General features: G+C 48.8%; 5 protein-coding genes across 23 annotated transcripts; 3 read left to right on the top strand and 2 right to left on the bottom strand.

Moving 5' to 3' along the window:
* Window positions 1-41,844: 41,844 nt before the first annotated feature.
* On the bottom strand, window positions 41,845-69,013 carry MFSD11 (major facilitator superfamily domain containing 11). 4 transcript variants are annotated; one of them, XM_070483687.1, is made up of 14 exons: window positions 68,719-69,013; window positions 68,264-68,433; window positions 67,703-67,758; window positions 66,017-66,124; window positions 64,803-64,882; window positions 64,587-64,683; window positions 63,182-63,240; window positions 62,504-62,648; window positions 57,453-57,493; window positions 50,667-50,732; window positions 48,934-49,059; window positions 45,929-46,103; window positions 45,078-45,213; window positions 41,845-44,555 (listed from the first exon to the last, which is right to left on the bottom strand). In XM_070483687.1, the coding sequence occupies exons 2-14, from the start codon at window positions 68,357-68,359 to the stop codon at window positions 44,391-44,393; spliced, it is 1,350 nt and encodes a 449-aa protein (XP_070339788.1). In that variant the 5' UTR covers window positions 68,360-68,433; window positions 68,719-69,013; the 3' UTR covers window positions 41,845-44,390. The 4 variants fall into 4 exon arrangements, with proteins under 4 accessions (XP_070339788.1, XP_014695398.1, XP_014695401.1 ...); XM_014839912.3 differs by having other exon boundaries at window positions 68,264-68,731; XM_014839915.3 differs by lacking the exon at window positions 67,703-67,758 and having other exon boundaries at window positions 68,264-68,730.
* A 196-nt stretch (window positions 69,014-69,209) lies between these two features.
* Window positions 69,210-72,084, top strand: SRSF2 (serine and arginine rich splicing factor 2). 5 transcript variants are annotated; one of them, XR_011493952.1, is made up of 4 exons: window positions 69,248-69,905; window positions 70,059-70,369; window positions 71,043-71,134; window positions 71,636-72,084. XR_011493952.1 is itself a non-coding variant. In XM_070483691.1 (3 exons), the coding sequence occupies exons 1-2, from the start codon at window positions 69,544-69,546 to the stop codon at window positions 70,360-70,362; spliced, it is 666 nt and encodes a 221-aa protein (XP_070339792.1). In that variant the 5' UTR covers window positions 69,210-69,543; the 3' UTR covers window positions 70,363-70,369; window positions 71,043-72,084. The 5 variants fall into 5 exon arrangements, 2 of the variants coding, with proteins under 2 accessions (XP_070339792.1, XP_070339793.1); XR_011493953.1 differs by having other exon boundaries at window positions 69,281-69,905; window positions 70,059-70,639; XR_011493954.1 differs by having other exon boundaries at window positions 69,320-69,869.
* Window positions 72,085-72,234: 150 nt separating this feature from the next.
* Window positions 72,235-89,542, bottom strand: METTL23 (methyltransferase 23, arginine). Of its 4 annotated transcripts, XM_044745349.2 has the most exons (6): window positions 76,593-76,951; window positions 76,100-76,149; window positions 74,599-74,703; window positions 73,037-73,274; window positions 72,870-72,954; window positions 72,235-72,719 (listed from the first exon to the last, which is right to left on the bottom strand). In XM_044745349.2, exons 3-6 carry the CDS (start codon window positions 74,680-74,682, stop codon window positions 72,554-72,556), a joined length of 573 nt encoding a protein of 190 aa, XP_044601284.2. In that variant the 5' UTR covers window positions 74,683-74,703; window positions 76,100-76,149; window positions 76,593-76,951; the 3' UTR covers window positions 72,235-72,553. The 4 variants fall into 4 exon arrangements, with proteins under 4 accessions (XP_044601284.2, XP_044601285.1, XP_014695408.1 ...); XM_044745350.2 differs by lacking the exons at window positions 74,599-74,703; window positions 76,100-76,149; window positions 76,593-76,951 and adding exons at window positions 88,296-88,440; window positions 89,415-89,542; XM_014839922.3 differs by lacking the exon at window positions 76,100-76,149 and having other exon boundaries at window positions 72,526-72,719; window positions 76,593-76,953.
* On the top strand, window positions 77,024-87,779 carry JMJD6 (jumonji domain containing 6, arginine demethylase and lysine hydroxylase). Of its 7 annotated transcripts, none has more exons than XR_011493949.1 (8): window positions 77,140-77,445; window positions 78,052-78,440; window positions 78,916-79,202; window positions 80,307-80,442; window positions 81,756-81,894; window positions 82,762-82,889; window positions 84,204-84,646; window positions 87,537-87,779. XR_011493949.1 is itself a non-coding variant. In XM_014839917.3 (8 exons), the coding sequence occupies exons 1-8, from the start codon at window positions 77,317-77,319 to the stop codon at window positions 87,568-87,570; spliced, it is 1,293 nt and encodes a 430-aa protein (XP_014695403.1). In that variant the 5' UTR covers window positions 77,158-77,316; the 3' UTR covers window positions 87,571-87,779. The 7 variants fall into 7 exon arrangements, 4 of the variants coding, with proteins under 4 accessions (XP_070339791.1, XP_014695407.1, XP_014695403.1 ...); XM_014839917.3 differs by lacking the exon at window positions 84,204-84,646 and adding an exon at window positions 80,926-81,014 and having other exon boundaries at window positions 77,158-77,445; window positions 80,307-80,404; XM_070483689.1 differs by lacking the exon at window positions 87,537-87,779 and adding an exon at window positions 80,926-81,014 and having other exon boundaries at window positions 77,158-77,445; window positions 80,307-80,404; window positions 84,204-84,385.
* MXRA7 (matrix remodeling associated 7) lies at window positions 88,858-117,539 on the top strand. 3 transcript variants are annotated; one of them, XM_044745354.2, is made up of 5 exons: window positions 88,858-89,231; window positions 104,676-104,739; window positions 108,719-108,815; window positions 109,896-109,976; window positions 113,012-114,342. In XM_044745354.2, the coding sequence occupies exons 1-4, from the start codon at window positions 88,917-88,919 to the stop codon at window positions 109,927-109,929; spliced, it is 510 nt and encodes a 169-aa protein (XP_044601289.2). In that variant the 5' UTR covers window positions 88,858-88,916; the 3' UTR covers window positions 109,930-109,976; window positions 113,012-114,342. The 3 variants fall into 3 exon arrangements, with proteins under 3 accessions (XP_044601289.2, XP_014695104.3, XP_044601290.2); XM_014839618.3 differs by lacking the exons at window positions 109,896-109,976; window positions 113,012-114,342 and adding an exon at window positions 116,368-117,539 and having other exon boundaries at window positions 88,861-89,231; XM_044745355.2 differs by lacking the exon at window positions 109,896-109,976 and having other exon boundaries at window positions 88,863-89,231.
* The last annotated feature ends 9,713 nt before the right edge of the window (window positions 117,540-127,252 follow it).

Here is a 127,252-nt window from a genome sequence, read left to right as displayed (position 1 = left end):
CTGCCTTTGAAAGGAAGGAAATTCTGATACATGCCACAACTTGATGAACCTTGACACGAACGTTATGCTGAGTGAAATAAGCCAGTCACAAAAAAAGACAAACACTGTGTGATTCCACTTATATGACATTCCTAGAGTACTCAAATTCATAGAGACAGAAAGTAGAAGAGTAGTTTCCAGGGGCTGGAGGAGGGGAAATGGGGAACTGTTTATTGGGGACAGAGTTTCAGTTTTGCAAAATGAACAGAGTTCTAGAGGGGCCGGCCCCGTGGCCCAGTGGTTAAGTTCGTGCACTCTGCTTTGGCGGTCCAGGGTTTCGCTGTTTCGGATCCTTGGCATGGACCTACACACCACTCATCAAGCCACACTGAGGTGGTGTCCCACACAGCACAACTAGAAGGACCTACAACTAGAATATTCAACTATGTACTGGGGGACTTTGGGGAGAAGACAAAAAAAAAGATTGGCAACAGTTGTTAGCTGAGGGCCAGTGTTTGAAAAAACAAAAAAGAAAAGCATTCTAGAGATGGATGGTGGTGATGGCTGCGCAGCAATGTAAATGTAGCTAATATTACTCAACTGTCCACTTACAAATGGTTCAGAGGGTAAAGTTTATATTACGTGTATTTTACCACAATTAAAAAAATTTTAAAAGAATGGAATACTGCTACAACATAGATGAATCTTGAAAATATTATCCTAAGTGAAAGAAGCCAGACATAAAAGACCATATATTGTATGACCCCATTTATATGAAATATCCAGAAGAGGCAAATATAGAAAGACAGAAAGTGGCTGCCAGGGGCTGGGGGCAGGGGAATGAGGAGTGGCTATGGCTACTAAGGAGTATGGAGTTTCTTTTGGGGGTGATGAAAATGTTCTAAGACTGGAGAACAGTGATGTTTGCACAATCTTATGAATATACTAAAAGCTACTGAATTATATACTCTAAAGGGGTGAATTTTATGTGAATTATATCTCAGTTTTTAAAAAACAAAGTAACTTGACCACGAGTACACAGTTAGCAAGAGGGAGAGCCGGGATTTGAACTCGGTTTCCGTCTCCAAGCTCGGCCTCCCCAGCCGCTCATGCTCTTACATGTTTGCAGACACAGTGCGGAGGGCGCCCTGTGGACAAGGCGCTGAATAAATGCTGCTTCTCTGACTGGCGAATGCTTAAAGGAGAGTAAAGTTTTAAGGAGCAAAGGACGCGGCCCCCGCCCCAGGAGTCCCAGCGCGAAGGCTGCCCTTACTCCTGCCTGTGACCCCCCAGCCCCAGGAGGGCCTCCAGCATGTTATTTCGGGCACTTAAAATCTTCCTCCTAGAATATGGGCCACAAGCCCCTTCTCTCCCCCATCTTCTCTTCTCCAACTGATGAGAAGGAATCTTAATTAAGTGCCCTTTGGCTGCTGGTTTAATTTGATAAATATAAAATTGAAGCATGCTAATAAAGTCATCAGTCATCCCAGATCTCAGCAGTTCTTTGAGCTGAAGGCTCTTTTTTTTAAAAAATCAGTTTTCAGGATGATAATGAATTGGGTCTTGTTCAGGAATATCAGAGAAAGTGGCAGCTCAGTGAGGTGACACTGAGGAAACCAGCACCTCCAGGACTTGTCACTTCTGCAGGAGATCTCTCACAGGCCCCTCCCACCTCATGTCCCTGTTCCCCCTAGATGCCCATCCCCCACCTCTCCACCTGGCCCCATCACCTCTGCCTGTTTCTCTCCCACCTGCTGGCAGCCTCCTGGAACCGCGCCCTCCCTTGATCCCACGCCCCCACCTCACGGGAGTAGGAAGTACTTTGAGTAACTTTCAGGGAACATGTGGGGAAGTCTCAAAGAATCCTGCTCCTGCTCCTGCTCCTGGGCTGTGCTCGGCCCCACTCTGGGCACCTGTCTCACAGGTGTGGCCAGTCCAGCCTTAGCCCCACCCTGGGCGGGTGGCAGGCGGTGGCGGGGAGGGGGGCGGCAGGGAGGCTCAGTGAACTCGGATGGCGGAATTTTCCAATTCTGTCCTTTGAGGCTGCTCTCAACTTGAAGAAGGAGTGGAGTCGACATGGGTAGGGCCACCCAGACACACAGGACCTGACCCCAAACTCCCCCTCCTGATGGTCCAAGCTTCTGCTGCCTCAGGGCTGCTGGCTCTCCAGGACCCCTTGATGCCTCAGACCACTCTCTTCCCAAAGGCCTTCACTGGCTCTTTGACAATTCGAGTGGGATGTTTGAAATATACAAAATACCACTTGCACGTGGTTGAGAGAGAGTCATCGCCTCACACTGAGCTAACCCTGAAACTCCCCAGTGTCGGGTCTTGTGTAAGGCACAGACTCTGGGTCAAAGAGCCGTGGGTCCAAATCCAGACTCTGCCCCTTACGGTCCATGTGGACTAGAATGCATCTCCTGCCTGGCCAAGCTTCCGTGTCCTTGACCATGTAAGTGGGTGTCCTGAGAGCATCTCCGTCTTCGTCCTCAGCCAGGTGGGAGTCAAGGCCATCATGTGGCTCAGGGCTCAGCTCCGGGCCTGGCACCTATAGTGAACACTCAGGGAATGAGCATTATCATCTCCCAGGGAGGCCCCAAGGCTCTGGTGCCTTCTCTGCCCCTGCACAGCCAGCACCTAAACCCTGATGGCAGGACTCCTTCCACAGCCAGCAGGATCCACCACTGGCACTGATGCCCTGTTCTCCTAATTTGATTGGTTTATCAATCAGCATAGCACTCGGGCCTAATGGATGGAAATGAGCATGTTTCTCCTCTCTGTTTCAGAAAAAGCAGGCTCTGAGCTAAGGGACCTAAGGTACGTCAGACTAGCCATCGGCTCCTTGAGCGACTGGGGCACTCTCTCCACACAATCCATCAGCAGGCCACCCAGCCTGGAGATGCTGCAGGCCTGAGGTTAGTAGCAGCCTTTGTCATTTCCTTGGGCATTTTGACCATACAGTTATTTGTAGGGCATTGTTCAGGGTTGGCTCCTAAGTGCCATTCTGGTTGATTGCTGGTTCGGTGTGCACGTGGTACAGCAATCTGTTTAACTTGCACAGTGGAGGTGTACTGTTGACGGACCCCCATTTCACCTCTGGAACCCGGGAAAGCCAGTTGTGGAACAGGCGACAGAGGAGAGACGGGACAGCAGTATGTGCTCGGCCAGTGCACCCAACACTCCCGTCCCTCCAGAGTCCACAGTATACAGACAGAGCCCTTCCTGCCCAGCTGGATCTTTCTGGCATATATTCTTGTTTTTTTTTAAACAAAGTGAAATTCACATAATATAAAATTAGCCGTTTTAAAATATGTAATTCAGTGGCATTTATTACCTTCACTTTGTTATACAACCACGATCTCTATCTAGTTCCAAAACGTTTCTTTACACCGAAAGAAAACCCTGTACTCACCAAGCAGTCACTCCCGACTCTTCCCTCCCTCCAGCCCTTGGGAACCACTACTCTGCTTCCTGTCTCTCTGGATTTGCCTATTCTGGATATGTTATACAAATGGAATCATACAACATGTGACCTTTTGCATCTGGCTTCTTTCACTTAGCATCGTATTTTCAACATTCATCCATCTGTAGCACATATCAGAATTTCATTCCTTTTTATGACTGATTAATATTCTACTGTGGCCAGATCACGTCTGCTTGTCCATTCGTCTCTGCTGATGGACACCTGGATTGTTTCCTCCTTCTGGGGATCGTGGACAGCACTGCTCTGGCATTTCCTCTTCTTGTCCTTCTTTCTCTTCTCCTTCTCCTCCTCCTCCTCTTCCTCTTCTCTTTTGTTGCAGTTCAAATTTTGTTTGAAAAAGTAATACTTGCATATGGTACCAAATTTAAAGGATCTCAAAGGGCATATAGTGCATTGCCGCCCTTCCACTCCATCCCCAAGCCACTCGTCCCCTCCATGGAGAGAACTTATGGTCCCAGTTTCTTATGTCTCCTTCCATTCTGCACATTGTTTGTAACACTTGACAACAGACAACTCATCCGGGCACTTATGGTTCTGTCCACTGCAGGTTCATGGAAGGCAGCTGGAAGAGGTATTCAGCCAGAAAGGGGTCATTCTCCCACAGGCTGGAACTCCCCTCAAGAAAGACTGCAAGCCCCCAAAGTTAAGACCCCATAATGGAAGTACTGGTTAGGAAGATTTACCCAGTGAGGTAGAAATGGAATGAATATGGCCATAAGTCAACAGTCAGCCGTCAGCAGTGAAGATGGAGGAACAACCAGCAGAGGGAGGGGCTTTCAATCCCCACTCAACAGCTGTGTCTGAAGCACAGTGGAGGTTCCCACAGCAGGTGGCGAGGAAACTGGGGTCACAGCTGGTAGGAGAGGAGAGGAGCTGAGAGGAGAGCAACCCTGAGGTCTGGTTGTTTGTTTACAGGGAGAGAAGATTAGGTCAGAGAGATTAGCACTCTGAGAGGCCTGACCTGGTCCTGGCTGCCATCTTTAGGAGGTCCTGCTTGCCAAGTTGGTTCTGAGCTGGAGTCTGGCACTTGGCACTTGGACCATTCCTTCTCTTCCCTAACTGATAAGGACAGTTCTCTGTGCCCACACCGTTTGTTCAAACAATGTGGTTTGTCATGAACACCTGCTTTGCTTAGAGAAGTCTGAAATTTTGATAGTTGCTCAGCATAAATGCCTATGTGACCAGCCCTCAGTAAAAACCTTGGGGGCTGACATGAGACCACCGCCCCCCCCCCACCACAAGAAGTCCTCAAGAAGGCCCTTATACCTGAAGAAAAGGGAGAAAGGGGTTACAAAGCACAGAGTAAGGAGATAAATAGGTAGACAGAATCAGAGCAGGATAGCAAATACTCAAGAATAGCATTAAAGACAAAGGGAAGGAAAATATCAAAAACAAAGATGATCTGGTCATTTTAACCACAAACTCATAACACAAAATGGAGTAAGATGTGAGGAAAGCAACTTAGGAGGGGAAGAGGACAGGGACTGAATCGGTTTAGTCTAAGGAAATAAGAGGCCATCAGAAAAGGGGCTGTCTTATCCACGAGATTCTGAATACAAACTTCATGGTAACCACTAAACAAAAAAGCAGAGCAGAGACACAAATAATAGATAAGGAGAAAACAAAGAAACACAACATTAAAAACTACATAACTTGACTGGTAGACCAAAACACACAGGATGAGAAACAAAGGAAATGCCGGAGAACCAGAAAAAGAGTGATAAAATGGCAGCATAAAGCCCTCATATATCAACAATCACCCTAAATGTAAATAGATTGAATTCTCCAATCAAAAGACACAGAGTGGCAAGATGGATTAAAGAACAAGACCCAACAATATGCTGCCTCCAGGAAACACATCTCAGCTCCAATGACAAACACAGGCTCAGAGTGAAGGGATGGAAGACGATACTACAAGCTAATAGCAAACAAAAGAAAGCAGGTGTTGCAATACTTATATCAGACAAAGTAGACTTCAGGATAAGACAGGTACAGAGAGACAAAGAGGGGCAGTATATAACGATCAAAGGGACGTTCCATCAAGAAGAAATAACACATAAATATCTATGCACCCAACACAGGAGCACCAAAGTACATAAAGCAACTATTAATAACCCTAAAAGAAGATATTAATAATAACACAACAATAGTAGGGGACCTCAATACTCCACTCACATCAATGGATAGATCATCCAGACAGAAAATCAACAAGGAAACAGTGGAATTAAATAAAAAGCTTGACCAGTTGGACTTAATAGACATATGTAGAACATTCCACCCAAAACCAACAGAATACACATTCTTCTCAAGTGCGCACGGAACATTCTCAAGGATAGACCATATGTTGGGAAACAAAGTAAGCCTCAATAAATTTAAGAAGATTGAAATAATAAAAAGCATCTTTTCTGATCACAATGCTATAAAGCTAGAAATTAGTTATAAGAAAAAAGCAGAGAAAGGGACAAAGATGTGGAGACTAAACAACGTGCTATTGAACAAGCAATGGATCATTGAAGAAATTAAAGGAGAAATAAAAAAATATCTGGAGACAAATGAAAATGAAAACATACCATACCAACTCATATGGGATGCAGCAAAAACCGTATTAAGAGGGGAATTCATCGCAATACAGGCTCACCTTAACAAACAAGAAAAATCCCAAATAAGCAATCTCAAACTACACTTAACTGAATTAGAAAAGGAAGAACAAACAAAGCCCAAAGTCAGCAGAAGGAGAGAAATAATAAAAATCAGAGCAGAAATAAATGCTATTGAAAGAAATAAGGTAGTAGAAAGGATCAATGAAACAAAGAACTGGTTCTTTGAGAAAACACATAAAATTGGCAAACCCCTAGCCAGACTTACAAAGAAAAAAACAGAGAAAGCTCAGATAAATAAAATTAGAAATGAAAGAGGAGAAATAGCAACCGATACCACAGAAATACAATGGATTATAAGAGAATACTACGAAAAAGTATATGCCAACAAAATGGACAAGCTAGAGGAAATGGATAAATTCTTAGACTCTTACAACCTTCCAAAGCTGAATCAAGAAGAAATAGAGAATCTGAATAGACCAATCACAAGTAAAGAGATTGAAACAGCCATCAAAAGCATCCCAAAGGATAAAAGCCCAGGACCAGATGGCTTCCTTGGGGAATTCTACCAAACTTTCAGAGAGGATTTAATACATATCCTTCTCAAGCTATTCCAAAAACTTAGGGAAGATAGAATGCTTCCTAACATATTCTACGAGGCCAACATCACTCTGATACCAAAGCCTGACAAAGACAACACAAAAAAAGGAAAACTACAGGCCAATATCGCTGATGAACATAGATGCAAAAATCCTCAACAAAATACTGGCAACTCGAATACAGCAATACATCAAAAAGATCATACACTATGATCAAGTGGGATTCATACCAGGGACGCAGGGTTGGTTCAACATCCACAAATCAATCAATGTGATGCACCACCCTAACAAAATGAGGAATAAAAACCACATGATCATCTAAATAGAAGCAGAGAAAGCATTTGACAAGATCCAACAGCCATTTATGATAAAAACTCTTAACAAAATGGAGATAGAAGGAAATTACCTCAACAAAACAAAGGCCGTATATGACAAACCCACAGTCAACATCATACTCAATGGGGAAAAACTGAACGCCATCCCTCTGAGAACAGGAACAAGACAACTATGCCCACTCTAGTCACTCTTACTCAACATAGTACTGGAGGTTTTGGCCAGAGCAATTGGGCAAGAGAAAGGAATAAAAGGAATCCAAACAGGGAGTGAAGAAGTGAAACTCTCACCATTTGCAGACGACATGATTTTATATATAGAAAACCCTAAAGAATCCAGTGGAAAACTATTAGAAATAATTAACTACCTCAGTAAAGTTGCAGGGTACAAAATCAACTTACAAAAATCAGTTGCATTTCTGTACTCTAGTAACGAACTTACAGAAAGAGAACTCAAGAATACAATTCCATTTACAATCACAACAAAAAGAATAAAGTACCTAGGAATAAATTTAACTAAGGAGGTGAAGGACTTATACAATGAAAACTATAAGACTTTATTGAAAGAAATAGATAATGACATAAAGAGATGAAAGGCGATTCCATGCACATGGATTGGAAGAATAAACATAGTTAAAATGTCCATACTACCCAAAGCAATCTACAGATTCACTGCAATCCCAATCAGAATCCCAATGACATTCTTCACAGAAATAGAACAAAGAATCCTAAAATTCATATGGGGCAACAAAAGACCCTGAATTGCTAGGGCAATCCTGAGAAAAAAGAGCAAAGCTGGAGGCATCACAACCCCTGACTTCAAAATGTGCTACAAAGCCATAGTGATCAAAACAGCACGGTACTGATACAAAAACAGACACACAGATCAATGGAACAGAATTGAAAGCCCAGAAATAAAACCGCACATCTACAGACAGCTAATCTTTGACAAAGGTGCCAAAAACATACAATGGAGAAAAGACAGTCTCTTCAATAAATAGTGCTGGGAAAACTGGACAGCCACATGCAAAAGAATGAAAGTAGACCATTATCTCATGCCATACACAAAAATAAATTCAAAATGGATCAAAGACTTGAAGATAAGTCCTGAAACCATAAAACTCCTGGAAGATAATATAGATAGTACACTCTTTGACATCGAATTTAAAAGGATCTTTTCGAATACCAAGTCTTCTCAGACAAGGGAAACAAAAGAAAAACAAGTGGGAGTTCATCAGACTAAAGAGCTTCTGCAAGGCAAAAGAAACTAGGATCAAAACAAAAAGACAACCCACCAATTGGGAGAAAATATTTGCAAATCCTGTATCCGATAAGGGGTTAATCTCCATAATATATAAGAACTTACACAACTGAACAACAAAAAACCAAACAGCCCAATCAAATAATGGGCAGAGAATATGAAAAGACATTTTTCCAAAGAAGATATGCAGATGGCCAATAAACACGTGAAAAGATGCTCTAATCATCAGCGAAATGCAAATCAGAACTACCCTAAGAGACAAACTTACGCCCATTAAAATGGCTATAATCACTAAGACTAAAAGCAACAAACGTTGGGGAGGCTGTGGAGAAAAGGGAACCCTCATCCACTGCTGATGGGAATGCAAACTGGTGCAGCCACTATGGAAAACAGTATGGAGATGCCTCAAAAAACTAAAAATAGAACTATCATATGACCCAGCTATCCCACTACTGGGTATCTACAACTTGAAATCAACAATCCAAAGTGACATATGCACCCCTATGTTCACTGCAGCACTATTCACAGTAGCCAAGATGTGGTAACAATCCAAGTGCCCATCGACTGATGACTGGATGAAGAAGAGGTGGTATATATACACAATGGAATACTACTCAGCCATAAAAAAAGACAAAACCATCCCATTTGCAACAACATGGATGGACCTGGAGAGAATTATGCTAAGAGAAATAAGCCAGACTGAGAAAGACAAACACCAGATGATTTCACTCATATGCGGAATATGAACAAGCACATGGACAAAGAAAACAGTTCAGTGGTTACCAGGGAAAGAGGGGTGGAGGGTGGGCACAAGGGGTGAAGGGGAGCACTTACGTGGTGACAGACAAGAAATAACGTACAACTCAAATTTCACAGTGATTTAAACTATTATGAATTCAAATTAAAAAAATTTTTTTAAAAACAAAAAAACCTTCGGGGTTGAGTCTGTAATGGTTGTCCCTGGGCAGACGCATCGCACATGTTACTGCATTTTTCGTTGCTCTGTGTACCCCGCATAGGAAGGAGGGAGCGTCAGAAGCCCGCGGAGAGATTTCTCCAGACTCCGCCTGTGTCCTTTCCCCTGCTCATACTATTGCGCGTCCTTTTGCTGTAGTCAACCTTAGCCGTGGGTACAACTATATGCTGAGTCCTGCGGGTCCTTCTAGTGAATCACCTCATGTGGGGGCAGTCTCAGGGACCCCGAAACCCAAAGAGAAAGACAGGGACTAAGAAAACCAAAGAGAAAGATGGAGACTGAGTGGAAATCCATTAAAAACAGTCCCCATCCAAAACAGGGTTGAGCGTGTGCTGTATCTATGGATTGCCTTGGCTACAAATATTCTGAAAATTGAGGACGCCTTCAGCAGAACAGTCATGGAAGGGGCTGCTGGGTGAGGGCTGCAAGGCAGAATGCAGAATGGGACCCCAGAGAGGCATGGTAGGGAGTCAAGCCCTCACAGAGCTGCCCAACATGCCAGTTGAAAGTTAGGCATGGGGTATACGGTCTGCCGTGGTGGGCGACCCAGCCGTTTCCACTGTTGCGAAAGGGTACCCCAGGGCAGAAATCCTGCTCCCCCCCCATACCCACCCTCTCCAGGCCTTCCCTGCTCACGTCACCACCCTTTTCCAGGCTGAAGATTCCACCCAGTCTGAAAGAGGTCTTCCTGGTGACTTGCGTCCACATCCATCCCCCTTCCTTCTTCCCCATAACACATTTAGTTGCTGGTGATTCCTCCTGAGGGTGACTGCACCGGGCCGTGCACTGTCCAAGGAGGGACTCACTTTGCCTCTTGTCTTGACCCACAATGCATTTAGGCCGTCACAATTTGACCTTCAGAAAGTCTCCAACAATGAGGGTGCCCGGCAGGCATGACTCAGTCCCAGATAGCACCTGCCCAACTGGGTGCTAGACATCATCCTTGAGCCCCACACAAGCTCTGCTCCTGTTTCTCTCATCACAGAACAGATTATCTGGCACAGTCAGCCACGAGGAAACACATGCCGAGCTCAGCTGCTCCCGCCCTGACCAGACACCGACTGACTTTCTAACATCCCTGTAGAAATGGCACGCTGCGAAAGCAAAGGCAACAAAAGCAACAATCGACAAGTGGGACTCCATCAGTCTGAAAAGCTCTGCACACCAAAGGACAGCATCAACAAAACAGAAAGGCAACTCATGGGAGGGGACAAAATATTCACAAAGCACACATATGATAAGGGGTTAATATCCAAAATGTACAAGGAACTCATACAACTCAATAGCAAAAAAAAAAAAAAAAAACAACTTAAAAATGGGCGGAGGACCTGAATAGACATTTTTCCAAAGAAGATGTACAAACAGACATCAGGTACATGAAAAGGTGCTTACTATCATTAATCGTCAGGGAAACGCACATCAAAACCCCAATGAGATATGACCGCACACCTGTTAGGATGGCTATTATCAAAAAGACAAGAGATAACAAATGCTGGTGAGGATGCAGAGAGAAGGGAACCCTGGTGCAGTGTTGGTGGGAATGTAAATTGCTGTAGCCACTATGGGAGACACTGTGGGGGGTCCTCAAGAATTTAGAAATAGAGCTACCGCATGACCCAGCAATCCCACTTCTGGGTATTTATCCAAAGGAAATGAAATCACTATCTCAAAGAGATATCTGTGCCCCCATGCTCATTGCAGCATTATTCATGGTAGCCAAGATATGGAAACAGCCTGTGTCTACCAAAGGGTGACGGGAGAAAGAGGGCAAATAGATACACAGTAGAATCTTATTCGGCCTTTAAAAAAGAAGGAGATCCTGCCATTTGCAACGACATGGATGAACCTGGAGGGCATCACGCTAAGTGAAATAAGCCAGGCAGAGAGAGACAAATACTGCATGGTATCATTTATATGTAGAATCTAAAAGGAAAAAAAAGGTCAAACTTGTAGAAACAGAGAGTAGAAAGGTGTTTGCCAGGGGCTGAGGGGTGTGGAAACAGGGAGAGGTTGGTAGCAGGGTACAAACTTCCATTATAAGATGAATAAGGTCATGAGGTCTGAGAATCTGATGAATAACGTGGTGACTATAGTTGGCAACGTATAGGTGGCATGTGCTAGGAGAGTAGAAGCTAAGTGTTCTCACACAGAAAGGTCACTGTGTGAGGTGAGGGGTGTGTTAATTAACTTGGAAGTGGGAAGTCTTTCACAACGCGTAGGTATACCAAATCACCACATTGTACGATTTAAAAATATTATAATTTTTTTTTGTCAATTATAGCTCAATAGGCTGGGGAAAGACTCTCTGTCTCGATTATGGTGTTGGTGACTGGTGGATACATTGGTTGATACACTTAAAACATGTGTATTTTAATTTTGAAAGCTATACTTCACTAAAGTTGATTTATTTTTTCAGAAAGAAAAGAAGGGAGTGCCACACACTCCATGGGGTGGAGGGGGCATTCGGTCTTAACACTAAGCTGGGTCTGCCTTTCCCTACTGTACACACACCAACACAAGACACGTAAAGGAACAGACACGCTGTCTGTGTTCCATTATGCAACCCATACCTGCACGCACACCCATACCTGCATGCACACCCACACCTGCATGCACACCCACACCTGCATGCACACCCCACACCTGCATGCACACCCACACCTGCATGCACACCCACACCTGCATGCACACCCACACCTGCATGCACACCCCACACCTGCATGCACACCCACACCTGCATGCACACCCACACCTGCATGCACACCCCACACCTGCATGCACACCCACACCTGCATGCACACCCCACACCTGCATGCACACCCCACACCTGCATGCACACCCACACCTGCATGCACACCCACACCTGCATGCACACTCACACCTGCGTCCATACCCACACCTCCATGCACAACCCAACCTGCATGCACACCTCACACCTGCATGCACACCCCACACCTGCATGCACACTCACACCTGCGTCCATACCCACACCTCCATGCACAACCCAACCTGCATGCACACCTCACACCTGCATGCACATCCACACCTGCACGCACACCCACACCTGCATGCACACCCCACACCTGCATGCACACCTCACACCTGCATGCACACCCACACCTGCATGCACACCCCACACCTGCATGCACACCCACACCTGCATGCACACCCACACCTGCATGCACACCCCACACCTGCATGCACACCCACACCTGCATGCACATCCACACCTGCATGCACACCCACACCTGCATGCACACCCCACACCTGCATGCACACCCCTCACCTCCATGCACAACCCAACCTGCATGCACACCTCACACCTGCATGCACATCCACACCTGCATGCACACCCCACACCTGCACACACACCCCACAACACCTGGATGCACACCTCATACCTGCACGCACACCTCACAGCTGCAGGCATGGACCTGCCGAGATGCATAACTGAACCTACCCCCAGGGTGTCACCGGCTGTCACTTTGATGCCAGGCCAGAGGAGAAGGCCCAGCTCCACTTGACCGACTGACCACAGACAGGTCCAGGAGACTGACCCCTCCTGGACAAGCCCCCTCAGGGACTAGGAGGACTCGTCCTGCTTCTCAGGCAGCGGCTGCACCGCCGTCCCCCCTGCCGAGGATGCTGGATCAGTCTGCCAGGGCTGCCATGATGAAGTGCGGAAGCCTGGGCAGCTGAAACACAGAAATCTACTTTCTCACACTTCTGGAGGCTGAAGTCCCAGGCGGAGGTGTGGGCAGGGCTGGCTCCTTCTGAGGCCTCTCTCCTCAGTTTGTAGGACCTTCGTGTGGTCTTCCCTCTGTGTCTCTGTGTCCTAATCTCCTCTTATAAGGCCACCGGTCATATTAGATTAGGGCCCACCCTAATGACCTCATTTTAACTGAATCACCTCTTTAAAGACCTCTCTCCAAATACAGTGACACCCCGAGGTCCTGGGGGCGAGGGCTTCAACACGCGAATCTGGAGAAGGGGGCACAATTCAGCCCACGACTGGTGCCCGCCCAGAAAACTGCCCCCCAGCAGCAAAGGGGTTAAAGTTAGAAGGCAGGAGTGGGGGCGGGTGGGGAGTGTGTGTCTGCATTAAGCAGATTAAAGGGGGAAGTAGTGCTCAGAGCCTCAGCTGTAATTAGAGAAATTAAAGTGAGGGCTGACGGAGCAGGCGCTCTCCTGCCTTATAATTAGGGTGGGATTGCGCTGTTGCTCACGGGGAAGTCGGGGTTTGCTGCTGCCGGGCTCTGTAATAAGGGAGGGGGCAGCGGAAGTAGGCAGACTTCAGCCAAGGTCCTCAGCTTTGGCTCAGGACAGACCGTCTCAAGGTGAGACTGTCCCGGACCCTCCATGGTCAAAGCGCACCCCGACTCTCACCTCCGCCCTCTCACAGAGGAGAGCTGGGCGCAGCTCCAACCCGGGGAGGGCAGTCAGCCCCTCTCCCCAGGGGCAGCTCAACATGCTCCCTGGGCTACAAGAGGAGGTGTTCGTTTGAAACCTAAAGGTAGCAAAGGACCGATCCAGCCCGCTGGACACACTGGGTCTAAAGGGAAAGATTCCTGAGGATGCTTCTGGTGGGGGTGGGGCCAGAGCAGGTAGGGGGGCGCAGAGTGGACCCCTTGCTCAGCCCGAGGCCACGGAATGAGCAGCAAGTCCTGACTTCAGCTTGGGACGCCAATGGTGTGAGGCCGACTTCTCTTGCTCAGGAAGTCTGGCTTCCGCCTTCCTTCTACCCTGCACCCAAACATAGGAATGGGGTGTGGGGGTGTCCAGGGACAGTGATTACATAGCCAAGGACAGACACGGAAACACAGCCCGCACAGACAGGCAGGCAGGGATGCAGGGAGGGAGCGAGAGAGCGAGAGTGCGCACGAGCTTGACCCAGGGCCTATCATGAGTGTTTTTACTGGGAAGACAGGACGAGCAGGACAGAGCTCCAGCCTCATATTCCCGTCGGGGAGCCAGGTACATACGCCATCTCAGGGATGGCATGCTCTCTACAAAGAAGACTAGGGCTGTGCTGGGGCACAAGCGGCTGTGGGGCCAGCCCTCTTTGAGGAGGCGAATTCAGACTGGAGTGAGGAGAGGACACATCATGCAAGAGGAGGGAAGAGGGTCCCCAGAGCAACAATAGCAAACGCAGGAGCCCTGGGCGTGAGACTCGCACACAGAAAGGCGGGCGGCTGGAGTCCAGTAGACAAGGGCACGTAGAAGGAGATGGGGTTGAGAGGCGGGTGGGGACCCGACGGCTGTGGTCCAAAGGTGGGATTTTTCTGGCATATGTGCAGTTGCAGGGGGCAAGGTGCTAGGAGTCATGCTTTAGATGGATCAGGCGGGCTGCCAGGTGATGAGGACACAGGAGAGGAGGGGAGGCAGGGAGGCCAGTGCAGGTGCGTTGGGAATATGTTTGAAGGGAAGAGCCCACAAGACCTGCTCGGGGTTGAGATGTTAAGGACATGAGAAAGAAGGAGTCAAATAGGACTTCTGGGCTTGGGGGTCGAGCAGTGGGGTGGGTGGGTGCCGTTCTCTGAGAAGGGGAAGGCTGGGGCACGGAGGACTTGGGGGAAATGAGATAAAGAGTTTTAGCATGTTAAATTCAACGTGCCCGTCAGCCATCCAGTGGGAGTGTGTCAACAAGGCAGCTTGAGATGGTTCTGGAGCCCAGGAGAGGGACCCATAAGAGCAGCCAGCAGCCAGTGTGGCTACTTACATTGAAATTAATTAAAATGAAGCGGAAAGGAAAATTCAGTTCCTGAATCACGCTGGCCACGCTGCAGGGGGCGCGACAGCCACATGTGGCTTGTGGCTACTGCATTGGACAGTGAGGATAGAGGACATCTCCTTCATCACAGAAAGCTATATGGGCAGTGCTGAGAGAACAAACAGAGAGAGGAGAGCCATGGACTGAGCCCAGGGACAGGCTGACGCTGAGGACTGGGAAGGCGAGGCGTGGTTGGTAAGGGAAACCTGGTGAGCAGGAGGTGTCCATGGTGTGAGACGGTGCTGAGAGGTGAGGCCACTCACCAGAGACTTGTCAGGGCCATTCAGTGAAGACTGAAGCCAAGCGGAGTGGGTTGAGGAGAGAACGGAGGTGAGGAAATGTAGACCGTGAGAGGGAAGAAATGCACATTAATTCAAGAGCAATAACCAGGAAGCAGAAGGACGCTCAGGTCAGTGTCCTCATTAAGGAGGAAGGACTGGGGCCTTTAGGCCTCAGTGCTGCTAACAATGCATGGCAGCCACTTGCTGGCTGGTGTCCTCGGGAGCCCAGAGGACAGAGCCCAGGTTGGGAGTCACCTGGACCGTGACTTACGAGTGGCACTCTGCTGTCTTTCTGCTCATTCTAGATCCAGGTGCTATTGGCACTAGCCCGCTTCCACAGCCGGGCTGGAGCTCTTCAGTGGGAGTGGAACCTGTCTCAGGGGTCTAGGCCAGCAGAGCCATTTCCACAGGATCAGAGCCTTCTCACTGGGTGGACCCATGGAAGCAGACACTCCCACTCCCGGGCCCTGTGCCTGGAAAAGTCTGCGCTGCTTCCTTGAACCATAAGCTTGGGGCACAGGTGGACGGCCCCAGCCCCAAGCAGGCCGAGCAGAGCCCCAGGACGCAGGCCCTGGGCAGGGGTTCTAAGGCCCCGTCTCTGCCACTTCCTGTGGGATCATACACATCACCCCGCAGACCGCTGCCCAGGGAAACAGCCCAGGTCATCCAAAGGCCCCACCCCACTCATAGCTCTGGCCCCACAGGAGGAATAAGGCGAGGTGTGTTACGTGGCTCAGGCTGCCACAACGTGCCACAGATCGGAGAGCTTAAACAACAGAAGTTTGCTTTCTCGCCGCTCTGGAGGCTGCAACCGAGATCCGGGTGCGGGCAGGCCGGTCTCTCGCCAGGCCTCTCTCCTCGGCTCGCAGCTGCCGCCTCCTTGCCGTGTCCTCCGTCTGCGCACACGCAGCCCTGGTGTCTCTCTGTGTGCCCGAATTTCCTCTTCTCAGTAAAGACACCAGTTGGATTGCACGAGGGCCACCCTCACGATAGCATTTTCATTTAATCCCCTCTTTCAAGGCCCTTTCTCCAAAAACAGTCACGTTCTGAGGCACTGGGTGTGGGGGGTGGGGAGAGCCTCAACACATGAATTCTGGAGGGACACATTTCAGCCCGTAACCTGTGGTTTACCGTTCCCATTCCTGGACACTCGAAACAGGAGGAGACCACGGCAGAGGCCCCCTCCCCACCGGGAGCCACCCTCCACGGCCTCCAGGAGACACAGTCTCAGCCTGTCGCCGTGACCCGGCTCTGGGTTCAAATCCTGCACGGACAGTAATGATGCAAATGATGTAAATTAAGTATGGGGACAAAGGAAATATTCAAAAATATTGAATGGCAGACTTAAGGGCGGGTTAAATTTTTTTCATTTTCCAATTTTTTTATAGTTAGTATGTATTAACTATTGTTTGTAATGAAGCATTTTTTTCAAACCCCAATTCAGTCACATACTGTGAAACCATGGGCAAATCGCTCGTCCCAGGCTTGACTTCTCCATCTGTGAAACGGGGATAGAATGGCTCCCTATAAAGGTGGCTGGAGAATTAAATGACATTACTTACAGCAACGGTTCTCAAACTTTTTGTCCCAGAATCTCTTTACCCTCTTAAAAAGTATTACAGATCCCAAAGGGCTTTTGCTTACATGCATGGTATTGACCAAGTCTTACTATATTAGAACTTAAAACTGAGAAATTTGAATTTTTATTTATGAACTCAAAAATAGCAATAATAAACCATTACATATTATAAATAAGATTTTTTTATTTTATTCAAAAATTTTTTTCCAGCGTTATTGAGATGTAATTGACGTATACCGTTGTGTAAGTTTAAGATGTATGTGTTGATCTGATACACTTATATGTTGCAAAATGATAACCTCTATTGTTTGCATCACTTTTTTTTTAAAGAGTTTTGTAATTTATCGAGGAAACATTGGTTTATAACTGAATAACATTTTTTAATGAAAAAAACTCTCGTTTCCAAGACAACACAGTTTTACTGAGAAAAAAGCCATGGTTTTACATCAGTACAAATCTCTTTAATGTCTGACTTAACCTAAGTCAGCTGCACTCTCTTGTCTTTCTGCATTCGGTCAGTTTCGATTGAAGCGTGTAAAGAAAAACTGGCGCCTCGTGGGGACCCCGCTCTGAGAACTGCTGACTTACGCGAAGCCTCTTCCACCCGGCGGCCCCCACAGACAGGAGCTCAGTGCGTGCCCGTCCCCGGGAACAGGGCTGGGCGGTGGCCCTGGTTTCAGTTCACCAGGGACACTGTCAGGGTTGTGCCGGCCTTGGTGCTAATTCGGCAGCACAGGGGTAGCCTCATGCCAGGGCCCAGAGACAGCGGGAAGTGACAAGACTGGAGGCCACAGGTTGGGAGGTAGTGATGAGGGAGAATGGAATCAACCCAGGAAAGCAAACTTTGATTAGCTAAAAACATCCATCAGTTAGACAGGCCCCCTCTGGCTGACCACCCGCCCCCATTCAAATCCACAGAGAGCCAGAAGCAGGGCGCCAAGCCAGGACTGAGATCGGGCAATTAGACCGTTCAAGACAGGCTTTCACGGCTCCGACTCCCAGACGTTTCCACCGCACAAAGGAAATGTACTTTGTGGACACAATGAGAGCAAATCGGTTTCCATTTTCGTTCCCTGTCTCCGCCCCTGCTCAGAGGCAAGCAATGGAGGAAAATAAGCATAATTCAGTGCAGACAAGACAAAAATAAGTTTAGCAACAAAAGGAACATCTTGTAAGGGGGTGCAGGGCTGATACATCGCACAGGGGTGGGAGCGGGTCCCCCAGGGCACAGCAGGCTGGGGCAGTCCACGGAGACCCTGGGATGACGGGGTCCGGGGCCCTCGGCCCTGCTTTGAAGACCTCAAAACAACCAGCTAGAGTCAGAGAGACCACTCTCCGGGGGTCGTTGCTGAAGCTGCAGGGATCAGTGATGAGGGCAGCCCCCCAGGCTGGGGAGGACCCTCTTTGGTCCGGGTTGGGTGGCTGTCCTCCCTGACTGAGCCCTCAGGGTCTCTGCAGGAAGGGTGCTTTCAGCTGGCCTTTGGAAGAACAGAAACAGTTCCAAAGACACTCACTAGCCTTGCCCTGGCTCAGAGTGGACTCTTGTGCCTTTCTCTCGGTCATGCGAGGCCACCGAATGTCGGGGGCTACGACCCGGTCAGTTACTGCCCCTTCACTACCCTAACCTCTGCCGACCAGCAAGCAGCTCTTTCTGAGAAGACTGCATTCTCTTCCATCCAGGTGCTCTGGGTCCCAGCCGCCCACAGAAAGCGACGTCCTGCCACTATGCTGGACAGCAGCTGCTGCTGGGCAAAGCAGAAGCTTCCAGGGGGGCAGCTTGGAAGGGTCTCTGTTCGGCTCCACCATCAAAATACCATCGACTGGGGGAGGCTTAAACAACAGAAATTTATTGTCTCACAGTTCTGGGGGCTGGAAGTCCACGGTCCGGCTGCCAGCATGGTCAGGCTCTGGTGAGAGCCCTCTTCCTGGCTTGTCGACAGCGGCCTTCTCATTGTGTCTTCGCATGGCGGAGAGAGAGAGCAAGCTCTCTGATATCTCTTCCTACAGGGGCACTGATGCCATCATGGGGGCCCCAACCCCATGACCTCATCTACCCTGATCAACTACCCAGGGCCCATCTCCAAATACCAGCACACTGGGTATTAGGGCTTCATCCTATGAGTTTGGGGGATGAAAACATCCAGTCCATGACACTCTGGGAGCCCCCTTCTCCACTATCGCCCCACAAAGGACCAGGGAGTCTGCTCGGCTGTAAAACTCGCTGCAGAGGGATGGATTGGCGCTGTCACTGGGGGGGCCCGCAATGGTCATGCGGTCAATGCCGCAGCCTCTCCTGCCACAAGAGGCCCTGCTCTTGACAGCATCACCGCTGGCAGGGAGACACTCCCGGAAGGAAGTGCTAAGCAGAGTGACTTTGCCTTTAGCGGGCGGGGAGAAGGGAGGAGAGAACCTGTATCTCGTGTGACTGTGTCATGTCTGTCACTCTGCCAGGCTCTTGGTATAATTTATTTAATCTTCTCCTAACTTGCAAAGTAGGTGTTATTATCCCCATTTCACAGACAGGAAAATTGAGATCTCACAGCTGAGAAGTCCCAACGCCAGGATCCTAAAGGGTCTGTCCTGTCCCAAAGCCGTGCACTTGCTACCACGTCACACTTCCAGAAGAACCAGAGGCTTCCCCAGGTTGAGTGGGGCTCCCCAAAAGGGTAACAGATTATTGGAGGAGGAAGGGATAAATCAGAATAATGCCTGGTCAATGGTCCTGACCCAAAGTCCTCATTCTTAGGTTGTGCCCTTTAGTTAAATAGAATGGGACGACATGCCCACAGCGTACCCTGTAAATTCCTGGGATTCTAAGTTGCTTTAAAATACACACTTGTTCAGCAAAGGGAAGAAAATGGCCTGATTCCTGCCCACCCTCCGCCAGTACTCTGCCCAGTGGCCTAAGGAGCTGGCCTGGCCTGCTCACTAAGGTTGTCCCCTCTGGCCAGAGCTGAGGCTTGCCAAGTCATCTTACCAGCAGCGACAATGGAGAGAACCCACTGTCTAAAGACCTTGTTTTCTCCAGGGTAAGCACAATCGTGTGGATGCATTAACGCAGGTCTGGCCCAGCAGCCCCGGAGGATAAAGTCTCACCCTGCCCATCGTTCAGGCAGAGCCCCCGTCTGCAGACTTACAACCATTGGCAAAACATCTTTTCATGCTGACCTTTTATCGCTGGCATTTTCCTATATATGCTGCTACCTGCTGCTACGCATGTGTGTAATTTATGGATTTTAACTGGATGCTCTATCAAAGACAGAAGCAAGCTGTTTGCAAAGTGTACAGTTTGATAAAGTCGAATAAATTTAACGGACTGCTGAGCGGGCCTATCCCTTCTCCATAGCCAGAAAGGCATGCTGCTGATCCATAAACCTGCGGGTGTTAACAAAGCTCCTGCAAACCAAACCCCACTCCCCCAGCACACACACATTCCCGCAGACAGTGAAGGTGCCGGGCCGCCTCCATGATGGCCCCCAGAGATCCCCACCTCGTGTCCTTGAGGAATCCCCTTCGCTGGAGTGTGGGCTGGACTGAGGGGCCTGCCTCTAACAAACAGAATACACAGAAGTGACGGGCTGTCACTCCCAAAATTAGGTTACCAAGCAGTCTGTGGCTTCTGTCTTGCCTGCCCCTTTCTGGCTCTCTCTGAGGGCAGCTGCCCTGGAGAAGGCGGCCCTTGTCTTTGAAAAGAAGGAAAGGAATCGGAGGCTCTTTCTAGCATTCCCCTGCAGCACCCCCTCATGAGGGCACTTTCCTCTGGCTTTAAGGATTAAGTCCACACCTCTGGTGATACAGATGAGCATCCCCGTGGCTTCCTGAAATGAAGCCATTCAGAGCTAGGGAAGTACCGCTTCTCCCCCAACCCTGGGCTTGGAGGGCTGCCCAAAACCCTCCCCTGAAAAGAGGCTCTGGCACAGCCCTAACAAGACGCCACGATGACTGTTTGCTCTCCTGGAAGCTGGTAAATAATTCAGGAGAAATACTTCCCCCCGTGTTAATTAGCCCACATAGAATTTCACCGGCAAATGTGCACATCTCTCCAGCCAGCAGACAGCGGGTGTGGAGCCTCATTACGCAGCGATTGATGGCTGGCCGTATAGGTCACAGGAAGAAACCCTCCACCACGCTGAGAGGATGAGGCTGCGCGGAGCAGGAGGTCTTGGGGCTTCGGGCCCCTCGGGCTTTATTTCACACCCAGTTGTCTCACCCTCACCTGGAGGACACCCCACCCACGGAAGAGCCACAGCGCACCTGTGGGTACTCGGTCCCGTTCAACCCCGGCAGCCTGTGATCCTGGCGCAGCTAACCCCGAGGGCCCGAGACTCGGGGCCTGCCCAAGTCGTCATGCGGCTAGTGAGACGTAGAGCTAAACCCACCCAGGCCTGCTCCGCACTGTGACAAACCCTGGTTGGCCCACGTGTTCCCAGCAGGGAGCTGCTGTAAGGCAGAAGGGAGGGGAGGCCCCAAGGCAGGAACTGTGGTAGAGGCCGGGCGGCCTAGGTGGCCCCGCCCAGCAGCCGCGGTCCCGGAGCCCCGCGGGCAGGCTCCGTCTCAGGTGGCAGAGTGCAGCGGGGTGGCCGGCTGGCAGGGCAGCGCAACACATGAGGCCAGGAGTGTGGACTGCTTCTCTGGGCCATCTGGGAGCTAAGGAAAGTGGGATGAATGAAGTTCCAGGGTTACTGGTCTTGAGAAAAATACTCTTCAGTTTGTTTTGTGTTCAAGACATGGAGGGGTTTAAAAATGTGCTATATACATGCAATGGAATACTACTCAGCCATGAAAAAAACAAAATGGTCCCATTGGCAACAACATGGGTGGACCTTGTGGGTATGATGCTAAGCAAAATAGGCCAGACAAAGACAAATACTGCATGATTTCACTCCTATGTGGAAGATAAACAAACACGTGGATAAAGAGAACAGATTAGTGGTTACCAGAGGGGAAGAGGATTGGAGGGAGAGCAAAAGAGGTAAAGGGGCACATGTGTATGGTGAGGGGTAAAAACTAGACTATTGGGGGTGAGCATGATGCAGTCTATACAGAAGCTGATATGTAATAATGTACACCTGAAATTACACAAGGTTATAAAACCAACATGACCTCAATAAAATAACTGAAAACACACACACACAAAACAAACAAACGAGACTGGGAGCGGTTTATATAAGGGGAGGGAAAGGTGCTGGGAGAGGAGCCGCAGATGTGAAAGAGGATGCCAGGCAGTCGGACAGGCCAGCTTTTAGAGAGTCCCGGGAGGGAAGGACAGCTCAGAAACCCAGCTGCAGCGGCACCCCAGTGCACATTCATTCTCCCAAAGATGGCCCCCCCAAAATATTTATCACTTCCTGGAATCCCGTGCAGGTGACCCTATTTGAAAAAGATTCTGTGCAGATGTCATTAAGAGCTCAACATGAGATCATCCTGGATTATCCAGTTGGGCTTCAATCCGATGACAAGTGTCCCTAGAAGAGAAAGGCAGAGGGAGATGTGGGAGGGAGAAGAAGAAGGCCAAGTGAAGACGGAGGCAGAGATCGGAGTGAGGCAGCCACAAGCCAGGGAATGCCTGCAGCCACCAGAAGCTGGAAGGGGCAGAGAAGGATCCTCCCCTGGAGTCTTCGGAGGGAGCACGGCTCTGCTGACACCTTGGTTGTGGATGTCTGTGAGAGCATCACTTTCTGTCGCTTTAGGCCACCCAATTTGTGATGATTTGTTACAGCAGCCACAGGAAGCTGATGCACCTCCTGCGCTCAGCTCTCTGAGAGGCCAAGAATCGACCTACTGACGGATGGTCAAACGGCCAAGAAGAAGGGACCCTCCTCTGCCCAGCCAGGAGGGCGGAGAGAGTGGCTGGCGAAGGAAATGCAGGATGGCGCAGAGCTCGGAAGACAAGAGACCAGGTGGGCACGAGCAGGCGGCAGGTGTCCGGAGGACCACCATAGGTGGGTGCCCGGAGTTTGGAAGCGATGCTGTGGGAAACGTGACGGGAAATCGGGTGGAACCACAAGCTGTGGAAGGCCAGCTGAGGTTGGTAAAATTAAAATGGCGTGGGAGCAAATCACTGCGTTTCAATACTGGCTGCAGCGACTCCTGGCATCCAGGAGCAATAGCAGGAAACAGGCAGGGCTGTGTGTGTGTGCGTGTGCGTGTGTGTAGGGGAGGGGAGAGTTCAGAGCATCAAGGATGTTAGGAGGAAGTCACCAAAAGGGTAATTTGACCCTTTTTTGATATTTTGCCATCTGTACTTTATTTTTCTCATATATTTTAGCTGTACAATTTCAGAGTCTATTGTAAAAATCGTAACACTTCACCTCTAAATATATCAGCGTGAATCTTCAAAACACAAGGAAAATTTCATACGTATTTCGTATGTAATCAATATGTAAAGACAATTTCATATATAATCGTAAAACCATAATCATACATTAGAAAATTAACAATAATTCCATAATATCATCTGATGATCTATCTAATGATCTAGTCTCTAATCCGTGTCCAAATGTGTAAATTTTCTCAAGAATGTCTTTTATAACTACTTATTTTCAAACTGGTGTCTTTTCTAGGTTTATGAATTTCATTTGATTATATGACTCTTTAATCTTCCTTAGTTTATAACAATATTCCTCTTGTTTCGATTTTTTTGGAGATGAAACTCACATAGCACCAACAATGTCAAAGTGTACAATTCAGCAACATTTAGCACATTCGCAATGTTGTGCAATAATTTGACTTTTTTAAATAAAAATTTTTTAATTGAGGGTTTTTTTGTTATAAAAGTACTATGTGCTTACATTAAAAATAAAATATATTCAAGCAGTACCAAGGGCATAGTATTTGATCCTGAAATTGACTCAGACCAGCAGCCCCTGGAGCCCCCCAGAGACGCCCATGCCCCAAGTCTAGGCAGCACCAGCCCAGGACCTTCCTGCTTCCTCTCCAGGGAAAACTCAATTTTCCTTGTCCCATTCCCTGAGTGCTACGGGGTGAAAATGATGCTGGAAGAGTTCACCAAACAGTTCCTCTAAAACATACGTGTCCTCGAAAGCCCTCGGGTATGGCGCTGAGCGTGGGAATTCCAGGCTCCCCGAACTTCCCAACACCCACCCCCCCCTTCCTTTCACCTCGTCCTAATATCCAGGCTCATACTTAATTGGGGGTGCAGCCCGTGGCCCCCCATTTTCCTCCTTCATGCTGCCTCCTTCAGGGACCCGGGACCCAGGCCCCAGCAGGCGGCCCTTGCAGTGACCTAGCCACAGACCCCGTGTTTTCAGCTGCAGGAAAGGACAGATTGGACTAGATGATTTCAAAGACCCTGTGCAGCTCCAGCGTAACGTCATTTGGCTGTAGACTGTGAAGTGCCCTGAAGCTCAAGGGGGGTTGAATGTCACTGTAAAGTGATGCTGAGTGGGAGGTCAGCTGTCCCCGGCACCAGAAAACACGTCCCGTGCCAGAAAAGTAACAGAGCCTCCTGCAGCTCACCTGCCAGATCTGGAGCTTTGGGGTCACAGCCAGGGCTGACCCCACCACCTCACCACCTTTCCCATCCTGACCCAGCCCTTTCCGCCTCAGCTTGGGATCCAGGGGCAAAATCCACTGTCGGGAAAGGACAACAGCATTTCAACCTTGCTGTGTGTTTCAGCGTGCTCCCTCCCCCAGGAGAGGGGGATGCACGTGACGTTTCAGAGTCACTGAGACTATCGAGGGTCTCCTCTATACGCAAGGTAGCCTCATACCTCCTTTTGGCCTCACCGGCCTAGGACAGTCACTACAGCCCCATGAAGGAGCCATTTCTCCAGGGCTGCAGATGAAATCGAGGCCCAGAAGAGGTAAAGCGCTCCCCCAGGAGGACATCTAGGAAGTGGCAGAGTGTAATTGATGCTGAGTCTGCCTGTCCCCAAGTCCCCTGGACCACCTAGTGGCACAGGGTGGGCATCATGGCCTCAGCAGCCCTGAGCACCCACACCATGAAGCTTCCTGCTCTGCTCCTGGACGAGGGGCCCTCCCTACACCTCCTCCCAGCAGCAGAGGCCTTGGGAAAGGCAGCCTCCTTGGCGGGGCACCCTGAGGGGGAGGGCAGAGTGGCTCCTGCTGGAGAAGCAGCCCTGGGGTGGGCGAGTGCGCTGCACCAGAGCAAGCTGACTCTCTCAGTATGTTGCTCACATTGCTGGTTGCTCTCTGCACTTAGCTCCTTCCCTCAGTCCCACTACTGCCGCTGAGTGTCAAGAACCTGCCTTAATGCGACCCATCCCAACCCTGCAAAGTTAGACGTTGGAGAGAGATCATATCCAGGAGCAGAGTTAATCCTGGAATCTTGGATGAGAAGAGTGGGGACCGCAAGCAATTCTCTTATGCACCTCCTCTTTGCCCACCTAAGGAAAGACACTTGATTCTGTTCAGGGAGTGAGTGGTTCCTCTGACCTCAGCGAAGAGGAAGAACGTTCTTCCCAGGGCCTCCATCTTTCCTACAAGGAGCTCCAAGGCCTGTGTGGTAGGTCAGCCGCCAGCCAGGCTCCCTGCTCCCTGCGGGGCACTCCATGGGGACCTCCACCGGCCGAGACTGGCCTGGGCCTTTGCAATCTCCTATCTTGCAGGCCTGTAATTTTCTGCCCACAGGAGGCAGCTGGGAGCAGAGGGGATCCCTGTCTGCTCAGACCTTGGCCCAGGTTGGAGCAGAAATCTCTCCTTTCAGAGTGGGGCTCCCCTGTGCCAGAGGACCGCAGGCCGGGAGCTGGTGCCCTCTGGGGTAATCTGGACCACCCACCTTCTCCCACAGAAGGAATTAGCAGCAGTGGGTGGGCTCCCAGCCTCTCTACCCAAGAGTGTGAGACCAAGCAATTATGGCAAGCTGAGAAATTGTCAAAAGGTAAAGTCTGTCTTCAGGAAATCAACAGAGAACTGAGGACAAAGTAGGAGAGAACCTAGCCCTCTGGGACTCTTTTCAGCTAATGACATTTGCCAACCAGCCTCAGGGCATAGGCAGCCCACCGCAGGGAAGGCAGGAGAAAAGGCAGGAAGAGGAGAGAAAGGCACACGCTTAGTCCCATGGGCGGTCACCAGAGGCGGTGGGGAGGCCGGGTGAAGTCAGGGAGGAGAATGTGTAGGCTCGAAGGCTACCGTGGCCCAAGGCAGACAGGCCCCGAGGAGATGCACGTCAAAACGAAGTCCTGGAACTTAAATTATTCAAAAACATGGGATTGTTTAACCGAAAGTTGAAAATGAGACTCAGCCATCGCACACCCGTGTTGAAAGTTTAAGGTTTGGGGAGAAGGTATATTCATTTCCTCGGGCTGCTGGAACAAATTACCACAACTGGGGGCTTAAAATAAGGGAAATGTATTCCCTCCTGGCTCTGGAGGCCAGAGTCTGAAGTCAAGGTGTGGGCAGGGCTGGTTCCCTCGGAAGCTCTGAGGGAGCATCCGCGCCAGGCCTCTCCCCGAATCTCTGGGAGTCGCTGGCCATCCTCGGCGCTCCTTGGCTTGTAGCTGCACCCCGCCAGTCTCTGCCTCCGTCTTCACATCCCCTTTCCTTCTGTGCATCTCCATCTCAAACCTCCCTCTCCTTTCTCTTAGAAAGACACCAGCCATTGGATTCAGGGCTACTGTAAACCCAGGATGATCTTATCTCAAGAACCTCAACTTAATCACATCTGCAAAGACCCTATTTCCAAAAAAGGTCACATTCACGGGTACCAGAGTTTAGGGCACAGATATCCTTAGGGGGACGCAATTCAACCCAAGACAGAGGGGTAACTGGCTTGTCCTAAACAAAGAACAGGGAAATTCATCAAAGTCCCAGTAAGGGCAGATTCGGCTGGACGGCAGCTGTGGCTTCCTGATGGCAAGTGCTGAGGGATACTACAGCAGGTGTCAAGGCTGGAGGCTCCTTCCCCTGATATGGAGGAAGGATAGATGACCCCCGGAGCCAGCCGAAGGGTTCCCAGATAATGTCCACGTGGAAAAGCAGAGGGGAGCACAGAGAGCCCAGAAGACGAGGAAAAACGTCCCTGAATCCCCCCAGAGCTGTGAGTGCTCAGCAGTCAGGACGCCGTGACAGCGGGCTAGGCCCCTCCTTTGCACCCACTGCTGAGCTGCTGGCCTCTTCTTGGCAGCCTGCAGCAGCATTAAATGGTTCTCTGGCAAAATACATATATTCCTCTTCTGGTGTACTTTCTAGGAATTCTAGTGCTGGGGAAAAAATAGACCCTTGGTTAAAAAATGAATTTATACGTTGGTTTCAACTGCAACTTCCCAGCCTTCCTGTTCGTGTTTTCTTCTCAGGTCAAGGGCAACAAGCATTAAATGAGTCCCTCCTCCTGGAGCTCGTACACTGTTATGTTTTTAGGCAAAGCCACTTTCAAAAGAGTAATATGTGGAAAGGTTTTCAATTTTCCACAAATTGAGTTCTCGGTGCCTTTCAAGGAGGAAATGAAAGATAAGGACAATCTATGAACTCAAGGATTTAAATAGGAACATCAGAATTTAGGTCACAGGCCAGAGGACAGTGACGGATGCCTCCTCACCAACGCAGAGGAGGGCTGCGCAAGGTGGCGGTCAGAACAGGGCAGCAGAAGCTTCACTGGAGAGGTTGAGCTGAAGTTTAAATCTCATTCGAGTCCATTCTGCCGGTTCGATTCCTCTCCCATCCCGGCCCCCGTCTGAGCCACACAAAAAGGAGGCAACTACCTCCAGATGCCAGTTGCAAGAGAGGGACGCCCACTGCAGGGTGTGAAAGGACAGGGGCCAGGTTTCTGCACCTGAGGATCCTTTCCTGTAAGACTGCAAACCAGCACGGTAATTGCTACACACCCCCTCGTGGACAGAGACCGGTTCCACCTGGAATTTGTCCATTTTGCAGGCAATGCAGGACCAGAGGGCTACAGGGACATGGTTGAAACTTTTGCCCAAGCATTTAGAATTAATCTGAGGCTGCTAGCTAAGGGTTGGGGTGTTTGGTTGACCAGGAACACGGAAACAAACAGGCGGGCCTGGTCCAGCAGGACCTCCACTGGGGTAAGAATTAGAGTCTTTCCCGGGTAAAAGAAATCCTAGGACCCGTCAGGTCCAAACTCTCATTTTCAGATGAGGAGATCCGGCAGGAAAAGTCGGCGACTTGCTTAAAGGCCCCCAGCTGGAACCCAGGTTTCTCATTTGTCATTCTTCCTCAGCCTCCAATAAGAGCAAGCAACAATCCCAGGACGGAAAAAGGGGCTCTGGGAGAGAAGCTCTGGCCAGTGAGTGGTCTGGCCTCTGGAGCTTTGCCCGGCCTTGTTTAATGTACGCCCTGCAGGCCAGCTCTCCCCTCTCCTGGGAAAGTTCCCCTGTATTATCTGGGCAAATCCTGGCTTATCCTAGGACAGCAGACCATGATTGTATCCAGCGCTTGTCGAGCACCCTAAGTGACGCTGTGCTGGCCTGGAAGTTCTGGGAGGGCTGAGCTCTGTGGCTTTTGCTCCCTAAAATCCATAGGTGCTTGGTATTCACTGAATTTATCCCAATAGGTGAGCATGACTTAAACAGTTTTTCCTGAAGTCAGGAGCATTTTACGCTGACCTGGTTGCATCCTTTCCTGCTCCTCCTTATAACAAAAAAATATACATTTAGTAGACAACTAGCCAAAGTTATAGGTGCCAGGTGAAGCTACATGGGAGTTACGCCAAATATCTACCAGGAGAGCCAATCCTGACATGCAAAGTGTTTCTTGTGGTCTCCAGTCTGCGTTAGAAGCGAACTTGAGTGAAACTGCTCTGTGTGATACTACAGTGGTGAATGCATGTCATTATGCGTTTGTTCAAACCCATAGAATGTACAACACCAGACGTGAACCCTGATGTAAGTGATGGACATAGGGTGTTTATGATGTGTTGGTGGAAGTTGCTAGACGGTATCAAATGCACCACTCTGGCACAGGATGTTTATAGCGGGGGAGGTTGCGCAGCTATAAGGGCAAGGGATGTATGGGGCCTCTCTCAACTCTCCACTCAGTTTTGCCATGAACCTACAACTGCTCTAAAAAATTAAGTCTATTAAAAATCTTTTAGGGGCCGGCCTGGTGGCGCAGTGGTTAATTGCGCACATTCCGCTTCGGCAGCCCGGGGTTCCCCTGTTCAGATCCCGGGTGCGGACATGGCACCACTTGGCACGCCATGCTGTGGCAGGTGTCCCACATATAAAGTAGAGGAAGATGGTCATGGATGTTAGCTCAGGGCCAGTCTTCCTCAGCAAAAAGAGGAGGATTGGCAGCAGATGTTAGCTCAGGGCTAATCTTCCTCAAAAAAAAAATCTTTAAAATTTTTTTGAAAAAGTGAAACTTGAATGCATGAAATCGGTAAGTTTTTGCACAACCCAATTCCCACGGTAAATGGGAAAAGGGTCCTCGAGTTTACACTGTCCCAGCTGCATTTGACAGCCCCGCAGAGTGCCAACTGTCAAGAAGAAAAGTCCAATGGCTCTAAGGGAGAGGATGCCTGCTGGATACGCACGACCGAGGCGCCGGGGAGGAGAGGAGGGTACAAAGCAGACTCCCAAGGCCCCCAGGGTCTGCGTCACTTCACAGCTTGACTTCCGGTATTGCAGTCCTATCAGCTGATGGGTTAGAGGTCACCTCAAAGTCCAGGCCATCAGCTTTAGGTGGGCCCTCCAGGAAAGAGGACTTGCCCTCATCTCAAAGCTTATGGGAAACACCGCCTCTGTGAGGACAGCACCGCCCTCCCAACAAACGGCACTGTGCTGTAGGAGTGCAGAAAACAGGGTGCCGGCCCCCCGCTCAGCAGCCTCGGTCTAGCTGAGGAAAAATAATGATTACACACTGCATTGGTTTCTGTGGCTGCTAATACAAGTTACCACAAGCTAGTGGCTTAAAACAACACAGACTTCTTCTCTTACCGCTGTGGAGGTCAGAGGGCTGATGTGGTTTCACGGGCTCACACCAAGCTGCTGGGAGGGCTGCTTCCTCCTGGGGGCCCTCAGGGGAGTGGGTCTCCTTGCCTTTTCCCTCTCTGACCCTCCTGCCTCCCTCTCACAAGAACCCTGTGACCGGGCCCGCCTGGTGGCACAGCGGTTAAGTTCGCACATTCCGCTTCTCGGCAGCCCGGGGTTCGCCTGTTCGGATCCCAGGTGCGGACATGGCACCGCTTGGCACGCCATGCTGTGGCAGGCGTCCCACATATAAAGTGGAGGAAGATGGGCACGGATGTTAGCTCAGGGCTAATCTTCCTCAGCAAAAAGAGGAGGATTGGCAGTAGTTAGCTCAGGGCTAACCTTCCTCAAAAAAAAAAAAAGAAGCTTGTGACCACACTAGGCCCACCCAGATCATCGGGACAGCCTCCCCATCTCAAGAGCCCTAACTTCACCACAACTGCAGAATCTGTTTTGCCGAGTGAGGCTCACAGGTTCTGGGAATTAGGACGTGAACATCTTTGGGTGGCCATTATTCTGTCTACCACATCCAACCAACCGTTAAGTGCCAAATTCTGTGGAGACAGTTTTACTCAAAGACATCAGTTTGGCCCCTTATGAACGAGGCGGTCCCTTTCAATGCCAAAATGCCTCAGAAGTCTTTGGTCTCAGCTAATTCTTGCCATCCCCTAGAATAGCGGCTCTCCGCAGGAGGAGGAGATGTCCCTAGAAGACATCTGGCAATATCTAGAGATACTTTTGGTTGTCACACCTGGAGGAGTGGGGTGCTCTGGCATCTAGTGGGGAGAGGCCAGGGATGCTGCTCAACATCCTGCACTGCCCAGGACCGCCCCACAGCAGAGACGGACCTGGCCCAAATGTCAAAGGCACCACGGCTAAGAAACCCTGCTCTAGAAATCCAGAAAGGGATATGTTCAAGAACAAGGCTCTGGACCACAAAAGGGAGAAACAGCAGAATGAAAGAGACGCGCCTTCGGATCTCCTCATAGGCTGAAAACCACAGGAACAGGGACTGCACGGGCCCGCAGCTCCCAGCAACTCCGAGAGGCCCTCCCCTAGCCAGAAGCCACATTGAATCTCCCTGTGACTCCCACTTCACAAATGACCTGCCACTTAAGTCCTCCACTCTGCACAGATGCTGCTCCTTCCTATCATTTTTCCCCCAACACTGAGACTGCTGGTTTATTCGCCCAGTGCGGGCACTTGAAGGTACTTTATTGCCTTGAAATATTTTTAATCTCATTTTTCTTTGCATGAAATGAAATTCACTCTGCAGCCCCCTGAGGTCATTTTTCATCTCTTCACCCTCGGCGACACTGGTAAAGAGGGCATTGAGACCTTTCTTCAGCAGGCTCTGTCATTTTTTCCATTTTCGAGCGTAAGTGTTAATACTTGCAGGCTCGGCTGGGTTTAAATTGGCTTTGCTGTGGGAACCGTGCAGTTTCCAATAACACAGAAAGACAAGTGGCAAAAAATCTGCACAGAAGAGCATAATTTTGGAGATAGAGACAAACAAGACTGAGTCAGCAAGTGCTGGGACCTGCAGTCCCACGTCCCCGGCATAGCATCTCAGCCCTGTGCTGTAGTTTCAGATGCACTTGGGAAATTTCAGCAATTTACTCCTCCCTAAATGCTTCCGAGATCTTCCCAACCCACTCTCCGCATCTGGTAATGTTAGTCCCAAGCTCTAATGGACCTTAAACAAAACCTATGCTCCCCACGTCCTGATGAGGCAATGCTTCCACAAGCTTCTCTGATGTGCTCAGTAACTAAATTCTTTTGGATTAGATCAAAGAAAAGAGATGCCGTACACTTTGAGTTCAACTTTTGGAATTCCAGTTAACCCAACAATTTAGTGAGCACCTAGGCAGAGGCCATGTTGAGAGGCAGCTGGGCCGAGTGCAGTGGAAAGAAGTCTGTTCCGAGGTGGCAGTGCCACCTGCCTGCCCTGCTAGGTGAGTCCCCATCTCTCTGAGTTCAGTTCTGAGCCATAATACGAGGATGCTAATTCCTCTCTCCTAACGTCTATGCCGAGTTCTTGGGAGGCTCGAGTGAAAATGTCCTTGAGAGGGCTCTGCAAAGTCAGTTTGTAGAAATGTGAAGTTTTATTCTACAGGTAAGGCTGCAGGAGGAGAATTATTTTCACTCAAAAGCGCAGGCCGCAGAAATGGCCTCAGGGCCTGAGCCACACAGAATTCCAGGCAGAGGCTGCAGCCCAAACCTGAACTTGACTGAGCTGGCCTGAGTCCTAACTGCAACTCTGCTGGCTCGCTCTTGACTTGAGTACAATTGAACCTCGCCGTTTTGTGTCTTCACGCGATAACAAGAATAAGATTGCTCCTTGAAGTGGGATTAAGGCGCGTGTGTTTTTGCAAAGATGAAGCACTGTGCCACTGCGTATTGGTATGTCCCTCCTGGCTCACCTAGTCAAAACCCAAGGCCTGCTGACCAATCCTGTGGGCGTGTGATGTTCGTGCTGTGAACGTGAGCAACACCTTACTGTCCTTTTGTTACCGGTGTCACCGTGAGTCAGAGCCGATGCTCAATTTTCCCCCAGGTTATTCTTGGTTTGCATCAGGAACTGACGCATGTTTACAGGCCTGGGTTTCAAACGGCCAAAGAAAGAACAACAAGCCTGAAGATGGAAACAGAGGCTGGAGAGGCCCAATATATCGAAAGCAAGTCACATGTGCATTCATAGATAAATACTTAATGGCCCAGCATGAATTCCATCAATAAATGCAGTGTTCATTCACTCCCCACTGCGCGCCAGGGAACAGATCTGCTCTTGGTGCCCTGAATTCCATTTCCCGTAAACATTCTAATACAAAGGACAGATGAGTTCTTGTGTGGAACAATCTATCAGAGGCCGTCAGGAAAGCATCTCAAGTATCTAACAGTTCCTCCTTTTTGGAAAATTGGTGTAATATTCACTCCTTGTAACTGTGATTTAGTGACTCCTTAGCAGTTTCTAGAGTTGTGCACCATCTCCACAATCCAGTTCTAGAACATTTTCATCACCCTAAAAAGTTCCCTTGTACCCTTTTGAGTTAATCTCTGGTGTTACCCCCAGGCAATCACTAATCTGCTTTCTGTCTCTATAAATTTGCCTTTTGTGGACATTTCATATAAATGGGATTCTACAGTGTGTGGTCTTTGTGTTTGCTTTCCTCTACATTTTGAGGGTCATCTATGATGTAGCAAGAATCAGTTGATTCCTTTTCGTTGGTGAGTAGTGTTCCATTGTAGGGATTATGCCTCATTTCGTTTATCCATTCACCTGCTGATCACATGTCCGTTGTTTCCCGTTTTTGACTATTATACATAATGCTGCTATGGACATTCGAGTACCTGTCTCGTGTGGGTAAATTCCTAGGAGTCAAATTTCCGGGTCATATGGTAAGTTTATGTTTAACATTTTGAGAAATTGCCAAACTGTTTTCCGAAGTAGATGTGCCATTTTATAGTCCAGCAGTGATATATGAGAGTTTCAGTTTCTTTAAACATTCACCAACACTTGCTATTGTCTATCTTTTTCATTATAGTAATCCTCTTCTCCTAGGTGTACAGTGGTCTCTCATTGTGGTTTTAATTTACATTTACCAAAGGATTAATGATGCTAATCAGCTTTTCATGTGCTTATTAGCCATTCATGTATCTTCTTTGGTGAAATCAAATCTTTTGCCCATTTTTAAATTGGATTTTATTATTACTAATACATTCTAAAAGGTCTCTATATATATTCTGGATGGAAGTTGGTTGGGGTTTTTTTTTCATCAGATAAAAATTTGCAAATATTTTCTCCCAGTTTGTGGCTTGTCTTTCCTTTTTTTTTTTTTTGGAGGAAGATTTGCCCTGAGCTAACATCTGCTGCCAATCTTCCTCTTTTTGCTGAGGAAGCCTGGCCCTGAGCTAACATCCGTGCCCATCTTCCTCAACTTTATATGTGGGACACCTGCCACAGCATGGCTTGCCAAGAGGTGCCATGTCCCCACCCGGGATCCGAACAGGCGAACCCCGGGCTGCCAAAGCGGAACGTTGCAAACTTAACCGCTGCACCACCGGGCCAGCCCCATCTTCCCAAATTCTGAATGAATTTTCTGAGTGGTCCCTTGAAGCATAAAAGTTTTTAATTTCGATAAAGTCTAATTTATCAGTTTTTTGGATCATGCTTTTGGTGTCATATCTCAGAACTCTTACCTAACCAAGGTCATGAAGATTTTCTCCAGTGTTTTCACCTAAAAGTTTATAGTTTTAACTCTTATCTTTAGATCTATGATCCATTTTGCATTAATTTTTATGTATGGTGTGAAGTAAGGGTCTAAGTTCATCTCTTTTGCAGTGGATATCTAATTGTCCCAGCAACATTTGTGAAAAGACAATGCTTGTCTTGGTACTTCTGTCGAAATTGTCTTGGTACATCTGCCGAAAATCAATTGATCATAAAAGTAAGGATTTCTGGACTCTCAGTTATCTTCCACTGGTCTGTCCTTACGTCAACACTGTGCTGTCTTGGACATGCCCCGTGGCCAGTGGTCAAGTTCATGTGCTGCACTTCAGCGGCCCCAGGTTTCACTGGTTTAGATCCTAGGCATGGACCTGGCACCGCTCATCAGGCCATGCTGAGGTGGCATCCCACATAGCAGAGCCAGAAGGACCTACAACTGGAACATGCAACTATGTACTTGGGGGCTTTGGGGAGAAGAAGAAAATAAAAAGAAAAGATGGGCAACAGATGTTAGCTCAGGTGCCAATCTTTAAAAAAAAAAAGTGAATGTCCCTCCATGTTTGTTCTTCTTTTTCAAAATCATTTTGCCAATTCCAGGTCCTTTGTGTTTCCTTATAAATTTTAAAGTCAACTTGTCAATTTCTACAAAAAATATCCAGCTGGGATTTTGATAGGAATTGCATTGAATTTATAGTTCAGTGTGGTGAGAATTTCCATCTTGACAATTTGAGTCTTCCCATCCGTGAACATACCTCTCTCTATTTATTTAGATCTTTAATTTCTCTCAGCCATGCTTTGTAGTTTTTAATATACATTGCATTTTTGAGTTAAATTTATTACTATTTTATTCTTTTTGATGCTATCGCGAATGGAATTGTGTTAATTTCATTTTCAGATTGCTCAGTACCAGTAAATAGAAATACAATTGCTTTCTCTATATTAATCTTGTATCCTGCAACCTTCATAAACTCATTAGTTCTAATAGGTGTTTGTGTGTGTGTATTTTTAGAATTATTTACATACAAGATTCTGTCATCGGCAATTGACAGTTTTATTTCTTTGACAGTCTGGATGCTTTTTGTTTTGTTTTGTTTTTTGGTCTTTTTTCAGAAGTGCCAAAAGTGTACATCTGCCATGTTTCTGATCTTAGGGAAAAAGCATTTAATCTTCCACCATTAAGCATGATGTTAGCTGTGGGTTTTTCCGTAGATGCCCCTATCAGGTTGAAGAAGTTTTCTATTCCTACTTTAATGAGCGGTATTTATCTTTTGTTTGTCTGTTTTTAAAGATTGGCACCTGGGCTAACAACTGTTGCCAATCTTTTTCTTCTTCTTCTCCCCAAACCGCTCCCCCCCCCCCCCCCCCCCGCCAGTACACAGTTGTATATTCTAGTTGCAGGTCCTTCTGGTTGTGCTATTTGGGACGCCGCCTCAGCATGGCCTGATGAGCAGAGCCATGTCCACGCCCAGCATCCGTACTGGTGAAACCCTGGGCTGCAGAAGCCGAGCGCGTGAACTTAACCTCTTGGCCATGGGGCCAGCCCTTGTTTGTTTGTTTTTGACCATGAATGGTGTTGGAGTCCAGCGTGTTTTCTGTGATGAGAGCAATCATGTAATTTTTGTCTTCTATTCTATTAATATGGTGTATTACTGTAGTGCAATAAAAAATATATGTTTGGTCTTTTTCCCTGGTTCCCGGCACAGAGCTCCTAAAACCCCTGGAATTTCCTGAGTGGTAGGAACGTCTTTGGTTATCCATAACAAGCCGCTTTCAACCATAGCTGAGTTTATGCTAATGAGGTGACTCTTGGTGGGCCCTTAGATAGCTTCAAGACGGGGCTCGTTGCCTGGGGACCCAACAGCATGATCAGACAGTTGGAACTTCAGCCCCACCTCTAGGAAGGGAGAGGAGCTGGAGATTGAGTTAATCACCAATGCTGATGATTTAATCAATCAGACCTAATTCATAAAATCTTGATACAAACTCTTGACCAAGGTTCAGGGAGGTTCTGGGTTGGTGAACTCATCGATGTGCTGAGAGGGTGGCATGCTTAGCTAGGACATGGAAGCTTTGTGCCCCCGGCCCTACATTGCCCTGTGTCTCTCTTCCATTTGGCTGTTCCTGAGTTGTATCATTTATAATAAAACTGCAATAGTAAATATAGTGCTTTTGATACCAAACCTTTAATCTTACCTTTGTGTGCCCGGTGCTCAAAAAGCCAATCACTGAGACATCGGTGCTTGGAGACGAGAAAGGTATGTTCGAATTGGTCAAAATGAGAAGGCAGGAGCATAGATTCTCTCAAGTCTGCCTAAACAAAAGAAGAAAGCAGCAGGGTTTAAGGAGCTAAGAGGCTTGGGAGGAGCAGTTTCAGAGAAACCAAGGGGATCTGTGTTTCTTTCACTCCAGATAAGCCCTTAGGCAATCAGACTTCTCACTGTCAACTGGCAGCTGGGGGCTGGTTCTCTGGTGATGTATCTTCCTTAAAGTCATTCTTTTCTTCTGCAAAACAAGCTCACAAATCCTTGTGAACCTTGAGTCACCCCTCAGGTTAAAGAAGAAACAGCAAATTAACAAGATTAACTTCATTTCCTCTGTGTCTGTGTTGGGAACAAGGTCAAAGGGTAATCATGTTCTTATTGAATATTTACAGTAACCCTCAGGTACGGCTTCACTTTCCTGACTCTGTGAGTTGTTCTAGAGAATTATCACACCTGAGGGAGGAGTGTGGGAGCCCCTGAGTTGGTGGTCAGCCAGGCAGACGAACGAGAACCTTAGGCACAGCCAAGACTTGTGGCTGGCATCTGAAGTGGGGGCTGTCTTGTGGGACCGAGCCTTCAACTTATGGGATCTGTGCTAACTCTGGCTAGCTAGTGTCAGAACTGAATTGACTTGTAGGACACCCACTTGATGTTGGAGAATTCCTGGTGCTGAAAAATGACATAATTATATTAATTGATTTTTGGATGTTAAACTAATCTTGCACTCCTGGGCTAAATCCCACTGAGTCATGTTGTTTAATCCTCTTTATATGTTTGTTTTATCTGGATTTGCTAATATTTTGACCTCTCTGTTCATGAAGGATATTTGACTGTACTTTTCTTCCCTTGCAATGTCTTTGTCTTTGGTGTCAGGGTCATACTGGCCTCGTGGAATGAGTCGGAAAGTGTTTCCTTCCTCCTCTATTTTCCGAAAGGATTTATAAAGGATAAGTATTATTTCTTCTTTATATATTTTATAAAATTCACCAGTGAAGCTATTTAGGACTGAAGTTTTCTTTGTGGGAAGATTTTTAATGACTAATTAAATTTCTTTATTTCTTATAGGGCTTTTCATATTTCCTATTCCTTCTTGAGTCAATTTCAGTGTCTTTCTAGGAATTTGTCCATTTCCCCTCAGTGATGTAAGTCTCCGCCTCTTGAGGTTAACTTTCATTAATATGGAATGTACTTAATGTTGAAAGTTGCAATATTAACTTACTTATTCTTACTCATCCCTGAATTTAAGCCCATAACTCTCATTGGTCATTGCAGAGTATGACCATGCCATCACTCTGTCATACGCTTGAGATGGGTATGGTTTTTATAAAGGTACAAATACAGGAAGTTCTACTGGAACACAGAGCACATCTCAGGTTATTTCACTGCAGCTGATCAGTTCTGTAGCGGTAAGAAAAGTTTACGGACAGCTATCCACTGCACTCTGTCCTACAGCCAGAACACAAACACTGATGACCACTAAGGGGCTTTTTCAAACAGGTTATTATGTGTGTCATTTTCTTTCTTAAAAAAAAAATTTAGGGGCCGCCTCCATGGCCCAGTGGTTAAGTTTGCGCGCTCCGCTGTGGCGGCCCAGGGTTCGGATCCTGGGTGTGGACATGGCACCACTTGTCAGGCCACGTTGAGGTGGCGTCCCACCTCCCACAACTAGAAGGACGTGCAACCAAGATATACAACTGTGTACAGGGGGGGTTTGGGGAGATAAAGCAGAAAAAAATTTAATAGTAGTGACAATCTATTGCAAGTTGGCCATTACCCACAGAGGAATGGCCCAGCCCATTCAGAGACCACGGGACGAAGGAGAAGGCTGTTTAATTGGAGAAAAATCTCATAAGTGACCATTAGCAGGGCAATTCTTCCCTCTCTGTGCCCGGATAAGTGATTTCTTCCTGGACACTGACGAGAGATTTTCACATATTGAGGTATATGGGGTAATTTCTGGTTCAAAAGTGGTTCGGCTTGAACTAAAGAAGCCTGACTTATGGCCTGTCCAACACACACTGTACCTCTGCTCTAACCATTAAAGTGAAGAACGCACTCTCTTAAGATAGGAATGTGTGCATCCCGTCCCATATTAGTCCCTTTCCCAGCATCAAGGTGGCACTGACCTGCTCATTTGCAACTGAACACGTCTCTGAAACTTTGACGAATAGTATCCTGGGCGTGTTTAATGCATGTTCTTTGTTCTAAAAAGGTGTTAGACTGTCCTGGAAACCATGCTTCTCTGGAACGCTTTCTTCCTTTCTGGAAAAGGCCTTCCCGGGTTATAATCCTCACCCCGGCTGGAGTCAAACTCACTTTCTCTCTCTTTGCTGTGGAATGGTTGTCGGTGATTTTGCATTGACAACACTGAAGGAAGTTTTTGGACTTTTTTTTACCTTCTTTAAGGGCACCAATTCAGTACTTTGACTCCAAGAAAACCCTTTTAGCCAGATATTTGGTGAAAAGAGAAAACAACAAAGTTTAAGACTACAGAGAGTGGCTGAAACAGCAAGAAGGAACATATCTTTTTCTCTAGACAAGCTGATTTTATTTTTGCTTTGTGAAGACAGCAGGTTGAGTCTTCCTCTCATTACGTCACTCTGACCCTGACCCTGAACCTGACCCTGACCCTGAACTGCCTCCTTCTTTCATTTATAAGGACCCTTCTGATTACATTAGGCAGACCAAGGTAATCCAGGATAATCTCCCCATCTCAAGGTCAGCTGATTAGCAACCTTAATCCCATTTGAAACCTTAATTCCCCTTTACCATGTAATATATTCACAGGTTCCAGTGATAAGGACATGGAAATATTTGGGGGGGTGTCCTCCTCCTTCTTTTTCTTTTTTTTTTGGTGAGGAAGGCTGTCCCTGAGCTAACACCTGTTGCCAATCTTCCTGTTTTTGCTTGAGGAAGATTGTCCCTGAGCTAACATCTGTGCCAATCTTCCTCTATTTTTGTATGTGGGACATTGGCACAGCACAGCTTGACGAGCAGTGTGCAGGTCCGTGCCCGACAGCTGAACCCACAAACCCCTGGACACTGAAACGGAGTATGCAAACTTAAACACTGCCACTCGGCTGGCCCCTTGGGGGTCGTTATTCTGCCCACCACAGTCCCCCTAGCAACTGGAAAACAAGTTTTGTCTCCATATTGCTTCTGCTGTGACAATCCTGGCATCCAGCCGTGACAGCCACCTGTAACACAGCTGGAGCACAGCTGTTAATTGTCTAGGTTCTGAAGCAGACACCTGGAGTTTAATTAAGCTCCATCACTTACTAGCTCTGCCATTTTGGTGTATTACTTGACCTCTCTGTGCCTTTCTCACTGCTGTTTATAGACGGCTTTCTCGCGTATAAAACCGGTATAATAATGGTACCTAGCTTAGAATACTTGTAAAGTGCTTAGAACAGCGCCTGGGACGGTTAAGCACTCAACGTTTATTAGTGAAATCTGGAAACAAAGAAAATTAGCCTTGGGAAGTCAGATCTTGGAGGGCCTGGTGGCACTGTGTGAATGTGCTGTGGCCCATCTAGCAAATTAATTAACATGAACAGGCACAAATAATCCTGACCCGCATGGGGCTGCTCAACTTTTGCCGGTTTTAATGATTACACGGATCCAGAAAGGAATGAAATGAAAGAAGTGATCTCTCAGGAAAGAAAACAGACTGTCTAACAAACCCAGTGTACTTGGTCCTGCAAAACACGGAGCCTGGGGTCAAGGGTCCCCAGTCACAGGGTTTGCTGATGCGAAGGCGACGGCCTTCAGTCTAACGCAGTTCTGGACACAAACAAGTCCTCACCGGCAGAACGGAGCCCACGCACTGGAGCTTTGGGTCCACCACCTGCAGGAGGAGAACCAGCCCGGACGCCCCCGCACGGCTCCTCTGACAGCACCATCCACCCAGCGGACCCCTCACCCGACACGCCGACGGGAAGCATTTGCTGGCTCCTCATTTATTTGAATGGTTGTAAGCACACAAAAGAAGTAGAGGGAAAAAAGCTGCTTTTCCTCAATATGTGCTCTCACAGAGCCTATAAGATGTCATCAAAACTGTGCTTTCAGTTCGTGTGACAATTATCTCAAAAGATCTCTTTTAAAGTGTAAAACAGAGACAACTAAACCAATAAAAAAGAAAGTCAAACAGGCTTAGAATATAAACAAAAAGATTGAAGAATTGGGAATATCTGACAACATTTTAAGGAAGAAAAGAAAAAAAGAGGGCTATGAATTGAAATGGAGTCAAAAAGAAATGCCCAAATGAGCCTCTTTTGGATTCGATGTCTCTAAAACTGCAATCAGCTTTTTCTTTAAATTATCCACCTCAGTTCACACAGAATTAGGGCACAGCGACTCGTGATAAAAACATCAAACCTTCCAGATTTAATAGCAGCTCAGAAAACCAACAGTCACAAGCAGATGTAGCAGGGAAGTGCTCAAGGCATATTCCGAGTACTTGTAGACAACGTAGAAAATAATGTCGAGTTTGAAAGCCACTGGGAAACATTATAGTTTCTTGGCTTACCAGATTAACAAAAATATACTTCCTAGTACTAAAATTTAGTATATTGTGGATCAACAAAAAGAAATCATACTCCAAAGAATGAGAAGATAAGCCATAGCCTGGGAGTAAACATTTGCAAAAGATACATCTGATAAAGGGCTGTTAGCCAAAATATACAAAGAATAAAGATCTTAACAGATACCCCACCAGAGAAGATACAGGGGTGGCAAATAAGCATGTGACAAGATGCTCCACATCATATATCATCAAGGAAATGCAGCTTAAAACAGCGATGAGATACCACTTCATACCTGTTGAAGGCTGAATAATATTCCACTGGATGGATATACCACATTCATCCCTCTGATGACAGACACACTTGGGTTGTTTCCACCTTTTGACTATTGGGAATAATGCTGCTACAAATGTGGTTGTACAACTATCTCTTCAAGTCCTTGCTGTCAATTCTTTTGGGTATATACCCAGAAATGGAATTGCTGGCACATACAGTAATTCTAGTTTTAGTTTTCTGAGGAACTGCCACAGTTTTCCACAGAGGCTGTACCATTTTAGGTTCCCATCAACAGTGCACAAGGCTTCCAATTTCTCCAATCCTCACCCAAACTTGTTATTTTCTGTTTTTTTGATAGTAGCTATCCTAATGAGTGTGAGGATCTCAAAAAATCTTACCCATTGATCGGCAACTTATTTGCATTTTGAGAACCTAAAAACTCCCAAGGGATTTATTGTACGCAAATCAACAACTAAGCAACCAACTAAAACTCCCAGAGGAAAGAAATCCTATAAAGAGCCAAAGCCCAAGTTCAAAGGTTTTCAAGCTTTCGGGTATGAGAAAACTCTGGGGGTGAGGGGGCGGGGCACCTCTTCACACTCACAGAGAAAACATCTGGGATTCAGAGTCGCTCAAGGTCTAAGCCAATTTCAATACATACCATATGACATTTTCAATAAAAGAGCAGCACACCCATATTTACACACACACACCCCCATGTGAGACTAAGCTAAGACTTTTACTTGCCTAGAGATACGAAGATAAAATTACTTGACAGGGTATATAAGAGAAGTATAAAAATTACTCTTTATTTCATTGTCATGTTTCATTTTTAACACAAATAATAAAAATTTAAAAGATGAACTTAATGATACAGCCATCCAAAGGGCCCACCGAGAGCAATGCTACGTATAGACATAAAAACTAAGTAAAAACAAAACCTCAAGAAACAAAAAAGGTGAGTACAGAACTTGAAGTGAATAATGCCGCGCACAGCGGTGGGAGGCGCCCGGAAGCCGTGTTCCGATGCATCCACCTCACTCCAGCTCGTCTCCCTCCGACAACAGTTCCCGGGACTCCTGCAGGAGGTGATAGGATGCCACTGCTTCCCTGGATTGAAGTGCTCAGCGTCGTTAACAGAGGCTTCTGAACCTCTTTCCGCCAGCCTTGTTGGTGAGACCCATTATGAAGAAGGAGCCTGGGAGAAGGAGCGATGTGGGAATGCAGGATCCAGTTCTCAGCCTCAGTGTCAGAGAGCTTAAGCCCAGAGAGATAAGCAGTCTCGTAAGATGGTCCCAAAGATCCCTGCCTGTTGGTCCCCAGTCCCCTGTGTAAACCCCTCCCTTGAGTATGGGCGGGAGCTAGTGACTTGCATCTAACAAAGAGAAAACAGCAAAAGTGAGGGGGTGTCACTTTCGAGATGAAGTTATAAAAGACCGTGACTTCTGTCTTGCTCCCACTCTCCCTTTGGCTTTTCTCGCTCGCTTTCTTTGATGAAGACAGCTGCCATGTTGTGAGCTGCCCTGAGGACAGCTCCATGGAACAAGGAACAGAGGGTGGCTTTCAGCCAACAGCCATGAGGAACTAAGACCCTTCGTCCAACAGCCTGCTGGGAGCCAACTCCTGCCAACAACCACACGAGTGAGCTGAGAGGTGGGGCCTCCCAGAGCAGAGCCCAGCCAACACCTTGACTGCATGCAGCCTTGTGACAGACCCTGATCAGAGGACCTAGCCTAGCCATGCCCAGACTCCTGACGGACAGACAGTGTGGGATGATAAAGGTGTGCTGTTTTACGCGGCTGAGTTTCGGGGTAACACGCCGTGATAGATGAATACACCTGGGTCAACGATAATGTGCTTCAAGAGATGATAACATCATTCGTATTAATTCCGAAATAGCATTTACAAATTATTTATACAGGGTCAACTAATAAGTAAGTTTATCTCAACTTCAAGAAAGAAACTCAAAACTTGGTAACCTACTACAGAAGGGTTTAGTGTTCCACACAAACGAAACTTCTCTACGGACTCTAGCTAACTACAGGGTTTTTGGACTCCCTGCACTTGCCATGGCATCTGAAAGTCACGTTCTATCGTATTTCTTTAGATTTGTAAGTCAACTATACATTTCTAAATTTCTAGCAGGTTTTTAAAAAACAGTGGGAAACAAGACATTGTTTGTCTTCTTGGCTAAATTCGCTTTGCCAGAAAACTCGTTTATACAGTTAAGCATCACAGTTAAAGGCGGGCTCCCGTGTTCATGTGAAATGTCCAGAACAGGCAACTCGAGAGACACAACGTAGACAGTGACTGCCAGTTCTAGCCCAGGGAACGGGGAATGAATGCTGAGAGGCAGGGGGTTTCTTTTCAGGGTGATGAAAATGTTCTGGAATTAGATCACAGTGATAGCTGTACAACCTTGTGAATAGACTAAAAAACCACTACACTGTACACTTTAAAATGGTGAGTTTGACGGTTTCTGAATTACATCCCAATTAAAAAAGTTTTTTTAAGCAAGCTCTGCTGGATGAAAGCTAACATGTCCACTTAAACATCTCCCCACATAGTTGCGCCCCACCCCCAGACACATGTATGGAATGGGGTCTGCATTACATCCTCTAGGAAAATTACTAGCAAAAATCCTCCTCCAGTAAATGTGTTTGTTTTTTTAATGTGTTTTGTTCATTTACAAATGTTATTATATTACTGTTTTTTTAAGATTTAAGACAATTTTTACCTCACTTTATAATATGTACTTAATTAGCCACTCCTTGCTATGAACTGCAAGGTAAGAAAACTTATCAAACCAAACGTTTAAAGAGGAAGAAAGTGCAAATCTTTTCAAAGAGAAGATTCCACTTCAGCATCTCACAATTTATTTACATGTCATCCCCAGACACATATACGGAGTGGCAGGTGCTCCCTCCTATTCCACAGTAACACAGACTTCATCCGGAGCAGGAGTCTTTATATGACACAGGGCCTAGTATTTTGAATCAAGGCAGGACCTTTCAACGAGAACAGGAGGGAGAAGAAAACATTTACATTCTGTAACATGATTATAAGGAACTTGAGTTAGATTAACTGAAAAACAACATCTTTGAACAATTATAACTGACGGAACAAACTTCCCTTAGTCCACTTGTTTTAAATAGCTAATATCTGTAAACTTGAACACCAACTCTGGCAGATTCAGCAGTCTTAATTCTTTGACTTTCTGTACTAAACATCATCCAATCTATTGTGACAACGAAATGTGGCTTCTTCAACCCAGCCCCGGCACTCAGCTGTGTCAGGTAAAGACGCGCGCCTCCTCGCACTGGCGCCTCATCAGATGCTTCCGTAGTCGGAGCCGCGGGCTACAGTGGCGGCAGCTTCCCACTCCACAGTGAAGAATGAAACAGTTCCAAAAAACCCAAAGATCACCATGACCAGGAGTTGCCAATGAAGGAGAAGGTAGTTACTGTAGAAAAATGCCACAGCTGCACAAATGGACTACGAAGAAACAAAACAAAACAAAACAAATCACAATATGCGCACGGGTGACCCAAGCCCCACCATCAGCCCCAGCGCCCTCGGACGCCAGGGGACTCGCACTGCTCCGCTCTTTCTGCATCTAGCCAGGCCTTCATGAGTCACTAGCTCACAAACATGCACCAGGAACTCCATTGAGAGTGGGTAACAATCAAGTAAGCTACCATCCCTGCTCTTTAAAATAGCATTTTGTGAAAAACTGGAGTAATAAAATAATGTGCATGCACAGGGAGAAACATACTTGTCTACATTCTGAATGGAGTCTGGCGTCTAAGGAAGGAAGTCTAATCTGAGCCACAGAGATCAGAATGTCAAGTCTCTCAGACAAGCGAGGGGAAAAAACCACACCGCTCACTGCTTCCTAACTCTGATCCCAAATCCTTTTAAAGGGTGGCCCTGACTGTCACTTAAGAAACACTGAGGACAAAGTTAAGGCACTAAAAGAAGAACCCCACTTTCGACACCATCTGAAGACGCAGTTACCTGAACAAACTTAAAGACCGCAAAGGCCGGGGCGCTGTCCTCGGAGTAGAGGAAGCCCAGAATGCTGAGCAGCTGGGTGTTGAAGCAGCTGTCCCCCAGGCCCAGCAGGAAGCTGCAGAAGACGGCAACTTCTTTGCTGAATAAAATGAAAAGTAACTTAGAATGAGGATTAACAAGATTTGTTAGAACCACTTCAAATGCAGACACACCTCACCCGCAAAAGCATTGTACTGTCGAGCTTTAAAGACTACGAAACAAGAAAAAACAAACGCTGGAACTTGCAAAGCAAGAACTCCTGCTCAGACGTGCTCACCCGCACAGGCCAGCAAATGCTGGTCTGTTAAGTATTTGGGAAGCGGGGCTGCCTGTGGGCTGTGGATCTGGACACAGGCGTCCACATCTGGAATGACTTTGAGAGCTGCCCGCAGTAAGACAACATCCTCGAAACTTATACATAAACTTATAGAAACAACTGGGAAAGGACTGGACGGCCCACCGGCCCGTGGATTATCCCTTGCTCCTCCCTGTTTCTCGTGGAGGCCCTAACTTCTAGAGATTTCACTGCTCAAGAAGCAGAGGGATAAAATTCAAATCAGACACTGCATGTGCTCCTTCACGGAGCAAGAAAAAGATTTAGTGGGGAGAAAGCTTAAAACCAACAATCACAAAGACAACTTGGGATTCTCTATGGATTCCTACTGAAACTTATTCTGGCTCCACTGAGACTTGGCAGATGAATTTATAAAGACAACAGACTTTCAGAAAAGGATTAATTGTTCCATTTTAAATATTTGGCCATCTGTTATCTCCTGCCCTTCCTTAAATTACTAGAAAAATGACAGTCACTGTACCTGGATTTGATGTAAGCACTGCTATCAGTTCCTTCGACAGGAGCAATAGGGGCGTCCGCAGGCATGTTGAGAAATATTAAATAAAAAGCTGTAAAATGCACCAGGATGCCCAACAGCACAACTGGATTCCTACCAAAACGATTATTCTTGCTCAGCAGGCCAAAGAGGCTTCCACCTGTAAAATCGATGAAGTAGAGAACAGGAAAACCCAAGATCAAGTTAATAAATCAAAATCTTGGTTCTTCGAACAAACCAATAGCTAATTTAATCAAGGGGGGAAAAAAGAAAGAAAGCACAAATAGACAAATAAGAAAAAGGATTGAAACAGAAGAAATTTTAAAAGTGAGAACAGACTTCTGGGTAGGATGGAGAAACAGTGACTTGCTGTACCCCCTGCCTAAAAACAGTGTGCAGAAAACATGAAGCAATGGTTTTGAAGACACTGGATATCAGGCAATAAAGGACGGTGACCTCTGAGACAGGAAACAAATGAGTTGAGGCCTACACCTGCCCCCGCTGAAGCTGCCGGCTGCAGAGAGGCTGCGCTACGGGAGGGAGAGGCAGCCCCGCAGCCCTCCTAGTTGAGGAGACAGAGCCAAGAGCTGGGGGTACCAAGGAGGCTCGAGTTCCCAGGTCAGGCTATCAGAAAGGAGAGCTGCACGGAGACTATTCCAGAGAGCTGCAGAGGGCCGGTCCCCCGCATCTTCACCAAGTGCCAAGGAGCACATCATGTGAGTAAATTAGCAGAGGCCGGGGAAGAACCGTCCAAGAGAACTCAAGGTCTTAGTGCTCTTCCCTGGGCTGGCAATAACGCCCGGTCCCACCAGCCAGACTGGAAATCTTACGGTTCACAGGCACTGGGTACACACAGAAGGGTCTTCCCGCAGGAGTGGGGAATAATTAGCCCTTGTCTGAGCACTGCTCCGGTCCTGCCTAACAAATCTTAAAAGCAAGACCTGGAAGAATCATACCGTCTCCAAGTAAATGAACTGCACCCAGGAACAAAGCTCAAGAAGATTCATGGACTACAGAAACATCCAGCACCCAACAAGGGAAAGTGCAAAATATCTGGTACCCAAAACATTAGCAGGCGTGCAAAAAGCAGGAAAATAGGACGCAGCATGGGCAGAAAAATCAGTCACACAGAGTGATCATGCGACCCGGCGATTCCAGTCCTGGGTACCAACCCAAGAGAAATGAAACATAAAACTGTACACAAACGCTCACAGCAGCATTACTCACAATGACCCCAAAGTGGAAACAACCCAAGATCCATCAAATGATGAAGGGATGAATAAAAGGGTATAGCCAAACAATTAAATATTATTTGATAATAAAAAGGAATGAAGTACTGATACGTGCTGTAACCTGGAAGAACCTTGAAAACACCCTAACTGAAAGAGGCCAGACACAAGAGACCACAGATTGTGTGATCCAACTCATGTGAAACGTCCAGGATAAGCAAATCTATAGAGAAAGAAAGCAGATTAGTAGTTGTCTGGGGAAGGGCAATGAAAACGTTTTAAAATTGGATTGTAGTGATGGCCGTGCAACCCTTGGATACCCTAAAAAACTGACCCAGACACTTGAAATGGGTGAATTATATCTTAGTAAAGTTGTAAAAAACTACCAGAACTGTCACTGACGACAGACTGACATTAAAACAACTACTGTAAGAGTATTCCATTTGTCCAAATACATATATACACCTAGTCCTGCTCCTGGTATTGGCAATGAAGCAGGGAACAAAGTCTCCAAAGCTGCTTTCTCCATAGAGCTTAGCACCGTCTGCATCCTAAGCTTCCTATGCTTTTTACTGTCTGCGTTCTTCCCCTAGAATATAAGCTCCATGTGGGCAGGGAGTCTGCTGGGTTCACACAATGGATGCACAATAAACACCTGTGGAATTGACGAGTTCCTCAGATGTGACACAGGTCCAGTAGGCTGCAGGTGTTGAACAACTCTCTGTTGCATGAGGGATACTCAGTGTGGGGTAATAAAAACATACACTCAGTCTTTGCCTTGCCCCCCACCCATCCCTTTCTGGCACAGAGCTCCTAAGACTCCAGGAATTTCCTCAGTGATAGGAGTGGCTTTGGCATCTATAACAATCCCTTTCAATCACACCAGGCTACGCTTACGAGGTAATTCTTGGGGCAGGGGTGGCCCTAAATGGCTTCAGGATGCGGGCTGGTTGCCAGAAGGACCAGCCTTGACTAGAGGGTTGGGACTCTGTGGCCCACCCATGAACCTTGCGGGAGGGGAGAGGGGCTGGAGATTGAGTTCAATCACCAATGGCCGATGCCGTGCCCACATAATGAAATCTTCATAAAAACCCCTAAACAACAGGTTTGGGAGAGCTTTCTGGTTGCTGAAGGCATCCACATGCTGGGAGGGTGGACAGAGGTTCCTGTGCTCGGGACGCTTCTGGACTTTGCCCTATATTCCTCTTCATCTGGCTGTCGGTTTGTTTCCTTTACAATAAACTTTAATAGTAAGTATAGCATTTTCCTGTGGGGTTGTGGGACCGCCTGAATTTATAGCCAAGTCAGACAGAACTGTGGGGAACCTGGGGACCCAAGGCTTACGACTGGGGTCTGAAGCGAGGGCGATCTTGCGGGATTGAACCCTTGAACCTGAGGAGTCTGACACTAACTCCCGTACTCAGCGTCAGAATTGAACTGTATCGTCGGACATCCAGCTGGAGTCAGAGATTCCGAGGACAAGAAAGTCAGGGATTCTAAGACACCTTCCCTAAGTATTCAAGAGGAAAGGCTGGGAGACCACGTGTTCTCCTGTTTACGGTTTTGTCTTTGAATTACTTGGCAAATGTTTTATAATTTAGTTATCTTAGAACAGTAATAACAAAAAAACAAAGATATAGGCAATTGGGCAAAAATAAGCAAGGAAACAGAAATTCAAGGACAGACAGGTAAAGTACACTTAAAATTTCTATTAAAACTATAACAAACAGATTTAATAAAAAAAAAACTTTTTTAACCAACCTAAAATTTCTCCAATGCCAATGAAAATGCCAGAAAGTCCAATGAGGCTTTTCTCTTCTGTTCCAAATTTATTTACAGCGCCAATACAGGTTCCATACACACCAGAGAAGAAAGTCAACTCCAGACCTTAAGGAAAAATCAGACTCAAGTTAACTGTCCATTCCCATTCTCCCTCAGTTCCTGTCTAGGAGTATTTGAGCTGTATAAATATAAAACAAACATACAAAACAAAATTCACACAGGCTGAAATGATACTCCAAAAGCAGAGCATAATTTTATGCTACATAACTGAGAAAATAGAATTAGCCACAAGATGGCAGTTGTCACATATTTCAGATAAAAATATACAACTTAAGCAAAGATATCTTTATGCTAAAAACAGTCACTCTGCGTGTAGACAGGGGATGGACAAAGGATATAATGAACATAAACTTGGAACAGTGAAGACCAAAGTGCTCATGATCCTTATTAGTAGCTTTCCGAAGGAACAGGAACATATGTTTGAAAAACCAATGCATATGTACTATCCACTTTTCCTTAAAGGCACAATAACGGTTTTTTAAAAATATGGTTTTATTTATTTATTTTTTGAGGAAGATTAGCCCTGAGCTAACATCTGCTGCCAATCCTCCTCTTTTTGCTGAGGAAGACTGGCCCTGAGCTAACATCCGTGCCCATCTGCCTCTACTGTATATGTGGGACGCCTGCCACAGCATGGCCTAACAAGCAGTGCTAGGTCCACACCCAGGATGCAAATGGGTGAAACCGAGGCCGCCAAAGTGGAATGTGTGAAATTACCACTGCGCCACCAGGCCAGCCCCACAAGAATGTTTTAATTAAACCTTTTTTCCCAGGAAAAGAAATTCAAAACATTAGGGTAAAAAGGGCAAATCAGTAGAAGCCCTGCTTCCTCAATGCTACAAAACCTTCACTGAATTTTAAAGATGTTTAATATTCATTCTATTTCTCGTAAACGGAAGATGTTTATACCTATCAAGCACATAAAGGCAAAAGTAGTAACTGGCACATTACAGCACTTTCTAAAAGGAAACAGATTTCCTCATTTTTCTTAAGACCTAAGAGTGTTCCACCTGTTATCACACCAGGTTATCAGCGGTGAGCCACAGAGCTCCTTCCGTTTCATTAGAAATTTTCCTAATCCACATAAAATCACAAAGATTTACTCATAGTTGTTTTCTGTAGTGCTCCATTTCGCCCTAAAATCACTGGTTGGGATGAACCACGCCTCCTGGTTTCCAAGCCCTGTGCAGAATCCCTCCCACGTTGAACCTGGGCTGGCCTTGATTTGCTTTCACCAACAGGACGCAGTGCAAGCGAGGCTGGGCTAGTGCTAGGCCTAAGCTTTAAGGTCTGGTCCTTTCTCCTTTTGACCTTTTTGGAGTCCTCAGCCACTAAGAAGTCTGGCTATCTTGCTGGGTCCAAAGGAGGGGATCACATGGGAGGGGTCATGCAGCTGGGGGCAGACTACATGCAGAGAGAGACCCAGCTTTGTATCTGACCCCTTCAGACATGAAAATGATATTATCTTGCAAGTTACAACCCTAGCTGCCCTCTAACAGCACCCACAAGAGACCCCAACTGAAACCAGCAAAAGAACTGTTCACTGAGTCCAGGCAATGCAGAGAATTGTGAGAAAGAATAACACGTTTGTTGTTTTCGGCCCTTATTGTTATTATACAAGAGAAAATCAAAACTGCAATTAATCCCATTACCTGTATAAGCAGTTGTAATACTAAGAAGGAGCATCTCCTTGGTGACACACAACTTAAGAGACTTTTCTGTAAAAAAAAAAAGAAAACAAAGAAAAGAAAAAATTTAGGAGTACTTAACTAGATTTTAAATAATCAAACAAAAATTCTGACACATTTATTCAACCAAAAACACCCCTTGTCAATAATGCCAGTGAACAAATACATTGGGACAGAGGTTAATGATTGAGATTAAAATGCTTATTGAGTTATGAACTAAATCTGCCCTAAAAATAAAATGGTTATTTCAACTGCTTAAATATATTCTAGAGTCCTGTTTTCTCCAACACATTCTCCAGCTCTAATTTTAAAAAACTACACGAAATGGAGAAAAGAAATAGGATCAAAACAACACAATACTCTAACAGACTTGATTAAAGGTTAGGCTGTTAAGGGAGTCAACAGCTGGCAAAGTGCTAACGTCCCTCAGGAGTGCTCACGGGCAGCTTTGAGAGTAAACTCAAGAGACCCAGGGCGGGGCTTCTGACCACACAAGGCTGCGACTCTACCTCCTGAGACTCTCACTCTCTGGGGCTGAGGACTGGAATGTTAGTTTTGCATATTTGTTAACCATCACTTTAATGTTTGTTTTTATACTGTTCAATTTAGTTGAAATCTACAATAGAAAACACATTTCTAAAAACTGCACTTTTTAACTGTCTTTTTGAACCTGCTCACATTTCATAATTTAAGGCCACTAATCTAGTATCCTAAACTAATAGTGGACCCAGATTTTAGCTCTTATTCAATTGCTGGCTACAAAACTTACATAAGTCACAAACACTCTGTCCTGAATTTCTCCAAATGCAAAAGAGGATACTTTTCTCTCTAATTTCACTGAAATATAGAGACTAAATGCAATAAGATATTTTCACCATTTTCATGTATTTTCATGAAAAAATACATCATCAACACAAGGTTTAAAACAATATATATATATATTTTTAGGAAGATTAGCCCTGAGCTAACTGGGGCCAATCCTCCTCTTTTTGCTGAGGAAGACTGGCCCTGAGCCAACATCCATGTCCGTCTTCCTCTACTTTATACATGGGACGCCTACCACAGCATGGCATGCCAAGTGGTGCCACGTCTGCACCGGGCATCCGAACCGGCGAACCCCAGGCCGCCGAAGCGGAACGTGTGCACTTAACTGCTGCACCATCAGGCTGGCCCTAAAACAATATTTTTAATTTAAAAAAGTTACAATAGCAAAGCATGATTATTTGTGAATAAGGAGAAGATTTAGCTAACAAAAAGAAATTTTAAAATACAATCTAGTATGATACTATAATGGTGAATACATGTCATTACACATTTGTCCAAACCCATAAAATGTACAACACCAAGAGTGAACCCTAATGTAAACTGCAGACTCTGGGTGATAATGACACATCACTGTAGGTTTATCGATTGTAACGAACGTACCACTATGGTGTGAGGCATTGATAACGGGGAGGCTATGCATGGCGGGTGGGGGGCAGGGAGTATATGGGAAATCTCTGCACCTTGTTCTCAATTTTGCTATGAACCTAAAACTGCCCTAAAGAAATGAAGTCTGTTAAAAAAACAAAGAAACAAAAAGCCCACAATCTATTTGCAGAAATCAACAAACTGATCCTAAAATTCATATGGAAATTCAAGGGATCTGCAATAGCCAAGACAATCTTGAAAAAGAACAACGTTGGAGGACTCAGACTTTCTAATTTCAAAACTTATCAACACAGCATGGTACTGGCATTAGGACAGACACACACATCAAGAAACAAACTCACACGTACGGTCAACTGATTTTCAACACGGTGCCAAGAAAATTCAGTGGGGGAAAGAATAGTCTCTGCCGCAAATGATGCTAGGACAACTGGATATGCACATCCAAAAGAAGGAAGTTAGAATCCTCTCTCACAACATAGACAAAAATTTACTCAAAATGGAGCGCAGACCTAAATGTAAGAGCTAATATAAAATTCTCAGAAGAAAATATAGGAGTAAATCTATGTGACCTGGAGTTAGGCAAAGTCGTCATGGACACTAAAAGCACCCAACAAAAGATAAAATAAATAAATCAAAAAAAAAAAAAAATCAGACTTCACCAAAAATGTAAAACTTGTGTGCTTCAAAAGGTACCATCAAGAAAATGAAAAGTCAACCCAAAGAATGGGAGAAAATATTTGCAAATCATATTTATAAGGGACTTTCAACTAGAGTATAAAGAACTCTTACAGCTCAATATTAAAAAGACCATCCAATTAAAAAATGGGTAGAGGCCGGCCTGGTGGCGTAGTGGTTGGGTTCGTGCCCTCTGCTTCAGCGGCTAGGGGGTTCGCCGGTTCAGATCCAGGGTGCGGACGTATGCACCGCTTATCGAGCCATGCTATGGCAGGTGTCCCACATACAAGTAGAGGGAGACGGGCACGGATGTTAGCTCAGGGCCAGTCTTCCTCAAAAAGCAAACAAAAAAACCCCCAAACAAGCAAACAGAAAAGTGAGCAAAGGATTTGAGCAAACATTTCTCCAAAGAAATGCAAATGGCCCATAAGCATATGACAATATGCTCAACATCATCCTCCGTTAGGGAGATGCAAATCCAAACCATAAGATACCATCTACACCTACCAGGATAGCTACAATCAAAAGACAGATAACTTAAGGACATGGGGCAACTGGAACCCTTGTACACTTCTGGTGGGAATGTAAAATGGTACAGCCACTTTGGAAAACAGTACAGCAGTTCCCCAAAAGGTTAAACACAGAGATACCACATGACTCAGCAATCCCACTACTCCTAGGTATATATCCAAGAAATCTGAAAACACATGTCCACACAAAAACTTGTACACGAATGTTCATAGAAGCATTATTCATGACACCTAAAAAGCAGAAATAACTTAAACTTTATAACATGCTATAACATGGATGAGCCTTGAAACCATTATGCTAAGTAAGAGAAACCTATTGCAAAAGATCACATATTGTATAATCCATTTATATGAAATGTGCAGGACAGGCAAATCCATAGAGACAGAAAGTAGATCAATGGATGCCGAGGGCTAGTGATGGGGGCTGGGAGGAGGAAATGGGAAGTGATTGCTGATGTGTACAGGGATTCTTCTTGGGGTGACGAATAGGTTCTAAAATTGATCGTGGTGATAGTTGCACAAGTCCGTGAATATACTAAAAACCAGCGAACTGTACATTTTAAATGGGTGCATTGTATAGTATGTGAATTGTATCTCAATAAAGCTATTCTATTATGGAAAAAAAATACAAGCTAACACTTAATGGGTCTCCTTCAAGACTTTCCTATGCTTTTTTTCTAAATTAAAACAAATTCCAGGGGCCGGCCCCGTGGCCAAGAGGTTAAGTTCGCGCACTCTGCTTTGGCTGCCCAGGGTTTCGCCGGTTCTGATCCTGGGCGCGGACCTGGCACTGCTCGTCAGCCATGCTGGGGCAGCATCTGGCATGCCACAACTAGAAGGACCCACAACTAAACATATATACAACTATGTACCAGGGGGGCTTTGGGGAGAAGAAGGAAAAATAAAATCTTAAAAAAACCCAAAAACAAACAAAAAACAAATTCCACTATATATACACTATTTTTTAATTTGTTTTTCACATAACAGAGCAAATATTTTCTAATTTCAGTCAAGACCATTTTAATGGCTAGGGTAATCTAGTGTATAAATGTACTAATGCCTTGCAGTTGAATATTTAAATTACTTCCAGTTTCTCACTAATATAAACATCCTAGTAGTTAAATCTTGACAAAAATTCTTAATTATTTCCTGAGGATAATCCTTAGTGGAATTGCTGGGGTACAGATATAAACATGTTTTTTGTTTTGTTTTCTGTTCTTGGTGAGGAAGATTGTCACTGAGCTAACCTCTGTGCCAATCTTCTTCTACTTTGCATGTGGGATGCCGCCCCAGCATGGTTTGACAAGTGGTGCATAGGTCTGGGCCCAGGATCCAAACCCGTGAACCCCGGGCCACCAAAGTGGAGGGCACGAACCTAACCACTACACCACGGGGCTGGACCCCCAGATATGAACATTTTTAAGGCTTTTGCTACTTATTGACAAATAGCTCTTCAGAGAGTAATACAAGTGTACATTCTTATCAGCAGTGTGGTCTTATGCACCCAAGTACCTACTCCTCATAATACTGAGAATTATTTTCTATCTTTTGAAATTTTGTAGAAAACTAAAATTTGCATTTCTCATACTTAGGTTATAATAATTTTTCTGTTCTCCTGGAGTGTGTATGCTTTTCTTTCCGGTTCAGAAGAGCTCTCCATCACATCCTGCTCATATTTTCGCTGCCACTGTCACGCCGTCAGGCTGTTCTGATACACGGAAGTTTTACACTTTAGGTAACCAAAGAGCTTCTTTTCCCCTATTGTTTGACTGAGCTGCTTGAAATACTTTTCTCTACCCAATTAATTTCTTCAATTACTTCTATGGTTTCCTTTTTATCTTCAACCTACCTGGAAATGTAGTATGAGATAGGAAGTATGAATCCATATCTTTTTACATGGTCAGCTATCTACCTTTGCTTATTTTGATTGTATTCTACGTTCCTATCTGGACATGGACCTGATTCTAGACTTTAGTTCCACTGCTCTTTCTATTCCAATGATTTCAAATGAATTCACACGAGGTTTTAATATTTATTAGGGAAAAGTCCTTTTCCTTTTTAAGAATTCTCTTGGCTATTCTCAGACATTTATTCTTCCAGATGAACTCTGGGAGTGTTTCATTAAGACCAAAAAATAAATTTAAAAAAATTTCACTGAAATTTTCTGGAATTGCATTGAACTATACATTCGGTTGAGGAAATAAATGCTTTTTAGATAAGGAGGAACTTTTTCTGTACAACATCTATCATAGCATCAACCGAAGGAATGTCATGATTAAATAATAAATGAAACACTGGCCTACAGACAAACTACTTACAGCTTAAACATTCTTTCCCTTTCTGTCTTTGCCTTTGGCTTCCTTGTCACCTCATAACCTCATGTCCCTCCCCAACTGCCCAGGAACCACCACCTAGGTCTGCTTGCCCTACAGTAGTTTATATGCCTTACTATTTTTGGCTGGTGCCTTCTTTATGACAGCCCAGCATCCTATTCCTCCTGAACCCTACTAAGAAACTAACTAGCTCCATGATGAAAAGCAGGCGGCCCTAATGGCATCAGTGCCTCATTTTACAGACGGAGAAATTGAGGCAAAGTCTGTACAACTACCTAGGAAGAACATCCTGAATCCAGTGAACACCACTAGAAAGACAAGAAGGGGGTTCAGTCACGGAGCAGGGAGGCTGCAGCAAGCCTCACCAAGGCTGGACAAACCATCCCACAACCCTGAACGGCATCAACCTCCCTTTTCCTGACTCCATGATCACCAAATAAGCCAATTCGGCTTTCTAGGCCCCTGATAACAAGAAGGGAATATCCACGAAAGGGCTCACTAAAAAAACTAAATGGCATCATAAACAGTTACGTTGTCTTTCTGTGAGTTTGTTTGGTTTGCGTCTTTTCCCTCTGACCCCTCTGATCAATAATGGGACTTCTGACAAACAGGTTTCTAGACCTGCAAAGCTGGAAAGCCAGGCCTTTGACTGTGGTGACCTCCCATCTTGATGGGGGCAGTCACGCTATATCCTTTTTAATTATAACCTGTAGCCCACTTTATAATTATGAATGTATTCCTCAAACATAAGAAATGCATATAATAAAAGCCCGATAAAACAGCCTCAACGATGATATACTATAAATGTGAGGCCCAGACTACCACACCCACAGGCTCTTTCTAAAAAAGACGTTACAGGAATTCCTGGCTAAAAGTTGGCGTGCTCTGTGTCATTCGATCTAGGTCACATCTGATTAAATCAAGAATTTGCACCCTAGCCCAAGGCAACCCATAGGCTAACCATAAGTACAGAGGAGCATAAGGCCCAGGGACCTACAGGGGTTTACTGAAAGAATGTCGTCCCCAAAGGCTACTCCCTCCTAGAATGTAGCTACATCAGCCAGACTCTCCCTCTCCGGGGGGAGACAGAGAAGCTGCGAGAGCTCTAGGCAAAGAACTGGCTGGTCTCAGGCTGCATTAGAATCGGAAGCCATGGCCGCCTGTTTCTGAAGGAACCACGAGATGGCCATTACGGGAATTGCTGGCTCTGCTGGTCAGGCAGTTTGGGCTCAAACCCCAGTTCAGCCAGGTACTAGCTGTTTGACCTTGAGTAAATAATTTCTCTCAGCCTCAGTTTTCTCTCCTACAAAATGGAGATAATGATGGCGTATGTTATATGCTACCAATAGAATTGTTGTGAGAATAATATAAAACATAACACATAGAGGTTTAGCCAGGAAGAACCCTCAGCAGATGAGCACAGCTGTTTTCACAAGCTACTGGGTCACCGGAGCTCCTGCTCCGTTCTGAGGAGTGACAAGCGACACCTGAAGAAATGGTCGGTACGTCCCCACTTCCTCGTGGAAACTCCCAGCTCCTGAGTTCTCTGCGGCCTCCCTCACACCCTGACTCGGGGAGGGCAGTCGGATTATCATCCATCCCTCACATCCCCCATGTTAGAGAGAGAGTTACTGAGAAGACTAAGGTATTTCAGAGCGGCATACCTGGAAAAACGAAAATACTGGGGTATCGTCAATCCAAAGTTACCAGGGAAAAGGGGAAAGGCAAACGCTGAAGTTGTTCCCGACACATCTTGCATTTCAGACACAGAAAATACTTACTAAATGCATCTACTGCCTTTGTCATATTGTTCTGGGCAGACCTGATAAAATAAAAACGAAAAATAAAAGTTTTTTCCCTTGAAAATTGAAAAGAGAAGAAAAACACTATCACATTTTCACTGCAGTTTGTAAATGCGCTGTCCTCTAAACAGTCTGGCGAACATGGCCGGCGCCCCTCAATGCTCCTTGCTCCAAGTGCCCCTTCAGGACCCACGTCCTTGCTTTGGAGAACGCGGTTAAGGTCCCACCAGGGCAGCTCCTTATTAACGATGGAAGACACAATTCTTTCACACTAAATCCACATATTCATGCAAGTCTTTTTGAGAAATGATACTTCAGACAGGACAGAAATCTCTTCCACTCTGCTATTTTTCACACTGTAAAAACAATTTGTGAGATGGGGCTGGCCATCTTTGCGCGCTCCGCTGCAGGCGGCCCAGTGTTTCGTTGGTTCAAATCCTGGGCGCAGACATGGTACTGCTCATCGAGCCACCCTGAGGCGGCGTCCCACATGCCACAACTAGAAGGACTCACAACGAAGAATATACAACTATGCACCGGGGGGCTTTGGGGAGAAAAAGGAAAAAATAAAATAAAACCTTTAAAAAAAAACAAAAACAAAAAAACACTTTGTGAGAATTCAATTTTCCACTACTCCTACCATGTAAAAAGTAAGTCCTGCAGCGTCAAAATTCTTCGAAAGCAACACCACCATCTGCGGTATGTGGTTGGGTGCAGTACAATCTATTAGTTAAAAATGTGGGAGTTGGAGTCCTGCTTTGCCATTTATTAATTGTATGGTTTTAGACAAGTCACTTCATTTTTCTAGGTTTCATTTCTTCATTTATGAAATAGGGACACTACCGCTTATCTATGAGAATTAAATGAGATAATATAATTTAAGTGTAGTTGTTTATTATGATTATGGAAGAAAGTTTTTAAAAGATTACATTTCCTGGGGCCAGCCTGGTGGCGCTGCGGTTAAGTGTGCACGTTCCACTTCTCGGCAGCCCGGGGTTCACCGGTTCGGATCCCGGGTGCGGACACGGCACCACTTGGCAAAAAGCCATGCTGTGGTAGGCGTCCCACATATAAAGTAGAGGAAGATGGGCACGGAAGTTAGCTCAGGGCCAGTCTTCCTCAGCAAAAAGAGGAGGATTGGCAGTAGTTAGCTCAGGGCTATCTTCCTCAAAGAAAAAAAAAAGATTACATTTCCTGCCCTACCAGCCAATACAGTAATACCAACTTCTCCTATATCTTTAAATGATATTGTTTACCAAAAAAGAAAGCTAATGGAGATCTGGGTGACTTAGATAAATTACTGATTAAAAAAAGGTAATATGTTCTAACCAACAGGAAAACTTTTTTCCCTCACCATAAAAACTCTTGCCCTCCCTGGAAGAAAATACTATTTAGACTCCAATTAATTGACAGCACCCTCGTCTTATACTTGGACAGAATCAAATATAGGCCCCAAGTAAGTAGGAACTGATTTATCCTCCATAGACTATTAAAATATAATCAATTCAGCTAGCGCTCAGCTGCAAATCATTCCCAATTCACTCCGAGATTTTAAGGAAGCCATTTCTAGTGGGAGAATTCTAAAATAAAGTAAGGTCCTGCAGGAATGCGGGTGGGGTAAGCTCGATCATTATCAGGCCCTCTCAAAACCCTCCAACACGTTCCCATCTCGCTCTAAGTAAAAGCCACTCCCAGCTCCTGAGTTCTCTGGAGCTCACCTCTGTCAGGTCTCGCCTCTCAAGGACAGCAGAATGTGTCACCCCAAAATATGACCGGAGGGGTTCAAGACGTGCCACCCCAAAATATGTCGCTTTGGTACATTGATTATTTTGAGCTGCAGGTGCTTGAAAAACAGCAAATGCAGGGAGAAGCTTTCTCTGAACTCCCCTTGTCTGCCTAAAGACAGATCCTCCAAAAGGAACTCGGCTGCCATAAATCTGCTCCCCAGGAGTTTCATCAACCAGGGAGGCCTGACTCCTGTCACAGGAGAGGGGACTAGACGTTGACACCACACCCAGACAAACCTAGTCACCAACTATCATAACTCCCATCTATTCTTCTACGGGCCCATTCGTCTTTCCTAAAAATCATTTACTCTCCCATCAGAGGCCCACATCTCTCCTTCCCTTCCTCTATTAAGAACATATTTAAGCCTACACCAGCCCATCTTGGGCAGTCACTCTTTTTTCCCTAGGTGTCTCCCATGTATACATGAGGTAGACATGTTAATAAACTTGCTTTTTTGTTTCTTGGGTTTTTTTAAATCTTAAGGGTTTTCTTTGTTTTGTTTTGTTTTGTTTTTTAAGGTATGCTTTTTCTTTGGTGAGGAAGATTGGCCCTGAGCTAACATCTGCTGCCAATCTTCCTCTTTTTTTTTCTCCCCAAAGCCCCAGCACATAGTTGTATATCCTATTTGTAGGTCATTTTAGTTCCTATATGTGGGTTGCCATCATAGCATGGCTTGATGAGCTGTGTGTAGGTCTGCACCCAGGATCCAAACTGGTGAACCCTGGGCCGCCGAAGGAGAGCACACAAACTTAACCACATGGCCACAGGCTGGCCCTGTTTTTTCTCTTGTTAATCTGTCTTTTATTACAGGGGTCTTAGCTAAGAACTCAGAAGAGTAAAGGGAAAATTACTGTTCCTCCCCTACAACCTAAATGTTACCTTCTCAGCCTTCCCTAGAAACTCTATAGTTATATATTATATACAACTATTATATACAAATAACTCTATTATAACCTATCATTGCAAGCCACCCTTCCAGCCCATACTTCCGTGCCCCTGCTCAGCTTTAGATTTCTTCTCTTTTAAAATCCCAGATGGCAAAGGAGAACAGGATTCTTTTGAAGGGTAATGAAAATGCTCTAAAATTGGCTGTGACAATGAACACACAACTTTGTGAATACACTAAAAGTCAATGAACTGTACGCTTTAAATGGGTGAATTGTACAGTATGTCAGTTATATCTCACTTACAGCTGTTTAAAAAAAAATCCCCGTTTCTCCTTTCTCTCACCCACTGACAGAAAGTAAGCTCCATGAATGCAAGACTTCTGTTTGTTCAGTGAAGTACCCTCTAAACAACGCCTGAATATAGGAGGGAAGGAAGGACGAGGGGGAGGGAGGGAGGGTGGAGAGGCAACCGCCACTGCAGAAATTCCTGGAGCTCCCTCAGCCAACAGATCCTCCGAGATGCCCATGAAGCACATGAGGACAACTGAGATAGAGGACAGATATCCAGTTGTCTTCTCGTATCTTCAAGTCATTTTCTGTACAGCCTTTAAGTGAAATCCTTTAAAATCAGATCCTACTTATTCCCTCAATCGCTTCTAATCACACCAAGAAAACAACGCAAACTCCTGACATGGATTTACTACCGTCTAATCCCTGCCTACTGCAGACACTCCTGCTCCCACTCCCTCCCAATGCCAAACCTCTCTGGCCTCCTTGCAGTGCTGGTACCCACCGCATCCTTTCTACCGCCCGGCCTTGGCAATGGCCAGCAGCTGATCCTCATCATTCTCACCAACCAGGTCTCAGGGAGCCACCCAGCTCTCGGTCACCTCCCTCTCTTTCCCTGCCTTCTTAGCACTCAGGGTGCCGTTTTCTTCCATGTATACTGTCTACCAGTCCCTCTAAAATTAAGTCCCTTCAAAACAGGGACTTGTCTTGTTCACTACTGTATCCCTCTGGTTCTGAACAGGGCTGGCACATAGTCGGTGATTTTTACAGAATAAAGACACAGAAGCTTCAAGCTTGGGAGACAATTCAGGAAGAGAAAATGCTTAAAGGGCTGAGCAGCAGTCCTCAGCTCCACACCTCACCACAGTTACGTAATCCCTGTCTGTGAGCAAAGCTCCCCGAACACAGGGACGGGCGGCATTTGTCATCATAGCACCAACACCCAACATTTGCTGAATGAGCAGGTGTTTAATTTTTGTTGAAATTGTAGTATTCATCTTCACAGGCCCCTTCCCCAATATCTATTAGTTTGTGCCTATATATATAATATATACATACACATATACAGATACATGTATATATAATTTATGCTATACAAACATATTGTATATATACGTATAAATACTTATATATTCAAAGCAAAGGTAACGCCTCTCTTTTGCTTGAAACAAACTTAGTGAAATTTCGAACACAATGATCCTATGACTGGAGAATTTTAGACCCTTTTGGGATTAATAAGGCAGCACAGAAAGCTCAATGCAAAAGTTATAACAATAAATAAAATGCTACAAGGCAATCTTTCCAGTTTGCTAATTCACAAACAAAGCAAAAGGAGAGTGGCAAAGACTTCTCATTCCCCTTTCCTCAAATCTAGCTGATACCTGCAGAGAAATCTTCTCTGATGTTTTAAACAGTTTTACTTATAACTGAAATATGCTTGAGGTAATTCACAACTTTTAGAAAAACATAGGGTTGTATACTTGTGTCCTCATTTGGACTACTTTGGGGAAACGATCTGCGTAGGCTGCTGCAAGAACCAGGTCCTGTACGCAAGAGCATGGGCGTGCCCAAGCCTCATCTGTGACAACCGCTGACAGCCCTGCCACTCCCAGGGACCATGAGCATCAGATTTCAGGCTTGGATCCAAGAAACAGTGGCTGAGGACAGACTGCTTCTTACTTAACTTTCTAAGCCCCTATCTTTGCACATTAAGACACATGAGATGCCTGCAGAATTGAAGGAGGAAATTGAGGCCTGGAGAAACCAAGGGGATTATTGCTACTGTCCAGGGTCACACAACTGGTCAGTGGCAACAACCAGTGGGATCAGACTTAAATCCCCTGGAAACCTTGTCACTACCTCCCGGCCTCCGTTCTGCCTTCTTTTTCCTTATTCCTCCCCCGAAGATCCCCTTACCTTCTTTCTCCTCTGATTTGCTTTAAAACTCTTCCCTCATGTCTGTGCAATATTGGCTATCAGGCAGGGCTATAAAAAGGCTGGTAACCTCTAGACTAGATCTACTCTAAATAAATTTTCAAATAAAAAGGAACATTTCCAACTTCTTACTCGTTGACTTCCAGGTCCTGGTCATCAGAAGATTCATCCTCTCCCAGGACATTTTCAGAATCTGGTTTCCGAATGAGAAAGAAAAGAACTGTCCCAACAAGGCTAATCACCGTCAGGGCAATAAACACGGTCCTCCGGTCACTCTCTGGAGAAAGAAGAAGAAAGGAGACAGCATTCACCTTACAAACAATTCCAGAGGCAGTATTATATCCAGAGATTGTTTATAACCACCCAACGCTTCCTCACTAGACTCCTAGTTCACTGCATTAGTAAAAACCTAGCACAAGGAGACAGTAGGATACCTCCACTTCTGCCTTTCAACCAGAGAAATACTAATAAGCCAACAGAAAAACAGCACAAGAACTTAATCATATTCTTTTCATCAAATCAGTGTACAGACAAAACAATTAAGAGTTCAAAAGTCTGACAACTTACTAGTATCATCCATGTACCTAGCATAACCTCCCCCCACCCCTGGCGATGCCGCTTGAAGTGTAGCCAGAAACTGTAACCTCCTCGAGAACACTGTCCAAGGAAGAAAGTTGCTAAATGCTAAAATCTGAGAGGACTCAGGGTACAAGGCTCATTAGAACAACTCGAATGAAGCAATAACGGGTGTTTCTGTGGAACTATTATGCTTTGAATATATCTGAATAAAGCAAAGCAAATAAAACAGACCTGATATTTGCGTTTTCCCTTGCCAAGCAAAATAGATGTAGAGATTTCCAAAGAACAAGCTGGGGGAAGAAAAGGGAGGAGAGGATGCTGGGAAATTATTTTCATATTTATAGTTCTTTAAACAATTTTTCCATTATTTGTTAAAAAGAGAAAGGGAGGCATATATAATTTAAAAAGTATCTACCTGCCCCACCCAGATCATCTAAAAGGATCAACTCGACCCCTATTCCTTCTGAAAACTTCACTGACCCAGAGGGAATTCAGTCTCCTTCCACGTGACAGTAACCTGACTCAGAGCCGCCCTGCAAAGAAGACTTGACTCACTTTGAAACACATGATTTACTGGAACTGGGAAAATGATTCCTAGGAAACAAGCTTATGCTACTTCTAAAAGGCAATATTTTAAACAAGCTATGAAAAAAAAAATCCACGATCTAGTTATCTGCATCTAATCAGGTACTTATTTGGCATACTTTCCTAGAGAAGGAATCATTCACCTACACTCTGGTTTCTTAACAAACAACCCCTCAGAACTAAAGCCCTGCATTTGTTAAGCCTTTTCAACGCCAAAATTTTAGGCGAGATCCATAAGGGTAAAGCCTCAGGACAGATTCCATGACACAATGACTGTTGTTGCTTTTTACTGAGGAAATATATAACATGCCACATTGGTCAGTGTTAATAAAATTAGCCTCATTTTTGACTTTTAATATATTGGTTAACAGCTATCAGGAAGTGCAGCTCAATGGGAAGGACGTGACCTTTGGAACCCAGATAAGGATGGTCTAAATCAGATCAGTTACTTAACTTTTATTTTATTTTTTTTTTTTTTTAGATTTTTTTTTATTTTTTCCTTTTTCTCCCCAAAGCCCCCCGGTACATAGTTGTATATTCTTCGTTGTGGGTTCCTCTGGTTGTGGTATGTGGGACGCTGCCTCAGCGTGGTCTGACGAGCAGTGCCATGTCCGCGCCCAGGATTCGAACCGACGAAACACTGGGCCGCCTGCAGCGGAGCGCGCGAACTTAACCACTCGGCCACGGGGCCAGCCCCAGTTACTTAACTTTTAAGCCTCTACTTTCTCATCTGTAGAATGGACATAATACTTTCTCATCTCATAAGGCTGTGAGGATTACTGAAATTAAGTAACGAATCTAACAGTCCCTGAAATATAGCACATGCTAAATACATTATGGTTAATATGATTTTCTATTTACTAATCATAAGTTCCAATGAGGTCAGTCTATGCATTTTAAGTAACTCCATAAAATTTTAAATCTATAGCATATGCAGCTAGGAACTTAAGTCACGTAACATGGAAGATCTGAATTTTCAACACAACAAAGACCTAAAAAATGGTGTGACAAAAAAAATTAAAGGAAACCTGAGCTCGAAAAGGATTATTACCTGGATTGTAAGAGTGCCCAGAAAATTCCACTGTTTCTCCCAATAGTGTGCTCATCTGAATTTATTGTAAGGCAGTTTCCTTGTGCTGTCCAAAGCACTAAAATTCAAATCAAAAGTTATCAAAGGAATGAAATCACTTTGCTTTACATATTAAATACATAAATGATACTTAGATAAGCCCCAGAAAACAGAGAAAATAAACATCAAAATGCTTACCAGCAGCTGCAATTCCAATGAAAACAGAGGCTGTGTAGAAGGACCATGGGAAAGGCTGGATAAAAACGGCAATGTACATGCTAAAATATAACAGGTCAACGTATTACAGTCAAACAATACCTGAAATACAATGCCAATCATGCCTCCTAGGAAGCAATCTGAGGAGTCTCTTCTATTTTTTTTTCCTTGCTGAGGAAGATTTGCCCTGAGCTAATATCTGTTGCCAATCTTCCTCTTTTTTTTGCTTGAGGAAGACTGTCCCTGAGCTAACATCTGTGCCAATCGTCCTCTATTTTGCATGTGGGTCACCACCACAGCATGGCTGATGAGGGGTGTAGGTCTGCACCTGGGATCCAAACCCATAACTCCACAAACCCTGGCCACAGGGCCACTGAAGCAGAGCACACCGAACTTAACCACTACACTATGGGGCAAGCCCCTCTCTTCTTCTAAAATTCGACCTGTAAAGGACTTCTCCAGTCATGGGGGAAAAAAGGGACAAATGTGACCTCTTCATTTCTTAATTTACTAGTTCAAATTTGTAAAAACAGACATTGAATGAAGGTTTGCAATTGGCCTTGCCAATAGCTTAGCACATGATGGCACTGGAGTTCTATAGCCCAGAAGAAAAATTTAGTTTTTTCATTTGAATTCTGATTAGTTAACTTGATATAAAATAAGATTATTTCATGGGAAGTTCTTTTCAACTCTGGCGGAAAGATATTTTTGGATACTATTTTTATTAATTGTAAAACAAAAGCAAATATACACACATTCCGTCACATTAAAACAATGTGGTGTCTCTGCGCATCAAGCAGAGAGGCAAACTTCTAAAATACTGCTTGTGTTCCACTTGATCCAAGTCGGCAAGTACTTTTTTGGGTTTTTTTTTGTTTTTTGAGGAAGAATTGCCCTGAGCTAACATCTGCTGCCAATCCTTGTCTCTTTTGCTGAGGGAGACTGGCCCTGAGCTAACATCTGTGCCCATCTTCCTCTATTTCGTGTGGGATGCCTGCCACAGCATGGCTTGCCAAGCAGTGCGTAGGTCCACACCCGGGATCCAAACTGGTGGGCCACCAAAGTGCAACGTGTGAACTTAACCGCTGCGCCACCGGGCTGACCCCTAAGTCAGCAAGTTCTTGTTAAAAGTTTGCTATATGCTTAAAAGATGCCGAAGGTGTTCTAAATGAGTGAAAGAAAATTACACTACTCACCTGTAAAATAAACCACTAGCAAACATAGAGAGCTGAGGTCCTACAATGGCAACCACTGATGGTGTAATCAAATTTGAAGCAGAGAACACTCCATAAATAATTGCCATGCTGTACAGAAAACATACAAAAGGAAAAAAAAACACAATACTCTTGAAACACTGTCTCAAAAGTTCGCTTTTTCAAATCTATTTAGAGTCCATAGATTTTTTTTTGCAATAAGCATTCATATTCTTTAGTCACAATTTAGGATAATTATGTCATTAAACTAAATGCTATCTTAAAATTTTCACTTGTACAAAATATTGAAGTCTCATCAAATGTCTCTTTGAATCAGTCTGCCTTGGACAATATGTTTTTAATGTACTGGTAAGTTATAATAACAGCTAACATTTAACACGTAACAGGCACCGTGCCAAGTACATATTTTCTCTTTTAATCCTAACAGCTCTGTGAAGAAGGTATTATTATTATCCTCCTTTTACAGAAAAGAAAACTGAAACAGAGGGGTTATGGAACTTGCCAAAAGTCCAGCTGGATAGCTGGTGAATGGTGGAGCCAGGATCCCATCCCCGGTAATCCGACTTCAGAGGCCCTAGTCAACCAGTCTGCTCTACAAACTTAGCCTACAATTCCTGGCAACTGCGTGAAATGTCCCACTATAAATAACAAGCACAGAGTTAAAACTCGCTTAACCCGGAACTTATTTAACCCCACCTGATGGTCTCACTTGAACGTTATTCAGCTACTGCAGACCCGCCCCTAGTACATGTCTTGTAGCACTGGGACTAAAATGCTGAATTCATTTACCAGCCACTACTTATAAATCCAAAATAAATTATTCTTTGGTTTTTATGAATCTCTCAAATATCAAATGTTCTTTCATTTGTTTTTTAGAATATGTATGCATATAAAGCACCACAAAAAGTTGTGGTATTATTATTAATCACTTAGAAAAACAGACATTAACATCCCATTACCCTCAAATATCACAGGCAAGGTCAGGTTTAGGATAGGTAATAAAGAACCAAATAAGAAGAGTTGGGGTGGGGTAGGGAGAGGTGTTGGCCATGATCTGCTATTTAACCACAAAGAAATTTAAAAATCTGTTTGTGCTTATACACTTGTATGCATTACGTCCCCAGCTTCAGTCACAGTGCACTACCGACTTAGGAAGGTCTCTTCACTTCATTTTCTCCCTTTGTAAAATAGGGACTAAACACCTGAACAAAAATCTAAAAGCTCCTGGTGACAGTACATTAATCATTAGGAAATTAGGAGAACAGGAAGACCAAATGTTTCAGGAATCATATAAAACACCCCCTGTTTAGGTTTGGGAAGATGTAATTATGACAAGAACAATACTTGAGCGCTCATTATGTGCCAGGAACTGTGCCAAGAGCTTTACCTGCTTTATCTCAGCAAGGAAACTGGGCTCACGGAAGCAACCTGCCTAAGATAAGGCAGCAATTAAGGTGTGAAGCCCGGGTTTCAAACCCAGTGTCTAATTCTACATGAAACCTAAACTCATCACCTTAATTCTATTATGTTCTCCCAAACAGTCTAGGTACAGAGAAGAAAACGGCAATCACTACCGATTCAATCACGATATTTTATTGCTCATGCTTTTGACGGGATTTAAGCAATTACTGTATTATAAAGAGTAAAACCAGTCATACAACACGATACCTGGTATATCCACTGCCGTGAAAATCTGTGCTATTTAAGCTCCTGATGACAGTTTGCTGTGTGGAAGATAAAACTAATCAACGAAAACATTTTTGCAGTCTTCCCTCCCCCCTGGAAAGTCCGTCTCCAAATAATGACAAATAAAGTAAAAACTCAAGACGCTCAATACTTAATGTTGAAAGTCGACTATGAGAGAAGAGAAGGGACTGCAGAACAGAAGACAAACCAATGACGGGGTGGGGGGGGGAGGGGGACCCCCTGTAACCATGCCCTCCTTAACTCTCCAAGTACCAACGCGGACCTTAATATAGACAAGAAATAAAATAGGTCAACGTACAAACCCCAAATCAAACCAGAGAACGAACGGTAATGTTTAACACCCCATATATTAAGAAGAAATGCCTGACAGATGAATTCAGACCTAATCACGAAAAACGAGGAAGGGTGAGAAAATAAAAGGTGCCATTTCAGCGCGCTGTCACAGACAATGAACGTTTATTATCATCCTTGGAATGCATTCTGATCGGCTCTGCAAAGGAGGGAGAACAGACCCCAACTCACCGCCACATTTCCACAAGTTTGAAAGGCGGTGAACATGAACATAAAGGCAATTCCTAAAATAATGATGTTGAAAAGCTTTTTGGATTCCGGGGACATTTTAGCTCAACTCTCCCGGAGGTCAGCAGCAGCCCAGGGCAGTCAGCTCTCCTCGGGGCGAACCACTGACAATCCTGGGAAAACAAACGAGACGGTGAGAGGAGGAGGCAGATCCGGGAGCGAGGCAGCCAAGCTGTCAACTTGCAGTTCTTGGAACGGAATCCCGGGCTCAGGGTGAAGTTCTCCCCACGGGCACAGTTAGGACATTCCTAGGATACGATCCGAGTAGGGGAGAGCCCAACACCCGGAAAAGCGCCAAGAACGTTGTTGCTCCAGGTTGAGGGGCCCGCAAACCGGATTAGGGTCCAAGGGCGAGCTGCAGCGGCCGGCGCCGCCCCGCCCGCCCGGCCCTGACTCACCGCGGGTCAGGCGACTCGGTCACCTGACCGCAGCCGCGGCGCCGGCCGCTCGGCCTGCTGGGAAATGTAGTCCCGGGCTGTTACGGGCCCCAGCCAAATGGGCATCGACAGCGGAACCCAGCGAAGAGAAGTCGGGGACTGCGGGAGGGGGCGTAGAGACGGCGTAGCAGGGTTTGACAAGGCCGGAGACACAAAAGGGCAAATGTGGGAAGGAGGGGTTCCTCTGATAGAGGCGGGGCTCAGGTCGGAGCAGGAAAGCTGCGTGGAGCTCGGATATTGGCATGAAAAGAAGGCGGGGCTGAGAAAGGAAACACCTCCTCTTCCTGCTGCCCGAGAGCGCCCGTCCGGCCTCGCTGCCGGAAGGAGCGTTTCGCGGGCTTTCCAACTGCCCGCAAATTCCGCTCCCACCTCCCAGCAACAGTGACTCCGCGCTTTTCGGCCCGCCCGCCGAGCTCTGCGCAGGCGCGGCGGGCAGGGGCGGGGCGTGCGGCAGCGACGTTACGGGGCGGGGCGAGGCGAGCCAATCAGAGGATTCATTTCCGGGTGGCGCGGGCGCCATTTTGTGAGGAAGGCTATAAATGAACGCTGGGGCCGGACGCCAGCCCAGTTGTTTCTGTGGTGGAGGGCCTTGCTTGTGTCTTTCGGTCCTCTGCTCGGCTTTCCCAAACGTTTCCACGCGGGCGCCAACTGCCAGCAGAGAGGCGCGGCGTCGAGCCGAGCTAGGCTGAGGAAACCGCCGCCGCCGCCGCCGCCGCCGCGCGCGCCCGCCCAGAGCGTTAGTTGGTCGACGCGCAGCCGCGGGCCCAGGGCCGAGTCTCCAGGGCCATGAGTTACGGCCGCCCGCCTCCCGATGTGGAGGGCATGACCTCCCTCAAGGTGGACAACCTGACCTACCGCACCTCTCCCGACACCCTGAGGCGCGTCTTCGAGAAGTACGGGCGCGTCGGCGACGTGTACATCCCGCGGGACCGCTACACCAAGGAGTCCCGCGGCTTCGCCTTCGTGCGCTTCCACGACAAGCGCGACGCCGAGGACGCCATGGACGCCATGGACGGCGCCGTGCTGGACGGCCGCGAGCTGCGCGTTCAGATGGCGCGCTACGGCCGCCCGCCGGACTCGCACCACAGCCGCCGCGGCCCGCCTCCCCGCAGGTACGGGGGCGGCGGCTACGGACGCCGCAGCCGCAGGTAACGGGCCGGCCGGGCGGCGGGCGGGCGGGCGGGGCCGGGAAATGGCGGCGGCGATCATGGCGGCGGCGGCGCACGCGGGCGGGCGGGGGGGGCGCGGCTCGGCCCCGGTCCCGGCCCCGGCCCCGCTGACGCCGCCGCCGCCCCCCGCAGCCCGAGGCGCCGCCGCCGCAGCCGCTCCCGCAGCCGCAGCCGTTCTCGCTCGCGGAGCCGCTCCCGCTACAGCCGCTCCAAGTCGCGCTCCCGCACGCGCTCGCGCTCGCGCTCGACGTCCAAGTCCCGCTCGGCGCGGAGGTCCAAGTCCAAGTCGTCGTCGGTGTCGCGGTCGCGCTCCCGCTCCCGCTCGCGGTCCCGGTCGAGGAGTCCGCCGCCCGTGTCCAAGCGCGAGTCCAAGTCCAGGTCGCGGTCCAAGAGCCCGCCCAAGTCCCCGGAAGAGGAGGGAGCCGTGTCGTCCTGAGCGAACGGTAATGTCCGGCCGGGGGCGCGGGCGCAGCCGGGGGGCGCTGGCGGCGGCGGCCGCGCGGGGCTGCGGAGCGGAGGCGCGGAGCTAGCGAGGGGCTGCGGAGCGCGAGACCGACTGCTGGCTGCCTGTTTGTCGCTGTTTGACCACCGTCTGCATTTTCCCCTAAAGCTGCGGTCTCCTGTTTGGTAACAGACTGTGGGCCGGTTTTGCAGACTTTAGCTGGTTTGGCTGATCCTCGGGGACCAGGTTCTGTGGGCGTGTGTTGGAGCAGGTTTGTGCACGCGTTAAAGACGCACTATCCGCGGAGGCGCCCGCGGGCGGCCGGGGGGGCCGGATAGTGTGTCTTTAACTCCGGTCGTCGGTCCTGCGTTGAGAGGAGGGGCCCTCGGTAGCTCCGACGGAGGCCTGTTCCCGGGTGCGAACGTTGGGCTTGCGAGCTCCGAGGCCGAGCGCAGACCCCCCTCCGGCCGCTCTCGGAGCCGCGGTCGGCGCCCAGCCCCGCCCCCTTTTTTGTTTTCTCCCCCCCGTGGTCCTCGGCAGCACGGGCGCGCGTGGGTGCGCGCTGGGGGCTGCGGAAGCCCCCCGACCGCCCGCGGCCCCGGCGCCTGGCAGAGGCCGCGCGCTGGGCGGCTGCGCGTGCGCGGCGAGCTGAGCCGGTCTCTCTTCGCACCTAGATGTGTCCGCGCGCGGCGTAGCGGAGGCCGTGGGGAGGACCCGCACCCAGTCCGCCGGAGAGTCCTTGGAGCGAGCAGCTGGCTACCGAAAGGTTATTTTGTAACATTTGTCTAACTTCTTACTTGTTTTAAGCTTTGCCTCAGGCGGCAAACTTCATTTTATGTGCCATTTTGTTGCTGTTATTCAAATTTCTTGTAATTTAGTGAGGTGAACGACTTCAGATTTCATTATTGGCTTGGATATTTGAGGTAAAACTTCCTTTTTGTTTATATAGTGCTGACTTTTTTTGTTTGAAATTGAACAGATTGGTAACCTAAATTGTGGCCTCCTGACTTTTTAAGGAAACGTGCAGCCATTACACACAGCCTAAAGCTGTCAAGAGATTGACTCAACATTGCCTTCATTCCTTAAAATTAAAACCTACGAAAGTTGGTGTAAATTTGTTTGTATATGTTATTTACCTGCAGATCTAAATGGTAATCTGAACCCAAATTTGTGTAAGACTTTTCAGGTGAAAAGACTTGATTTTTTTGAGAGGATTGTTGACCAAACACAATTCTAATCTCTTCTCTTATGTATTTTTGTGCACTAGGCGCAGTTGTGTAGCAGTTGAGTAATGCTGGTTAGCTGTTAAGGTGGCGTGTTGCAGTGCAGAGTGCTTGGCTGTTTCCTGTTTTCTCCTGATTGCTCCTGTGTAAAGATGCCTTGTCGTGCAGAAACAAATGGCTGTCCAGTTTATTAAAATGCCTGACAACTGCACTTCCAGTCACCCGGGCCTTGCATATAAATAACGGAGCATACAGTGAGCACATCTAGCTGATGATAAATACACCTTTTTTTTTTTGTCTCCCCTAAAAATGATAAATTTGATCATCTTCATGTATGAACTTAAAATATGGAAAATGTTAAGGAAGCAAATGGTTTGTAACTTTGTAAGTACTTATAACATGGTGTATCTTTCTGCTCATGAAGATTCTGTACTATGACTTTTGTTTCTGTAGTTTAATTAAAACGTTTTCTTGGTGTTAGCTTTTCTCAGAATATGTCTTGGTCTTTTTTTCCCCCTTTATTTGAAAGACCTGTGCAGTTATTTTGTGAATGTTACTGAATGTATAGTATGAAAGTGAAGTGTCTAGTTGCTGGCCTTTTTACTGAGTTAAAAAGTGGAAATGCCAGTTCAGCACCTACTACCCCTAAAAACCATGCTCTAAGGTAGCACTTGGAGGTCGTGGGTACCCCCTTCTCTCATAACCTAACTTATGCCCCATTTTGATGACTTAGGAACAATCTAAGTCCTTTTTCTTAGAGATGTTTTAATTTTTGTTTTCATGGCTATGTAACCCACGAGTGCTATCTAGGTGACCTTCCATAATCTCAGGCCAACAGATCTGACCGTCTTCAGATGGTTCTGCTTGTGCTCTCAAGAAGCTGAAGTGGTCTGAGTCCTAGTTGGCATACCAGGTTGCTATTCAGTATTGACATATTGTCCTAAAACAGCTTGTACATGTAATCAGAGACTGTCCTTTGCAAAGGAGATGACCAGCATTTCAACCGTATGTCTTCCTGGGAGGGCAGACTCTGCTATGTTTTCTTTGTCTGCATCAAAAGACTCCAGAGGGATGTGGACACATTTCATATCCCACTTGTAGAGCAAAGCTTCAAGTGACCAGTCAGCACTGAAAAAAATAAATTGTTTTTTAAAAGTCATGCTTTTCCTGTTTTGCTTCAGATATATTTTCATTTTATCGTTAAACTAGGCATTGTGTAATAGGGCTTAAGTTAACTTTTAATAAAATTGAGAGTAAACCAGGATTATTCAGGCCTACCTTCTGACCTGGTAAGTAGACCATAACTGGACCTTGGGGTTCTTCTGCATCAAAAAGTATACCGTAGTTAAAATGTCTTCAAAGTCTGGAAAGAGAGGAATTCTTGAGACCCCTACTTACATAGCATCTCTGGTCAAATTTACTACTGAAGAGCAAAGAAGTGTTACCTTCTGGTTCAAAGAAGACATCAGATGCAAGAAGGATATCTTGTGGTGGCAGAGCCAGGAGCTCTTGAGACATGTGACCCCACGTTAGTCCTATGATGCGCACCTGTGGCAGGTTATTCATTTGGCAGCTTTGCCAACAGACTTCTAGACAGTGAGGCAGCTCTGAACTGTCTGACAGTATTACTTCAGCACCACATTTTGCAGCCATAATTCCTGGAAGGCTCACTCCCCCTCCAATCTAAGAAGTTAAAAGATGGCATTTGAAAGTGTCTAGAACTGTGAAGAATTTGGGATTTTGGCAGACAGTTCCCCATTTCATTCTTGCATTGATCTTTAAATACAGGACCAACATGTAAGGTATATTCTAGAGCTGGTATCTATAAAACCTGCCCTGATTAAATGCTGCTTTACAACATGTGAAGCTTAGGCTTTAAATTTGTTAGGACAAAAGTTATTTCCTTGATTCCTCTAGTTGGATCAAAGGGCATACAGGGCCCTGTATTGTGCAACTGACATAATGTTGCTTCTAAACTCACTGTCTCAGGCAGTTTCATTACTTAATATGCCCAGGGAAGTAGTTTGGGGACACTTGTTCTGTCACTTCCAGTTCTCTTTGGTCTCTAAGTTAAGGAGCTCCTAATAGGACACCAGGTCTCTAGAATCTCTGGTCAACTTGAGCGGGCACAGCCAGCCATTCAGTTGTTTATACCAACTTAATTGCTTTTATGTGGATAAAGCCTGACAGGTCTGCAACATGGCTTTCTACCGAAGGGGATTTTCCAGTTGGGTCTTGAAGAAAGTGACAAACACATACGTGTAACACCAAAGAATGCCTTGGTAAGCGTTAACATTTATATCGATTGAAACACAGGCTTCCCATTTTTCAGTTTGAGAGTGGGCAGGATCCTTGATCTTTTGTGAATGCCTAACAATTTTACCACTATTCTGGACCAGAAGTATGCCAAACCCCTTCTCCACCCTTCATTTCATTTACATGGTGGTGTGAAAGTTGAGGTGTTAACCTGCTGATTTGTCTCCAGCCTTTGGGTCTATTAGTATAGTACCATTTCTGCAAATGACGAAAGTGTATTTCTCCAGACCTTCAGCAGTCTCAAGTCAGGTGGAGTTTGATAAGAAGAGCATGAGATACATTTTTAAACTAATCTCTAGATTTCCAAGAATGGGAAGGGCTAATCTGTGAGGACTGCAGGTGTTACAGCAGAGCCTGGATGACCCTGTTGGGACAATCGGGAAGGACGATCTTAAGTGCTTCTGGGCCGAGATTCCATTAGTCAACAGGCTTCATTAGTCAACAGGCTTCACTTAGAATAGGGGTCAGCAAACTCAAGGGCCAGATAGTGAACATTTTAGTCTTGGTGGGCCACGTATGGTCTCTGCCTATTCTTTTTTTAACACTTTAAAAATGTAGAAAGTGTTCTAGCTTACACGCTTTCCGAGCTAGCCAAAACAACCCTGACTTTAAAATATTTAACAAGCTAATAACAAGCATGTAGACTTAAATCTGAACGTAGGATTTCTGGAAACCTCAAATGCACTTGTACCTCTAAGACAGCCTTGCCTGGCAGAGATCCTCTGTGAAACCACAGGTACTGGGCTAGGACCACAGCACAGGGCCAAACATACATTCCATATTGGAGATGCAGGACCTGAAAAGAATTTTTTTGCATGCCATAAATAACTCATCTGCTGGAAGTTAGAATATTTATTTATACAACAATTACTGAGTGCCCAGCACTGGCATCCATTACAAGAAGGACAGTTCTCTGCTCTCCAGTTCACAAATATGTGGGGATATAAAACTGCAGTACCATGTGGTAAGCACTCCATACCCTCACTGATTCAAGCATTTATCCAGCGACTGACTGGCTTAGTGTCTATTCTAGGCTGAGGGTGTATATATATATAGATACATCCTACTGGGAAGAGACAGGCAACATGTAAGTAAATATAGTTTTGGTTGGTGAAAATCTAACAAAACAGAGAGAGTAATGGGGGTGTGGGGTGTGAGGGTTCAGTGATCACAAGGTGGCTGCCCTAGATAGGGAGAGGGGGTGATTCAGGCAAAGGTCCTGAAGCAGGAACTGAAAGGCCTCTGGCTGGAGCATAGAAAGCACTGGCCACACGGATATGGGGGCTGGAGGCAGGGCTCAGACCTGCGAGGTCTTGTAGACCACAGGAAGTTTTGCTTTTTTTCTATGTGCAATAAGATAACTGGAGGGTTTTAAGCACAGGCATAACTTGGTATGCTAAGAAACCATGTGGTCTTAGGAAGACATCATAGAAGAGGTTTGAGTGGAGCTGAACTCAACTCGGAGTTAGGGAGGCAGGCAGCTTACAAAGCCTTTGGAAAAGCAGAATTGTGACACAGCACCGTATTTAGGGAGGCAAGATAACATAGCTCACACCTCTGGAATGAGCCTGCCTGAGTTCAAACTCCAGATCTGTAACTGACCAGCTGTGTGACCTCACTCAAGGTCTGTGCTTCGGTTCGTGAACTGCAAAATACCATCTCATAGGGTGATGAGGAAGATTCAATACAAACTACTTAGTACAGTGCCAGGCCAAAAATAAGCATAGTTAGCTATTATTAAACCGCAAAATAGCAAGTCTTTGTTTTCTAGAGCAAAGGGTGACCCTAGTGGGGTGGTAGGAAAGGGGGCTGAAGAGGTAAAAACATCCAAGGTGAATGAACTGAAGGTCTGAACTTAATCCACTCAACAAAAATATTAGTGTCTAGAATATGCTTGGCACTGTTCTCTTAGTGTAGGGGGTACAAGCATGATTAACGAGACAAAAAAGTCTGCTCTGGTGGATTTTACCCAGGAGTACAATTAAGGATTTCTGACAAGGAGTGGGTCAGCAGATTTGGGTGTAAAGAAAAGGGACCTCTACTCTCACAGGGTATATCTTCACCCCCTAAATTTGGGGAGAACTCCAAATGGGTATTTCAATGTGAAGGCGTTTAGAAACTATCAGAAATGGGTTCCACTCCAGCCTTTAACTTCTGTTTCTCATCTTTAAACTGTTATTACTAATGCCTACCTCAAAGACTGCTGTTAAAGTCGAATGAAACACAGCAACGTGAAAGTGTTCTGAAAAACCGGACGTATATAAAATATAATAATTATTAAGAGTTTGGGGGCAGCCACCAGCTGAAAGAAGAGGTGAGTGCCAACCCAAGAAACTTTATTTGGGCAGTGAGAGTTGGAACCCCTGATCCCAGATAAAGCTGAATTAAGAAGCCCTTCAACAAGATCAAAGAAAACATTAGGTGTCAAAGAATGCCCTTTTCTGGCAAGAAATATTCGATGTGGAGAGGCCTCTCTCCTGGCAGGGTCCCCAAATTTCTTACTGAACGACATTTAATCTGCCAAAGGGCTTCAAACCGAACCTTTTCGCTCCGTGGTGCATCCCAGGGCAGGAAGCCGCGGACCCCTGCACCCCCATTCCTACCCCCCTGGTTGTCAGAACCGCTCCTGCCTGGGGCGCCACCGCAAAGACCAGAGGTGCGCCCGGCGGGTGCCGCTGCACGCACCTGCGGGACGTGGACCTCCAGCACGGCCCCCTCGGCTCCCGGGCCCGGCTCCTCCGAAAACCGAAAGCACTGGGCCCGGACCACATGTCCTCGAAAGCCACGCTCGCCCAGAGGGGAGTCGGGTGCCGGCGGGAGCAGCGGAGGGCGCCGGGCTCCCAGGCTGCGTGCGCGGGGGCCGCCTCCCCGGCGCCACGTGGCCATCCGCGTGCCCCGTCGGGTCGCCACAACCCGACGGCAAGAAGAGGGAAGCACTCCTCGGCCGACGAGGCAGCCGCGCAGCGAAAACCCACCCGAAAGCAAGCAAGTGAGACAGAGACAAGACCGGCCGGAAGTGGGCCACGAGAAGAGGCGCGCTGCCGGAAGTGACGCGCCGCCGGAAGCGGGCGCGGGAGAGGCGGGGCCGCACTGGGCGGGGCCTGAGCCGGCCCGACCTTCCAAACATGGCGGAGGCCCGGGGTGTGTGAGGGCGGACCCCGGAGGCGCTGAGGCCAATGGCTGACCGCGAGAGGCCGGGGGGCGGGGAAGACGGCAGCCGCATGCCCAACCCGAGGCCCGGGAGGTGGCTGGGGAGTGAATTTTCTGGAAGGCGACTTTAAAGCTGCCGGGCCGGAGCGAAGGGCGTTTGGGTGCCGCTGTCGCCGCCAGGGCCGGGGAGCGGGACGCGTTGGTGGCCGGAAGCGAGCTGCGCCGGGGTGGTCGCGGAGCCAGCTGGTGACCCCGCAGGATGAACCACAAGAGCAAGAAGCGGATCCGCGAGGCCAAGCGGAGTGCGCGGCCGGAGCTGAAGGACTCGCTGGACTGGACCCGGCACAACTACTACGAGAGCTTCTCGCTGAACCCGGCGGCCGTGGCGGTGAGCGGGCCGGGCCGGGCACGGCGGGCGGGCATCGGGGCCGGGGCCGGGCACCGCGGGCGGGCATCGGGGCCGGGGCCGGGCACCGCGGGCGGGCATCGGGGCCGGCGCCGGGGCCGGGCATGGGCACGGCGGGCGGGGGTCGGGGCCGGGGCCGGGCACGGCGGTCCCCGGGCGCTGCGGACCTCTCCGGGGCCATGGCCGCCCGCCCCGCCGGCGCTGAGCGGGGCCCCCAGAATTCCGATGGGCTCACCTGCACCCCGCGGAGGTCGGGGTCAAGGGGGCCCGGATTCCAGGGCGGGACTCCTTCCTCCCGGGCAGCTGGAGGCTCACGCCTTCGGCGCCCTCAATAAGAAGGCCTGTCGCCCCTTGATCCCTTTGGGCGGCGGGACCCTCGGGGACCCACAAGTGGGAGATGCGAAGCCCCCCTCCCTGGTGGGGTGGCGTTGGGTGCGACGTGCCAGCACGCACGCAGGTCCCCCTCCCTCCCGAAGAATCTGGCTCCTTAGGTATGTCATTGCTAATTGGCCCTGGGGGACACCCTTATCTGCCGCTAGACTTTTTTTTTTTTTTAACTGGATAGGTCTTTTTTTCTGATTTTCTCAGGATAACGTGGAGAGGGCAGACGCGTTACAGCTGTCGGTGGAAGAATTTGTGGAGCGATACGAAAGACCTTACAAGCCCGTGGTTCTGCTGAACGCCCAAGAGGGTTGGTCTGCGCAGGAGAAATGGACTCTCGAGCGCCTCAAAAGGAAATACCGGAACCAGAAGTTCAAGTGCGGTGAGGATAATGATGGCTACTCCGTGAAGATGAAGATGAAGTACTATATCGAGTACATGGAGAGCACTCGAGATGACAGTCCCCTCTACATTTTTGACAGCAGCTACGGTGAACACCCCAAGAGAAGGAAACTTTTGGAAGATTACAAGGTGCCCAAGTTTTTCACTGATGACCTCTTCCAGTACGCGGGGGAGAAGCGCAGGCCCCCCTACAGGTAAAGGACCTGACGGTGAAGCGGTTGCAGTTTCCTCTCCAACAGCATGGGGCAGCCGAGCTCAGTCAGCTCACCTGTTTCCAGCGCAGTGAGTGGTTCTCCCTTGGCTGCACGTGGAACTTAGAAGGCTGCTGATGCCTGCCTGGGTCCTACTGCCAGAGACGGATGTAATTAGTCTGGGCCTCAGGATTTCTGAAAGCTCCCCCCGCTGCTTCACATGTGCAACCAAAGTTGAGCCACTGGTCCATAAGGGAAGTTTTCAGAGTTCAGCAGTAAGCCGTGTCAGTGATTTTTCTTTTTTTTCTCTCAGAGCTTACTCCACGCACAATTCACCCAGCGTTTCTATGTAACAGAATTTGTGTAGTTTGTGAAATAAAGATAACATAATATATTGTATAAAACTAGAAACTTATTTTGTGTTGTGTGTGCATACAGTGAAATTACCCTTCACGTCTTGGATGTTTCTATCTTTTAGGTGGTTTGTGATGGGGCCACCACGCTCTGGAACTGGAATTCACATCGACCCTCTGGGAACCAGTGCCTGGAATGCCTTAGTTCAGGGCCACAAGCGCTGGTGCCTGTTCCCTACGAGCACCCCCAGGGAACTCATCAAGGTGACCCGTGAAGAAGGAGGGAACCAGCAGGATGAAGCTATTACCTGGTTTAATATCATTCATCCCCGGACACAGCTTCCAACCTGGCCCCCCGAATTCAAACCCCTGGAAATCTTACAAAAGCCAGGAGAGACTGTCTTTGTACCAGGTATAGATGAACTGAAGGTACATTGTTTGATCTCAGTAATTTGTCGTTTTGGAGCAGAACTGTATAGAGAGGGAAGCAAAGATGTCTGCCTGCTGACTCTGAATGAACTGACTGGTGCCCCCCTCTGACAGTGATCGGTGCTGCATTGGCAAGCGCTTCGGGGCCTGCTGTCCATGTTTCTTGTAGCCTAAATGTGTAGTGACTGTTGATAAATTTTCTGTCTGTAGAGATGCTACTCTCTTTATCCCTTGAGTTACCTAGTGTCTTTGTGTCTGTGCAGTAACTTGTAGAAGCTTCTGTAAATGTGTTTGATACAGTGTAGCACTGGGTGAGTTGAGTGAGGAAATCGTGACTTTAAGAGCTGGCCTGTTGGTATAGTGGTTAAGTTCATGTGCTCCACTTCCGTGGCCTGGGGTTTGCAGGTTTGGATCCCGGGCGTGGACCTCGCACTGCTCATCAAGCCACGCTGTGGCAGCATCCCACATAAAATGGAGGATGATTGGCACAGATGTTAGCTCAGCGACAATCTTCCTCAAGCAAGAAGAGGTAGATTGCCAACAGATGTTAGCTCAGGGCCAATCTTCCTCACGGGAGGGGAAAGAAAAAGAAAGGAAATAGGGACTTTGAGCCAAGAAGCAGGAAATCCCACACCTGAGAAGTACACTTTGTTTTGATACATTAAGTGTTGGGAGTGAGGATATTGAAGATGGGAGTTCTCATCCTAGAAGCTGAAGAACTTGCTACCTTTACAGTTTGGGTCACAGCTTTAGGTTAACAGGGGTTGACAAATTTTGCTGTAAAGGGCCAGAGAGTAAATGTTTTAGGCACTGCGCGCCAGACCGTCTGTTGCAACTGCTTGGCTCTGCCTGTGTAGCAGGAAAGCAGCCACAGTCTGCAAACGAACAGGCACAGCTGTGCTCCGATAAAGCTTTACACAGACTGGTCGTTTGTGATTCCTGGATCAGGAGGCGCATTCACCACTCTGGGCCCTGTGTCTCTGAGGGTCTCCCTCGTGGGTAGGAGTCCCCTGTTTTTGAAGTTTATGTTATACAGCAATTGTGTATAGAACCCAACCCCGTTTAACTGTGTATTGTTGGATTTCAGGAGGCTGGTGGCACGTTGTGCTCAATCTTGATACCACCATTGCCATCACCCAGAATTTTGCCAGCAGCACCAACTTTCCTGTTGTATGGCACAAGACGGTAAGAGGGAGACCAAAGTTATCAAGGAAATGGTATAGGTGAGAGATGTTTTTTTCTTGTTTTTGCTTTGTTCCAGTTTCTACCCCAGAGATTTCTACTCCAGTGGAAAGAGTCCACTGGTGCAATAACGTGTGCTGATTTTAGACAGGCTGGGAAAAGCTGGGGCTGCAAAACCCCATCAGTAGGAGGAGAGTGGGTCCAAGGTCAGGGCTAGTTCTCAGCATGCTTGCTGGCCTCGAGGTGACAGGCTAAGACTCTGCATGTTGATCCAAGTCAGTCAGTCACAACATGATCATAATTGGGATTGTTTCTCATTTTCTGTTTTTTTTGTATTTTGTTTTTTTTCTTTTTTTCCCCCCAAAGCTAGCACTAGCACAGGAAGCCATTTTGCTTGGGTTTTATTTTGGTTCTTTCCTTTCCTTACCCAGAAGCATTCCTCCCATTTGAACTTATTACCTTCAGTTCTTGTGAGTGAGGTGACTGCCCTGGAGACTTAGCTCCTCTGTTTATCCACAGAACAGATACAGCACGGGCAGCGGCAGTGCAAGCCACCCCCAGCCACCCCGTGCCACTGTGTCCCAACCCTGACCTGGAGGGACCAGCTCTCGGGGTAAGAGAGGGATTCTGGCTTGTTCAGTGCTCAGCCTCCCTGCTGAGAGGGCCAGCAAGGGTGGTGGCTTTGTTCTCCCCGGACTCTTGGGCCTCTGAGGCCCACTTACTCCATCCCGTAGGCCGCTGCGTGCTGCGATTTGGCATTCTGAAGGCCTTGCCATACAGCAGGTCTCTGTCCCTGGTTACACTGGATGCCAGGTTAGGTTCCTACGGGGAGGGCTGCTGCCTCTGAAAGTCCAGTTCAGTTTATCTTCGAGTGAGGGGGGACCCTCTCTGTTACTTGACACTTCTTGTTTCTTACAAACCTATTTGTTTCTATTCTTACAAATAGAATTTAACCAAGCCCAACTCCGATTGTGAAGTGCTGTACTGTGGAAGGGAAAGCTTCCCCAAAAATTGGCTAGGAAGGGCTCAGAAAAACAAGAAAGAGAGAGACTTTCTCCCAAGGGGGAAAACCTTAAGACCAACTCAAGGAAATGTGCCTTGCTGTCGACAGCCCGGCTGGCTCGTTGCACAGGTGGCAGTAGACCGCGTAGCTCGTTTTCTTTTCAGAAAAGCCTGAGCAGCCCGTTAGGGCTTTTGTTCCCAGCCTGTGGATTCGTGTGTCCTCACCACCACACAGCGCCCATTCTGAACCAGGCACTTCTGAGAGAGACAGGGCTCAGCTTTGAGTCTGGGTTATTGTGTGTGGCTGTCGTTGCCTCTCCCAGCACTGAAAACAGTGTCTCTTGTCTCTCAGGATCTTGAAGCAAGAGCACCCTGAGTTGGCGGTGCTGGCCGACTCCGTTGACCTGCAGGAATCCACAGGGATCGCCTCGGACAGCTCCAGTGACTCCTCCAGCTCCTCCAGCTCCAGCTCCTCTGACTCGGACTCAGAGGTGAGGCCTTGCTCGTTCTCCAGGCCTCAAGGGCAGGTCACCCCAGAAAAACGAGGTGTGACTCTCCCGCCTCCTCTCCAGGAGGGAGAAAGATGTGAAGGTTTTTCACTTTGTTCCAGGAACTACAACTGCCACCGTTCCTGCTGTGTAGGGAATTTTGCCCGTTTTAGAGCTTTACACGTGTATGTGAGTCGTTAGAATAACCCCAAAAGGTAAAAGGAGTACTTGGGGATTTCGTCAAGTCCATGGTCCAGCATCACACAGCTGGCAAACAGCAGGGTTGGAATTCAGACTCAGAGCATTCTGACCTCAAAGTCCACGTTAAGAATTTTCTCTGTGGACTTGTAAGCCGAGAGACTCAGCAAATTCAGTGACTTGCCAAAAGCTAACACAGTATTGGGTAAGAGGGTCCTGTGCCCTTAGCAGATGGGATTTCTGTCTCGTCATTTTGCATCATCTACTGATATAGTCTTTTCTCCTTGGGGCTGGGGGGTGTGTGCGTTGTGTGAACAGTCAGTGCTGTACTTGCCTGCTTTCCACGCCTCGGGCTCGCTCTTGGTACAGTGGGATTACATAATGCGGTCTCAGACTGTAAAATATTCTTAGAGGGGGGTCTCTTGATCTCAAACAGATAAGACTTCCATTAGAGAAGACTGGAGGGCCACTGGGCATCTGAGGGGAGATTCCGGTTCTTTGGGGGCCAGAAACAGCTGAGGAGATGGGTATGCAGACTGTCTTACGGAGCTGCTGTCCAGCTGGTTTGCTTCTGGGAGAACGTGGACGCTATTTGCGCTGTCTCCTGAGGTTTGTGTAATGAAGAAGTGGGCTGCATCCAGTTGAATTCCTGTTTTCTCCTCCCGTATCCAGGGTGAGTCCGGGTCTGAAGGTGACGGGATGATGCACCGCAGAAAGAAGAGGAGGACGTGCAGCGTGGTGGGCAATGGGGACACCACCTCCCAGGACGACTGTGTGAGCAAAGAGCGCAGCTCCTCCAGGTGACCAAGCATGCTGTTGTCTGGGTAGAAGGACACGCCCACAGCAAGCGGCAGGGCCCGGGGAGGGCAGCCCATCGGATCTGCAGACAAGGGAGGGCCGGCGAAAGCCAGAGAATGAGGACACTCTTGGAATAGGAGTCCATTCACTCAGCATTTGCTACAGTAGCTTTTTTCTTTGCTACCAGTGCAAATTAACATGGCTTGTTTTATGCATAAAGGCAAGAATCTATGTGGATGGTGCCAAGGAAACCCTTTACATTATTTAATAAAAATTAAACCTATTTTATATCTTGAGATTTTTTCCTTTGACAATACCAGAACTTCCCTTGTTACTCTTCTTGTCGTGGTCTTAGGGGAAAGTAGGGACTCCACTGGTGTGTCTGTCTCCTCCTTGGGGAAGTGTTAGTTACAGCGGGAAAGGAGGAGAAGACTAGAGAAGTTCCCCGGTATCTTCTGCAGAGCCTGAGACGTGGCCTCCTGCTTTTTCTCCCAGTCTGCATTGCCAGCTTTGAGTGCTGGCACCAGGCCAGACAGCTGCAGGGAACTCAGATTTTTTTTTATAAAACCTTAATCATGTCTCCAGTGTTTTGTTTGTTTGTTTTATGAAACCAGATTGGATCTAAATAAGTTAAAACGTAAAAATCAAAAAGGTAATCTCTTTGCAAGCGGCTGCCCTAGTGCTGGGCACATAGCAGACTCCCACTGAAGTCTGGTCACTCTGCAGGCATCCGGGCTCTTTAAATCCCAGAGCCTTGTTTTCCAGGTGCTAGTTGAAGTGTCTTTGTCCATAGCATCAAAAGGTGAGATTTCGGGAAGATAGTAAAATACTGAAGCTTGTAGGATTCTCAGTGTCTGAAGTCCTTGACCACTGCCGGTGACATTGCTGTTATGTTCTTTGTCTCTCTGAGCAGCTGAGTGTTGTCTTAAATGTGCTATGAAAGTTTAGGACCCACCTTCCTTTCTGTCGTCTTTTCCTCATTCTCTTTGGTCTCGCTGGAAGTCCATGGGGAAATTCAGATGTCTTATTCAAGTGCATTTCTCAGACTAGGATGTGCATTTCTCAGCCCGAGTTGTCCTTTTCACAGCTGTACTCAGATTTCTTTTCTTGCCTTTTTAAGTTGTCTCTACTGTGGTAGACTTCCGTCTGCACCTGCGCTGTGACTTCGTAATTTGTAAGAAAGATTTTTAGAGGAAGCTCTGCCATTATTTCAACATGGGGATCCTGGGGGTTCTGCTTTTACCATTTCCTTCCAGCTCTGTACCCAGCTGTGCTGTCTACATGCTGATTACAAGCAGTTGTGCTTTCCTTGGCAGGATTAGGGACACCTGTGGAGGCCGTGCTCACCCCTGAGCAGATAAAGAGACTCTCCCGAGGTGGCTCCCGTGTAAGCTGTCCCTGGCCATCCAACTCAGTTTTCACGTCTTCTGCTCCTACCTTCTCCTTTGTCTTCTTTGAATTTGGATAATCCTTCTTTGGTCTAAGCTTCTGTCTTCGGTCAAATGCTGTTTTTACTGCTCACTAAGAATAGATTCTCAAGAAGTTCAAAAACTCGGCAAGCTCAGTGAAACACTGAAGGCTGATGTGATGTTGGCTAAGAAGGTTCTGTGCTGTCTCCTTTAAAACCAAGCTGGTCAACCCCGAGGCCGAGGGTTATGACCCTTTGAATGTCTGGTTGCGTCTGTTCCCTCCCTGATGTTGCTGAGGAGCTTCTGCTGTCTGCAGAGCCGGCTGCACACAAGCAGAGATGCTGCAAGTGGTGAGTGGACTTTGATTTGGGTGTGAACCAATGACGTGTAAGAAGTACTGTGAGTACGCTCCCTTCCTGGATGTCACTGTTTGTCTAAAAATGTGTTGAGTACAGCAACGCAGCCAGCGTGCCCAGCACCGCTCCCCACTGCCTAGTACCTTTTCTCCGTGCTCAGAGAGGATGTTAAATTGCAGGGTGTTTGTGTGTGGTGTATTTGGGGGAGCGATGACACATCGGGTTTTTTTGTTTATGAACAGAGTGGGAACGGTGTTCACTGTGTTCTTATCACAGAACTTAAACTATAAATAGGGCCAGTTCCAACAGATTTGTCCCATTCTCTCCCAGCATGTGGTCTCTAAGTCAGAAGCTCCCATTCTGGAGGTGACTTCATGATGAGCGTCCCCATTTGTTTGACCTGCAGGTGTTAGGTGGGTGGCTTGTGCTACACACCAGGAATAAGTTCAGAGACGGTGCTTCTAGTCTTCAGGATCTGTTTAGGCTTCTCAGTAACTCTGGTATGAATACTTGGGGATTGACCAGCAGGTTCCATCTCATGCCCTCTTGATTCACCTGCTTGCCTTAATCTGTCCCTAAATTCAACTAAATTTAAATAAAAATAAGAAGGGGACTGTCAAGGACATGCCCAGTGAAAAGCACTGTCCTGGGCTGGAATGTAGGTAAGGGCATAGGCAGCCAGAGGGGAGAAGGAGCTCTCCCTGTAGTTGCCCAGAGGAGAGAGTGTGGAATACTGGAATTGCATGGTGTTGCCTCTCAAAATCCCCCTAAAAATGAGTATAATTGCGAATCCAGGTCTCTCCTTGCCAAATGTTACATTTTTAACAGACTGGTTATCATTTCCTGGCGCTGGATCCATCATGTGGCTTTACTGTAGGAGGATGGTCCCCTATTTTGTCTTAGTCCAGTTTTCTTCAGCCTAAAATACCAACCCAAATATGTGGCTGGGTCGGATGGAGAACTGGCCACCTTCCTGGGCATCCGCGTGCATCACTCTGCCTGCCGCATGGCGCAGCTCTCCCACTCCCGTCCCAGGCCACAGGGCTCGGGTTTCAGGGTGGGCCCACTGTGTGCTTGAGTGGGAGTAAAGTCAAACCTTGAAGGTGTAGTCTCTTTGTATTAATGTCTGAATGGTGTTCCTCCTTCTCTTTTTTAAAAATTTTTCTTCCCATCTTCAAAATGCTTTTTTCTTTTCCCCAGTATTGCTTCCTGGCTGTCACACTCACCTTCCTCTCAAATCCATACCAACTGCTCCTTTCTAAAACCAAAAGCAAAAGGCTGTTTGCCGCCAGGGGGCGTGGTGGGACGCGTTTCCAGGGGCTGGGATGGTGGAGCGGAAATTTGAATTTGAGAGATTAGCCACCCAGTTTTCTTCCCCAGGTACCCAAGGTGATCCTGTGTGATAAACAGTATCCAGAAAGAAGGGATCCAGCCTGTCCAACAGGCCTGCGGTCACCTCTCCTCAAAGGGTCTGGGTAGCACAGATCACATGCTGCTGTTGGCTCTTGCCAACCCATGATGACTGTGGAACACTCTTTATTTGCTTTAGCCAGGCCAGAGATTCAACAGCCCCCCTTTCACTGTCGCTGTCGGCCAGCCAGGCGCACCACTGTGTTAGCAGAGCAGGGATGAGGTGGGGAAGCCACGGGAAGGGAGTGGTGGTGGCTGGGTGATCAGGATAAGGTAGGAAGTGGGCAGCAAGGGCTCCATCTGTTCTAAAGTTAACCCTTCTACCCTCCGAGCATGAGCTACTCCTTTGAGTGGCATCAGCAATAGTAAGGGGAAGGATACAACATTAAACTGTTTTTAGGGACTATTTTCCAAGATGACACTAGTCTTCAGATCAATGGGCTGTCTTGAAAGAAGGGATGTTACACTAGTCACTACTGATGGGGAGGAGCAGGGTGGGCGAGACAAGAGTGGAGGACCAGGACAGCCAGGACAGGAGGAGAGTTCTGGGTCTCTGGGAATCCAGGGCTGCACACAGGGGCCTCTGGGCTCAGTAGTAGCACTGTGATATTTACCGTGACACCTTTGAAGGGAGAGCCACCAAAAACAAGGACATTATTCACATTTCGCTTGTGCTTGCAGATGCCCATTTATTAATCATTCAAGCATTCGGCAAATGTTTGAGTGCCAGGCACTGTTCTAGGTGCTGGTGAGCCAGCAATGACAAGCCCAGGTCCTTGACCTCGTGAGCTTAATGGACAGTGAATGTGCTGTTGTTCACAAGGGCCGCTGGTCAGCGTAGGTAGAGCTGTGCACATCTGTTTCTACAACCAGAAAAGCAAGTTTAGCCCTTACTAAACGCAAGTTATGAGATCTTCATAAGAGAACATAATTATCATTATAGCTGTATTCTTAACTTAGGATGTGGCTTCTTTGCAAGTTAGCTAAAGGTATTTAAACTAAGGATAGCAAGAAAGTTGCTGGTGCAAGTGCTTTACAAATTTATTCAAGGTTCAGCCTTGATGTGACTTAGGACTTTAGACGAGAGTGTGGGATGGAACAGGAATTGTGCAGTAAACGCAGAAAGTGCTCTCTAGGAGGTAGATGTGTAAGCACGCAGCTTCGGTTCTAGGAGGTAGATGTGTAAGCACGCAGCTTCGGTTCTAGGAGGTAGATGTGTAAGCACGCAGCTTCGGTTCGCGGGATAGTGTAGCATTTCCACAAGTAAGTTGTTTGTCATGTGTGTTCTGAACACTGCTGATGGTGCCATGTGGAGTCTGGTTTCTCCCTACACCCCGTTCCCTGGCTTCTGTCAAGGTGTGACATTGTGTGCAGTAAAACCAGATGAACTGTGTGCCCTAGGGTAGTGGCTCTCAACTTTATCTCATTGTTGGTTAAAAAACTGGAAACATCTAGCCCCCACTGCATCTCCCAGGAGGATTGGCCCCGGCCTGCTGTCTCCGAGGTGACCGGACACCACAGAAGAACTGGGACTGTCTGCTGAGTGCCTCGTGCCTCCTGCAGTTGTCAAATGGAACTCTGAGCAGCCTCCTCCTTCTGCTCCCGTCTCCGTGGGGTCCGCCACAAAATGCCTGTGGGTCTGCCATTTGATTGGTATTTTTAACTTTCACTTGGATGAAACTTGTTCATCATTTTAAATAAAGCAACTTGATTTGGAGTTGGGTTTTTTGCATTGTTTTGTCCTTGTTTCTTTTCACTGTAACTGAGTTTGCCTGCACAATAGGACATCTTAAATCTCTACTTTAAAACGGTGGGGATGGGGCTGCCCTGTGGCCCAGCTGTTGAGTTCGTGTGCTCTGCTTCAGCGGCCCAGGGTTTCGCCGATTCGGATCCTGGGCGTGGACATGGCACCGCTCATCAGGCCATGCTGAGGCAGTGTGCTATATGCCACAACCAGAAGGACCCACAACTAAAATACAGAACTATGCACCGGGGGGCTTTGGGGAGAAAAATAAAATCTTTAAAATAATTAAGGTTGGGTTGAGAGTGGTTGAGAAATAATGTTTTTGGTTACAGCATATTTATCTCAAACATACACTATTCAGCAACTGAGCCCTGAAAGGATCTGGAGAAACAAAAACAGTAGACTTCCCTTCCCTCATCCCACCCTCCCGTACATTCCAGAATTATGCAGAGAAGAAAGTCAGGAGGGGAAAGAGTTGACTCAGGGTACCTGGAGCTGAGTTCCAGAAACTGGTCTTCGGCGGGCAGTCTCCTTACTAAGAGGCATGTGTTGAAGGCTGCTGGCTCTCAGCCCAGAGGGGCATTCACTGGCCAGGAACTGGAAACGGCCTCTGCGAGATTGCATGGAGGGGGCCCTGAGGAACAGAAGCAGCCTTTGACATGTCTGTGGAGCAGGTTGCTGTGGGTTTTCATCATCTCACAGCAGCCAGCCACACTTCATGTGAGCCTTCCTGCCTTGACTTGGCCCTCAGCATTCCCAGACTAGCACTTCTGTTTCTGAGATGCTCTAAGATGACCTTCTGTGCAGGGCTAAAATGATGCTGAAAGATCTAAGAGCACCTGAGTAAGGGGTATTTCAAACCGGTTTTCAAAAGGAGCCTACGCCCAAAACGTCAGGCCTGGCCGGGGCAGGGAAGATTGGCCCTCCTCGGGCCCCAGAGGTCGTGGCTCCTGTCCCCACACGTCTGAGTCACCCGCAGCGGCCAAAGGAGGGCGGGGGCGGGGCCGGGGCGTGGCGACGGCGGGGGCTCCGCCCTGGGGCGGGCGCGGGCGGGGCGCGGCGGGCTCCCTCGGGGTCCCCGCGGGCTGGCACTCGGGCGGCCGCGGCGCGATGGAGGCGCCGGCCGAGCTGCTGGCCGCGCTGCCCGCGCTGGCCACCGCGCTGGCGCTGCTGCTCGCCTGGCTCCTGGTGCGGCGCGGGGCGGCCGCGAGCCCGGACCCCACCGGCGCGCCCCCAGAGCCCGCGCCCCCGGAGCCCGCGCCCCCGGAGCCCGCGCCCCCGGCCGAGACCGGCGGGACCCCCGCGCCGCCCGGGCCCTGCGCCCCCGAGCCGGCGGCCGCGCCCGAGCGGCCGGGGGAGCCCAACGGACAGGGGGAGCCCGCGGGGCCGGCGGAGGCGGAGGAGCAGGCGGCGGAGGCGAGGCAGGTACGGACCCGGCCCTCCCGGGCGCCCCTCCCCACCCCGGGCCTGGTTTCATCGCGGCTCCGGCCGCCGCCCTCCCTCCCCGCGCGGGGACGGGAACCGGGTCCCCAGCCTCGGGCAGGGCCGCCCCGAGGGAGGACAGAGCCCGCGGCCGGCAGAAAAGGAGGCCCCCGCGAGCAAACTCACCATCCTCCCTGGAGAGTGTCGCCGAGAGCGAGCGTGTCCGAGTTGTTTCCTTGTTTTGCTTGCTTTCCGCGTCTCGGCTCCCTCCTCCCCGGCCCAGGGCGACGCCCCGCAGCAGCTTCACCCCCAGGGTGCACACCCACCCCTCACCCCTCCCTCCCACGGGTTCCCAAATCCCCGTGCATGTGGCTTATTTCAAGGCCTGCAATGAGAGTTGTCTTGATAGTGAAAAAAAAATACTTAAAGAAAAAAAAAAGCTGCCCTTTTCTTTTTAGACCGATTTGAAATCCAGACTTCAGAGTCAGTGATGTCGCGTTGTGTGAAGCCCATAGGGTGGGACTGAAAGAAAAGGCACCGGACATTGCCATCATTTTTATTGTCGTTTTCACACTGCACATGTGCGTTGGCACATCTCCCCTGGGGTTGCAGATAAGCCTGGCCAGCCAGGATGGAGTGAAGATGCAGAATAAAGCCTCCTGCAGGGTGGGGGAGCGCCCCCAAACCAGCTCTCCTTCTTCTGCCCCCAGCCCACTCCGGCCTGCTCCATCAGCTCTGTCCTGACCTCTCTGTCTAGCTTCAGGACACCCAGAGCTGTCTGATAGCTCACGTGCGCTCATCTGATAGCCCCATAGACTTTTTCCCATCATCTCTTTTTAGATTGCAAACCTGCTTGCCAGGCGTGAAAGCCCACGTTCCGCGGATTTCAGCACCCTTGGTGGCTCCAGGCCACCACTGAGGGTCCCAGTCTGATTGTAATGCCTTGTTCTTATTCCTGAGCTCCTTTTCTTGGAAGGGAGGCTGGCTGGGATGGTAGGAACCATGAGCAAGCTGCTTTGGTGCGTTGTCAGCGTGTCTGCAGTGCCCGCTCTATCTTTTGCTGGACATAGTGGTTTTGCGCTGGAGAGAACCCTTGGGAGCGTGGGGGGCAGCAAGGCTGGGCGGAGGCCTTTCTCTTCGCTCAGTGTGCCAGACCCCCTCTGAGCAGGTGCTTTGCTTGACAAGTGGGTAACTAATTGCCTTATTAGAGTGGATTCCAACCAGCCTGGGAAGGGCTGTCTGTTCGTCCCAGGGAGGACAGGGGCTCTGGTTTAATGGGAACTAGCACTCTCGGCGGGGGAGCGGAGGCCCCGTTGTTCTTGCTAACCTCACCCGAGGCGGTGGCAGGTGGGGCTTGGACGGGTGCTGCTGTCTTAGGTTTGCTCCCATATTTGGGATTCCTGCCCGTGCTCATGGCGTCTTGGGAACGGAAGTGTGTGGACTGTTCTCAGGCTGCCACTTGCTCTCAGTCAGCCCTGCTCCTACAGTTCACACAGCGGCCCCTTTCACCCAGTGGCAGGTTCTAGACTGAAGTTTAAAATGCCCTTTAGTGGCTGTCAATCATATCTTGATCCTCTGGGTTACAGCATTTCTGAAAGAACTTTCTACAAGGCCTTTGGGCTCTCGGCAATATAGTATCTTAACGTAGTGGGTTTCGTGCCGTTGTTTAAATAGCAGCCCTCAAACGGTTTCCTCCATCTGGGAGAATTCACGTCCTGTGGGGGTGAGTGGGTGCTTTGAAGGAAAAGGTACATCACAGGGGTTCACGTACCAGCACAGACTCGGAAGCTCCCGCCGCTGGTGCCGCTGCCAGAGAGGATGACTCTGTGGGAGTAGAGGCTTGTGTTGTCCTCCCTCCATGGGACCCTGCCCTGAGGGAATCCACTCAACTGGAGGATTTAAACTCACAGTTAAATCAGTTTCCTCACTCGGGGGTCTTGCCCTCCCTTCTGGGTTCACTCCCCGGCCCTTGCTGAGCTGGCATGCTCCCCTCGACTTCAACACACAGACGTTAAGTCCTTGCTGTGCATAAGGCCCTGGGGCCAGGGGCCGCGAGGGACACAGACATCTACTGCCCCCTCCGCCCACCCTGACTGCCCCGCCTTGCCCGTGGTGGTATGGCCCCCGGAAGAAGCTGCTAAGATACCCTTTGGAAATGGACTTGAGCATTTTCAAGAGCAGGTCCCAGTGCCTTCTTCTGATTGTCATAGTGCCTGAGCCTGGAGAGCAGGCAGGAAGGACCCCCGGGGAAATAACTCAGGTCCGCATTTGGGGAAGCAGCGGGAGAGGCTCTCAGCCAGCCTCCTTGCCTCTCGCTAAGTGAGCACCAGCAGTGGGGAGGAGGGAGGCCGCCCCGCTGTTGTGAGCGGGAAGTCGCTGCACCCCCCCAGAGCAGCCAGCCACGCTGAACTCGCCTCTCCCCGCCCCCCTCGTTTTCCATTAACCACGTTTCTTCTAATCCAATCGTCTTCCTTCCCTGCGAGGCCTGGGAGGCCCAGGGCAGCTGCTGCCTCCACTCACAAAGCTGATTATTGAGAAGGCTCCGGAGCCCAGGGAAGCCGCCTTCCCCTGCAGCTGTGGGTCACTGGGCAGCGACCCCTCCATGCTGGGGAACAAAGTAGCCAGCAGGCCCCTGATGAACTGACTGACACACTGAGCAGCAACTGAAGAAATGAGGGGGAGACCAGCCAGGCCAGGGCTGAGGGCAGAGTTACATTAGAACCTCTTTCTTTTCTTTCCCGTTAGGGATTAGTGCGGGGCTGGGCAGGGAGGAAGGGGGTAGGTATGCCTCTCCCTCACAAAGAATTATGAGCGAACAATGTCACGGACAAGAGCTGGTCCCTTTTAAGGCCAGGAAACAGTGCTTTTGGGAACTGATGTGTAGGGTGGGATTTAGGATTTGCAGGCCTCTTCCCTGCTGAAGGCGTGGACTCCAGCAAGGCAGCAATGTGGGATTCCCCACCAGTGGTCTTGGGTGAAGGGCCCGGGTCTGGGGTCATTGGAATAGTACTAGTTAAATCGCTGTGTCTGTGCCAGAAGTCTGACGTCTTGGCACTTGGGTCCTAGCGCCACTCGAAAACTGAGTCGGGACTGTCCTAAAGGGCAGCTGGCCAAAGTCACCCAGCACAACAGTCAGGGAGACTCTTCTAGATGGAAGGAGACTGAAGAGACATGACAGACAAAGGCAGTGCTTGGTGCTTGATTGGATGCCGGCTCAGGGTCGGGGCGGGCAGCTATAAGGAACATTTGGAGATAACTGGGACGATCTTCAAGTGAGTAGTTTATTGGATAAGTTTATTCTATCAGTGCTCAATTGCTTGAGTGTGATGCTGGCCTTGCGGTTATGTAGAAAAATGTCCTTGTTCTTAGGAAGATGCGTGCCGAAACATTTAGGGATGACACGTCATGATTCAAATAGTTACACGCACACACACAAGCGTGGGTGTGGATGTAGAGAGAAAGAATGCAAAGATGGCAGAATGCTAACAATTGGTGAATCTAGGTGAAGGGTATATGAGTGTTCATGGCATTATTCTTCCAACTTTTCTGTAGGCTTGGAATTTTTCAAATGTGTTGGAAAAAAGAAACCCAGTGGGGCATTCCTCAGGAAGGGCTTGGTTTTTCGGGCACGCTGGTGGTGCTGGTCCTGTGGGGCCGCACAGCGTCCATCTGTCTGTCCTGGACATGCAGCTGGGCCCTGTTTCACCTTTCTGAAGTTATCCTGCTGTTTGGTCCATCTTGTGTCCCCTGCCCTCACCAGCCTTGTCACCACAGGTGTGCCCCCGAGAGGCCAAAGACCTTTCAAAGAGCAGGTGAATCCCCTCCGTCATCATCGGTCCTGGCCTTCATGATGTCAACGTGCCCCACTTTCTGTTCTCTTACCAAAAGCAGGGAAGCCAGCTAGTGGAGGGCCAAATCCATATCTGGCAGTCGCTCACATCCCTCGGAATCTTGTCTGAGTCAGCTCGGGCTGCTATAACAAAATACCACAGACTGGGGGACTTACACAGTAGACATTTATTTCTCACAGTTCTGGAAGCTGGCAAGTTCAAGCAGATTCAGCATATGAATTCTGGGGGACATAAACATAACAGGTCTAGGGATTCACTGGGGAAAAACTGGAGATAATCCAAATGTCCATTAATTAGGACATGGGATTAATTAGCAAATTGGTAGGAAGAAGAAAGGAAAAAAGCAGAACACAAAACAGTAATAGTGTGTTCACACTGTTCACAGTCATTACAGCGATGAGCACCAGCTGAATGGGAGCCTGTGCAGAGGCCTGGAACCGAGTTCGCTGTTCATAGTGGAAGAGGGTATTTTGGTAAAGTCATTTAAGCCCATCATTTAATTTTTTTCATATGAGAAAGAAGTCTAGGAGCTTTCCTAATGGTTAAACCTTGTTCTTTCTTTCAGAGATAGTCTTGTTTGCACACAGAAAATTTAGCTGCCAGAATTTTTAGTGAGAAGTAGTAAATTTTTTTAACGAGCATATCTTTTTTCTTTTTTTTTTTTGGTTTTAAAGAGCATGTCTTAAGAAAAAAGCTGGCTGGCTTTGGAGAGCTAGAAAGCAAACACTGAGCATGTTCACTTTCAGACAGTTTCTTTTTGTAGCCCTGCTCTTTCCCAGACAGTTGGCCCAAACCACGGTGGGGTGGGGGGGGAGACCAACTTAGACCATCGCTGGATGTTCTTCCAGAGAAATGCCAAATCCCTGGCAGCCAGGGCATTTCTGGAACAACCTGAATCTGAGCACACTCGGTTTGCCACTGGTAAGGACAGATGAATGGAACAGGCCTCCTAATGGGGTTCAGACACCTCCTCCTATAAGGGGTGCTGATGCACGGACAGAGCTGGGGGCTGGCATTCCGGGTGCTCGCTGCTTGGTCAGAACTGAAAGGAAGCCTGAGATGCCCAGCAGGCCTGAGATGCCCAGCGGTCATTCCTTCCCTCTGTAGGGAGGCCGGAGCATCAGTCACTTTCTTCCAGCCAGAGAATAGCAAATGAGATTAAATGGCCCAAAGGAATCCCAGTGGAGGAATTCATGGAACTTCTTTATCTAATGTTTTGCCTCTGAATAGCCATAGGACTTGGGGAAATCAATTAACCTTTGGGCCTCAGTTTCCCCATCTGCAAAATGAAGGGATTGAGGTAAAACGACAGCTGATGTCTCTTAGAGCTCTCACAATCCGGGACTACGTACTCTCCAGCCATCAGCTCCTGTGTCGTGGCCCGTGTAAGGGTGTGTGCATGTGTGTGTGTGTTTGGGTGTTTAATATTTTCAAGTAGAAACTCCTTGCACACATTGCGAACCCTCTGGACAGCCTGACCCTTGGTTGAGACAACCCTCGGCGTGTTCTCAGCCAGGGCCTAGTTCTGTGACCTTGGTATTCATCAGTTTTCCCCCACCCATTCCACTTTTCTTACCTGCTGAGGACTCAGAGTCTGAGACCAATCTCAAGACAAGAAAATTCTTCCAGGGGCCGGCCCTGTGGCCGAGTGGTTAAGTTCACGGGCTCCACTTCGGCGGCCCAGGGTTTGGCCGGTTCAGATCCTGGGCGCGGACATGGCACCGCTCATCAGGCCACTCTGAGGTGGCGTCCCACATGCCACAACTAGAAGGACCCACAACTAAAAAATATACAACTATGTACAGGGGGGCTTTGGGGAGAAAAAGGAAAAATTAAATCTTTAAAAAAAAAAAGAAAATTCCTCCAGCCCAGTGGTGTCCTGTGAAGATCAGTAAATGCTACTGATGGTCGGCCATTCTTGTCTCTGTTCCTCATGGAGTCTAAAACTGATTTCTCTTCCTATGGTTGAGGCTTCCTCAAGAGATTTAAAAACTGGCCACTGAATGTTCTATGATGATCCTTACAGTTGGTCACGGTCACAATTCTGTGGCCTGGCTTTCCGCAACACGGTGATTTCGTTTCCTGTGCTCCTCTTAGATCTGATTTTCTCAGTCCCTTAGTATTCTTCCCTGTCCTGACCTTCTCTATTTATCCCAAAATGTAGAGACTAGGATTCACCTGGTTCTCACTGATAGGGTCGGGGGGAGTGCAGACTGCTGGCCCAGGGTGGTTTTTCATGAAGCTTTGATGTCCTCTGAATCCTCTTTGTGGGAACAGTGCCAAGAACCTGATAGGATTGAATCTGGCATGCTTGATCATGTGAGAGAGAGCTTGTGAATGTGCCCTCCACTGGGGTATGAGGCCGGAGTCCACCATGGTCCTTTTAGTCTGGACCTTTGAACACGCGGCCCTGCAGGCTGGCTCTGCCCTGCCCTGGGGTGCTGTGTAGCTTGTAAGGTGCATACCAGATCTTAGGCTCTCCTCCTCCTCACCCCCTGCTTCTTGGGTCAGCGGCTCACCCAGTGTTCTTTGTTTGCTCTTTGCCCCCTCTCGAAAGGCTCATGCCCATACCACCCAGCAGAGGCCTTATTTCTGGACCTGGACCGCCACTGCTACCTCCCAGAATGCACTGGCCACCGTCATCCTCCTGATCAGTAGTTGATGATGCCCAAATTCACACACCCAGCCCTCTCCCTGAGCTCCATCCCCTACGGCCAGTGCTTCCTCCACATTTCCCCTTGGTTGTCCAATGGACACCTCAGACCAACGTGTCTGATTAGAGTTCTTGATTTCTGCCTACCATGGCGTGCCCTCTGTCCCCCTCCCACCCCAGCATTCTCCATCTTCTCTTCAGAGCTCCACCACTACCCCCTCAGCTGCTCAGGCCAAAAGCCCACGTCAAACTTGTTTTCTGATTTTCCCTCTCTTGCCTACAGTCGCCCCATCAGCGAGTCCTGTCCCCTCTGTCTCCAGAACACCTCTGAAATTCAGCACTTCTCTCTGTCATTCTGGCTACTACTCCCGTCCATGGCACATCCGGGCTGTTCATAACCTCTTAGCTGCTTTCCCTGCTTCCAGGGCCCCACCCATGCCACACCCAGCAACCAGCGTGATCTTTATAGCTGAGAAACCACATCTCATGCTCTCCTGCCCTCCAGTGGCTTCCATCACACGCAGAATAAATTCCAAACTCTTACCACGGCCCCTAAGGCCCGGCAGGACCCTGCCAGCTCTGCCTCCTCTCCTAGCTGCCCCTGCCCCACTCCGCTGCAGCCGTGGAAGCCGTTCCGGTGCTGCAGCCAGGTCTGCACCACGTCCGGACCCTGGTGTTTGCTGACCCTCTGCCTGGCACACCCTTCCCTTCCGAGATCTTCGCACGGTCGCTCCTCCCCACCTTTCAAGTCGCTGTGTCTGTGACCACATTAGCAGATGTAAATCCCCACACGCCACACATCATCCTTTCCGGCTTTCTTCATGGCGCTCAATATGGTCTGAGGTCATCTCTTATTTTAGTGTGCATTGTCTGCCGCAGTGGAATGTGGACTCTTGGGAACGGGGTCCTTGCCTGCCACGTTCACGGCCCCGTTGCCAGCTCCTACAACAGACCTGGAACACAGTGGCACCAGTAAGTACTTGCTGAATGAATAAGCTGCCATAACAACAAAAAGAAAGGGAAGGAAAGACTGTCGGCTCCCAACTGCCCTGGGCAGCAGGCAGGAGTCTTACTTCTCTTCTGCCCCGGCCTCTAGCCCGGTGCCTTGCGTGTTGCCTGCGTATCTAGAGCTGTGTATTATACCCCAGAGGGGCAGCCTGCTCTGTAAGGTAGTGAGCTCCCCAAGGGTGAAGTGTTCAAAAAGAGACTGGATAGGGACCGGCCTGGTGGTGCAGTGGTTAAGTTCACACGTTCCGCTTCGGCAGCCTGGGGTTCGTCAGTTTGGATCCCGGGTGCGGACATGGCACCGCTTGGCAAGCCATGCTGTGGCAGGCGTCCCACATATAAAGTAGAGGAAGATGGGCACGGATGTTAGCTCAGGGCCAGTCTTCCTCAGCAAAAAGAGGAGGATTGGCAGCAGATGTTAGCTCAGGGCTAATCTTCCTCAAAAAAAAAAAAAAAAGAGACTGGATAACCAGCAAGTCACCAGAGGTTTTATCAACTAGACTTTTGTATTGGGTCAAAGCCACAGTAGATCAGTGGTTTTCGAACATTTTTTTTTTTTTAAAGATTAGTACCTGCGCTAACATCTGTTGCAAATCTTCTTTTTTTTCTTCTTCTTCTTCTCCCCAAAGCCCCCTGGTACATAGTTGTATATTCTAGTTGTGAGTGCCTCTGGTTGTGCTATATGGGATGCCGCCTCAACACGACCTGATGAGCAGTGCCATGTCCGGGTCCAGGATCTGAACCAGTGAAACCCTGGGCCACTGAAGTGGAGCGCGCGAACTTAACCACTCCGCCATGGGGCCGGCCCCTCTAACATTTTTTAAAGCAGCGGATACCTTTTTTCTCTTTGATCTTAAGTGGAAGCCCAGTGCATAAACTGAAAGTAGAACTGCCCTGGGTAGGGGACTTGGCCCCTCTATTCCTCTCCCTCCTCCTTGCAGCAGTCCCTAGGTCCCCACGGAGCTCCAGGGCCCTGCCGACCGAGGTTAGGATAAAATCTGAGCTCAAGACTCTTCTAGCCAGGTCTTGTGACCCTGGAGGACCCCACCCAGACAGGGGAGGCAATAGGGCCCAGAGGTGAACAGGGATGGCAGATCGTGTGCCCGAGGCCGTGGTCCCAAGGATGACCCTGAGTTCCAGCTCACCTGCCTTGGCCAGGACACAGGCAGTGGGTGAGAGAGGAGAGCCCATCCCAATAAGTCGTTGGAGACTGACCTCTCTCAAGCAGGAGGCAGGAGAACTTCGAAAGCTGGGTATTGTTTGAATTGAACATGGCAACTGTCTTTATGCAGCTTTGAGGAGGAAAAGCATCATAAAGTCCACACTTTCAGGTGTTCTCAGAGCTAGTGAATTGGAGGGGAGTGGGGTCAAGGACACGGTGCCGAAGGAGGGCACTGAGTGACTATGGCGGGAGCCTAGAAGGTGAATCCCAGAGACCTCTCAGAGGCAGGGGAGAGTTGAGAAGTCAGGATGGAAAGGAAGCGTCCGGCTTGAATCAGCATTCCCGGCCGTAAGGAAGTGTCAAAGATGCTGTGCGGCAGAGAAAAGCTGGTGAGTTGAGAGGGGGCCAGTTTGGGACAAGAAGATGTAAGTTCCTTGTCACGGGGGACATGCCTCATCCAGCTGCTAATATTGATTTAGAGAGTTGGCCAGAGTGTCCTCTGCCTGGAGCTGTCATTTGAGGCGCGCGGTGGCTCAGTTGTTTTGATGGTGCATATGGAAAGACCTGGCCATGACCTCTGCTGGCCGGCACTCCCCACCCAGCTCCCGGAGCTGGCGCCAGCCCTGCTTTCTCTGCTTGCCCCGGAGCTGACATTCCCCTCTGAATGCTAGAGATGAACTGTCTGATTGCCTAATGGAATCCTTCTGGCAGGAGGGAGCGCGTCGAGCATCATCAGGCCCACGGTAGCCCCGGTGCCTTGCCGGTTCCTGGTGCCCCTCTCGGAAACCTTCTCCAGAGATGATGTGGTTGATTGGGCCTGACCCAGGCTTCGGGAAGTGCATGGGGAATCGTGCAGGCCCCTCGAGAGCTTCCTGTTATCTCTGTCTTGCTCGCAGGGAGAGGGAGGGACAGGCATTCCCAAGGGAGTTAGGCCTCCCTCTCTGCCTGCCTTGTGGAGTTCCGGTCCTCTGAAAGCAGTCTGATTAACCATGGGGTTGGTATGGTCACAGCAGGAGCCAGTTCAGGTGGCTGGTCACAGGGTCCCAACAGATCCCGTTTGCAGGACTCAAGGGCAGAACCATCTCCTCGGGCAGACAGACAGACCGACAGGTTGATGGACAGATATCTGTCTCTCTCCCTCTCTCTCCGTGTCTCTGTCTCTTTCTCTCCCTCTCTCTGGCTCCCTCGTCCTGTCTCTCTGTCCATGTCGTGCCTCGTCCCCCCGCCATCTCTCTGCTCTGCTTCAGCACTATGTATCAGGCCTGGATCAGCCAGGGCAGCCATAAATGGAGTGTGCTGCCTGAGGGTGTGTGTCCAGCTCTTGGGGGTTCCAAGAGGCCTCCCTCTGAGTCCCTCTGCACCCTACAGCCACCTGCCTGTCCCCTGCCACCACCCCTTGGCCTCTGGGGGACCCAGGTCTTGGGCTCCTGGCACTGGCGATGCTGTAGGAGGCGTGTCCCCTGTGCTTTGCCCTCCCCCACCCCCCTCCATCAGAGAAAAAAGCTGAATTAGAAAAGCATCCCAAAACACATGAAGTTAAAGCTGGTCTCTACCCAGTAATAGAATGCCGAGACTCCAGTCAGTGAGGAGACTGGCATTGGGTCTCAGCCCAGGCGTGCTTTGGGGACCAGCCAGGATGATGCAAGCTGTCTGTCTCAGAGGCTGTCACCAACTCACAATTTTCATTAAATTGATTTGCTTTCATTAGAGCATGGCGTATTCGTGTGCTAGGGCTGCTGTGACAAAGTACCACAGACTGGCCGCCTAGACAACAGACATTGCTTTTCTCCAGAACTGTGGGGGCGGGGGCGGGCAGGTGTGTTCTCTCCTGAGACCTCGCTTCTTGGCTTGCAGATGGCTGTCTTCTTGCTGTGTCCTCACATGGTTTTTCCTCTGTGTGCCTGCATCCCTGCGTCTCTGTGTGTCCAAATTTCTAAGGACACCAGTCAGATTGGTTTAGAGGCCAACAAGTGACCTCGTTTTAACTTTCTTTCTTCTTTAAAGACCCTCTCTCCAAATACAGTCACGGTCTGAAGCACTGGGGCTTAGGACCTCAACAAATGAATCTGGGGAGGGTCACAATCCAACCCATAACATAGCGGTACCATGTGACACTCTTACGACCAAGGGCATCGACAAGAAATCAACAGAGATGGTCTTTTGTGATGTTTGCAGTCAGCGCTCTGAGCAGCTGCTGGGTTCATGCTGCCTCCAGGCATGGTCCTGGCCGAGCCATGTGGCACAGCTGCCCCAGCCAGCCATGGGAGAACAAGCCCAAAGGGGCAATTCGGTCCTCGAGACCCCCAAGGGATTGCCTTTGGCCAACTGCAGCCACCCTTCGCTGATTCACTCAACAAACACTGAGCTGAGAGCCTGATTCAGGCTCTCACCTCAGCTTTGAACCTTCTCCTCAGAGCTCTTCCTGCCTCCCCTCTTGCCCCTTGCCAGTGCAGTGCATTCCCATGGACTGCTCCGACATGCAGCTCTCGTCATCCTGTTTCTCCCCATTTAAAGGCTTCCAGTGGCTCCTCATCGCCTCGTCCCATATTAGATCTCTGTGGTGCAGGCCCCGCGTTCCTGGCGACTCTGCTCCGTGCAATCACACCAAGCTGCAATGAGTCACGGCAGAAGCCGTGGTGTTCCATGCCTGGCAAACTCATCTCAGACCCAGCTCAGGATTCTTGTCCCTTCTAAGGCCTTCCCTGAACCCCTCAGGCTCAGCTGAGCTCCCCTCCACAGGGCCCCCCCCACCGTGTTGCTTAGATGCGCAATGTGTTGCTGAAAACAGACTTGCAGGACTGCTTGTGCCAAGGCAGGGCTGCAGACGGAGCGTGCTGCAGGAAGGTACAAAGGTGCAACCCTCAGTGACGGCTCTTCCGGACAAAGCCTTTGACGGAACAGTTCTGGCATTTTATCTATGGTTTCACGCTATTCCTTCCCTTCACTGTCGCACACACAGTTCACCCTCTTGAAGCAAAGAGCGTTAGACTGAGGCTAAAGAGCCACCACTTCCAGAAGCATTTCCCTTTTTGTCTCAATCACACTGTTTCTGAAACCTGCCCCTCTTATTACCTGTACCAGCACTTTTCGTTTTTCTGTTGTGTACACATTTTTTATAAAATAAGGGCAAAATGCAATAAACAGTGATGTTTTACTTTTTTTTTTTTAAATAAGAGAATTCTTTCCCTTACTATGATGTTATCTAAAAGCCCACTAAATAACCCAGATAAACACGAGGCCCTGGGGCGCCTTGCTGGGGTGCAGTTTGAAAACCATGCCATCGCTCCCCCACCCCTACCCTGCAACTTCTGTGCGGCTGGAATTTGATGCAGGCAACGCCCTCCCCAGAGAACTTGAGACATTCTTGGCTTGGGTGTGAGTGGACAGTGACAGGTTAGGACCCTCTGGCTGTTGGTGACAGAAGCTCGGCTCAGGTGAGCTTGCACAGAACCAGGAGTCTAGTCGCTCATGTATAGGGGTGAAATGGACTTGGGGGCAGCCAGGGCCAGGGGCCTCTACCCCAGGCGACCCTAGGCAGCTGGGAGCTCCCAGGCTCACAGCTCTGAGTATGGAGGGGGTGAGGTCTGACTCCCCGACCTGCAGTTCCCACTAGGATCACAGGCCTCAAGGGATGTCTTCTAAAAAGAGGGGCTTTCTGCGCAGAGAGGAAACAGTGAGCGGCCAATGCAGCAGTGTTTTCTAGACTTCATTAAGTCTCGCCATGAAAAATTAATTTTAAATTGCATCCCTGTATGTAGAGTCGCAGAACCGCACCAGAAGTTTTATGAAACAATATGTACCTCTGCCACACACACAACACTATCTTTAATTTAATTGTGGGATGCAGGGGTGCCCACAAAGTCTTCGTGCAGTTTTAAATTTTAATAACTTAGGAAGGGTAAATGCTACAAACCTCCAAAACACATCAGTTGAATATTTACTTATTTAAATGTCTTTTGCACTCAGTTTCCTGACATTTGAAAGCTGTTTTTCATTTTAATTCTTTGCAACGTACCAGAATCTAGACGGATCGGTAGATGGAGGAATCCTCTCCTCGGGCACCTTGGAGACCTGGTCAAGACCCTTGAGGTCACGTCCAAACTGTCACATGAGCATAGAGTCCTCGTGAGATCGTAAGGCTGGAACGACCAAGGCAAGCCCTTCAGTCACTGACCATCAGCCCACGGGTGCTTTTTCCGAGTCCGAAAATCAAGTAAAGCCATGTTTAGCACTAAAAGTGGTGTTACATGAATTTGAGCAAGAAACATCAATATATTTAAAATGTAAATAACAAAGCTTTCAAATGTCGTTTTTGGGTAGCATTTATGCTTTTGAAGTTATTAAAGCTTAAAGTTATTCAAACTTCACTAAGACTTTGGTTGCACATTTCTTTAAATACTAGCAGCAACCTCTAGATTGCTTTCACCACCTACCAAGTGGGTCACTACGAGTTTACAAAGCACCGCACTTCCAAAGTCAAGTGCAAAATCCATACGTAGACCAGCCTCTCCCCAGGAGGGCGTTGGCAGGTCGACCGACGCCAGGTCCCTTTGGGATGACAGCGTCTGCCTCGCCTCTTGCCAGTCTCACCCTGGGTGGCAATTATGTGTGTATATTTCTTTCCTGCTGGACCAGGAGTTCCTTAAGGACAGGGACTGTGCTTGTTTCTCTTGTTTTTCTTTTATCTTTGTGTCCCTCGCACATAACAGGAGAATCCACCTCCTCTCTAGTCTCAGCCTTGGGCTTATTTCTGGGGTCCAGCCCTGAGTAGGGTAATGGCTATTTATCTCTTTTTCTTTTTTCTCTTTCCTTTTTAAATAAAGAAAAAAAAATAGCCCAATCTCACAGTTCAGAGACCCCGCTGGGTAGCATTTTTAAAATATATTGAGTGATTCATGCATATTATTAGAAAACCCAAATTATAGTGAAATGTATAAGATGGAAAGGACGGGCTGCCCGCCTGCTTCTCCCTCCGAAGGCGGCCACTGTAACAGCGCCTTGGGTGTCCTTCCAGAAAACCATTTCCCTGCCTTTATGAGCATATATGTGCACTTCCGTTTTGACATCTACGCCCAAAAGATCGCACTCCTCACACTGTGCTGCCTCCTGCTTTTTCCCCTTGGCAATTTATCTGGATGCACTTTTCACATCAGTGCGTACAACTGCCTCCTTTTTAATGCACAGAGCTGCATGGTAGACATGGTCTGTAATATGTTTAACCCGCTAATATTTTGGTGAACATATTAGCCTAATATATTTAACTATAATATATTTAACTCTACATGCAAACATTTAGTTGTTTCCAGCTTTGTCTTTTCTGCTGCACACAGAGTCATTGTATAAAAACCCAGATAGATGGTTTCCAGCCCTAGAAATGGGTTTGCTGGGTCAAACAGGTGTCTCCTTTCCCTGCCCCTGAAGAGGCCTGCCTCCTCCCGCAGCCACAAAGACGCTTTGCTGTGTGACATTCATGGGGCATCTGGACCCCCAGGCTGCAGGTCCTGACCAGCGCTCAAGGCAGCGTCGCTCACATTTACATGATGCTGAAGCTTAGGGGGAGAAGAGCCAGCTCCTGTCTCCTGCCCTGCTCCTCCTGCTGCATTTTGTGTGGTCCAGAGAGAGAAAGTCACAGCAACAAACACAAGGCCATGCGGGGTTTGCCACCTTTGACCAGCTGGTGGGGTTGTGCAAGCTTTGCCTCCCAGCTTCACTGGCTCTGTTGTTATGGAGCCTGCCTGATGCTCGTGACTCCTGCTGAGGCTGCAAACTGCTAGACGGGAACCAGAGTCCTAAAGGCCTGAGTTTGGATTCGTTTGCCGTGCTGCCTTCTCCACTGTAGGGCAGCTCATTCACGTTTGTGTTCCCGTCTTGAGCCTGCAGTGATTCCCATATTTGCCCACTGCGCTTCTAAGTCCAGCTCCTTGGGCTGCACGTCCCCTCACACGCCCTTCAGTCCCTTGTAGCCTGAGCAACGGGCACATCCTTCTCATCCCCCAACATTCCTCCAGGTTGAAGTCACTCCTTCCTTCTACCAAGGCCATCCCGGGACATTCCTCCAGCCATCTGTTTATTGTGTCTGTGCGTGGGAGAGAGCCGGGCTGAAGGAGGTAGAGCTCCAATTTGGGAAAATGGACAGTGAAATGGTTAGGGCTAGAAACGACGTTAGAGGAAGCAGACACGGAGCCTGCAACCACGAATGCAGCTTCTCGGTGATGCCCAGCCCAGCCTGGGCCCCAGAGAGCCTGCCAGCTTCTCTCTTGTGCCTCTTGTTCCACTCACTACACTATAGTGAGGGGTGGAGTCCCCTGTCCACTTATCAAAATGGCATCCAAAGGCTTTGACCAGCACCCACCTGAAAAGGGTAAACTGACTGAGGGGCACAGGTCAAAACCTCAGCTCCTCTGCCCAGACTCCCCCAATCATCTTGGCCAACTGGCATTTGCGCTGACGTCACAGGTTTCTAGTGACCTGCCAGCTGACTGTGGCCCCCATGTGGGTCCTCCCAGCCACACTCAAAGGACAGACCAGTGCTGTGCATGGTCAGGCTGGCCATTGCCTGCCCCCCACCTCCCTGACATTCTGCCCAATACTGCCCATGCCCCTGAGATGGTCACTCACTTCCAGTCCCCATGGTGCTGCAGCACAGCTGTCCTATGAGTGGGCCCAGGGTTCAGGTTGCTGTTACTGTGGGGTCAAACCCCGGAATGACAGTATCAAGGAGTAAACCATGGCAAGCTCTGGGTGCCTGGGCACTGACCCCTCTCCTCGTCTTGCAGGAGGAGGAGCAGGAGCAGGACGGCGAGGAGGGCCCACCCCAAGCAGGACCTGAAGAAGAAGACGGTGAGTGGGACCCAGCCTCTCCCCGCACCTCACTGCCCCTCACTCTGGCCGTGGAGGCAGGGCTACACCCTGGTTCCCTGGGATACCAGACGAGAGGAGTGGGTGCAGGGTGAGAGGAGAGGGGAGAGGCCCCGAGGACACCCAGGCCAGAGCCTGGCACCCCTCCGACCTCTCACCCTTCTGCATCCATCTCCCTATCCACCTCCTTTGCTCCTTCAGTCTTCACTTTCGAGTCTCTCCAAATACAAATGCGAGTGTCTCCAAATAAAGGTGACCCATCTCGTGAATGAGCGAGTGCCCTGACCTTCTGTTTCCTGCCTCTTAGCTCCCCTCTCATCACCGCTTCATGCATTTCACATTTCTCTCCAAATATCTCTGACCTATTTTATGGAGAGTAAAGCCGCTCACAAGGCCGCTGCCCGTGCTTTCCACAGAATAAAGGCCCCAGGAGAGGAAATGCCTGATTGCTGAGCAGCTCCAGCTAGCTAGCCAGACCTCCCTGACTGTCAGATTCCAGGCGGCCAGGGGAAGAAGAAGGGAGTGCCCAGGAGCATTGAGAAAAGGAACAGAGTCGAACTTGACCGAGTGGAAGGCCACGGTGTGTTTGCCCTGGGCACCCGGGGGCAGCGCCCCTGGACAGACAGGGACACAACCAAACACAGCATGGGGGGCTTCTGTTAGATCTATCCTGTTTTATTTCTTTAAAAAAACCCTGAAGCAAAAATAGCAAAATGTCAACATTTGTTATATCTGTATGGCATTATTACCTGCTGCGCTTTTGTGTATGTTTGAAATATTTCATAATTTTTTAAAAAGTGAGACTGTTGCTGTCACTTTAAGTCAACTGTTGGCAGGAACAGTGGAAAGAGGGCCGCAGGAATGCAGTACCCACAGGCGGAGGCTGCCGGCAGGGCAGTGGGGGTGGCTGGGGCCCACAGCCTCTCCCTGAGGCCGGCAGGTTTCCATCAATACAGCCTCAGAGGAAGGGGGAAGGGCAGGCAGCTGCAGGGGGGTGGCGGGTGGGGGAGTGGACACCAGCCCCTTACCAGGCGCTCTCTCTCCCAGCTGTTGGTTTTCCCAGATCATCTGCAGGAGCCGTGGCCCTGGCGTTTGTCTCTGCCACGTTAATGGATCCTGTCAGTGACTTGGGGACACAGAAGGCAAAAGCTGAGGCTGCTGGAGGCCCCTGAGCCAGGACAAGGGGAGGCTCAGCGGACCACTCTTCTGAGCCCCCCGCCCCACCATGTGCCTTGTTACTGGGTCCTCCCTCCTTATCCAACTGCTGCCTCTGGACAGCCCCCCACCGCCATCCCGCAGCAGCCTCCTGCCAGCCCTGACAAGGCGGCAGGAGGAGAGGTTTATGGCCCCAGCTGTCAGAAGGAAACAGGAGCGGCCCCCAGCCCCTCTGCAGTGAGCAGCTCAGTCCCCGAGGCTAATTGATTCATGTGGCTCAGACGCTTTCCCTAAGGATTCTGGATTCACATTAGACTGCAAGAGGAAGTCCCCCTCCCTGGGGGCTGTCACATCAAACCCTCTGGTCTAGCAAAATTGGGAGCGGCTGTGTGTCACTTGGTACACAAATGTGATTAAGTGAAAGGCTTTTCAAGTCGTTTGTTCTCCCTGGCTCAGAAAACATAAAACTAATCAGACCTGCCCCATAAATCGAAACCTTGAGTAGTACCCAGCTGGCAGCATTTTTTTATGTTTTATTTTCCCAAAACATACCAGCACAATGACCTTGATGTTGTGGGTAATAATGGGTTTTCTTTGTCTCTTGCCCCTTTTTGAGGTCCCGACTTGAGCACTGGTTTCCAGCTTGTTCTGAGACTGCTCTGTGTGATTCTGCCCCTATGGCAGCCTTTTCAGGGTTTTCATGGTGACCAAAGACCCAGGTCCCTCAAACAGCAGCCGCGGATACTCAGCACAGTTCCCAGATCCCAGCAGTGCAAGCCCTGTGCTGCTGGAAGCTCCTGATTCTGCGGCCCGGAGGGAATGGTGAAGTCTGGCCCTTTGCTCATCAGCAGGAGCCGAGCTCAGCCTGGAGGGAGGAGTTGGCCAACGGGAGCGAGGGTCTCCAGTCAGGAGGGAGGCATGGAGGCACCCTGTCTCTGCGCCAAGCCCCATCTCACTGGGAGGAAGAACAAGGCCTCCCATGGCCCCTCATTCCCCATGCCCTCCTGTCCCCTTGCTGTCTGCCACCCAGTGTCACTGGCCTCCTTGCTTTGTCGGACGTCTCCCCAGACACTGCAGGACTTGCCCCACCATCTAACGGTGACTCAGCATCATCTTCTGTAAAGCGCCCCCAGTCGTTAAACTTCCAAGCAGCCTCCTCCCCAGCTCCCTCTCCCCCGTGCTGTCCTTTCCTGCAAAGCTCATGACCAACTGCACACTCTGTACTTTAATTACTTGGTGTATGTTTTATTCATTGCCGAGTCCCCAGCACCTAGCATAGTGCTCACTAAATATTTGTTGAATGAACGAAGAGCGAATTACTTCTTGTACAAATGTGGTAACTGCTTCCTAAGGCGGGGCTTCAGTCCCAGGGCACTTGGCTGGGGTGAGGGAACGCAGGAAGATGTCCGCACTGGAGCCGGCCAGCTTCCTGCTCCTGAGCAAGGTTCTGGTGAGAGGCACACACAATGCCCACAACATAATGTTTGGGTTCTGAATTTGCATCCAGAACCTTCTTCTGTTGGCCCAGAGACCTGAATCCTAATCCGAGAGGCCATGGCCTTTTCCTCCCCTTGAGCCCACATCTGCCTGTCTGATCACTCGGGTGGCTGCCAGCTAGAGGAAGTCAGGTGGCCTGGCGGCAGGATGTGCAAGTGTGAGATTCCTGACATTGGAGTGACAGAGAGGTAAACCTTCTAGGACAGAACTGAAAAAGAACATCCGTGTGGGAGGGTGATTTGCTGGTCTCTGCATTTCCCCCACTCAATTCTTTATCCATTAATGGAAATTAGAGAAGACAAGCCATTCAGCCTCTGTCCCTGGGGCTGGCTGAGGCCGACCACCCTCACCTGCTGGGCTGAAGGACCACTTAAGGGCATGGCTCCCCGGTGGGACTCTCTCCATCTGGACACTCGGGCCAGGGGCATGTTCTGGAGCACTTCCCTCTTCTGCCCTTGCAGCCTGCGTCTTGTGTGTACTGCCTCCCTCTGGCCTGTGTGCCCAACGCCTGCCTTCACTCCATGTCACATGTCCCTACTTTCCTCTGTCCAAACCTCCTGCTGTGCCCTCATCAGGCCTCAAGAACTGCCCTTTGTTTGTTCAAAGGCAGCTATGCCTCCCCATGCCTGGCCTACGTGACACCCCTGGACTGCAGGACATGCATCCCCAAGCCCGGGAGACCGGACGATCTCGGCAGGAGGGTCCCTGTGCCGCCCTCTAGACCTGGGACCTGCAGAGAGGCAGCGGACCCAGGGCCTGGGCACAGCCCGCTTCCGGGAGAGAAGCTCCCCACGCCTGCCTGTGTAATTAGCCCAGCAGTAATGACGGGGCTTCAGGAAGAGGGGAGAAAAGCCTCACAGACAGTGGTTTGGCGAGAGCCTCTGCTGGAGTGGGGTGGACAGAAAGCTCTGTGGACCACTCAGCCTGGTCTTGGGAGGGAACCCTTGTTTGGTGGATGGAGCCATATTGTACAGGTGGAGGGCGCTGGTTTCTCTCCAGCTGTCTCATTTCTGTCTGTGTGTCCCCGTTTCGAGTTCCTAAGTTGCTGTGGGGTTTCCTGGAAAGGGGTGGGAGAAGGACCTGTCAGGTGCAGGTGGGGATGAGAAGGCAGTGTCATGAGAGTCCAGTCGCCTCCGAGGCTGGGGCAGTACCTGGGCTGGCGCTGGGTGTGTGGGGGGCCCTCTGCCCCCTTTGAAAGGGGGGTCCTCTCTGGCTGGGATGGTTCTTTGAAACTAACAAAGGGAAGGGGGCTCTGAGTTTTGGGGAGAGGCCCAACACCCACACCTCTCACTGGGTCTCCTCTCTGCAGGAGGAGAGGCCTTCTCCTTTAAGTACAGCCCTGGGAAGCTTCGGGGAAACCAGTACAAGAAGATGATGACCAAGGAGGAGCTGGAGGAGGAACAGAGGTAGGCGCCTCCCCTTCCTCTTGGGACTGCTCAGCTTTTGGCTGTGAGGCTCCAGGGAGCCCTGACCTTCCTACCCCCTCATTCAGGAGCCAGGAGAGGGGCCAGGCCTCCCACAAGCTCCGCCCCCTGACCCACTCTTCCATTTTCCTTTTAGGGGTTCTTGGCAGTATTCAGCCAGGCTCTATTTCCCCCGGGAGACAGTCCCCTTGGGCACTGGGAGGAGCTGGGGATGGGCAAGGGCAGCCAGCCGGGGCCCATCCCTTGCATTTCCCACCCTCCCCCTGCCAAAAAGGACAAAGCGAGATGCCAGGGAAGAGCTGGAGCAGATGCGGCTGTTCACTTGCACGTAGAGTTCATGACAAAACCAATCTGTCACTTGAGGACAGAGCAGGATTCTTCATGCTCACCCACTGGCAGCCCCCGCCCAGCGCCCGCTGCCACTTGTATCTGCGCTGCTCCGTGGAGCTGAGGCCATTGCAGCTGCGCAGCTGCTCATTATTTAGAATTGGGCTGTTCTCCCCACCCAGCCGGACACCTGCTGCACGCCCATGGGCTTCCCTGCCTTCCTGTCCACTCCATCCCGCCAGGGTGGCTAGGGAACACTCTGGAGGCAGCCAGACAGCTAGGGACAGGCCATGGAGAGGAGTGGTGGTCTGACCCTGAGCCCAGCCAGCTCCTGCACTCAAGCCTCCTGTTGCCTGGAGTCCTTTGGTTCAAGTGAAAGCCTAAAAGGGAGTCTGAATGGGAGCCGTGCGGTTTCCGGTTTCTGAGCCCTGGCATCCCCCAGGGGCTGTGGCGATCACCCTCACTTGCTAGCATAAGCTAAGCTGGCGTTCTAGGGTCAGAAAGGGAACTCAGCCACCCTTTTGTTACCGCTTACCACCCACCAGTATCCCTCAAAAGTCAGAAGCCGCTCGGCCCAGGAGAATCCCTGGGTGCCCTCCTGGAGCTGTCACAAGTTCTCCCAAGCCTGGCCCAGAAGGCCCTTCACCTGGGGGCAGAGGGGTGGCAGGTCCCCACGCCTCGGTGCTAACGTCGCTGCCTCTGGGCATGACCCGGTTTGCTGCCTTTATATTTCAGGATTGAGCTGACCTCTGACCTCACTTCCCTGTAGCAAGTTCCTTAGGTCCTGAGCCTCAAATATTCTTGCAAATCCTTTTGGTAAGGAGACTGACTTCTTAGACCAGTGATGCTTCCCTCATCCTGTCTGTTAATGTGCCCCCAACGCGACTGACGTGGTCTAAACCTCTGCTCCTCCACCACCTTCATAACCAATTAACACGTTTCTGGGCACCCGAGCCGACTCCTCCTCCAGCACAGATCACTGGGCCAACAGGCCTCCTTCCCAGGGCTGCGAGGTCCTGGAGGCCGAGTTAACCCAAGTCCCTGCTGGGCCTGAAGGGCCAGCTGGTGGGGCACTAGCGCCCCCTTGTGAGGCTGGCGGAGAACTGTCTTCCCCGGGACCGTGGGGGCTGAGGAAACGCACACGGTGTCACCCCTGCAGCTTTAGTCCTGTCCTACAAAGGTGACGCAGCTTGTAGAACAGTGCACGGCAGAAACCCTGTGCCCCCAGTTTGTGGGACAGGCGGGTTTTTAGTCCAGTGTGATAGGACCATGGCTGCGCTCCTTCCTTTCCCTGTGGTCTGTGGTTGCTTTCACACTGCAGTGGCCATGTGAGTAGTTGCAACCAAGACTCTTGGACCACAAAGCTTAAAAGAGTCATCATCTGGCCCTTTACAGAAAAAGTTTACAGCCCCTAATTTAAGGTTAGAGAGGGCTTGACACACCTGTGGTCCCGCAAAGGTCCCTGTGGACAGAGGCTGTGGCCAGGACCCTGGCTTAGTCTGCGTGCTCAGGTAGGTGTGCACTGCAGGTTTGAGCGACGATCAGAAGAAAGACCAGTCAGTGGGCTAGATGCCAGGCCTTGGGCCGGGGGTCAGGCTGCCACTGCCGCTGGGTTCAGAGCTGGGACCTGGAGAATGTGGGCGGAAAGTCCCTTTTCCGTTGTGTTCAGACAGCAGACTCTGCATTGCCCAAGAGGGTCTTTCCATACGAGATCTTTGGGGGTGTCTAGACCACTGATCCACACTTTGCTATTCCATGGGGTCAAGACTGGGCCAGAGTGCTGCTCCTGGGGTGAAGGAGGGGTTCTCACCGCCTCGTCTGCAGGCTGTGGTTATCACTGGGGTGCCCCGAGTTGAGGAAGGACTGGTGGGCTTCAAGGCCTTTGAACGCGGTCCTCACAGGGTGGGGCTGGAGTTCACGTTCATTTTCATTACTGCCCCTGCCCAGCATGCTCCCCATGGCATCTGACGTGTCTGCCTGTGCCATCTGCTTGCTCCCTCCTGCCCCTGCATGTGGTGAGCCCACGTGGCGCTGCATGGGGCCTCTTGATGCCCACCCCTCCTGTGGCTGCCTCTGTTCCTCGCATGGCGATGCTTGGGGTTGCAGAGGCTGGGAAGTTTGGCTTTGTCTTTTCATCTACAGCACGATAGTTCCCATGGGGACCAGCAGAGCTGACAGGTGTAAGACAGTTCTGGTCCTAGCTGAGTCCAGGAAACTGCCCTGGAATCATCAGAATGAAAAATTACATGTATATTACTGTCCAACCACTAAAAGCACAGGCCGGTGAAAAGTATGCTCTCTTCTTTGCCTGTCTGATTCTTCCCAACCAACTCTGGCTGTTTCTAATTCCTTTCCTGGCACTCAGGGTACTAGCCAAGTTTCCAGCTAGTTAACAAATAAAAGCTACAAGTCCCTGACTTTAAATGTATTAACTCAGCCGATGCAGCAGGATCGAGAGCCTAAATATTTAGCATTCGCATGATCCAGCAGTCCCCAGAAGCCTCAGTTTACAAGTTTCCAGGGCATGGCATGTAGGAAGCAGGACTGAAAGCAAGAGACCCCAAATTTGTTCCTCCATGTGTTTAATCAGGCACTCCCATCCTTGGAACTGCTCACAGATCAGACTCCTTCCGCACTGGGGGCAGAAAATGCTGAGGTTTGTAAATCCAGAGGCAGCTGCTGCTTCAGAAAGACCCGGCTTTGTCCTTGTCTGCCCACTTCCCCCTGGGCCTCCCCTGGGGCCTGGCTCATGGGCATCCTTGGCATTGCCTCTACCTGGCGGGGGCAGTCCTCGGGTTCCCACTGCAGCTCCCCTGGGAGATGCCACATCATCAGAGTGTCGCTGAGACGGTGGGTGCGCTTGCAGGCTCGTGACTCCTCACCCCAGCGAGATGCTGTCCCCCTCACCCCAGAGCAGGTGAAGCTAGAGAGCTCGGCTGGCTTCTACGTCAGCAGAGAAAAGGAAAAGCGCCACTGTCCACTCCTCTCCTTGTCCACCATCCGTTCTTCCCACCTTCTGCTCTAGGGGAAGAGTGGAACCCAGGTTGTAGATCAGGCTGGCTCTGATAGATGAGGCCCCGGGACCCCAGCACCCACTCCATTCTGACGGTCTCTGGGGCTGTGCTGACCTTTCTGGAAGTGGACATGAGTCTAGTGGAAGGGGTTTTATATGGCATAATGGGCGAGTGTGAGGAGGTGGACGAGCCCTGGCTGTGGGGTATTCTCCTGATTTCTGCCGCCTCATGTGTCCGTGAACGAGCCACTAGAATTTCCAGAAATCTGCGCTGACTCTGACTTCCAGAAGAGGGTGCCAGAGGGACAAAATCAAATCCCGTGGCTCCCTCCGCGCGGCTGTGTGCTTCTGTGTGTCCTTTAGGAAAGGTGGGCATGGCGTTGGCCTCATCTGAGGGAGCACGCATCCTTGGGTGCCGGAAGGGACAAAACCCAGCCAGCGGAAATAGGAAATAATCTAGGGTGACGGGGCCACAGAGCAGCCACACTGCCAAAGACCAGAAGCGTCCAGTATCTGACCAGCCTAACTAAGTGTAGCATCTAACCTGCCCAACTACCTAACGTGGGACCTGACCTGCCATCTAAATGCCTCGCGGGCAGGGAAGGGGTGGCCATGGAGGGCCCGTCTGGGTCCTGGCAGGCTGGTGGAATGGACTATCCTGCTGCAGGTGATGAGAGACACGCTGCCCCTTGTGTGTCTCAGAAAGCGGCATCCAGCCGGCTTCTGCAATCCCGAACATTCTCCTTCCTCAGCCCCGTATCCCCCTTTCCTCTCCCGTGGTCCTAGTAAGATGGAACGAGTGAAATAAATTCTCTTTTCTCCCCATTTCTCTTTACAGAACCGAAGACTAATGAAGTTGTCCTTAGCCTCCTCCCAAGGCTTTTCCTTTGGGCATCTTAAAAGCTTGAGAGATAAAACGGAAACCCCCAGAGAGGAGCCATGCGGGCTCCGGGGCGCGTCTTGCCTCCATAAGTCCACTGGGACATAGACCCTCAGTAGGGCTTTGCCCTTGGCTGGGACGACCCGGGAATGGCCTTGGCGCCCCCAGTGTAAGGTGTTCCCCGTTGTGTGGATTGCTTTGTTAAGCTGAAGGGTTGTAAGAGTTTGATCTCACATCCTGGACTTCGATTTTTCTTATCACTCAACCTTGCTCCCCACACACCCTTCACACCTGAGGTATGGCCATTGTCAGCAACTTCCTCATTTAAAATCAGTATAGTTTCATTCCAGCCCTCCTGCTTTTTCCTTCACTGAAGCCAAACCGTGAAAGACTGTGAGGTGCGATGGGCAAATGAGATGGAGCTGCGTGTGCTCACTAGCTGGGTCAGGCCGGGTCGACGGCCCTCCTTTCCCTTGGGGCTCACTCCCCCCTCTCTCTGGCTGGCTCGGGTGTCGGGGGAGAGACGCCATATTGATGACGGGCGCAAAGGACCAGTGCCAGCTATTGATTCCCGTTGTCCTTGTCTCTCACTTAGGGGAGACTCGAATCCGGCCCTCTTGTTGCTAAGAGGCCTTTTCACCCATGTTCTTACCAGCTCAGCCGAATCTCCACCTTCGCTTTGGCAGAAGCAATAATAATAGTGTTCGCTTAAAATAGATTTCTTGACGACGCCTTCTCCTAGAAGGATTCATAGATGAGTTAGAACCTCACCAGATAATCAAATCAGTCCCAGATTTGTTTCTTGGAATTTTATATTTGACAATATTTATACTATACCAAACTAATCTGCAGTTTTTAGATGTGTTGATGAAAACATTTTTTTTTAAGCAATAAGTTTATAGAAATTTTTTTCCATTTAATGGAAGGCTGAGAAATGTCCAAGGTCAACCCCTAGGGCAGTTCGTTTCCAGTGACCTTCTCCTCTGGGTCTAATACCCTAGGTTCAGGGACTTAGGGCAGAGCAGGCAGTGAAGGAACAGGCACACAGAGCTCCGTGACAAATAGATGCATTCTGTGAGCCAGGTGTCCCCACACAGCAATAGTAATGTCCTCCACGCTGGGATCTCATTGATACAATAGGAGGTGACTCCCTCCAGGCTAGTTATCTAAGTTCATCTGGAAACTCTCTGAACGTGGCTCGTAGGCTCCGAGCCTCCTGTGCTCCTGGGCTGGGATCTGTGTGTCAGCCTTTTTGTTCAGTCCAATAAACTTTGAGTAGCTGATCTTGATTACTGTGTGTTTTTTCAGTTTTGCTTTGTTTTAAAAGAATAACCTCCCTTGGACCCATTTTTGTGAGCTCGCTCTCATTTTGATGCCTGTTACTCTCCAGCAGAGTATGAAGTCACACATCTATCCTGCTAAAAATATGCAAGCACCACAGCCATCAAAAACACAGGAGAGGGGCCAGCCCAGTGGCGTAGTGGTTAAGTTTGGCACACTCCACTTTGGTGGCCCAGGTTTGCAGGTTTGGATCCCAGGTGCGGACCTACACCACTCGTCAGCCATGGTTTGGTGACATCCCACATACAAAATTGAGGAGGATCGGCACAGATGTTAGCTCAGGACAAATCTTCCTCAGCAAAAAAAAACAAAAAAACACAGGAGAGAATTTGTGTTCCCTCTGGGTGCCCACAGGTACATCTGGATGGTGGTTCCACCCAAGGAGCTAAACGCACACCCTTTCAATTCCCAGTAGTTTCTTCAGGCAGTAGAGTTCAGAGTACTTATCGTAGGTTCCTTCTCCTCCAGACAGGAAAACAGACTGCAGAAATCACTCTCCCGGGGTGATGGAGAGAGGCTGGGATCTGGGACTTTGGTATTTCAGCTCCTAGATCCTGCTCTAGTCAGAAAACCAACTGCTGGGTGGGAGATGCGGGGTTAGTGCAGAAGAAATACGTTAGGACAAGTGTAAGACCAGACATTGGGACCCCCCCCGGCAGTGTTGGGGTGCTGGCCCAGCAGGGCCACGGTGGCTGGGCGCTGTGCTCAAGGCCCGCCCGCTATGCTGGACCTGCACTGACTTTAGCAGAGCCAGCTGCAGGCAGGGGCTGAGAGGGCCGACGCTGCCCTTTGGTTTACATCCTCTGAAGGGGGCCCGGGCCAAGCGGGTGGTGTGGTGTGGAGCGAGGGGCCGCAGAAGCCTCACCAGAATCATGAGACGGTGCCAGCGCGCCGTGCCCAGCCATGTCACAGCACAGCACCAGAGCAGAACAAACAGGACCTAACTGTGCCCTGGTTTCCACAGCAGAGTTTCACCCCTCGCTTTCATGTTTGCGCTCATGGGAGTGGTCCTGTGCCAGTCGGATGGTGTGGCGGAGCCTCATAAAGATAACAGAACATCACTCCCAGCTGCCCAGCTTGTGTATAATAAACATAAAGCCGATCTCCAGCCAGGCCTGTTCCCTGGTGGGAGGGGCAGGGCCCTCGCTGGCCATAAGGCGTCCTTGTGCAAATTAGAAAAAGGCGCCCCTCCCTCTGGGCAGCGAAACCCCATGCCCACCCTTGCCCCTTGGCCAAGCATGCTGCTTACACATCTGTATGCTCCCATTTCCCAGCCTACAATGGTTTTCCTTCCTTCACTTTTTGCTCATCCTCTGAACCAAGGCTGTTTCCAACATTCCTTCAGAGGCTCTCCAGCCACTGAGCAGAACACATCTTCTTCGTTACCTCACTGTGAGACGTGCCGTCAACATTACAAGGAGGTTGGGCCCGCCCCGTGGCAGAGTGGTTAAATTCGCGTGCTCCGCTTCAGCGGCCCAAGGCTTCGCCAGTTCAGATCCTGGGCGTGGAGATGGCACCGCTCATCAGGCCATGCCGAGGCGGTGTCCCACATGCCACAACTAGAGGGACCTGCAACTAGAATATGCAACTATGTACTGGGGGGCTTTGGGGAGAAGAAGAAGGGAAAGATTGGCAACAGATATTAGCTCAGGTGCCAATCTTTAAAAAATAAAAATGAAAAAAACATTAAAAGGAGGCCCGAGGGGAAATTGAAGCACTGAGAACCTGAGTGATGACTGGGGGTCCCTCATCTCCAGAGCAAACCCAGGTTTTCAGAACCCTCACATTGTGTTTGTTAGACCAAACCAGCTCCCGTGTTTTGCGTGGGTTTCATTTTAGTTTGACTTCCTTCTTAGTCTGGAGAGCGAACACAGTCACACAGGCGGGAGGGGTGTCCCAGCCCTACGGATGCGTGGTCTCTCTCCCTTTGGGTGGGGAGCATCTTCTTCCTCTTTATCCTTTCTTCTCAACAGAGTTCAGAAGGAACAGCTGGCAGCCATCTTCCAGCTCATGAAGGACAACAAGGAGACGTTCGGCGAGATGTCCGACGGCGACATGCAGGAGCAGCTCAGGCTGTACGACATGTAGGCTGCCCGGCCCGGCAAGACGCGCCGACTGCTGACCCGGGACTCCGCCCTGATGCGCGACCCGCGGCCCGAGCCCCTGTGACTTTCAGACTTTTGTAGGCTTCATTCTATCTTAGATACGTAGATGCAGATGTATATTATATACGGATTTGCTCTGGCCTTTCAATTTATATATCATTTTACAGGATTCAGAATTGTCGTCTTCAGAGGAGAAAATCCTGGACTCCTTTGGCTTCTGCTGCTGGTGAGGGTGCACTGTCACACAGGTGACCCTCCGAGGCTGTCTTCTGATCCAGGTTAAATCTTCTGTGCAGATCCAGGGCAGGCAGCAGCCCCGAGGGCCACTGGAATGCTCAGCCCCCCAGCACCGGGTAGGGAAAGGATTCAGGGGTGCTACGGGGACGATGAGCATCAGGGCCTGCTGCCTGAGTGTTCAGGCTAATAACGCTACACTCTCACTCTGCCTTAGAAGGACTTCTGGAAGCTTCTGTAGCTGTATGGAAGCAAGCAGTAGGGGAACATCTCTTAGCAAAAAGTCTAACTCAACACTCACTTTCCGTTCTGAAACAAAACAATAGGATCAGAGTTAAGACCTTCTAAGAGTTTCTCTCATTTAAGCATGAGACTTACACTACATATAATTAAAGACTTACATGAGAGCTTACAACGCATCTAGAACTATGCTAGACACTGTCAATAGACAAGATACGCCATGCGACACGATCCCTACCTCTAGAGAGATTAGCATCCTTTAGAGAAGACAGGGACATGTGCAAGAAAGAGAACCTCACCAGACAGCATTCAGTAAAACAGCACGATGAGCTCACAGGACAGTGTCTGGGCTCCTTCAGAGACCCATAAATTCCTGTGCGTCAGTGAATGCATGATGACGGAAATAACAGCGGTTCCTCTGTGCACACAGGTCCTGCTTCTGATCAGCCCATTGGCAGAAAAGTTCATAGCAAGCCGAGTTAGGGAGGGTATGCAAAAGAGAGAACCCATGAAGTTCTTCTAAATACATTTTATTTGCTGAAATAAAACTAAATCAACACACTGAATTAAGAGAAGCAGTGGCATTTTGTGCACCTCAAGGCGGAAATTATCCTGGGGAAAGAGTGAACCTTCTTCCATCATCTCCTGCTTGCTAGAATTTTCTGGCCCCCTCCCTGTTGTCATTGTGATTCCTTTTGCTTCTTTGCTGAACCGCACAGCAGGAGGGTCTGCTCCCTGTGTCTGTTGCTATATCCAAATGTCAGTGCTTTTTTCCAAGTTATTTTTATCTTTTTTGTCACAGTTTTGAAAAATTTTTATGATTTAAGAATTGTCTGGGGCCCACCCCGTGGCCAAGTGGTTAAGTTCACGTGCTCTCTGCTTCCGTGGCCCAGGGTGTCGCCGGTTTGGATCCTGGGCACAGACCTAGCACTGCTCATCAGGCCACGCTGAGGCGGCGTCCCACACAGCAGAGCCAGAAGGACCTACAACTAGAATATACAGCTGTGTACCCCAGGGCTTTGCGGAGAAGGAAAAAGAAAGAGGACAACTGGCAACAGATGTTAGCTCAGGGCCAATCTTTCAAAAGAAAAAATTGTCCCCTTTCTCAGGTCCCAGGGACCCCCTTGTGTCGTCTTCTCTCCCTGTCCCCTAAGTGCACGTCCGCAGGCAGGGCGTCTCTCCCGGGCTACACTGCAGAGCTTGCACTGCCTGCCCTTTATTTCCCTTTCCTCCTCTCCTTCCTCGAGTCCTTCTCTGATTATACCAAACAGGATGACTCCTGGGTGGGTGCCCGAGTCAAAATCCTCACAGCTATGGGAAAGGTCAGCTGAAGGAACTTTCATATACTTGGATCAGCTAAGATGTTCCGACTGCAAAGAACAGAAAACTCCAACTCAACTGTCTTAAACAAGAGGAGGGCTAGGTGACACGAGGAGTCCAAATGCAGAATGGCTGCAGGCCCAGAAGAGTCAGGGCCCAAGCTGCAATTTTAGCTCGGTCTCCCTCACATTGCAGGCTTTTGTCGCAGACTAGCTCATGGTCGCAAGATGGCTGCAGGAGTTCAGGTGTCACATCCAGACGCAGGAAAAGGGCCATCGCTTGCTGTGTCTCCAGGAGTGAGGGAACCTCTTCAGATACACTCTTCCTACCTCCTATCAGGTCCCAATTGGCCAGACTTTGTCCTGTGTCCATGCCTCACCAACCACTAGCAAGGAAGTGGGACCACTATGGTTGGCTGAGATGCTTGGAGCTGGGGCCAGCATCCCCTGAATACGTGGCCAGCCAGAGGAGGGGGTAGCGGGCCTCATCAGGGTTCTGTGAGGAAGGGGCAGGAGGGATGGGTATTGGGTAGACACCAGGACCACTCTGTCACCTGGTGGGGATTTGAAGTGCTTGCCTGAAGTGCCTGGCATACTCGACACTCCTCCTGGGAGGTGGGTCTGTTGCCCGGGCCTCTGATGCTTCACAGAAGCAGTGCTGGCTCACCGCGACTTGGGTGGCTCTGACGCCATTTCCAGATAAGCACCGGCTTCTGTTTATAACACTTCTGTCACCTCATCTGCCTCACTGGGACACCTTTGAATCTATTTGTGGCCAGAAGAGTCCTCTTAAAACAAAACCCATTTCAAACTGACACCCGTATGTCCCACCAGATATCAGTATTGCTAGTGGTCAAGAAAATCAATGTGCCTTTGAAAAAATGTACCTGCAGATTCAGAACCCGTTCTTAGAAGTCTCCCGGAGTCAACGCAAGAACTTAGCACACAACCGAAAGATAACATCCATCCAAGCTGAAACCAAGAGGAAATACTCTGTTGGTTCACAAGTTCACAAGTGTTGGGAGGAAGAAAGACCAATGCCATTCAGGCCCCTGAAATGAGTAGGGTGGTGGAGAAAGAAACACCAGGGCAGCAGGGAGCGAGCAAACACAGAGGGAAGGCCTCTCCAAGGCAGGCCCTGGCAGGACACCACCAGTGTGTGCCTGCCTCGCAGGGCCCAGAGCCCCAGGGCCGCACGGAAGCCAGTCTCAACGGAACTCTCTTTGGGGCTGGCGGTTGGGAGGTGAGAGATTTTCAGGAGCTCAGAGTCTCCGCCCAGCAATGAGAATGGGTCTCCAAGCCTCTCGGGGCCTCCCCTGCACCCCTCCCACCACCTTGCTCTGGAGCCCTGCTCACAGGCTGGCCTGCCCGTGTGACACAAATAGCAGTGGCTTGTCACCCATCACACACCTGCAATGGGTTAAAGATCACGACCACAAACAGTTCATTTTTACTTACCGAATTCTGCTTGCTAGAAGTTTCAGGGCCTCCTTCCCTCAAGGTGTCTATCGTAACCTCCCTCACTGGGACAAAATTAGGTGTCTCTTCACTTCCTGTCCTGAAGGTAATCGCCTTTTCCAGCAGCCATGTTGAAGAAAACGTGCGATCTAAGCAGCTTTAAGAGTGCCTACAACTGGGGGCAAACTTGCTGAGAACTCCCTGAGCACACAGCTTCCCTCCACCCCTTTGGATGATTTGTACTCGTTTTCAATTTTTTTTCAAATCTGCAAATGTAATAGTTTTCCTAAGAACAATCACTTTGAGGTTGCTTTGTTCTTCCCAATTTGATTATAAGAAAATACATTTGTCCAAAGGACCTCCCCGTACTCATCATTTGACAAAGCCCAAGTTTATCTTCTGGGCAGCTCTCTGGGTCTAGACGATTTCAAGCGTAAGCATGGCTCGCTCTAGGCAGACCAGGCCTCATGCCTTTGGAAGGCCACGGCATCATTTATGTGGAATCAGGTCCCGCCTCTATCTGAGCCACATCTGCAGGGTTGCCAGGGCATGGAAAGACCCACAGTCATCATTCGGCCTCGTCATCCTCCCTATCTGGGATCCACGTCCTTTCTCTACTTTTCAGTGTAGGAGGGGAAGTTTGTGTTACCTTGAAGCAGCTAAAATCGTTTCCTTTCTCCCCACCTCACAGCCTCAAGGATACCCGGAGAGGGGCAGGGTGCCAGAAATCCTTAGCGCCATCTACAGCGTGGGCCCCAGTATAAATAATGTGAGGCCCACCTAGTCAAGCTCGCCTGTCCTTTCCGGGTCTAGTACAGGTTCCCAGGAGAGCAATGGCCAAGCTTGGCAAATTCCCATTGTCACAGACTTATGTTTTGTTTTGTTGTCTTTTGTTTTCTTTTACTGTTATTATTACTATCGCTTTATTTTTATTCTATTTCTACCCCCTTAAAGCTTTCACCAGATTCTTCTCCACCACCTCATCTACCCCTTATGAGCTACCATTTTTATTAGTTTTGGTTTTGTCCTTTCAGCATTTCTTTTTGCTAAAGGTAGCAGCCTATATACCCAGCCCGGGTGGTCTAGTGGTTAAGATTCAGCGCTCTCACCACCTCGCCCGGGTTCGTTTCCCATTAGGGAACCACACCGCCTGTTTCGGTCGTCACACTGTGGCAGCTGCATGTTGCTGAAAGTTATGCCACTGGTATTTCTAATACCAGCAGGCTCCCCCATGGTGGACAGGTTTCAGCGGAGCTTCCAGACTAAGACAGACTAGGAACAAGGACCTGGCCACCCACTTCCGAAAAAACTGGCCTTGAAAACCCTATGAGCATGGCCTGACCTAGCACCGGAAAGTGAGAGAATGGCCCAAAAGGATTGGGCAGTGTTCTGCTCTGCTGTACACAGGGTCACTAGCAGTCAGAATCCACTCAGTGGCAGTAACTACAACAAGCAGGCCATCTACAATGCCTCTGGAGCTCTCCATAGAAAATACTGCTGGCCTCCTCTCCTAATGCCACAAGCCTGCCGGGCTCTCGTGCATTCAGCCATTCCCCTACTGATGACATTTGCATTGTTTCCTATCTTTTGCTAATTCAGATAACACCACCATAAATAAAACTTCGTGGACATGTTGTTTCCTGTTTGTGGAAGTGTATTTTCAGAGTAGATTCCTAGAAATGAATTGCTGGGTCAAAGGTAAACGCACGTGTTATTTTGTCATTTATTGCTCACCCATCCTACCCCCACGGGGAGTAGACCAATTTGCACTCCACCAGCTGCATATGGAGAAAGCCAGTTTCTGGAACGTCCATAACGAAGTACCTTTTCAAATTTTTGGATCTTTGACAATCCGACAGATCAGAAATGTTCAATCAAGTTTCAATTTGCATTTTTCTTATAATGAAAAAGGTTAAGCATCCATTCAAATGTTTAAGGGTTCCTTGCATTTTTTTTCCGTTCTTGTCTCTTTCTGTTTTCTTTTGACTACCATTTATTTAGTCCTAGCTTAAATTCACCGAACAGGACACATTTCCGATTATCTTGGCGATGATTTCGGGGTCAGCGCTGGTCGTTGTCCAGCCCTGATCCTGCATGGAGAAGGGGAGCGCTTTATTAAGTAGAGAATCTAGGTAATTCCAAGAAAAGCCTTCCAAATTCAGGAGCCTTAGTAAAAGCCAAAATACTAACTGAACAAAAAAGATCGTCGCATGCGGCTCAATTCCATTTAAGAGTTAGTTAATCTTCCACCTTACATACTATGAGGAACCGCGCACAGGGAAAAAAACCACCCGCCCTCAGATTGGACCAATCACTTTCCACGGCCACTATCCCTTCGCGGCGTCTCAGTGGTTCGAGCATCTGCCAATCTTCCGCGAAGGTGACGATGTGGAATGATTGATGGGAGGTACCGCCCCCGCCCCTCGCCGGCGAGCCAGCCTAGCTCCGAGATGGGAAGTCTCGGATATCCGGTGGCGTCCAGGCTGGGTTCCTCAGTGACTGACAAGAGCCTTTGTCCAATGAGGAGCGCGGGCTGGCCTGTCCCGCTCACACGGGGGTCGGGGCCTGGGGTCCCGCTCTCTCCCGACGCGGGCGGGCCTGCTTCAGACCCCGAGCGGAGTCCCGTCTTGGCTCAAGTCCGGAGATCCGTCCCCGCACCAGGTGCCCGCCGCGAGCTGTCCCGCCTGGTTCCCCATCGCGACAGTCCCTGGAAGCTGGGACAGCCCCCGAGCAGTGCACCGCGCTAGACCCCATGACACGAGGACGCCTTCCGCCGGTCCTACACCCCAGGAGTCCATCATGTCCACTTTCCCCCAACACTCCCCAGGCCTGCCCCGAGCTGCTCGCGAGAGTGGCCCTGGTCTCAGCCCACTGTCCTGCAGCTGAATGCACCACACACACACACACACACCCTTGTTTATCACATTCCCCGGTGTCCCCGCGCAACGGCATGCACCGTTTTCTCACCGTGGTGTCTTTGGGATTGGGCTGACTTTCAAGAGATGCTAGGCGAAACGAGCCTCACCTTCGCGCAGCCGTGCGTGCCCTTTCACGTTATGCCCCAGGGGCTCCAGCCCGGGTTTATCTACCAAGCACCACGCTGAGCAAGTGTGAAATTCAGCTGGACTCTCCACTTGGCCTGAGTGATTGACCGCCCAAAGCCGGCCCGCTGGAGGCTCCACGCCCCTTGAAGGGTCCCACCAACCTCGAATCTTTGGACCTGACCGTGGCCTGGGTCCTCGACAAATGAAAAGGGGGCCAGGCCTCAGACCAGGCTGGGTCATGGGGCTTACTGAACCGTGTTAAACATGTCAGTCTGCAATCAGGGTTTTTTGAAAATCTCATTTACTCTCTTCTTTAAGTACTTTAATTACATTTTGTTGAGCTCTCCAAATGGGGACAGGTTATACTGGCAGACTGTCAGTCATTTACCTCCTTCAGAAGTTTACCACATTCACCTCAGAACTGTGTTAGGTGGTGTCTTTGGTTCTCTTGTAATCAGCTTCAATGATCCTGCAAGTTAAATTTCAATCGAGAGGCAGCTGGCAAAGGGAATAAAATTAAGAAACTTGTTCCAGGAAGAAAGGTTCAACAAAAGAAATGGAAGCGAGGGAGCAAAGCAAGTAGGATTCAAATTTGAATATTGAGTGGTGTGAATTGGCATATTTATCCTTTCAGACGTCTATTGAGCCCGTCTTCATGCACAGCACTAAAGCTGGATGATGTAATGTGGAACGAACTCACTCGTTTCTGCTTTCAAGGCAAGGGGAGATGAAGTTTCAGTGCCTGTTGGAAGCGCACGGTAAGTGCAGAGCCCTGGGTACCTGGCCAACGTTCTCTCGTGAATCATCACGACTCTGTGAAGGGCATGTATTCTCCTTTTATGCAAGAAGAAGACAAGACTCAAAAATATTGAAGATAGCCCAATTTAAAAAGGAGCAGAAGGTATGAATAGACATTTCTGTGAAGATATACAAATGGCCAATAAGCACGTGAAAAAATGCTCAACGTGCAAATGAAATGTAAATCAAAACCGCAATGAGAAACCAGTCCACAGAAATAAAAGGGACAGAAATAACAAGTGTTGGTGAGGATGTGGGGAAGTTGGAACCCTCACACTCTTGGTGGGAATAGACAATGGAGCAGCTGTTTTGGAAAACAGTGGCAGTTCCTCCAAAGACTGAACAATGAATTGCTGTATGACTCAGCAGTTCTGCTCCTGCGTATCTGATACCGAAACTGATAGCAGTTTCCCCACATTAAACCCAGTGTATATGGGGTTAAAACCAAAGCACTCTTTCCCTGCTTACTCCCTGGCTTCCTGGCTCCAGAATCCACCATCCTCCACGGAGACAGACACCACCAAGGACAAGCGCCTGGATTCACTATCTCCTCCCCGCAAAGAGTCACAGGCTGGTGGGAAAGCTGCTGACCAGCAAGGTCACGGGCTCCTCCTCTCTGCAAGTAGTCTCAAGGCCGAAGACAGGCTGGTGGGAAAGCTCTGACCAGCAGGGCCATATGCTCCCCCTCCCCTACCTAAAACCCCAAATAAAAACCCTTCCTTTTAGTTTTTTGGGGAGTTTGGGATTTCAGCATTATCTGCCCTCTCTCCTTGCTCAGCGCTGAGCAATAATAAAATTCCTACTTTCTTCCACCACACCCGGTGTCAGAGATTGGCTTGCTGCGCAATGGGTGAGCCAACTCAGCTCAGGTTCGATATCATGTCTACCCAAGTGAAATGAAAACATGTCCACAGTCGCCACAAAAAAGAAATGGTAATTATGTGACATGATAGAGGTGTTAGCTAAGGCCATGGTGGGCATCATTTTGAAATATATAAGTGTATCAAATCAACACTCTGTACACCTTCAGTTTACACAATGTTATATGTCAATTAAATCTCAATAAAGCTGGGAAAAAAAACATGTCACAGAAAACTTATATCTGAGTGCTCATAGCAGCATTAGTTAAAAGGTGGAAACAAAGTAAATGTCCATCCACTGAAGAATGAATAAATAAGATGTGGTATATCCATATAAGGGATATTATTCAGCAATAAGAAGGAAGGAAGCAGTTCCATGTTACAGCATGGATGAACCTTGAAAGTATTAGCTAAGTGAAAACAGCCAGTCACAAAAGACCACATATTGTACCATTTCATTCATATGAAATGTCCTGAGTGGCCAAGTTTATTGACAGAAAGTAGATTCGTGGTTGCCTGGGGCTAGGGGTTGGGTGGGGGCGAATGTGGAGTGACTGCTAATGGGTACAGGGTATTTTGGGGAGGTGATGAAAGCATTCTAAAATTGTGGTGATGTTTGAACAACTCTGAATATACCAAAGGCCACTGAACCGCATGCTTCAAATGGATGAATTGTGTGGTATGCGAATTATACCCCAATAGAGCAGCATCTAGTTACACGTGGTCTTTGCTTGGTCTGTTTTGTGGCATTCCAGTCAAAATGGCAACACGGGCACATAGCGCGCTTGCCTCTTTCGGTGTTTTGAGAGGATTTTTTTTTTTTTTTCGAGGAAGATTAGCCCTGCGCTAACTGCTGCCAATCCTCCTCTCTTTGCTGAGGAAGACTGGCCCTGAGCTAACATCCCTGCCCATCTTCCTCTACTTTATATGTGGGACGCCTGCCACAGCACGGCCTGCCAAGCGGTGCCATGTCCGCACCCGAGATTGGAACCGGCGAACCCCGGGCCCCCGAAGCGGAACGTGCGCACTTGACCGCTGCGCCACCGGGCCGCCCCGGGCTTTTTTTTTTTTAATCTGTAACCGTGAGAGAAAAAGACATGCGTTGGGTGTGTAGTAGCGTAACTAATGTTTATTATGTGCTGGTGCCTGCCTCCGTGATAAGAACTTTATGTTCTATGCTATTTAGTTCTTATGAGAAAAACAGTCTGTGGGAGGTTGGGTCCCCAGGAAGCCGACTCTGAAGTAGAGATTGGCATGCAAGAAGTTTATTAGGGAGTGCTCTGGGCCAACACCTATGGGAGGGAGGGACGGGGGCAGGACTGGACAAACAGAGAAGTCTGTGACACAGTGTCAGTAGAGGCCACAGCAGACCCCGTGGGGACTTTTGAAGGCGGGATAGCCCTTCAGAGCCCATGGGATGTGAGGACCACACCTTAATACCACGTTGTCCATCAGCTGTTGGATGCTGGCTGCCACAGGAGGTGCCCGCTCTCTCCAGTGACGCTGCTCCCCCCTACCCAGGGCCTGACAGTGGGGGCGGGGGGGTAGGGGGAGGGAAAACCTTCATTCCTGATGGGGAATCTGGGTGACACATCAAAGCATCCTCCATAATTACTATTTGCATTTTACAGATAAGAAAATTGAGGCATAGAGAGGCTAACCAGCCCAAGGTGCAGCTGAATAAGTCGCAGGAGAAATTCAAATCCGCTCAGGCTGGCTGCAGAGCTGGGGGCTCTCAGCTAGACTGCCTCTGCCCTGAGGAGCCTTGAGCGGCTGCGCAGAAGAGACCCACAGCCCAGGGTACTGCAGAGGACTTCTCCCTCCAGGGGTGGTGGGGCCCTGGAGCGTGGACCCCTCTGGGCCGCCCAGCGGGGTGACTTGTTAGAGACTGCAGGACTGGTCAAGCCAGTGGCTCCCGCACCCCCTGCACCCTTTTGGACCAGCCCAAAAGCACTAAGTGCTCTTCCCCAAGAAGACATGCTATAGCCACCTGCTGCTTCCGACTCCTCCTCCCCCCCAGCCCATACAGCAAATGGAGACCCCATTAATAAACGAACAGGGATTCTGATAGAGGGGAGATGGGCAGGTAACCAAGTGTAACAGGAGGCTAGAATGAGATGCTTCTTGCCTCGTTTTCCACAAATAATATAGATCTCAGACACCAAAGATGGGGTCAAACAAAGGAAATCGTTTCTACAAATGTTGAAATTATCGTTTCTCACTTACACACTGTATTAGAGCTCATAGTAGTCATAGAAACCAGTTCTGGAAGGTTTACGGGAAAGAGGAACATACTAAAAGGAAATTGGGAGCTAAAGTTACCAGGAGAGCTGGAGAACCAGAACTGGTCCTGGGAGGATGGCAATGCTTCCTGCACCCAAACCTCACAGTTGGCCCCATGGACGCTTTCGGTCCAGGACCCCCTGTTGGCACCCTGCCTTCCGGCTGCCCCAGTATCCTCATTGTGTTCAGACACCTCCTCAGGTAGGTTCCACATTCTCTCTTCTCTTTGGACTCAGCCCTTAGGGCAATCTGGAAGTGCAGGGGCAACGCTGAGCCACTGGGATACAGGAGTCTTGGGTAATTCCCCAGCTGCCATCCTTGCGGCCCGTCCTGCGTGGTCCCCAGCAGACATGAGCCCTGTTGCCCACAGAGCAGCCAGCTCAACAATGCCCCTTCTCTGGCTTTTCCTCCTTCCCTGTCTCAGTGTCTCACCCTCTACTTCTTCACTCCTGCTTTCTGGGGACACTTCCCAAATAAACTTCCTGCAGCCCCGAGTCCTGTCTCAAGCTCTGCTTTC

Source organism: Equus asinus, chromosome 13 (assembly GCF_041296235.1).
Source record: "Equus asinus isolate D_3611 breed Donkey chromosome 13, EquAss-T2T_v2, whole genome shotgun sequence".
Classification (NCBI taxonomy): Eukaryota; Metazoa; Chordata; class Mammalia; order Perissodactyla; family Equidae; genus Equus; species Equus asinus.
The sequence above is the reverse complement of the archived record's forward strand: the minus strand, read 5'-3'. Positions and strand labels throughout refer to the sequence as shown.

What these genes read in the sequence shown, in the direction of transcription:
- MFSD11 (XM_070483687.1), bottom strand. Translation starts at nt 68,359, where the DNA reads ATGTCCCCGGAATCCAAAAAGCTTTTCAACATCATTATTTTAGGAATT. An exon ending in AAACTTGTGGAAATGTGGCG is followed by an intron (nt 67,759 to 68,263) that starts GTGAGTTGGGGT and finishes TCTTCCACACAG; the next exon opens with CAAACTGTCATCAGGAGCTT. An exon ending in CAGGACCTGGAAGTCAACGA is followed by an intron (nt 57,494 to 62,503) that starts GTAAGAAGTTGG and finishes TTATTTTATCAG; the next exon opens with GTCTGCCCAGAACAATATGA.
- SRSF2 (XM_070483691.1), top strand. Translation starts at nt 69,544, where the DNA reads ATGAGTTACGGCCGCCCGCCTCCCGATGTGGAGGGCATGACCTCCCTC. An exon ending in TACGGACGCCGCAGCCGCAG is followed by an intron (nt 69,906 to 70,058) that starts GTAACGGGCCGG and finishes CGCCCCCCGCAG; the next exon opens with CCCGAGGCGCCGCCGCCGCA.
- METTL23 (XM_014839922.3), bottom strand. Translation starts at nt 76,793, where the DNA reads ATGGCCACGTGGCGCCGGGGAGGCGGCCCCCGCGCACGCAGCCTGGGA. An exon ending in TGGAGGTCCACGTCCCGCAG is followed by an intron (nt 74,704 to 76,592) that starts GTGCGTGCAGCG and finishes AATTCTTTTCAG; the next exon opens with GTCCTGCATCTCCAATATGG. An exon ending in TGTCTTCTTTGAACCAGAAG is followed by an intron (nt 72,955 to 73,036) that starts GTAACACTTCTT and finishes CTCTCTTTCCAG; the next exon opens with ACTTTGAAGACATTTTAACT.
- JMJD6 (XM_070483689.1), top strand. Translation starts at nt 77,317, where the DNA reads ATGAACCACAAGAGCAAGAAGCGGATCCGCGAGGCCAAGCGGAGTGCG. An exon ending in TGAACCCGGCGGCCGTGGCG is followed by an intron (nt 77,446 to 78,051) that starts GTGAGCGGGCCG and finishes TGATTTTCTCAG; the next exon opens with GATAACGTGGAGAGGGCAGA. An exon ending in AAAGAGCGCAGCTCCTCCAG is followed by an intron (nt 82,890 to 84,203) that starts GTGACCAAGCAT and finishes TTTCCTTGGCAG; the next exon opens with GATTAGGGACACCTGTGGAG.
- MXRA7 (XM_014839618.3), top strand. Translation starts at nt 88,917, where the DNA reads ATGGAGGCGCCGGCCGAGCTGCTGGCCGCGCTGCCCGCGCTGGCCACC. An exon ending in AGGACCTGAAGAAGAAGACG is followed by an intron (nt 104,740 to 108,718) that starts GTGAGTGGGACC and finishes TCCTCTCTGCAG; the next exon opens with GAGGAGAGGCCTTCTCCTTT. An exon ending in GAGCTGGAGGAGGAACAGAG is followed by an intron (nt 108,816 to 116,367) that starts GTAGGCGCCTCC and finishes TCTTCTCAACAG; the next exon opens with AGTTCAGAAGGAACAGCTGG.